Here is a 111202-nt window from a genome sequence, read left to right on the forward strand (position 1 = left end):
TGGTCTAAACTTGGCACCCGATAACTTTTAGTAGCACATCAGACAATCCCTGTTCTTCTCTTTGGATTATAAATACAGCATTTCATACCAGAGACTTAGATTAACACACAATGGGAACAAGAGAGATGACCTTTTGCGTTAATCTTTTGTTGGAATATATTTGTTCAGAGAAATGCATAAAAATAATTATAAAAGTATAAGAACGTATGTTGGGGGGGTCTGTATTTCAGTGTAAAATAAATATCAGCTTGAGGACATTAGGCTCAGAAACTTTTTTTACTTAAGCTTTTTAATAGATGACTAAAAAATTTGGGGTTCTTTTTAGGCTGGAGAGACATTTGTTCTAAAAGTTTGAGTCTCCCTCTAAATTGCAAGCTTGACTTTTGAGCAAGAACGTTCATTTTTTTTTTCCTGAGGATGTGGATACACATCAGTACATGGACGTGCTGTGTTCACAGATATCAAAAGTAACCTTTAATAATGATCTCAAAGTGCTCAGCCAACTATTACCTGATGAGCCAATATAGTTTCCTGTGTTTAAAAGTGGTGATATCCATAAGACTGCTTAATTTTTAGCTATTAGCATCTTACTTCTTGAGGGTCTGAAGAAGTTTTGAGGTCCTTCGTGAAAGAGGAAGTGATGGGCAGGCGATAAACAAAACCACTTTCTCCAGGAAGGGTGAAGGAATAAACCCACCTGGTTTTAATCTGTTCAGACTTACTATTGTAAGCATGTTACTGACATGCAATGTATAGTATATAATAAATATATAATGTGTATGTGCTAGGCACCTATTTTTATAAAATTATGTCAGGTACATGGTGCCTTTTGTAGCATTATATAGGTCACAAACTCTGGGAGCACTGATAACGTCAGGTGGCAAATGTGCAGTGCATAAAAACTTCTCTCCCTGTGCACAAGTCTCTTTGGGAACATTTCTGGCTTTGTAGTTGTGGTGCTAAATGAAAGTTCCTTACTTTAATTAAGGAAGGTGTCATCATAACACATGCTTCTGCATGACAAATTTGGATGCTATACATTTCTCAGAGTCTTTGTTAGAGACTTTGAATTCCCTCATTGTTCTTAATAAATGCAACCACTTTGTTTTCCAGTGGCAGCTGTTACCGTTCTTGTGTGTGCTGGGACTGCACAGGGCACTGCTGGCAGGAGGTCGCTCTCATTATTCTCTCCCCTTGGCTGATGGCAAACTGACCTGGCCAGGAGCCAGTGGAACAAACCTTTCTGTTCTCAATGCTGAAAGGAAAGAATTAATAGTTTTGGCATGTTCATACAATCTTTGAATGCTGAGCTCAATTCCATGTATGTTTTTGTTCTGAAGTTTCGCTCTATCTGTTGCTTTTTTAAAAGGTTAGCACGGTTAAAGGATGGTAAAGAACATCATTGGTGCTGCTAGGGTTTCTTTTGCTGCAAACACTGTTTCAAGATTTAAGTCTCTTTAACATTTAATTCTCAGTTCAAAAATCAGATCCCCTCTGCAGTTGTGTCGTCAATCATTCAAGTAAGTTACTTATCTGGAGTTTGTTGATAGTTATAATTATAAACATCATGCTACAGCCCCTAAATATGGGCACTGTGTACATTTTGCATCTTGCTGCAAGATCCTAGGCCATTTTCACTTCTGTTAATATGATTATTATGAGATGCAGGAAGTGACATTGCACTTCTCTTTAATTCCCACATAGATTGACAGAAAATTAAGCCCTTTGTTTATCCAGAAGTTGTCAGAATGAGTAACTGCAGAGTCTCTCCAGATATGTGTTTTACCTTCTTCAATTATCATTCCTCCTGGTCACTTCTTTCATTTAAGCAGACAGAATTACAGAACCACAGAATCATTTAGTCTGGAAATGATCTCTGAGACCATTGAGTCCAACCTTTGGCTGAACACCATCATGTCAACTAGACCATGGCACTGAGTGCCACATTCACTTGCAGAATTTCAGGGATGATGACTCCACCACCTACCTGAGCGCCTCACTCCAATGTTTGAACACCCTTTCAGTGAAGAATTCTTCCACATGTCCAACCTGAACCTCCGCTGGATCAGCTTGAGGCTGTGTCCTCTCATCCTGTCACTGGTTGCCAACCAATCCCTATTTGGCTACAGCCTCTTGTTATGTGGTTATAGAGAGCAAGAAGGTCTCCTCTGAGCCTCCTTTTCTCCAGGCTAAACAACCCCAACTCCTTCAGCTGCTCCTCATAAGACTAACTTATGATGTTTCTTTTCCAAAGCATTCCAGGAATCCCTTTTAGTCTCACATTACCTGTATTGTTAAGAAGTACCTTATCTACTCTGGAGTCCAAGATATTTCTAAACATAGGGAGTTCAAGAAAAGAGTGCAAGGAACTTCTCTGATTTATTCTTGTGTTCCAACAGAATATCAGTCTCAGTTGCATTACTCAGAAATGTTTTCCGGTTTTGCATGTGTGCTGTTGAAAGTTAATTTATGCTGTGACTCTAGTCTGATAGAAAGAAGTAGTGGAAAAGTAATAAAGTCAATATCTATTGCTGTTCACAAAGTCTATTACTCTGGGTAGGTGGAGAAATTATTTGGTTTCACACAATTTATCAAATTCATTCTGGATATTGTTCAGTTGTTACTGGATTTCAGTGTATACAGAGAGTGTGTATTTGCTTAGTGCATAGAACTGAAGTCAAACTGAAAGGTCTAATTATTACCTTCTTTTTTTCCCCTTTTATCTCACACGCTGTCATGAATTTACATGTGTAACAGGATCTAGTTTGCGACCAGCTATATACTTTTGGATATAAACATTCATTCTCATATACATGCACACCAGAAGTGTTAGCATGCAAGGAAATGAGTCTGAAGACTGACACATGTGGCTGTCAGTGTCCCCAAGCAGAATTTTTAAATAACTGTTACTTCTCAGAGCAGTCTTCTAGCTCATTATGCGTTCATACATCCTCTAACTGTGCTCAGGGAGTCTTAGGTTGATTAATGCTTGCAAGGCTGTCACCAGCTATTTTAAATCCTCCTGGTGTCATGCAAAGCTGCACTCAGTGCTCAACCAACTAGTGAATTCATCTCAGTTCCTGTGCTCCATGCATCAGTGCTTGAGTTGTTAGCATCTTGATGCACTTGATAATCACAGAATCATGGAATGGCTTGGGCTGGAAGGGACCTTAAAGATCACCCAGTTCCAGCCCCCTCTCCAAGGGCAGGGACTCTTTCCACTAGATCAGGTTGTTCAGAGCCCCTTGCAATCTGGCCTTCAACACTTCCAGTGATGGAACGTCTACAACTTCTCTGGTCAACCTGTCCCAATGTCTCACTACCATCACAGCGAAGAATTTGTTCCTAATAGCCAATGTAAACCTAGTCTCTTTCAGCTCAAAGCCATTGCCCTTTGTCCTATTACTCCATGCCCTTGCAAATCCAGGTAAGTGGACATTCTTAAGTCTTGCATTTTGTGCCATATCTAAAACCAATCTGAGCATATCTGGGGAGATGATATTTGACCACCCTTCTTTCTTATCTGCCATCTCCCTCCCAAGGAAAGACCAGCTGGAAACATTTTTCAGGACCTTTCAGTCCTGATCAAGTATATTCTCACCTCAGTTCTCAAAGTGTAAGAATTTCTTCACATCTTCTACAGCTTCCTGAAAAGCAATAATTAAATATGGCCTGAGTGATCTCTCCCCCACCTCTTCATGCACTGCAGTTTTGGTTGTAAAATTTTTAACAGAGATGCATGGAAACTATGGCATTAAATAGACAAAACTATGCTCTTTGCTCTGACTAAACTTTTTGTGCCCTGCAGTTACTCAGCTGGAGCTCAGTGGGGATTAATGCATCAAAGCTGTTATAAAACTGTATGGGTATGACTCTTGCAGCCATTGCAAAGACTTTGATAGGCTGAAAGAGAAGACTCAGGAATGGCACAGGTAGTAACACACATATTGTACCTGGACTCATTTAAAATCCATAATTTAAACAAAGCTGAGCCTCATAAGTACTTCTCTGATATACCATTAAGAGTGTCCCGACCTATTTCTCCTCGGAGAATTTCTTGCTGGGTGAAATTAACCATGTCAGGTATCTGACCTCCACTTGAAGTTGTGTTGCATTTCACAAAGTGTGCATTTCTTGTACATGGGCACTTTGATTGCCAAGTGGAAGATTTTTCATGAGATGCTGCAAGGGCAACAGATTGCTGAAGTCAACATGACAGCTTTCAGCCCCAGACGTGTTTGGCTCTTCTCCTCAGGTCTTATAAAGCAATAGATTATATGATATGAATAAGTTCAAGAAGTTGACAAGAAGAAAGATGAAGCACAGGATTTCATCCACTGTGAGTACTCTTAAGACCCTGTAGCATTACAAGACTTTTATTTATGTGGGATTTTATTTATGTGGGATTTATGTCATACCAGGGTTAACCTTTGAATTTCTGGATATCCTGCCTTGTCTTGATCACCTGAATACTTCAGCATGCAAAGCCCTTTGGAGATTGGATCTAAAACCACAGGTCTCTCAAATGTTTGTTCCACAATTAATCTCATTAACTGAAAAACAAATACAAAAAAAGAAGATCATTACACTGCAGCATTCTGGGAAAGCACTAAGGATAGTAACATTACACTCACAAGTTGGAGGACTTGTTTTCATGGGGAATTTGTAGGTCTTTGCCAATTGCAGCAAATCACACAGTGGATGTCTGAGCAATGACATCAGACACACTGTGAAGTCAAGAGGCAAGTTGGTGATAAAGTCAGAAGGAGGTGGACTTGGCAAACTGCATCATGCTCATGCCAGCTTGTGCCAGGGCACACAGTGAGCTTTTGGCCTTGTGCTTGATAGCACGATGGACAGGTACTGAGCTAATGAAAGGGGTGGTGAAAAGATGACCTAGGAAAAGGTCATGTGCAGGATGGAATTTATGCTGCTATTTATTTTGTGGTTTAATTGCTGCTTTCAGTCCTTCCAATTTTAGATGCAGGTTTTACTTTGATTTTGGAGTAATGGGTTGCTGTTTGGTTTTAGTGGGTTTTATTTTGTTTGTTTTGTTGGTGGTTGTTGTTGTTTTTCCTCAAAGAAAATAATGCAGGTTCTGTTTTCTAGAATATTGACCCTTAAGAAAATGAGCCATTTCCAGGTTAGGGGAGACTTCTAAACCCTCAGTTTGGATCAAGATCAGATTTAGCCCAGACTAGAAACTGTATCCAAATCAGGTTTAGGACCCAATGGCAGCAAACTATATTTATGAACTTGTCATTCTCTTAGATGCTCTGTTCACTTTGAGCTCTTGGCCTTGTTTAAATGCTGAGCTGAGGTTATAGGCCCTCATGTGGTGAGGAATTAATTTGTATCTGCAAAAAAGGAGGTTGGATCAATTAATCAGTGAGGTAGGTCAGTTGATTTCTCAAAGAAGAGTTGGAAGAAAGTAATGGTTTTGCATTGATATTGCATCAATCTGTTAGAATTCTTAAAATATCCCTTTTAGCATTTACTAGTGGAAATGAAATGCAGCAGAAACATATCTCAGCAGATGCTTTGACATCACTGCAGTTAAATATTTTTTAAGTGGCAAGGCATTTTCCTAGGACTGCAGAAATGAGAGAATCCAGCCGCGTCATCTAGCCCTATCCCTGCTGATGCAACATTATATGACATTTGCCATGGTGACTGTCAGGAACTTTTTAGACCATGTTGTGGCAGCAGCCCTTGTGTTTGCAGTGACCCAGCCCACAGAGGGGATGGAAGAGGCTGTGCCAGTACAGGCACGGAAGATAATTCTGTTTGGTCCCTGCAGCTCTCTCACTCCTGTAAGTTTATGCCTACATCAGAGTATCATTAACATCAGCTCTTTGTCCTCTCCCCCTCTGCCTAGAGGAAGTGTGCAACCAACCAGATGCTGTGTTTTGAAATGGATTGCTGCTTTTCTCTTTGCACAATCAGTGCAGGGTAATGCATGTTTAATGTTCATATGATAAAGTGTTTATGTGCAAGGTCCCAGTCCCAGATCTCACCTACATAGTAATGAATGCTGGCTCACAAGGGTTAATACAGACCTGCACTTAGAGTTTCACAGTGGTTTTATTCAGCTCTCAAGAGCATTCCTCCTTTTGTTTGGCGGGGCAGGCAAGTTTTCTGCAAACTGGCGCACATAGTGGGCTCAGGTCAAATGGCCTGACCTGGGTAGGGTGTGCTGAATTTTGACCAGGCAGGGCCCTCAGGTAACTCCAGCCAAATAATTCAAGGAGAAGCTGGAAGATGCAGCCTGCAATTTTGGTTTCTTGTCTTTCATGGACTGATCTCTCTCTGTCCTCTTTCTGATTTGTTTCAGTGGAGCCTTGTAGAGAGGAGTTTGGTTTCTGCCACTCTACCATTCCTTGACACTTGCAGACCTATCTCCATATTTTGGAGTAGCAGAGCAGTCGGAAATGTCACATTGTCATCTCTTAAATATGTTCCAACATTGTTTGCTACCAAAGAAGTGAAACTGGATAGCTGGAAAGCAAATGATTAGCAAAGTATCTGTTCTGCCAGCCCACTCTACTGGATATGCTGTGTGTGAGACCCAGGGGTTTCACCCACAGACCTTGGCAAGAGCCTCAGATTCTGGGCAATCTGATGGCAGAGAATTCATAGTTTCATGAAGATCTAACCTTTAAGCTCCTGTGCCTATGGGTTTTTGTTCTGCCCTCCTTTCACAAGTTTTCTAGTTTATTGTTTGAAGCTGTTAATACCTCAAATATGTCAACTGTTGCTTTGCCTCCTCCATTGTTACATCCTTTTCTTTAGCTTTCCAAGGACACTCACCTCAACTATCTTTCTTTCTTTCTTTTTTTTTTTTTTTTAAGGAGCGTTGACTTCTCCAGTGCCAGTAGCTTTTTTTTAAATCACCTTGAAGAAGGTTTTGTCATGAGCTACTTGTGCTGGCAGTTTCCCATGCTAAGTGCAGGCATTTTTAAACTGGACTATTCCTGCTCATTCCATGGGTTATTGGTTCAGCAGAAGCACTGAGGCAACCCCAGTGGTAGCTGTATTGGTAAAGCTAACAGATGCTGGACTCAGGTGTTCATCTGCATGGATGGCCTGTTACTGGCTCTACATCCTGAAGTGCATGGTCTTCCCAGAGCCTATTGAGTTCCTCTCTTAGCCAGAACTGCAGGAGTGTAGTAAGTCTAGGATTCCTTCTTCTGCATCTTACAGATGTTGAGAAAAAGCTGAGAAAAATCAAGGGAAGAAAATTACTGAAATATTAATCAAGAAGGTTTTCTATTTCCCAGTTTACTCCTTCTAGTCCCTAACCAGCTGTGAAAATAAGACTGCATCTTTGGCAGATATATGTACCTTCACTACCCCATTTATACAACACTAGGTCTTTTAAACTAATCTTCAGGCAGCTGTTAAAAGGATTTTCCAAGCCACAAGGACTGATTAGAGCATCTTGAGCCTCAAGGACCACAGGGATCATCCTTTGTGTTCTGTCCTGTTCAGAGGAGGCACAAATGGACACTTGCAATACGTACACATCGGTGAGATATGTTCACAGTGGTGGAGCTTCCCATTCTTCATTTGCAGTGTTAATGTTGTGCTTCTTGCAGCCAATAAAATACAGCAGGAAAAAACCCAAAACAAACATCCCTGCTCATTTTTATATTTATGCCATTTAATCTTTGGTCAAAAACTTAATGGGGTGCTTTTTCAAACACCAGCACATGGGAATACCCACACAAGTGTGCAGGTATGCTGATGCACATGCAAAACAGAAATTTGTTTTTTAAGATTATACCAGAATTCTTACAAGTTCATGGCCTGCAGGGTGAAGCAAACTTTCCTCTGTACAGTCTAGCACAAACTCAGCATTTAGTCTCATTAAAGCCCCAGTCTGAGAGGTTAAATTGCATCAAATGTTGCAGGAGCCTCATGCCACATCTCTGCAAGGGGAGTGGTTAGAGTTCATTCACTGTGAAGTAATGCTTGTGTTAATAGTTAGAGGTAGGATGACCAGGAATCCATGCCTGGAAAACCTGTGATCTTGATGATTTCAGTGCCCTCTCTGGCATGCTGTGAAAAATCTCACATGACAGCTTTGAAGGTGGATGGATCCCTTGCCAGTCAGCTGCTCCCTTCAGAAAATTCTTCCCCAGATATTCTCTGGATGAAAGAAATCCCTGTCAAAACACCCATCAGAAAGGAAAGAGCAGCAGCACTGTGTAAACAGCCTGGGGAGTGCCCTAATTTCAGATGAGATGGTGAAAAACACTTCTAGGTCAGTAACATCAACCCATTAAATTTTGCAGTGCCGGAGCTCAGCTTGAGCTGCTCAGTTCATTTCTGGGATAGAGGTTGAAGCCTAGATTGCACCCCAGGCTCCTGGGGGAAGCTTGTCCCCAGTGCTTAGGGGAATGAGCTGGAAGGTGCATCCACGAGGCAGAAACACCTACAGAGTGACATCCTTTGGCATCAATCAGTCAGGAATATATAAGTAAATAAGTATTTGTGCAAGGGACACTACCTTCATTAAAGGCATCTAGTCTGCAGCTTAGGCAAAAGTGCTGTGGAGGTGAGGACAGCGCCTCTCCGTGTGCCCCACAGGGCTCATGGAAAACTCTGGAAAGTGTCTGCACCTGGGCAAGGTCATGCCTGCCAACAGCAGTGCCCTACTTGCTTTAAGCATACAGATGCTGTAAGATCAATGTCTCCAGGGAATGGGACTTTTTAGAGATGTTTCCGAGGCCATGCTTGAAATACGAAGTGTTGGTAAGCAGCTTGTGAGGCAGCTCTGTGACCAAGAGGTCAGCAAGTGAGGGAGTTCTCTCTGCTGATACAAGACTGTCTGAGGACATATTTGAGATAGAAGTGGCCTGAGTGTAGCACAAAGCCCTTCTCAGTATTCTCTTCCCTAAGGTTTGCAGTCTGCAGCTCTGGAGGAGCCTCCCACCTCTGTTCCAAACAGTAATTTCAGGCTGCCTGGCCTAGCAGGTTTTGAAATGATACCAGGATATGATTAATAAATTTCCATGTGCTTGCAGGAAAGCAGTGCTGGGAACAGCTGTGGGAGGCTGCCAAAAGCATGAGGTGACCTCCATCATGGCTATGGTTGAGTAGGAACGTCTCCAGACAGCAGAGTGGCAATTGAAAAAGTCTGACTGGATCTGACCCCACAGTTCCCACTCCCTGACTGGACTCTCCTTTTCTGGGCAAGTGGGCACTGTCATCTTGTCTTCATCAACCTGAGTACCATTACCAGTCTGTCAGGAGAGGTGACAAATCTCTTGGTGGCAGGAGGCAGCCCCAGAGTGCTGAGGCCTCTGTGATGGCTTTGAAGGAAGAGATCATGGCTGGTTTCACCTCTGTTTCAGCTGCTGGAGAAGAAGGACATTCTGCCCCCACTCTCTTGGGGCCCAGCCATTCCTCCTGGGTGAGTGAAAGCAGCCCAGCTCGCTGAGCCAGCAGCACCCCAAACCTGTGTGAGGGAGTGAAGAGAAAAACACTGTCCACAGGTACACATGGCAGATTTTCTGTTGTTGCTGCTTATTATGGGAAGTCAGGAAGTGGACTGTTCTCAGGGTATTTTTGACCATGAAGGCCTTCTCACTCAGCAGTAATCTAATCCCCACAGAGGCTGGGGGATCCTGTATACTGAGGTGCAGAGGGCAATTCTGCTGCCATTCTTCGTGTCAGCCTTTTTAACTCACTCAGCAGCTTGCCACAGACTGAGAAAAGCAAGCATAAAATGTCATGCCAATGGATGTGTAAAATGGAATAAAAATGGAGAAAGGTAAATTGTGTTTCTGAAACTTAGTGAGGTGTCAGATATTGATCAAGATAACTTTAGTCTTTGACAGTGCTAGACAGTTTAATTTCCCCACTCATATTAGCAAAATCTTTCTGTGTATAAAGTCTCTTTTACTTTGGAAGAATAGCAATGCACTATAAAAAGCCCTCATTCTCAATTTAATGAAAACACATCTCACAGTGATTTGATATATTTCATGGTTGATTAAAAAAAAAAAACCACTTTCTCCTAGGAACAAAGATTTCCCAGCTTATGAAAAGGCAACATATTTTTTTCCTTGGTTGCAAAGCTCATTTTTTGCTATAATTGGATATTAACACCTCTGACACTGACTGATATCAAAGGCAACGCTCTGGCACTGAACCGGCAGGTTGGTAGCTGAGCTCATGACAGGGCTGCAAAGTGCTTCTGACTTCAGGTTTCAGTTTCCCAGGGGAGGCCCATGCCAGGGTATTCCCTCTTTCCTCAGAGGTGTGGGGAGCAGCATCAGGAGTGTGCCTGGCTGGGTCAGGTGTCCAGCTTCAGTGTATTTCCTGGTACCACAGGGATGCAGTGTCACAGTTAAAAGATATGGATATCTGGATGTGCTTGTAGTGAGATATCATAGAATATCCTGCTCTGCAAGGGATCCACAAGGACTGTTGAATTCCTACTGCTGGCCCTGCACAGGACAGCCCCAGGAGTCAGACCATGTGCCTGAGTGCATTTCCAAACACTTCGTGAAATATTGGCAGGCTTGGTGCCACGAAAAACACATTTCCAATGTTCAATCCAAAACCCATTTCTAATGTTCAACATAAACCTCTTCTGACACAGCTTCATGCTGTTCTCTCATGTGTGTCAAAGACTTTGTGAAGCCTTTTCTGAAAGAAATATGTGTGTGCGTGTGTGTGTAGTCCATGTACACTCCTATGGATATACATATTTCAGCCTAAACTTGGTTTCTGCTAGGTGTTTGAACAGTCACTGAATGGGACAGTGGGGCTATTCCGTGTGGGTTTGGCATCTGAAGCACACTGAGATAAGGAAACATTGTTATTCCCAACACTTTCAGGATCCTTCTGTACAATAAAGTCAAAAGATTTTAGGAGAAGTTGCCGAGGGACGCTGGGAAGCTCCAGGATTCAATAATATTTACTTGGCAAGAGTTGTACCCTGTGGTAGAAATAAACACCTACAGGCTTTTTTAAAGTAAGAAATGACCTTAAATGTGAAGACCTCTAAATGCACCTGCAGTTTATTGAACAGCTGCTTTCCAGGCCATATTTAGCTGAAGAAGGAGCTAACATCACATCCACATCAGATCCAAAGGGGTTCACATCTGGGGGCCAAGCTCAAACATAAGCTCATAGGCACATTCATAACTTGAACATGCTGGGCATTACTCAATGGTTATAGCTACCCATGCTTGAGTCATGGCCTACATGTGTACCTCTGTGACCTTTGTCAAATTAGAGCTTGGGGTGCTGGCTTAGTGAAACAAAATAATGGAATTAGGTGGCTTTGTTGGTATAGTGAGCTTTATTTTAACAGGACTGTGTTTCCATTCCCGCACAGATGTGTCCCACTGCCCAGGAGGCTTGGATCAGAGGTGCTACAGCATGTGTATATTAAAGGCTGTAATTGAAAGGATTTATTGCTTCCCTCCTTGCCTGTGTCTGAAGGAGGAAATCTCTGTCCAGATGTGACAGCTGCATGGGAGGAAAGGACACTTGGCTATGGCAAGCTCAGTATCCTGAGTGCTTTACAGGCAAACAGACAAGGTCACTACTGAGGAAAATTAAACTCTATGTGATCTAATAAGAAGTCTTTGACAGTAGAAAGTGAAAATGAATTATGCAGTTGCTGAGGTACCAATTTAGCAGGATTGGGAGGGCCACAGTCTCTGGTCTGCTCAGACCAGGTTGCATTGTAGATAAAATAAGTAGTCCCCTTCAGGTTTTTTTAAATTACATTTTGACAGGTTTTACTCATGGCTTTCCATCAGAAAACTATCACTCTCTTTGCGTAGAGAACCAGTAATCCTGGTGCCTGGAGTCTCAAGCCACCTGGGTGAGGTGGTATGACTGGTCCAGCAGACCAGCAGAAAAGGCAGCCTGACTTACTCACTGTCCTCTTGCACTAGAAATGCCGTAACAGACATGGCAAATGACATCTGGTCAGAGGTCAAAATGCAGGCCTTTAAAGCAGGGGGAGGGTAAGATTAGAAAAGCTGCTGTTCCTGTGAAAGGAGTCTTTGCTCATGTAAAACTGCCAGTGGACTTCTCTAGCCAAGAAATGAGGAGAGTGTTCTGGGAACACAGCAGAGTAAGAGGGAGGATGGGGAAGAAGTGTGGTGACTTCTCAGCATCTCTGTTGCAGTCAATGTACAATGCAAATTGGTGTATCTTGTACTGAATCTGGCTGGCAAAGGGGCTGCAGCACTCCTGCACAGGACAAGCCCTCCAACCACAGGCTTCATTCCTGGTGTGTGAATACTCTGTTGATTGATTTAAATGAGGCAGCTGCAGGACTCTTGGTAGGGTGGGAACCTCTCTGCCAGCACAGAATGGTGAATGGAAATGAGAATATTGTGCATCTTCCTTCTTCACTTCTGTTCCTCTTCCCACTGCTTCCCACCACACAGTGCCACTGCTTCCTTGCCCTTGGGTGCTAGTCGGCCACTGTGGCACACATAAACACTCTCCAGGAGAAGACCCCTCTCCTGTGGGGAGAGGCTTACCAAGCTCAGTGATGTCACAGCCAGTGAGTGCCAGGGCCACCTAAAGGCTGGGAGGTGGCTGGGAAGGCAGGCACAGCCATGGGGAGCAAAACTTCCTCCTTGCAGTGGTGGGAGCACCAAGGGCATCCAGTTTGATGTGGAGTTGGGTGAATAGATGGGTGCTACTCTGCCAAGCTCCCCAAGACCTGGATTGCTGATGGCTCCATGTTGTGGAAAAATCCTTGAGCCAGTGGGAACCATCCCAGGTGCCCATTCAGGCTGTCCTCTCCAGCCTCACAGAGAGCTGAGTAGGTCAGCCCTAGGATCGAGTGATTGGAATTTTGATGCTTGACTTAAGAGGGTCTCATGGCTCATTTGAAACTAAGCCTGAGCTAATTAGTCCCTGAAGACGGCACTTCAGAAATAACCTGTCTGGCTCTTGGTATCATGGTGGGAAAGGACAAGGAAAGCTCATCTCTCTCATTCTGTGCTCTCGCCTGGCACATGCCATGAGGTGAGTCTTTGCTGGCTCCAGCCCAGCCCTGCCGTGTCTGCCGAAGGGTGAGGGATAAAGGATTTTCTGAATGCTTTCCCCTGAGTTTTGGCTCTGCCAAAAGGCCTGTTGTTTTGTATTCATCTACTGTCATTGTTCCCCTGGATTAAAAACCGGAGCAGGTTCTCCCTGCACCTGCTGGCACTGTTTGGGTTAATCCCAGGTACTCAGCCGAGCCAGCTCTGGCAGCAAGGGCAGAGCCTGCAGGGCCACCACCTCTTTCTTCCTGTCCCTGGGGGAGACAAAAAGTGAGACAGCCCCTGGCCTTTGCTTCACTTCTGTCCTACCTTTCAACAATCTTTAGAGCCCTAAGTATATGAAAGGGATGTTTCCAGAGACAGGCAGCATCAGGCACTTCATTGTTTCTGATAAATTGGTACTCACAATAGAAAAAAATAATACCACATTATCCAGAGATAAGAGCAATGGAATGAGTACAGAAGTCTCTTATTAAACAACCATCAGCCTGATGCTATAATTGGTATTATATATATATATATAATATAAACCATTATATATATAAAATATAATTATTTCCTTACACTTAACAGCTATGTTCTGATTTTTCCTCCTCTGGATGAGGCAGGCTCTTGCTCTCTTGCTGCCTTTATGAATTTTATCTTGGCTTCTGCAATGAAATAAAAAACCAGTCATCACTTCAAAAATATGTGGTCATGTTTCTTAAATGAAACAGTATGATGCTGAGAGTACCAAGACTGTAACTCAACTTGCTGATCACAAACTGCCAAAGTGATTTTTCTTTCAGGATATTGCCTTTCACTGAACTTGAAGATTGACTTACAATTTGTTGGACCATACATATCTGTTGGACCATGGATATCTATTACATTTAGGAAGAGTGATTAGCAAACACTGGCAAGGCATTCTCCTAAGTAATATGGCACTATTACTCACTGCTGAATTTAAATGAAAAGACAAATGTTACACGCCACAAGCCTAGCTCTATGCAGGTTTTGCCTCTGTTGTTTATTACATATTTCTAAAGTAGCAGATAGAATTCTGGTGTTTTTGAAGCTGTACCTAAGAATCAACTAATGAAAGATCTTTATTAAAGGAGCTGCTTCTATTCAGAGCAGCATAGCCAGATCTTAAGCTAGAAGTGCAGGACAAAACCTTTAAAACACTGCAAGATAAGAAGTGCTTTTGTAGAAATTTTCCCCTTCAACTGACAACTGAAGCTATATTTGTTTTGTCATAAAAAATAATAATTTGAAAAATTGAAAGTGCTAGTCTTTTAAATGGATTTTATACTTCTTTGGCTATTGCTGTCCTGGTCCTAGGAAGCAGCTGACTTTAAGGAGCTGTGCTATAAGGCTCAAGATAGTCATGCCAGCAGCACTGCTCTTAGGAAGATGCGTTTTGTCACCAAGAACTAAGGTAATGACTATCTGGTCCTGAATTCTCCCATCAGTCAAGCAGCAGAGAAATGTTTTCAGACCATGTCAGACCACACACAAACCAGGGACATGGCTTTCTGCAGAAGAGTGCCCACTCTAAGAGGATGCTCTTAGACAAGTCTTTCTGCTTGTAAAGGTGTATCAGAGCTCATGAGACCCACTGGGTGGTAGCCTTTAGAATAGAGCCCATAGCAGTTTGCTGTTCAAAAGAAGGGCTTAAAATTATGCAATAGCTTGAATGTGCATGGGGAAGCTGAAAAGAGTTGGTAGAGGCAACCTTATCCTCATTAGCAACATCTTAAATCACTGCATGAATGTCCTTTCTCATGTTTCCTGCACAGATGCTGGAGATGATTCTGAGTCTATAAAACTTTACTGGATATAGCTCTGTTTGCAGGCTCTCATTCCAGTTTTGAGGAGTAAGTACATTCTTGTCCGGTCTTCATAGTGATATAGTTTGGAAAAAACAACATGCCAAAGCAGTTCTCTTCCATGTGGTCCTCCTTCAGCACAGATGGCTGCAATATCTGTGCCCGCCAAGTGAGTCACACACTCACACCTTTCAGTTTACAAACGTTTTGAAATGTTGTGGGTATGGGAGTAGGGTGTCTGCCTACCTATGCTATTTCTTCTCTTTAAATGAGCATTTGCCCCTTAACCTTGCTAAGAAGCGCAGTTTAACTCAGGGGCACTCAACTGTGGAACTTGCTGGCTCATAAGGGGTTGGAGCAACTTCTTGCCATGTAAGTCTCAGTCTAGTGAGGTACCCAGGATAAGGAAAGGTGTCAAATAAAGCCACCTCATGCTCAAACACAGTTGTGGTTGTCATTCAGCAATGAGCTTGCATATATTCTTCAATATAATCTTATTGGGTTTAATGGGATTTGGAGTGTCCCCAATGTTTGTGCTACAGCTGTGCAATCATCTGACTTGGAGCTTCAACCAGAGGCTGCACAAAAGCAAACTGTGCAAACCTGCTTTCACCCTTGCACCCAGCACCTGTGACATTCTCCTCACAGACCTCACTAAAATGAAGACTGCATCTTTTGGCTGGTCTTGAAAAGGTTAGTCAAATGTCTGCTAGGAATGGCTCAGGTGTACTTTCTCCTGCCTTGGACTGGAAGAATGGCCTTCCACAAGCAATTGCAATCCACTTTCTGAAATTTCTAGGAAATTACACCACCTGATGGTTAGATTGTTAGATGGATGACAACTACAGCTACTAGCTAGTAGTCAAAATTAAAACAAATCTTAATTATTCAGATTTTTCTGTAGCTGTTAAACCTTTATAACTTAGGCATCACTTCCAAGAGGAGGAGATTGGGGGAAAGAGAATGGTTCCCTGTTGGAAAGAGAATGCTTTTCAGCTTACAGATTAGAGGACATACTTCCCGTCCCATTTTACCTGTCACTTCTCTCAAGTGTTGACATCAACAGAAAAAAAGTCTAGATCATAAAAGGCAGTTGTAAGCCTCTTGGGCAGCCAAATCCAGTGTCAATCCTGTGAACTCCAACCCTAAGCTGTTGTTTGTCTCTGGCTAAATTTGCCCTGTAGCTCTGTTTCCATTGTAAAAATTCCATGTCATCAGATGCTGGCCATAGATGCAATAAGTCAAATCCAAATGTTTTTGTCTGAGCACAAAAAAAAACCTCTGGTGAGTTTCCCAGAGACACTTTCCCACCTCTTTCACCTTGCAAAGGCAAGACTTATTTTAAGCTTACTTCTTGCCTCCGGTCATACTTTGCTTCTCAATCCCTAGTTGGCATCCTTGTCGAGGTGACAAGGGATACTCAACCAGTTTCACATCAGGGTGCAGTCACAACAAGAGGGGCTGTGAAAAACTGACTTAAAAATAATCATTTACCTGTAAGCTGGATTGCCATTTGGTGTTGTAAGAGAAGGATGGAATAGAGACAGTTGCACCCACACATTATCTAGTTGTCACTTTCAGTTCCCAAATCTTGTTATTTTTCCAGTAAGATAGCTTTATTTTGGGGAGTTGGGCTTATATCTTATCTCAAAATTTAGTACCTTGGCTCCTTCTTTAATCAGCAGAGATTGGTTTGATGCAGTCAAGGGAACCTGGAGGAGGAATCAGATGCCCTACCAGCACAGATGGGCTTCAGCTATTTAGTGTTGTCTCCTCCTGCCATTCGATACTCCAGGGCAGATGAGACATCCACACAAGGCTGGTAGACGTGATGTAAGATGGAGAAAGCCCTCGTTCTTTTTGGTGAAGCCAGTGGATGGCAACTGGGATACTCCACAACACCTAAAATAGCATTAGACACTTGCTTTTAGGCTACTGAATCCTGGGTTTAGAGAGTTTAATTATTTCTAGATTCATCAATTATACAGAATAGAATTCCATGGACTGGAATGAACTGAACTCCCACATTGATGCCTGACTTTAGATGTTCTCAGCTGGTATTGAATCCCTTCTCCCAGCAGGATTAAGTGGCCTAAATATGGTGTCTAGAACAAGTTAGTCTTTCATTAGTGAATTTGCAGACGATACTGGGCTGGGAGCCGATCTGTTGGAAGGTGGGAGGGCTCTGCAGAGAGACTTGGAACGATTGAATGGATGGCAGAGTCCAATAGGATGAAGTTTAATAAGTCCAAGTGCCGAGTCCTGCATTTTGGCCACAATAACCCCCTGCAGCATTACAAGCTGGGGACAGTGTGGCTGGACAGTGCCCAGGCAGAAAGGGACCTGGGGTGCTGGTCAACAGCTGGCTGAACATGAGCCAGCAGTGTGCCCTGGTGGCCAAGAAAGCCAATGGCATCCTGGCCTGTGTCAGGAATGGTGTGGCCAGCAGGAGCAGGGAGGTCATTCTCCCCCTGTACTTGGCACTGATAAGGCCGCACCTCGAGCGCTGTGTCCAGTTCTGGCCCCTCAGTTTGGGAAGGACCTTGAGATGCTTGAGCACATCCAGAGGAGGCAACGAGGCTGGTGAGGGGCTTAGAACACAAGCCCTGTGAGGAACGACTGAGGGAGCTGGGGATGTTTAGCCTGGGGAAAAGGAGACTCAGGGGTGACCTTATCACCTCTACCACTCCCTGAAAGGTGACTGTAGTCAGGTGGGCGTTGGTCTCTTTCACCAGGCAGCAGCTGACAGAACCAGAGGACACCATCTTAAGCTGCACCAAGGGAAATACAGGTTGGACATTAGGAAAAAGTTTTTTATGGAAAGAATAATAAAGTACTGGAATGGTCTGCCCAGGGATGTGGTGGAGTCACCACCCTGGATGTGTTTAAAATAAGACTGGATGTGGCACTCAGTGCCATGGTTTAGTTGAGGTGTTAGGGCTGAGTTGGACTCAGTCTTGAAGGTCACTTCCAACCTAGTGATTCTGTGATTCTGTGAAACAAAACCTCCCTGCCAAGGTGATGAAAGTTTTCCATTGTCAGTTTGACACAAGCGCATGAGTGATACAGAAGAGCAAAGATGACACCCAAACTTAAAAAGATTTGGGCAAACTTGTTATTTGAGAGCACATTTCTGTGCTCTCACATTGTCCCCAGTGCCTGCGTGACATTGCAGAATCTGGTCAGTGAGGACTGAAAAACCCCATCACAGGTGCCTTTGCAATAGATACCTCTGCAAGTGCACAGCAGGAGGACCAACAGCTGGGAGTGAACCACATCCATCAGCAATGAGCAGGCACCTCAGGCTGCTCACTGTTTCCTAAAACACATGCAGGGGGAAGACAACTTCATCAGTGGAGGAGCTTTACTGTTTAGCTTACATGGCACTACCACTGGCAATATTCTTTAAAGAGCTGCATTGCAGAAGTGATAATTAAAACTAAAGTAAGACTATAATTCTTCTAATTGAATTTCATAACTCATGCATGGAGAGATGCCTAGGAAAGCATTTACTTCATAACATTCATAATAACTATTTACATTTGAAACAGCTGGAGAGAACTCCTTGCAATCTTAGCAGTACATTTCAGTGTTTGACCAGAAAGAGAAACAACATAAAAATATTCACACAAGGGCACAGTTGTTGTGACTAATAATACGTAAGTAATAATTTCCCCACAGAGAGGCTTCATGCAGAGCAGTGGCACCAGAGCAGGTCACAAACACTCAGACAGGTGTGAGCATCACTCCCTCCCACCCAAGGGCACAGGAGCAGAAAGGCAAAGCACCTGCTAGCGACAGCAAGCCTGCAGGCAGGAAGGCAGGAGCTCTGGGATGGAGGAGAGGATGAGCAAAGGACACAAAATTGGAACACCAGATGTAGCTGTCCAGGATTGCTACTGCTGTAACACTGGATTAGCCTGTGCTATGTGACACAGTATTGTTACTCATGGCATAGATTTCACTTGATGATAATTCCTGCACTGCACAGCTACCCCTCCTCTGAGCATCTCTCTGTGCTGCAGTGCTGCAATTGCAACCCTTAAAGAGCTTTTAAAACAACTGTGGTTTTGACCAATTGGCATGAAAACTGAGGCCTGGAACTATGTCCTGGGAGGGGAGGGGGCCAACAAAGTATTTGTGGGGCCCATCACTGGCGTGAAATGCATAAAGTAACCCCTTATCTTTTTGGTGGTGCTGGCAGGGAATCATTTTAACCTTGATGTAATAGCTATCCCAAAATATCTTTTCTGAATAGCCTTACAAAAGCTGCCAGGCAAATCTTTCATAGCTTTAAGTATTACTGGTACTTGCTAGATAACATAATTCTGCTTTTTTTGGGCCATTCCTAGCATACTACAGGCAAGCTGCATGACTGCAGAGGCAGGAGCACCACAAAAGGTTTGCCAAGGCTGACTTCTTCCTTGGCACCAAGTTCCTGGGCCTTCTGGCCTCTCACCTTCACAAAACACACTGATAAAGTAGGTGAAGCTGAGGAAATAAGCTTAGATTCAGCTGTCCCTCTGATAAAATAAAAAAAGCCAAGTCTCGCCTTTCAAACAGTCAGACTTTGATTTATGTCTCCAATTTGTGCTTCTGCACTTTAGTGAGCTAGGAAGGACTTAATGATCACTTCTGGCTGAAGATGTTTGTTAAACATCCACATAGCAATCTTTTTAAACTTCTGCACAGCCAAATCAGCATCCTGTTCCTACCTACGAGATGGAGAGCACACACACAGCAGGATACAGCAGATAAGGCTACACTGAATTTATAGCCCATTTATAGCTTCAGCCAGCAGTTAAAAAGATGTGATGATAGACATTGGGGCTCATTTGATTTTTTAAAAATAAATGTTATTAGTGACTCAGGATTAAAATCTGCAGTTCTTGCTTGGACAAATCTGCTGAGCTTTCAGATGTGGCACACCACAGCACACAGATGTTGATTAAATCTGAGTAAACCGGAGGTCTCAAAACTATCCCTTTTGCAACCAGACTAATTCTATACATGGAAGAAAGGAGAGGCAAGAAAAAAACTTTTAAAAAAGCATGGTTCCAAACATACAAGAGCCCTCTTAAAGATAAACTTGATAATAAATATGAAATATATTTTTTGCAGTCCAATGCAAAAAAGCCCACTCTCTCCAGTGACATAGAAATTTACCTTATGGTAGCCATCTGACATTTCCACTGTGGCTTCAATAAAGTCATCAAAAGTCTGAGGACTAATTCAGGCACAGAGCTGCTTTGATTTGCATTAATTTTTTGATTTGCACACACAATAGTTAAGGAAACACACTCTGTATTTATATTGTGCATCTGTATAGTGAAGCTCATACAAGTCCAGTTTTGTTAAAAATCACAGGGATTAGTGGTGGGGGTTGACAGTGCTGGGTTAACAGTTGGACTCAATCTTAGAGGTGCTTTCCAGCCTTAATGATTCCAGGATTCTAAGTCAATAGAGACTCTTCCATCTAATTTTTTTAAAACTTCTAGTATTAGTCTGCAAAGTCTGATTTCTGAATACTTATTCCTGTTACAAATTGCTTCATTATAATATTGCTTGGGCTACTCATTAGTCATTCATTTGAAATTACTTTAAATACACTTTTATTTTCCTTCTAGAGAAACACCACATTTTTCACAAGTGGAAGAGAAGCAAGGAATTTCTTCAGTGGGGTACCATTAATCAGAACCTGCATTCTTGTTATTCAGCCATTTAATCAACCCTAACCTTGACAAAATCCCCATTGGCTTCAGTACCTTTACCTGAACAAGAACTTGAAAAATTTATTGCTTGGTAAATATTGTTACAATAGGGGATAATTATATATCCTACAAAAAAACCCCAAAACAACAAAAACAACAAGAAAAAAAACTGTAACAAAACCACAAAAAAAACCCCCACAAAATCCAACAAAACAAAAAATCAAAATCAAACAGCCCAACAAAAACAAAAAAGTAAGCCAAAGTCTGTAGCCCTGAGAGTGTTCATCCTTGACACAGCCAGCTTCAGTTGGTCCCTCATTTGTGTCTATAGTAACCAGCCCCAAACAGATTGAGTAAGGGCAGCCCCTGCTGTTAAACTTCCAGTTCAGCATATTAGGACCATCACAATCTTAGCTCTATAAAAAGCCACATGGAATTAGTTCAAGATCTTTGCTTGCCATTAGGAAAAAATAGCAGATGGCATTGAGTCCTTCTCCAAACAACTGGCAGAGAAATGGTAGAGGGACCACGGGAGGTAAGACAACACCCCATGGCAAGGCAGGGGGCTCCTCCATGAAGAGCTTTGAGAGAGTTCAGATGAAAGTTCAGCTTTAGTGACTTCTCTCTGCAGGGAGCAGCAGCTCTCCAAACAGGTGGGATGAATAAGCAGATGAGAAAGAGGTGGCACCAAAGAGAAAAATCTGTCCCTATTTAAAACAGAGAAGAACTGAGATTAATGATGAAATTCAAACTAAAAAAATAAGGCAAACAGCTTCAGATTTTGAAAAATTAACTACAGAAGGCTTGAATATATCTTCAAAACTCATTGTTGAGGGAAGCAGAAGTGTCTGACTTTATAATTAAACAGGAATTAATCAATGTAAAAAAAAAAGAAATCTGTGGATGAGTTATATTGCCTCAGCTGTCAAGATATGAAAATGAGGGCAAAGGATCTGATTTGCCCATGATTTCATGCAGTCAAAGGCACTTTTCACATCCAGCAGTGCCAGAGGTTGCACCTCTCTGTTCCTTCCCTGCCTTCTCTTCGCAGTTGTACCTCTCTAGCCAATCTCTTCATGCAAGTGCATGGCATCTAAATGGTCTTTACCATGATTAGAGACACTTAGAGAAGCTGGGCAAAAAACTCAACAGGGAAATTACTAGTTAAAAAACCCCAAACAGCCTGTTAATTCTGGTATTACAGTGTGTGCTTGAATAATACTCCAGGGCTCTTCACAATAGAAAAGTGAAGGAAGGTCCTACTCAGTCCACAAAAAAAAAATTGATTCACCTGTCCCCTTGTTTTTCTTGCAAGACAGGAAGACATTTTGGTTCAACAGACAACATAGATGGACACAGAAGGTACACAACACACCTATCATCACATGAATGAGGTTAATCTTCAGGTTAATCCAGAGCAGCCTAAATTACAGAGGAAGGTTAGATTATAGAAATAAACACTCAGTTTAGAGTCCCATTTCTCATCATCTTGGCTTTTGTGATGGGTCCAAGTAATGCAGCACTGGTTTCCCCAACAGCTTTGCTAATAAGCTGCAGTGCTTGCACTGCCAGGGAAGGGCAGAACAGGCATTTAATGCACAATACACAGCTGACAGCAGCCAGGAGCTGATGACAAGGTGGGTGCCCCTCTTCTCAGCATAAATCTTGGAGAATTTCTTCACTCCTTCATGCTCCTGAACATAAAGATCCCCTACATGTCAGCACAATTTAAAGTTATTACTTAGAATCTCAGAGTGGCTTGGGTTGGAAGGGACACAAAGAGCATCTAGTTCCAACCCCACTGCCATGGGCAGGGACAGCTTTCACTAGACCACATTGCTCAGAGCCCCATCCAGCCTGGCCTTGAACACCTCCAGCAGTGGGGCATCCACAATTTCTCTGGGCAATTTGTTCCAGGTTTCTTACCTAGCAACACTCAGCTTTGCTCCCTTCGAGATGTGTGCCATCTCGTTGTACGTGCAAATAAGGTTAAGACTGATTAACATAAAACATTGACTCAATTAAAGAAAAAAAATAAAATTTTTTCAAGCACTGAAACAGGCTCTCAGTGAAGTGGTTGAGTCACCATCCCTGAGCCAGGCAAGCAGAAGAAGACATTTACCCAGGAGAATGTATTTCTTATTCTAAAAATAATGAAAACTGTGTGTTTGGTTTGAGGTTCATATTCAGTGTTATCCTACACCTTTCACTGCCCTTATTCAGGAAGGCCGCCAGAATTGAGTATTAGTGACCTTATGCTGAGAATTCATTCCACAGCCATAATGAATTGGAAAAAAAAATGCCAAACATTGAAGATCATGCTTTAGATTGAAAGGGATCTTTAAAGGTCATCCAGTGCAGTCCCTCCTGCAATGAGCAGGGACATCTTGAGCTAGATCAGGTTGCTAAGAGCTCTGTCCAACCTGACCTTGAATGTTTCCATGGATGGGGATCGGTCTGTTCCCCAGCATGTATTGGCCTCCGGGGTTGCCCCAACCCAGGTGCAACATCTTTCACTTGGTCTTGTTAAATCTCAGGATATTCCCATGGGCTTACTTCTTAAGCTTGTCCATGTTCCTCTGGATGGCATCACATCCTTCAGGTGTGTCAACTGCACCACTCAGCGTGGTGACATCTGCAAATTTGCTAGGGTGCACTCAATTCCTTTGTCTATGTCATTAAGAAGATATTAAATAACACTAGTCCCAACATGGACCTCTGAGGGATTCCTCCTGTCAACAGCGTTCATTGAGCCATTGACCATTACCCTGTGGATGTGACCATCCAACCAATTCCTTAGCCACAGAACAGTTCACCCATCAAATCCATCTCTCTCCAATTCATAAAAAGTTGGGGATCCTGTCAGAGACTTTACCATAGTCCAGATAAATAACATCTTCCCTTGTCCACTGATGTAGCCACTCCATCATAGAAGGCTTGATTAGGCAGGACTTGCCCTTGGCAGAGCTGTGCTGGCTCTTCTTAAAAAACAATTCTCCACACTCAATCCAGCTCTTGGTGTAGAGGGCAGCCCCACCACCTCTCCTTTCTCCCCTGTCCATTCTAAACAGCCTGTAGCCATTGACGGTCGCATTCCAGTCATGGGATTCATCTCACCATGTTTCAGTAGCAGCAGCTAGGTCATAGATTTCCAGCAGCACAGTGGCTTCCAACTCCTCCTGTCTGTTTCCAATGCTGCCTGCGTTTGTGTAAAGGCACCTCAGCTGAGCTGTTGGCCGTGTCATCTTCCTAGAGAAACATTCCTTAATTCCTGTGAGATATTTCACTGGTGTTTCCCTGTCAGAGATCTCAACCAAGAACAAATTCACCTTGCAGTTGTTTATACTTCAGTGGACCATGCAAGACCATGCTGTAGACATTTAGCTGGCTGCTGACAGACATCCCCAGCAATAAGAATGAGGAGAATCTGCTGTAGAAGTGTGACTCTGCCAATTTTCATCAGTCATTCGCCAGGTCACCCAGGCCCTCCAGCAAATCCTGCAGGAGCTACAAGACCATGAAAGTTTAAATCAAAGATTTGAGGCACATACTGAAAAGATGAGATAATATCTGAATTCCTGTAGTGGAAAAAAACAATGTTCCTTTTCCAGTTTTTGTTTGGTTGGATTTTTTCCATTTCCTTATAAAAATGCAACAATCCCTTTGTGGTTTTGGTTAGTGATGTGGTTTTGCAGGTATATAGCTATGGTATATTGCTGTCTCTGGCTCCATGAAGATCTCTTTCCTAGGTGCTACCGTGTTAGAGACTGTGTATTATGTGGTACTTGTCAGCACTGAATTTCATTTATCACATTATCACCTCTCATAACATGCCAGAGATCCTTCTGGAACTCTGCAGCTTATTTTTATTTTCACTGTCTTGAATAATTCTGCATGGTCATCACATTATTTTCACTACATTTTAGGAATACACTCAGCAGCACTGGTTTTTCTGCGTCATTGAAAACCTGACCATTTATGGTCTCATTACTGTTAAATTATTAAAACAAAATATAAAACTCCTTATCCCAACAAAACCCAATTTCTGTAGGGATCTTTAGTGAGTGACCTATGAAAAGCTTGTGGAAAGCCACATACGCTGTAATCTGGAGGACCATTCACAACTCGCTTGTAGATGCTGCCAAAGAACACACAAAACCTTCTTTACAGCACCTCTTATTTATCACCAGCACTGCTGTTCCTCTCAGTTAAACCAGCACTGTCAGACTTGCCCCAGTGTTCCCTACATGCCTCCAAGACTCCCTTAGAAATACAACTCACATTTGTACAATTTCCCGTGCTTGTGTATCAAGCCTATTTTAGATGCAGGCACCACACTTTGGTCTGGAGCTGGTAATACCACTGTGGAGTTCTGAGTAATTGCCATCTGGTCCTGTTCATCTGTGGTTATTGATTTAATTGACAAGAATATAATTTAACTTTTCTGGTTTAACTCTGCTGTCCTTTGGCAAAAATCTGGAAGGCTTCTTGCTCCTGATGGGTTTAATGTCCATAACATTTTCATTCCTGCTTATCACAACCTTTTAAAGTTCTGATAGTTTTACATAATTTTTATGCTGTAATTGGTACTATTAACAGCAGAGGAACATTTTAATTTGTTTTAAAATTGAAACACTGTACTCTATAATCCAATAATAGGAATATAGTTTTACTCTGCCTGTACATGGAAGAGAATGCTACTGCTGAGTTCAGTGACACAGTCAGGAAAAATACTTCTCTCAGCTTTCCTGATAGTATAAGAGCACTAAATGGGAAAAAGACCCATACTACTAATTAGGTTTCACATTACCAGACCTAACACGCCCCTAAACCTATGCAAGCTACGCAATTCACATTAAAATACATACATTCTAAAAATATTTGAAGTTTGCTTTACTTTATCACATTTGGCAGCCTGCTGCATTTTGTCTTCTGCCAATGGTCTAGATGGCAAAATTCCCACAAGTGTTTAGAGAAACAGAAAAGCCAACCAAATAATTCAGAGCTTTGTGGAATTGGATGTTGAATTGATAACTGAAAAATGCCCTTTTACATGTAGAACTGAGGTGCTGTATTTCCCTCAGCCTGCCCATTCACAGAAGTCTGGAGAACTTTTAATTCCATGGGGCTATCCCTCCAGACAACAGTCATTTTCAATGTTAAACAAGAAATACTTGGAGATTGAGTGTGGAATAAGAAGTATTTATAGAAAGTATATAGTAAATATATGTCAACAAAAGCTACATTTCAGAGTATCAGTGTTGATTCCTCCATGAGTTGTAAACAAGAAATTGAGCCATGCTTGCATGATTCATAAATAAACGGTAACACTGTCCCTACAGTTTCCACCCTCACTACAAGAGAGACATTACAGAGTAAGCCAATTCCTCTGCTTTCATTTAACAAATAAACTGTTTATATCCACCATTACTCTCATTCCAAAGCTTAGGACAGAGCTCGGACAGCAGCACCAGTCTGAGCTGCATTCGGCCCTGGTGACAAATACAATAAATATGACAGCAGGAACATGCCTGCTAAAAGGACCACATCTTAAAAAAAGCCATGGCAGCCATTCCAGCAGCAGCCTATCTTAATTTCCAATAACAACTACTCACCTGCCTCAGGACCACTCATTTGCCCTACTTGTAAAGTCAGGCAGGTCTGTGGAAGGCAAAGTTTACAATATCAACTTAATACAGTTAATATCATAATACTAGTTCCCAAGTATAAATTAAAAAGTGTCTTTTAACTATCACATTTCAGAGGAAAGAAGCTGGTGAGCATTTTAAGTGGAGACAAGTATTTCCTATCTTTGGTGTGACTCCTAGAGACATGCAGCAGGACGCACATGGAACAGCTGCCATGACACAAAAGGGTCATTTTTTTAACTTTGCCACTCTTCAGGAGAGCATTACCTAAATTCAAAAGCTTTTCACCCCAAAAGGAAAATGCCTATAAATTTAATTAAAAATCCACATTTCCTCTGTCTCCCCCATTTCTTTTGCCAGCCTTCATCTGTTCATTAATTAGCCAGGGGTTATTTTCTAGCTTTATGACTTCCAAAGTTGCTTTAAAATTTTTCTGTCCTCTAATAGGATTGAATTTCTTTTGGCAGAATCTTTGCAAAGAAAGAGAAGGGAGGGCAGAAAAACAGCAAAGGAATAAATGGATATAAACGTCTCCAATTCTTGAAATGTATAAGGAATACACATCTGGTTCATCTTCAAAATCTATGACATCCATCTGTTTTAAAATAATCAGCTGGAAGATCTTCTGATAAAAGTGGGATTTTTTTGTTTATTTTATTTTATTATTTTATTAAAATTATGTTATTATTTTATTAAACATTTTAATGATTTTCATTTGTTTTTCATCCTTTTTCAGTCCATACAATATTTCCTATGGTTATGACCTGCAGTGAAGATGATAAGAAAGTTTTTTCCTTAGGACTAACACTTCCCCACACTGTCTGTGACTCAGGGCAGGTAGGGCACGCAGAGCTTCCCCAACCAGACGCTCAGCAGGGCAAGGAAGACCTGACCTTTTCCTGGTAGTGGGAGCTTCATGAACTTTTCCCTGTGCTTGGGCGGCTGCCAAGTTGCCACACTCATTATTTATGCGCTAGTTTGCCCACAGTAAGTTGCTGGCTTGGTTAAGCTCCACTGACGTAAGGCGAACACAGGGAACGGTGTTGTCTGCAAAAACAGAACAAGAGTCTGGAGGAGCCGAGAAAGGTTTGTATACTTGGGGCTTCAAAGTCTAAGAGGGTTTTTGATTTTGTACTGCACATGTGGCAGATTTATGTGTAACGTGGTAAGTGTAAGTTCTTCGAGCGCTGCCTGGTAACGTTACTCTAAATAACCTGCAATCCGACTGGCTGGAAGGGAAAGTTATTCTTTTCAGGTGCGCGCCTGTATATAATACCTCTGGAGTGTGCATCCACCCACAGGAAACTTCCCATGCCCTCTATCACATCAGGTACCCACACAGCTGCCCAGCTAACTTCATTTGATGTCCCCTGCTAACTAACAACAGAAACACCTTTGTCTGACTTTTTGTATTTCAGGTCAGCTCTGTGAGCCAAGAGAATCCAGCTCTCTGTTTCGTGCGGAGTGACAGTCACTGCAGTATTTGGGTGCGTTTACCTTGCAGATTCAAATATCACATAGTTTTACTATAGTGATGTTCCTAACATTGACATTTCCTTTGTTTCCTAAAATTTGTGCTGCTGGTGTTTATTTTTTTAAATTTAGTTCATGGTAACATGAGAAAATTGCATGAGCTCTAAAGCAGATGTTAATGTATGATACTAGTATGATTAAACCCGATCTTGCAAAGAACAGACTGCACTTGCAAAGAACAGACTGCACATGTGAGCAAATGAAATTGGCTTTTGCTCAAATATTTAACACAGACTACACTGTGCAACTCTGTGCTGAGATGAAACACATTTCAGCAGAGTTGTGTTTACAGCTGAAGACCCAGTGACACAGCACTGCTCAGTAACCTACTCTTTTTTGGCCATGTAACTGGATATTAAAAGCTCTTTCCAATAAATTGATTTCAGCAGCTTAAGAGGCACAAAGTTTATTCTTATAGGGGTCTGTTACCTTAAGGTTTATCATCATCTTACAATTTCCCTCTACGTGTTACCTTGGTAATTTTATGTAATATTGTCAAATAGATACAGTTCTGTGAATTCTTCTCTCTTCCTTAGGTTCTGATGAAATCAAATGTGATTTTCTAAGTTGTGTTCACAACAGCTTAAGACTATTAATGAAGTCAATACTGGTTTAAAAACTCTGAAAGAATTAGATAAACATTTCCCAACAAGACTAATTTGGAAAAAAACTGGCTGCTAACATTCAGAAAGAGCCAACATTTTCTAAGAGAACAGATTTTGCTTGCAACATTATCAAACAAAAATTATTTTAGAGATATATATATTTTTAGTAAAACATGGATCAGAAAAATGTCAAAATAGTGACATATGTTGTTTTTTGTAATTCTGTGAGCACAGCAGCAACATGAACCTATGTTGCATAGAGAATGCAATAATGCAAACACCACTTATTTGCAAATAGCCTCTCAATATTCACTTGTGCCTGTAGCCTTCAGGAGCAGTTTGTCATTTAAAATGACAAATAAAGCTGTGCATCATTAAAGCCAAGACACTAATATACTTGAATTCTTGAATTTATAAGACTAAAACTGTCCTGTTGTTTGCAGCTAAAAAAAGACTTACTTTTAACTCCTATGAAATATGTAATTGAATAATTATGGCAGTAGAAGGAACATGTATATATATATATATACATATATACACAGTTATAAATTCCTTTCTGTTTAGAGAAAGCTATACCTCTACAAGATATTAGTATAGCATCCAGAAACTCCAGCCAAAAACCAGAGCCCAGTGTGTCAGGTGACATACAAACATAGAGTGCATAGTGTTTATCCCCCAAATCACCACCTAGGAGCTCAGGCAACTTATGGACTTAATGACCACACCAGCAGCAGGGTGACCACTGGTGTGGATTTTAGACCTCCTGATTATTTTAACGAATTTAGTAAAACCAGCAAGGTTTCTTTATAAATATTTAAGCAGACTCCCATTTTAGGGGAACTCAAAGAACAAAGTGAGGGAAAGCATAACAATTTTTATTTTGAAAATGTAACATAACATGTCTAATCAAGTTAAGAGCTCAATCTGAATGAGTGATAAATAGAGTATAGATATATATCAGGATCAGAGACACAATTTTATTTGCTGCAGGTATTTAATAGCTGATCAACAAATTTGTATTTATCAAGCATGTTTCCAAGCTATTTTCTGGAATTCGCTGCCACCCACAGCCAACTGAAATTTTGGCCTGTTGTAGTAAGAGCTTGCTTAAGCAAGGAAAAAAATACAGGGAGATCACTTTCCACCCAAACTGACAAATTAACAGTTTATTCATTAAGCAAGCCTTCTGGTTTTATACAAGAGCCTTACAAAAAACCCCACCAAAACAAACACTCACCCCAAAATCTCCAATTATGAGAATGGAGTGCTCTGCACTTTCTGAACATAAAATGTTCAGAAGACTGTGTCTTCAACCAAATGTCTTCTGCTGTAGCCATCACCACTTCTGACAGATTCTTCTCTTTTCATTAGGTACCCTCCCAATTGCACAAGTCTGAAAATATTTTTCACAGAGATTTCCTAAAGCATTAAAACATGAGCAGATTTTATTCTAGTTTAAGGCATGAAAAGGAGACCTTGCTTAAATCCAGAAGCTTACTTTTGATTAAATGAAAAAAACCATTGCTGTTGGAAGGAGGCACACTGTGACATGTGGAAAGTGAACATGGATGCACTCCCTCATGTCAGGGAATGCAGTGACTGCACCATTAACTTCAGTCTCTTACCTACCTTCATCTTACCTCAAATCACACACCAGAGGGGAAAGCCAGATCTTGTTACTAGCCAGATGGAGGCCCTCTGAAGAAAAAAAGTGCAGAAATCGATTTAAAGCACTTCAGAACACTCTTTTCTGTTGCAGTACAAAATCACTGCCAAGATGGAGCAAATGCAGTGTCAGAGGAATTAGAACAGAAATTCTGTCCTTGTGCATAAACAGAGCAGCAATACGGAATATATCAGGTATCAGTAGGATTGCAATGGTGTCAATATCATGTGCAAATTAAATCACTCATATAAGTCAGCAGTCACACTGCTCCTTAAAAAAAACAAACCTGCAGGCATTGCTAAACATCTTGGCCACTGCTAGAGATTTACCCCTTCCAGTGAGGATATGTAAATCAGCCTCCTGCAGTATGATGCAACTCAAACGCAACTCAAACACTTTGCAGTGCATGTGGCTGGAGAGAGCAAATATGCAGTCTCCAAAATGAGCAGAGTGGACAAATGTTTTTATCATGGATAAAAACAGCTCACTCCAGCCATCATGTTATGTGGGAAAGGTGAACATATACAGCCTCTGGCCAAAGTAAGTTATGAACCATTTGCTCTTTACATATAGATGTGTCTGTGTATATATCTATTTCTGTATCTAATCTAGATCTAATCTATATCTATATCTCTATATCTAATTTTCACACACACTCACAGATATATGCATTTCTTTACTGAAGAAAACTCTAGTCAAGCAAAGAATTTTACTGACCTATGTCTCTCCAAGCAAATCTATATTGAGTTCTGTTCCTGCTTTTATTGATGCTGGCTGGTATCAATCAATTCCTTCTTAGATTGGGTGCTGCCCTGTACCCTGGGGATTCACAGAGAGAGTTATCCAAAAACCTTATGGAGTCAATCTTCTCACTGCAATGATTTCCTGACTACCATCTGGGTATTCTGAAGTTCATTGCATTTCAGTGTAATTGGGTTAGCTGTTCTGCAGGAAAAGACATTGAAGAGAAGGCAACTCTGTGCAAGGAGACAAAATCAAGAGCACTGACTGGAGCAAAGGAAACAGTTTTATCTCTGGAGTCATAAGTCCCAAGTTTTTTGAAAATAGTAAATTACACAGATAAAAAGTCACAGATACTAAAAGACAGTTATCTTCCTCAGCTATCGCTTCAACTTATAAGAGTAGCTCAATTTTCAGGCTAACTAGAGGTATCAATTCAGTGACATGATTCTAAGCTTCTGCATAAATGATAAAATAAACACAATGATATAAATGATAAATGAGAGAGAAGAAAAATTCCGACAGCATTACTACATACCCAGAAACAGCCTGTACCACCCAGTGGAGTGGAGATGTCCCATCTCATCCTGTTGCTTCAATCCATCACTGAAAAAACTCCAAAAGGCCACCAAAGGCCACCTAAACTACTCACTGTCTTTTTCCAGACATATTTCATATGAAGAGAGTGCCTGCAAGATTTTATAACATTATTTTTCCCCTTCTGTTTCAGCTCTTTTGCCATGATCTCTGCACAGCAGCCACCATTCCCCAACAAAATTCAAAGAACAATGGGCTGCCAATCCGAGGAAGAAGAAACCTGTGAAGAGCAGTATGACTCTGAAAACTGCACTTGCAGCTCTGAGCATGCAGAATCTGACACAGGTTTAGTCCAATTTAAATACTGCAATTGCTATGGCATGCTAACATATCATACTTTGATTTTTGTCAGTCTTCAAACAGTAGATGTCATATTGCAACTTTTCCTTTGATATCTGATTTCCCCCATTATTTCCTCTTATGTTTGCATATATTATCAGATCAAATCTACAAGAAATACCCCTCTATCTCCATAATTAAGAAATATATTTTAAAAGGTCTTTGGATTTTATTTAGACATCTAAGAATTACTTTTCAATTAAAATCTCTTACAAAAGAGATATGGTTAAAATATGCATTGATTGGGCTGTCACTGTTAAAGCCATGTTATTACAGATTTTAACAGGCTAAACTGCTCCAACAGCTACTAAGGATTCCAGGCAGGCATCAGTTAAAAGCCCCTACAATCCAGAGCAAATTTTCCCCTTGCAGTTAATCCTATGCATATCCTTGCAACAAAAGTTCAGCCATTCAGAACAGTGTCCTTGTTTTCAGTGAGATCAGATGGAACAGCCTCAGCACAGATCTGAAACACCTCAGCCATGAGCCTCCTTGCTATGATGAGACCCCCGAGGACAACTGTAGCACTGACTTGCTGAGCTACATTGTGTATACCAACATAAAAAGCATCTTACAACCCTCCTCCTGTGGGAGGATGCTTAAAAAACAACCACCAAGAGTCAGGTTTTCTTTAATGTAGGATGTAGATGCTAAGTCCTTTTGTAAAAAGCAGCTTGCTGTTGTAGAGCTACTGACCTTACAAACGAAATCTACAGCACAAACACCAAAGTACAAGCTAACTTGGTCCTGAAAATCTTCTAGATGTTAAGAGTTTTATATTTGAATTGGTAGGTTTTCCTAAAAGGCTCCTTTCTCTCTCTAAATTGCCCATGTGAATACCTAGAATGGCAGGAAATGACCATTGCTCCTCTCACCCTCTGGCCACCCAGACTGTCTGGTTTTGGACAGCAACTAGTCTCCACTGAAGGGGTGGTCAGGCATTGGAACAGGCTGCTCAGGGATCACCACCCACAGAAGTGCTCAAAAGATCTGCAGATGTGACATTTGGGGATGTTTTAGCAATGAACATAGTGCTGGGTTGGTTAATGGCTGGATTTAATGATCTTCCAGATCTTTTCCAACCTTAACAATGCTTTGATTTAAGACTGATGTCCTGAGAGCTTTTCAAGTCCACGTGCTCACACACAGTTTTTGTAAAATAATTTTTACCCTTTAACAAGTTGCACATACACCCATAAAATTTCAACTTTTCTCTCACAGCCTCACCAGTAACTCTCAAAATACTGCAGAACTGGGTTCCTAGAGTTTCACACTACTTTGATAAGGAGCACTATACGTATGTTGGCCATCAGATTGTCATTCAGGAGTCCATAGAACACTTTGGAGCTGTGGTATGGCCAGGGGTAAGTACACAACACCACATGCAGAAAGCTCACGTGACACAAGAGCAAATCAGGACAGCAGCACACAAATATTAAGGAAGCTTTCTTAGATGTGACACTTCTGACAGTGGAAGTTTCCCTATGCAGAATGAAGTCCTTCAGCAGAAAGCTCTGCCTTAGGGTAATTTGCCAGTTCATGCCAAAAGGACTATGGCACCAAAGCATTTGTACATTGGATGTAGGGATTGAAAAAAAAATTTAGTAAGGGAACTTAGGAAGAAACATTCAGCTTCCTCCATGCTTCCAATCAGTCACTGCTGGTAAGTAAGTAATCAGCAGTACTAAAAGGAGGCTGAAAAAGAAAACTGTGAGAGATTGAATAAATAAAGGATGTTAAAATTACTAAAAATGCTTCTTTTAAAGAAAAGGCTAGAACAGTTTCATTACAGTATGGAAAATCATACTTGTAAGCAGTTCTTCAATCTCTGCCTCTCCTACTCTTACCAACAGAATTTTATGCAGACTAAGAAAACTGCCTCTGAGGGGAGAGTCAACTGATAAAGACAAGAAAATCAGGATTTCAAAATTGTTCAGATCCACATTTATTTAAAAAGCTCACAAGGAAATGGCAGACAATTTCAAAACAATAGAGAGAGCATATGGGTGGGTGAAACAGGATCTTATTCTGAAATGTCAGATCATCAATTTGCACATTAATCAAGTGTCAGAATGCAGATGGTAAAACTCTCCAAGAAAATTGAAAGGTTGCACAAATTGGACTGGTGATTCATTAGCTGTCAGCTTTCCCAGAGCAGGTAGACTGCATTATGTAGGTGTTGCATTATGAAAAGCACAAGAGTTAAAACAGTAACACAATTCTAAAGAAGAGAAGCAAAAGGGGGAAGACAGTTTCTTTGGCATCAGTTTATGTTGTTAATAAACAGCCCACTTATATTCTGCTGACAAAATCTTTACAAAGGCCTAATAATATTTTAATACAGTGCTGGTTTTGTTTTTTTGAAAGGTTATACTATTATCAATAAACAAGTGTCGAGTTTGTAAATAACCAATTTTCAATATTTTCTTTGCTAAAAAAATTGAAACAAAAAAAAAGTTTTTCAAAAATCTCTGCTGAAGCCTAAAGTTACTGTATGATAGTGACAGCATAGCATAACATTTATGATAATAAACCAGAACATTACTTACATATTGTTAAACTTTGCTGCTCTGACTGTAAGGTTCACATCTTAACACTGCCTATTCTTGTGGGTCCCTTCCAACTCAGCTTATTCTGTGATTCTGTCTTGAGCTGTCAGAGGACTCATGTAGAAGTGTGTAGTAAATCAGTATCACATAAACTTAAAACTAAAAATAAACTGCTTTAGTTTTTTTAATATTAAAAAAACAGGATACATCACAATTCTTCCCATCTTACATTTTTGTTACACCCTTCAGTGTTTCTCATTACACTAAAAAAACACAACACCCTTGTATAAAAACATCTAATGAATTTTTGTGCAACTTAGCTCTTACCCTTTTATGGATATGTGTTAACCATTTTAGGCACTGGCTTTATCTCAGTATCTGGAAGCAAATCAAGAACAATTCAACCTCAAAGATAAAAAAGTTTTGGAAATCGGTGCTGGAACAGGCTTGCTTTCCATTGTGGCCTGTATCTTAGGTTGGTAAATTTGTATTTCCTTTCCAATTTCTAGTGAACGATGATCTAGCTCTGCCATTGTCACTTTAAGGCAACAACAGTTGAAGGAAACTTTGTCACTGTTTTGTTGTTTTTTAAAATGAAAATCACTGTAAAATACTGTTTGTTAACTAAATTACCCTAGTTATGGGGGAGGCTGGACCAGTTATGTAGCTAAACCTTCATACGTGTTCAACTACATACCTATGAATTTTGCACTGTCTCAAGTGAAAGGATGAGAGGAAACCGCCTTAAGTTGTGCCAGGGAGTTCAGATTTTATATTAGAAACTTTTTATTTTACAGAAAGGGTGGGTAGATACCCTTAGAATAAGTTGGCCAGGAAGGTGGTGGAGTCACTGTCTCTGGAAGTATCCAAGAGGCATCTGGATGTGGGACTTGGGGATATGGTTTAGGGGCAATTACGGTAGTGCTGGGTTCATGGTTGGACAGATGATCTTGAAGGTCTCTTACAACCTTAGTGATTCTGTGAATTAACAAACTCATGTTTTCCTTAGGGGCTCATGTTACAGCTACTGATTTGCCTGAAGTTCTTGAAAATCTCTCATATAATATTTCAAGAAATACACAGAACCTGAACATGCACAAACCTGAAGTGAGAAAACTGGTATGGGGAGAAGGCCTCAATGAAGACTTTCCTGTATCAACTCACCATTATGATTTCATACTGGCAACTGATGTTGTGTACCACCATGGAGCTCTGGAGCCCCTGCTAGCAACAATGGTGTACTTTTGTAAGCCAGGAACAGTATTGCTATGGGCAAATAAATTCAGATTCAGTACAGACTATGAATTTTTGGAAAAAGTTTGCAATATCTTTAACACAACCATTCTAGCAGAATTTCCAGAATCAAATGTCAAGCTGCTTAAAGCCACAGTAAGAAAGAATTAAAGAGAAAACTATTACTGATCTTGATTTAGTGGCAGCACCTCAAAAATTGGAATGCTTTCCAAGATTATGTTGCACCATCTGTGCATTTATGGTTGTAAAGTTGCAGTTGCATCTAAGTTTTGCATTGCAAGTAGAAAAAAACCCAGCAAGGCAAAAGATATAGCAGTTTGTCTCTGGCTGATAAATATGACCTGTTCAAACTGACCAACTCCCCTCCACTGAAGGACCAGTGTTAGTAAGAAGGCTTTAACAAAAAGCATCGATCTTCTGGCCTGCACTGAACCTCCGCTGTTTGTAAGCTGCTTTCTTTCAGCAAGTTTTATTTAGGTACTCATCCAGAAACCAATACAAATTTTAGCTTCAGTATTTTTATTCATTATAAAAATCTTTTAAAGTATCAGAGTGAACATGGTGGTATTTTGATCTTCAACTTTGCACATTTATTCTGCAATGTTTTGTATTTTTAACATTAATAAACACCTATGTATAGCTTTACAATATCTGATCAACATGTAATTGTCTGGCACTTTTATACATGTATCAGCCTGTCCTGATACTCAGCTTCACCAGGATTTCTGAGTTTGCCTGAAATCACTCCAAAGTGAAGAGTTTTGAAAATTTACAAGAGTACCTATGCATCAGCAATTCTGAGAAACATTGCAACCATTTGAGAGGTTGAATTTTTCTCAAAAACATTAAATGTAAACTCTTGCAAACAATACAGGTGTCCATTATTTTCATCTAATAAGTAAGATTTTAGCTACTCTTGAAGTAGCTTTAAGGCCTTCATACAATTGAAATTAAGATCAAACTTGTTAAAATTCAGTGTACCATAAAAAATACAGAACTTTTACAGGTTTGCAGTTCAAAGTAACAATTCAGAACATAACATGCATGCAGTAATTCTTTCCAAACCAATTCCAAGTCCTTGACGTTGGCAGTTCTGGCACATCCATTGCCAGCAATGGGATGCACAATAAGGAAACTCCCTGATGACAGGAGTTAGGTTAACAGGTATTGAGCCATACCCAGGTGCCCTTACTGATAAATACACACAATTTAATAATCAGCATTCAGTAATGAAAACATGCGTTCGAATAAAAAGTCAAACTTCTCTTTTCCTATCCTGTCCCATATAAAATCATTTTAATTTTACAACTGTTGATTCTCTAGAATACACAATAATCAGGTGGATACATGACAGGAAGCCAATTTGCAGTGAAAGTTGCACAATGAGTCCATCCAAGCAACTTCATTAGCTGAAGGAAAAAAGCACACATTAAAAAAATGAGTCTTAGTCTTTTTAACATCTAAATCTAAACAAACACTGCACTGATATCAACACTTTACTAAAAATGTCTATAATCAGAAAGACAACAGATTGGAGATCTGGTAAGTTTTGACTTCCTCAGTCCTGAAAGGGGGATCCCTCCTCCCCATTCTATATGATCCACATTCTTTCAACATAATGCACAAGAATTTAATCTTAGAAATTCCCATTAATTCTCCATTAAGTTCTACGAGCAGTAATTATGATTATTAATAGTAAAAAAAACCCCAGTGGTAAAACAGCAACATAAGGGGATTTTTATGAAGATATCTTGAACTAAGTTGTCTCTACCTCCTTTATGCCTAGAAGTAAGTTGCAAAAAGTAAATCTGCTAAAAACAACAGTTACTCACAAACAAGCTATTCTAGAAAAAGGAAGGAAAAAAATCACTGTTTCAAATGAAAGCTGAGTTACAAAACCTAAGTTAAGATATTACATTTAGTGCTTTCTAAAATGAGAAGAGTACAAAAAATTCCAGAAGACATATCTTGCTTCTGAAAGCTTACACAGCATGAACTCAGCCCCATTACTTGGCCAAACACTCCTTACCTGAATGCAGTTTTTTAAGTTGTCCTTTGTTGGCTTTTCTTCTGCAAGTTTTGTGGCAAACTTGAGCCCTCTTCCATACATTTTATTTACCAATGCATGCTTATAGGCAAAAGTCAAAACCTACAATGCAAATTAAAAAAAACAAAGCAAGTTAGGTATTTTAATATCTTACAAGGTTTAACAAGTGAGATCAAATTCTGTTCAGGTAGCAGAAGCGATTCAAAGTAAAACATTTACACGAGATATTTGCAGTATAACAGATGATTCACAGCAGAGTCATAAACATGAACTTCCTAGAGACTATTTCTGACTTCACAAACATATTTGACTTCGGAACTTATGTAACACAGATGTCACTATTTTAATTTTTTGTCACATTTCTAGCTTCTTTGGATTTTCATTCTCTACAGGCAACTGTAAGGCACATTAAAAAGATAATTAAAACATCAACCAGGCAGGTATATTTTTGACCCAGAGAAGCAAAAACCAAATTGAGAATTTTAATTCCTAGGTAGTCACAAACATACTGCAGAAACAAGTATGAATGTACACAGTGAATGATATATACAGACAAAGACAGAGAAATGTAAATAATTATAAACAAGCAATGAAGACAGGTAAGCATGAAGACAAGCCTCAGGTTTTAGGTCAGCTCCTCACTACTGGTAACTTTTTAAGAACAGATGATAAAAAAGCTCCTTCTTGATAATATTATTTCTAAAAAGCCAGCTTTTACAGTCCTTACCAATGCAGTAGTTCATGTGAGCAAATGAATGTGTCTATCTAAGACCTAATGAAAAATAAATTTACGTTCTTAACACTCAACCACTGACAGCATTCAGGGTGTTGCAACATGGTTCAAACCATTTCACCAGCTGCAGCACTAAGAATTAGAGCAATCAAGACACTTTGATATATTCCCCTTGGAACACTCACAGTAAACCAAGTATTTTTTATTTTTTACTGAAGAGTGACATAGCAGTAAAGTTGGTGAATATGGTGGTGTGTCTGTTGTTGGCAGTGTTTTATGTAATCTTTTATTAGAGCTTGATATTCATTTCCCCTCATTCACCACACCATTTTTCCTTTGCTCTGACTCCACAATAAAGGTTGAGGATTTCCCACTTAAAATATCCCATTAAGAAAAGCTAACAGAAACCCTTCAAGGATGTTCAGAAACATGTTTTGCATTACAGAAAAAAATTAAATATGTCTCTAGAACATGAACATTAAGGAACCAGAGATCTGAATCTTACAAGGAGTGAAGAACCCATCTAGTTTTAGCAGCCTGAACACTTCCACTTAATAACATGCACAAGCCTTTGCAGAATCAATAAACAGTTAAAATATAAAAAAGAAATAAACTTAATTATCAAGCAAGTCAAGGTGTAATTTTAAAGCTTCAAGATACTATGCCAAAGTATTCAAGAGCTGCTCATTTTTCTGTCTTCAAATACTTATTTTGCCATGTTGAAATATTCACTTAAGCTGTTGTAGCTTACAACACACACATATATGCAACAATGAGCATACAGCACCATTCACAAATACAATTTTCCAAATATTGCCATTGGAAAAATAATCTGCATGCTGCATTATCAATCCAATTATTTTGGATATTTTCCTAAAGCAAAACACATTAGCAAACATTTCTGACTAACTGCTCAGTGGATCTATTAGCAGACTTAGTTGGCTAAACTAAACTTAAAAAAAATCTCTTCTGTAAAAGATGATAGAACCACAAAACAAAAAACAAACAAAAAAAAAATCAAATGAAAAATGCATTGGAGCTCTCAGCAAATATAACATTTCTGAGGCTAACCAGAAATAATGTCACTGCTCTATGAAGAAAGCTCTTACCTGACCCTGTAAGTTTTGAATGGTTATTGAACATCAGTGATAAAGGCAGGAGGAAAGCCACTTGACAGCATTTCTTTCGTAACAGGGCTTCCTAGAGTTTTTGTGGCAAGAAAACAAAGCATTTTACGAAATACCCTTGCTCTGGCCAAATACAAGGTTGGGTATTTCTAAAGGAGAAAAAGGTTCTTTGCTGAACCAAAAGGTTTAAAATAATGCTCCAAGAGCTCCTGACATAAGACAGTAATTTCTGTCTTAGTGTTTGGAAAAAACCCCCAATCAACTGTATACAAGTTCAGCAAAACTACTAAAAATTCATTAGCACTTCAGAAGTTATGAACAAGTTATGAACAAGCATAGGTTGCTTTAAAATCAGAATATGTTTACAAACAAAAGATGTTAGATAAGAAATAGTACTTTACAACTTGTACATATATTGGCCAAATTAAGCCTAATAGATAAAATACTGCAAGTTTTATAAAATCACAGAAATAAAGGTTATGATTCCTTGATATGTGTAAGGAAAATGTAAACTGGAGCGCTATTAAGATATAACAGAGAAAACAGCTGCTATCTGAATGTATAAAACCATCAAATAAACCTATTTGTAGTATCCATAACCAAACTGTTAGATGAAAGAATAGTAATGACTTCAAAGTATTTGATATTATTTCAGAACTATATAATGAAATAATAAATTATATAATAAATATAATGAAGGCCAGCTTTTGCACAAAAGCAATCTGGGCCAGAAATTGTACAAAGAGCAATAAAAGGGTATTGAGAAAAGGCAATGCATACTTCTAGGATACTGGGGGGAAAAATCACTGTTAAGATACTTTACGCCCCAAGCTAATGGCCTGGAATACTACGTGTGCTAGGAGCCAGACCCATAAAAGCATTTGCATGTTCACCTCCTAACAGCCATTGGCTATAAAGATGTGTATTTAGTACAGTAAAATCCTGAAATGATCTTTCTGAAGACATTTTTGGGGCTGAAGACACTCTCAAAAAAAGTATGTTTGAATCCAGCAATACTAAAATGCCTAATGAAACTTTTCTAGTATCCTAATGTTGTTACTCTATGGAAACAGACTGGTATAATCAATTAATTAATCATTTAAAGAGCTGATTAAAATATGCCTACATTTACCTATAGGTAAAATACTAGGTTAAACAATACAATTTCTAGGTAATATATTCCAGCTATTTATAGGAACACTGAAATTGTAATGTTTACAGTTCCCAACAAATAAGCTTTTTCAGGTTCATATACATCCATAGTAATAAACCAGGCTTTCTTAGCTATGTTTGTTGATTTTTCTGTGCTCTGTTAACTGCCCTAATATGAATAAAAACTACATTAATAAAAATTACTCATTTTATGGAAGCAAAGGGAGTTAAGGGAATCAAATATCCAGCAACACATTTTTGGCAGTGACTGAATAAAATCAGCTGGAAGAGACCACTGCATCTGACAATACAAACAGTATCAGGAAAACCAATCCAGGTTAAAGATGTTTAAAAGATAAGATGGAAAGGTATGCACCTTTTACTTGTTTTTAAACTTATTTTTAAGTGTGACTTTTTGCTTTTCTCCCACGGCTAATAAAGGTTGAGAGGCATTACATTCCAGATATTGGTCATTCCCAATAACAAATACTCAACATCCTACTACTCTCCTGTGTTTAAAACAGGATTTTGGCTGACAAAATTTAAAGCTATGTTCTAGGAAAATAAACTAAAGTGCTATCATAAACATATTTGCATAATCTATCAAATACTTGCTGCATAAAGCTGTCTTAACCAGAGTTTATTTGAAATGCTTTTGTGTACAGAGGGACATAAATATTTTCTTTAGTGTTTAGTTTAAAATGAACCTTTAGATAATAGCTGAAAGTATGAACAAATGCACTTACTATCAAAATTTAAGTTACTTCCCTACATACTTGCTACAATATGGTGACAAGCAGGTTACTTCAGTGACAAACAGACAATTCAAAGGAACTACCAAATGCCCTGTGGTGCCCAGGTGCTACATCTGCAGAGGAGAGATGAAACAAGGGACAGTACTTTATTTACTAGAAGGTGAGAAGAAACACACAGAAAAGTGATGATGCTCCTGATTCCACTTTAGAAAAAACCTGAAAGAAAGCATGGTCTCTCTTGGTTTTCAAAAATTTACTTAGCCTTTTAATTACTGACAGCTGCATGAACTTTATAGGAAGCTTATAACTAAACACATTTAGAGCAATGCTCCTATCTTAAGTCATATATATATATCAAAAATTGAATGATCAGTGCAGTACTTAAATGCCTGATTTCCATCCTTTCTCACCCAGATGTTCCATCTTTTGAGTGCCAGTATTACACAGACATATCTACATAAAAGAAGAGCTCCACATTTTCATCTCCAACACACTGCTTCAGAATAAGCTGGCTGTCTCTTGACAACTCTCCTTTGAAGGACATTCACACAAGGTCTATCTCCTATATCTGACTTGGATGCTTCACTTCCCAAATCATGGCTGCATATGATGAAGCCTGGCTTTCCTGGAGATGGCTGAACACCTGCCAGCCCATGGGAAGTGGTGAATGAATTCCTTGTTTCATTTTCCTTGTGTGGAAGGCTTTTGTTTTACCGCTGTTTTTGCACCCTACAAGTAGCTCTATAGGTCTCATAACAGTCAATCAGTTTAGATTTCAATTTGAGTAATAAAACTCAAAGAAGTAGGAAAAAGAAGACAAACATACTACATAAATAAGATGGAAGTTATTTCCATATGAAATACTATAAAAATCTAGAGAAGTTTTGATCTTTTAGTACCAATTTAACAATAAAGAAGAATCAATTTTCAGAGCAAAACTGAAATATACACTTTCACGAATCCATGGATAAGACAGTCAAAGAGAGGTTCCTAATCCATAGAACTCATATCAGAGTTACTTATTCCAGGCTCAAAGCACACAGCTCAGCAATGCTATCTGTCTTGAAATAAAAGCCAAAGAGTGAAACTCCCAACAAAATGTCTATATTCCACTGAAATTATTTCCATCAGCTTTAAAAAAATAAACAGCAGGAGACAGAAATAAACCAGGGGTTACTATGCTGGAGCAAAGTACTGCATTTACAAACAGACAGTAAGAAAATGTGCCAAACAATACGATTGAAGCACAAAATCTGCTACCATATGATATTATCATCAGTTAATGATTAGAGGAGATATGCTGAAAGATGTATGTGTACAAGGACATATACACTAAAGTGAGGAGGGTAAGCACCATCAACCTTCCTGACCAGGCCTCTACCTAAAGCACAAGTTCTTACAGGAACTTTATCTACTGTCAAGAAGTTAAATCCTTCATTTTCGGTTTTTTCTCTACTCTTCCAAGCTTTTTTTTGTAACCATCTGAAGCACTTTTGTAATTTTACATAATTATCAAAAAATACCCTGGTCACTCCATCTTCTACTAAAACACAGCCAAATGTGAAAGTTTAGTTCAGAAACTAATTAACACCAATAGCTCAAAGTTAAAAATACAAAGTCATAACCTCTCTAAATTAAAAGCTACGTAATTAATCACCTACAATGGATTTTTTTTCCCTTCTGGAATTGCTGTTTTGAATGAAGGAGAAAAAAAATTCAGGTCTTGGGATCAGGAACTCTAAAATGACAGGGAAGTCTGTGCTAATAAACATGTAATTATTTCCAAGGGTTTCTACCTTTACTTCTACAGACATTACTGACAGCAAAACACAAAACTTCTCTTGTTCATAGTGTGGAAGAGGTTACAGCATGCAGGACTGAACAGGGTGGGGTGCTGCACACCTCTGTGTGTACAGCTACAAGAGCGCAGAGGTTAATTGAAAATACTCCCTGGAAAGTACAGAAAGAAGCAATTCAATAAAGGAAGCAGCTTTTTTGTGGAAATCTGGTACTGTCTTACACCCTTCCCTTAACCTCTACATTCACTTGAAGAGAGATGGGCTTACCATGGATTTGACAGGCTTGGCAAAATCTCTGTGGAAAAAGATCATAAAGAAAGCACAATGCACAGGGAAGACATCATGGCAAAGTAGAAGGGAGGAATGTACAAAGCTGTGCACACAAAGGCAGTGCATAATTCCAGAAGAAACTATCAGAAAACCCAACATGCAAATGAAAAAAAACCTGCTCTGGTCTCTTACCTTGCTGTCAGAAAGATCAGTCCATTTTGTTGTTTCCCAGAATGTCTCTGTCAAAGCTTCTGAGCAGCTTTCATGATCCTCATCTTTGACTTCTGCATCACTCGAAGCAGCCCCTTCTTGGGTCTGCAGATGAAGAAGCTGGTCAGCCAGCGCACTTCCCTTTCGACAAAGTGCATCCACTAAAGTACTCTTCTGTTTTTCCATTTCACTAGGGAGGGAAAAAACAGTATGAAAAACATTTAGAATCTTTTGTAGATGCCTCCTTAAGAACAGAAACAGTACTGACTCAGTTTAAGCTAAAAAAGTTTACAGTCATTAGTACACACAAGGCTATTTACTATAAATTAAACTAACCATAAAAGATTACCCAAAGACACCATGCATTAAAGATACTCAATCATTCTCTAAGTATGAAATGCCTCAGATGACTTAAGGCAAAGGTAACTCAGGATTCCAAAAGTAAGTCAGCATCTAGAAATACAACTTTATAGTTCCTGGCATTATAAACAGAGAGTAGAATCCACCACTAACATAAGCAGATATAATTCTGCTGACTTCAAAGGAATTGCATCCATTTAAAGCACCACTGAATTTGGTGTTAAATTTCAGATGTTATATTCAAAACACATGACCTAATGGATCAACTTATCAAGAAATGTTTAGAATTAAGTTTATTATGTCAAGGCTTTGATTTTATATCAGCAATTCTAGAATTACACAAAAATCTGGATTCAGGATAGCTATAACAGATGGACTAGCTTTACAGCTGAAATCTGATATTTTATAGATAATCCACAAAGATGCATCTCCCATTTTAAGGGCCTAATATTCAGACCTGCTGTTCTGTTACTAAAACAGCACCATGCTACACACAGTAAAATCCATCACTTATTCTCCAGACTAAGGTGTCACCTTCAAAACACTATCTTCCTAAGGATATACATGCTAATAGTACAGAGCAACAATCTGAAACTAAAGAACAATAGGTCTCAAATACTCTGCAGCATGGTCATCACGCTTTTTGCAAACAAAATCTCTTGCAAGCAAGCAGTTACTTCTTTGGCTGATATAAATTTTGTCTTCAAATAGAGATGGGAAAGGTTGCAAAATATAAAGAAAAGGCAAGTAGCATTCAAAACAGATACTTCTACTAATACTCCAGTGGTCCCTCTGAGCTTAGACTAAGCTTGATACAACAACTTAAAATCCCATTTTTCTGATACATTTAAATCCTGAAAGAATCCTGGTTTATTTTATTGAATAAATAAAAAAAAAAATGGAAGTTTCAGTGTCCTTGCATTCTGGAAATGTAATAAGAGAACACAACAATTGTGTAGTCATATTTTAAATTCTGCGTGTGCCACAAAAAAATAATACAAGTTATCAAAAAAAGTTGCAGTCATTCCATTTCTTACATGCAGAGACAAAGTACATAGACTACAGAAATAGGATGCAGGAAAATTATTTACTGGGTAGGTACTTTTTTATAGTAGTTGCATCAGGCCTAGGATCGGTCTTCATGGCAAAATATACTGCTAATGCTGTTTGATCAATATGAGAGATTACTGTATTTGCAGCTTCAACGATTTCATCAAGTCTTTTCATTCGTTCCTAAAAGAAGAATATAAAGATGTTCAGCACCATAAAGTTGCTTCATTATTGATTCTACTAAAATTAGGGTGATTGCAAAGCTACGCAAAAATAACATTTGATCATTCAATATGTTCTTTTCTCCATTTCGTTCAAATTTTGCTTGAAACACCCTGGAAAGTCTTCAAGATTTTCTGCATACTTAGTCTATTTCGCTGAAAACAAACTGTGAAATATGGTTGGAGGTTGGAATATGCAAAATGCAGAGTTTACAGAAAGAAAATCACCTTTCAGTACAAATCAGTACTTCTGTAAAATGTAGCAGTAACTCAATTCAGAAATAAATATAAAATCAGAATGAAATAAAAAGAAAAATATTCAAGCTAGTGGCATATGCACAAAGTGTTTGTTTTCAAGATGAAAAAAAACACATGCAAACTCATCTGTTGACAGCTCCCATTTTTGAGGACAGTAATGGAAACTAGATTAAGCTGTGCCATTTTAGGGGGGATACCGTCCTCAGCTGTCTGAGTCATGCTACTAGGAGAAATTACCAGACCAGAAGAGAAACAGAATATGATGTGTGTTTGTCTCAGTAGGCACCATTCAGAATAAAACTGTTGTAGACTACGTAAGTATGAAAACTTAAAATGTGTTTAATTGAACAAGGCATAACTTGATGAGCAAACACACTTTGGTTAGGCATAGTTTCTTTTATTCTGCCATGGAATTAAGTAAATCACAGTCAAGGGAGGTACCTGTCACTCTAATTAGACATTTCTGCTCTTTAATACTGCATACAGTCACTTCAAGTTCAAATGCGCACAAAGAAAGAGTTGTTAGGGTGTATTGAGACAAATCAAGTTTAAGAAGTGTTAAATAACCTTTTCAGAATCCAGCTGATGAAGTCTTGCAACATACAGAGGAAGATGATTAGGAAATGCTTCTTTCAACTCACTATACATGTCAGTGGTATCCAGCCTAGAAGAGAGGAGGATATAGCATTAAAGTACAGATTCAGAGTATTTTTGTGAACTTCAACCTGCTTCAAGCTTGTGTAGTAATGACAGCAAACATACTTGGTCATCCACTGTATTTTTAGGTCTCTTAAAGCTTCAGCAAATTCTTCTTTTGCATCTTTTTCTTTTTCCTGTTCTTTTTCTTTCTCTTTGCTGCCATTTTTACTCTTTGATGGTGATGGTATCAGATGATAATGAACAGTAAGGACATCCTGGATGTGGGAAAAGAGACACATACTCAGAGGGATACAGGACACTTTTTTGGATGTCATATGAAAGCTAAATCATAGCCAGCAACTACTCTGAGCTACACATACAGTGAGTAAGGGTTCTGAGAGCAAAGATATTAGACAGTAAAAATTCAGGAACTGCTTTAAGTTTTTATTCTAAGCAATGCAAGGATGTAACTATTAAAACAGCACACTAGGTGTAAGAAAATAAAGCCTAAAATTTAGCTAATTTGACATTTTTACACTCACATAATTTTACATAATATTAGTTAGGGAATAAGGTAAGTAGTTTTCTGTTTGTTTGTTGATAAAAAAGCAAATAACTTGGTTAAAAGGATAAGGGAAAAAAGACAGAGATCCTATCCTACAAATCTGGCAATAAACAAATGAATAAAGATGGCTGAATTCTAAAAAATAGTACCACTGTATGATAAACATGAAACATGTCACAGGATATGTTTATTACTCCCAAGAGACTTTCTTCCATGTGCATATGGAATTAGCTGATGCATCAAAAGTCAAATGATTTCCAGTTTGCTGCTGCAGACTTTCCAGTTTCACCTGTATCTCAGTTCTAATTAAGTAGATACAAGACAGCAAGATTTTTTTTTAAACCTTAAATGGTAGCATAGAAATATGACTATAGTTTGAGTTCATGCTACAGTAGTCAATAACCACCATGAGAAAACCAGTTACAGATATTTAAAAGGAAAATCCTAACTCAAACCATGTTCTTGAAGTCCATTTCCTGAGAATTTACATCTAAGTTTGCAAATAAGGTAGCATTAGATTCTATCCACTGCTTCTAAAACATCAAACTGCTGGGTGAGGCCATTTGTTCGTTTTGGTTTTAATGTTTCAATCTTTACACAAGCCTCTCCCTGAACAGCAAGGGCACATGTCCCATTACTTTACATACAGGATACTTCACAGAGAAGATCACATAAGTTTAAATCCTCCAGATACCACTACTCTGTTGCAACATGGTGCAAAATACTGAGTTGCATGCTCAATTACTGTGGCAATTTAATTATTCTTACCAATTATTCCAGAACACATTTGTGGGAATGGTTCCCATAAACCAGGTCAGTATTGTGTAGTAAAATGAACCCTTGTGTACGAAATGGAGTTAAAGTTACTTAAATAGCAACTGAAATGGTGACAGAATTGGACTTCAACACTACACTTCTGGAACATTAAAAAACCATGCTGCAGAAAAATTTTATTTGAACTTATAGTTCAAACAGATCAGCATCTTACTGTGGGTTACTGAACACAATATTGGTAAAAGTGACTTCAATATTCCCTTAAAAAAATTTCCAGTTACTTAATATGAAATCACAAAATCACAACATGGACATTTAAGTAATTTTTTTTGAAAACTAGTTCAGATAACTAATCTGCATTAAGGAACTATCCTGCACATATGCATTGCAAGTACGAAGTGCACAACCAGTCAATACACCTAAATGAGCCTCCAGTAAGACCAGGCCAGAGCGTAACATAACAGGTCATGGAAGTAAGTACAGACAGAAAAATACAGAAGTCAGGAACATGGTGTGGGGCTCACTAAGGTAATTAGAACAGTAGAAAGCAGCAATATAGTTTGCTAAAGCAAACAAGACATTTTAACAAGTCTAAGAAGTGCGTTCAGCACAAAAATCTTAATTTACAATATCTTCTAAAAGATGTCCTCTATCGAGACTAGTATTTTCCTAAGAAAGAAACCTGCCTAAGAAATATTTTTCCAAGAGTTGGGGACTTCCTTTTTGAAAGTCCATTTTCATTCCGCTTGGCAGCATATTTTTGGAGTTATATACGTAGATGACCTCTGCATTTTCAAGCCATGTCTATATGAGAAGGCTCTACAACTCTAGTCTGTTTCAACCCAAATTAATTGGATTAACAAAATCTCACTTTCATGGATGAACACTTGCATTTTGAGAAACTAACCCTATGTAGCTAAACCATCAACAGTAAAAAGTCATCTCCCTGTTTTCTCACATAGGTACTTTCGGTCTCATGAGGTTCTGCAAGCCTTACAAGCCATGACCACTGAAAGGAAAACAATGAGCTTCAGACCCAGGCACCCTCCTCTCAAAAAAGCTGCAAGAGCAGACTTCTGTACAGACCTCAAAATTATTTCAAGGGATAAATAAAGTTTAGGTTATTATCACATTTAACTAACTATTACAGGGCATTAAGAGGGACTGAAGGCTTATTTATTTTATCTGCTAACATTAGGATCAGTTATAGAACTCGGCAACTCCTTAGGTACCAGAATATCTCAAAATGGCACTGCCATTGCCATTACAGAAACATTCACCATTAGAGAATAAGGAGAACAAAGGCAAATATTCACAATTCAACACTCCAATCTGTTTTCTTATTCAAATTTGTCCCTGAAAGGAACAGAATTCCTAGAGTAGTGTACTGGATTTCATTTTATATATACCTATAAAAAGACAGAGAGCTATAGACAGAGAAAGACAGCAAGTGAGTATATTATCCACTGAGAAAAACTAAGGAAACTTTCAAATTTATCCTCTAAAAAGATATGCAGCATTGAGAAATTGGGATGCATACAGGATATGCATTTCAGTCAGTGTACTCTGGAGTCTCGTAAGCCTCACTGGTTTAACTTCTAACTGAACTACAAACTACACACATAAACAAGCACAGTGCCATCAAAACATTCACCTCTTAAAGAGCTGAATTAACAGTTAATTTAGCTTCAAGATTTCAATTTAGATTTCTGTCTGGTGTTTTAACATCTAGTACTTTATACGTAAAACACATATAAAACTACTGTTATTTGTACTTCAAAGCTTTCATAGCAAAGCTAACCACAGGAAAAAAGCTCCCTCTAGGAACATATCCCAGGTCTCATTTTCCATTTAATAAGTATCTTCAAATCAATGCCTATTTGCACATACAGATGAATATACATATGGAATTTGAATCTGTTTTAAGATTCATACAATTTGTGCAGTGTTCCTTATTTTTATGGCAACTCTCATTTAATGGAAAATTAATTAAGCTTCTTGGAGTCACCAGGCAGGCTTACACAAAATTGTAACAGACACACACTTAATCCTATTTTTGAATGCCTCACGGTTAAACAGGGATAGTATCTTAATGCTCAAAGTCACCCTTTTATCTCAATTCACAGTAGTATTTATTAGTCTTCCACTAGTACTTATCACTATTTGCATAATACATTTCTTGCTTGAAACTGGAAGAAAGGATAACAGAATAGGGAAAATGGGGTAGAAACTTCCCATCCCTTGGCTAATTGTTACATACTGCTGCTCAAAAGCTGCATTGTGTAAACTAACAAAAAGTCATTCTTACACACCGGAAAAAGTCAATGATACGTTTTTCATTCTAACTATGTTCTGGACAAAGCTTGGAGACAAGGAGAAAAAGTAATCAGATTGTAACTGTGTTGCAAATGAAAACAAAGACACCTGTTTATTATGTGGCAAGAGCCCCTTGACATTTTTGTACAGTATAAAAGAATTAACTATCCTTGTAAACCTAGGCTATTTCCTGGCATAACCACAAACTGCTTTTATGCAAAACAGAGATGCAGTCAGGTGGACTGAAACCTGCTGAACATCCAGGCTCAGAGGGTGGTCAGTGACACACAGTTGGAGGTCAGTAACTAATTTTGTGCGCTAGGGGTCAATTCTGGATTGAACCCTGTCTGATGTCATCATTAGTTACCTGGATGATGGAGGCAGAAGGCACCCTCAGCACATTTGCCAGTGACACCAAAGCGGGAGGAGTGGCTGAGATGCCAGGGAGTCTGCTGCCATCCAGAGGCACCTCAAAAGGCAGCAGAAATGGGCTCAACAGGAGCCTCATGAAGTTCAACAAAGATAATGGCAAGAACTGAAAAAGAATAAATCCAGGCACACTACATGCTGGGGGCTATCCAGTAGGAAAGCAGCTTGGCATCCTGGTGGACACCAGGTTGAAAATGAATCAGCAGTGGGCCCTTGTGGCAAAGAGGGCTACTAATCTTACAAGAGAGGCTGGACCTATCCTTGAAAAATATGAATAATCTACACTTTTTTTGACTGACTGCATCACTGAAGAAATATATAAACAAGTTTTCTGCACTGGAAAACATCTTAACTGCATGTAAATCTATGACAGGGCAAGGTAAATACCAAAATTTTTAAACTAGGAAGGCCTTTGAGTTGCCTTCTCAGCAAAATGCATTAATTATTGGAGCTCTTACAGAACAATGCCCTGAACTACACTGTGTTTTATTTCCCAGAATATGCCGAGTTGGAAGGGACCAAAGGATCATCAAGTCCAACTTCTGGCCCTGCACAGCGCCAATCCCAAGAGTCACACCATGTGCCCAAGAGTATTGTCCAAACGCTCCTTGAACTTTGTCAGGTTGATGCTGTGACTTCTCAGGGGAGCGTGTTCCTATGTCCAACCACCCTGTGGGTGAAGAGCCTTCTTCAAATATCCAACCTAAACCTCCCCTGACAACTTCAGGCCACTTCAGGTCCTGTCACTGGTCACCACAGAGAAGAGACCAGTGCCTGTGGCCCCACTTCCCCTCATGAAGAAATTGCAGACTGCAATGAAGTCTCCCCTCAGTCTCCTCCAGGCTGAACAATCCAAGTGACCTCAGCCACTCCTCACAGCTTCTCCTCAAGGCCCTTCACAATCTTCATTACCCTCCTCTGGACACTCTCTAATAGTTTAATATCTTCCTGATATTGGGGCACCCAAAACTGCACACAATATTCAAGGTGAGACCACCCCAGTGCAGAGCAGAGCAGGAACAATCCCACTGGTGCTGATATGCTTGATGTCCCCCAGGACACACTTTGGCCCTCCTGGCTGTCAGGGCACTGCTGACTCACATTCAACCTCCTGTCAACCAGGACCCCCAGGTCCCTTTCCATGGCACTGCTTTCCAGCATCTCATTCCCAGTCTGTACTGTACATCCAGGGCTGCCCCAGCCCAGGGGCAGAATCCAGCACTTTCCCTTGCTGAATTTCATGTGGGCTGTGATTGCCCAGCCCCAGATTTTGTCAAGGTCTCTCTGCAGGGCCTCCCTGCCTTTAACAGCTCCTCCCAGTTTAGTATTGTCTGCGGACTTGCTGAATATCCCTTCAAGTCCTGTGTCCAACTCATTATGAAGATGCTGAAGAGCACAGGGCTGAAGATGGAGCCCTGAAGGAATCCACTAGTTTATCTGTGGCTAGTACACGGATGAGTAATAGATGGAAATAACAAGAAGGACCACTTTTATTTTGGCTTGGGTGGTTTTAGGGCTCAGATCTGAAAACAAATCTCTGTTCTAGAACCAAAGAAGAAAAAAATCAACAAAAAAACCTCCCAAAAGACCACAACCTCTGGAATCTGTTTAATAGGTTTTGTTATTTAAATTCTATTATTATTATAGTTAAATTCCCTTGTTAGAGATTCACTTAGTGAAGATCTTATACCCTATTTATTTGCAGGAAGTCATGCACTCACATGGGATTTTAAATTATCTTTCTGAAAGCAATCTGCGTGATTTTCAGGTATGAAAATAAAACTCAGCAACATACACTAAAATCCTTCTTGGAAAGCCTAACCTCATTCCTTCAAGGTTATTACACCCAGATGAGAGTAAGTTAGCAGGTTCAGGTTCCAGCTTACTATTCACAGAATAACAGAGTATGACTATAAACTACGTTATTCACGGTTCTCAACAAGAATCCTGGCTAATCTGCATGCCACTCCAGAACAAAGTACCTTGAAATCAACAGAAAGTAGATACCTTTACAACTTAAGGACAAGAAAAAACCCAGTAACCTTATGTAGGTAGTTTAGTAAAATATATTTTTGCATTTTTTTAAACGAACTGCTTTACGCTGACCCCTGGTAAAATACCGTATTACCTGACGTGACAATACAAGAATGAACAATATTAAACACTGTTACACTTAAAGTCACTCCCTTTCTAAACTATCTGATAAATGTTCCAAAATTAATTCTGTGAATACTACTATGTGCTACATGACTGTATAAACTCTAGCTTCCTTCTGTGTTTTTTATGATTGTAAAGAAGACAACTATCAATTTAGGAGACTGGGAATACAGTTACATATTAAATTATTCAATTCAAAGTTCATATTTGATTCTCAATCTGCAGACAGAATAGGCAGAAATACTTGCCACAAAAAATCTTGACCACAAACACTGAACATTCCTGAGTATTTAAGAACAAGAAAAATTGCAGATCACTAACAGCACATGCATTTTTACAGCACTTATGGCAGAAGTATACAGATGCTCACGTGCCTCTCAGCTATGTGTTACAGTAGTGTTTTGTCATTCTACCAGTAAAGATACTTAAGGTGCTGAAGTAAATAACTCAAGTCTAAGCAGGTAGATGAAGGAGACAAATTAAAAACCAAGACTGGTAGACAAATTCTTTAAGTCATATGCAAAAAGACTTCAGTATATCTTTTTCAAAAACTAACATTCAGTACCTTTTTAAATTTTCCTTGTCGCTTTGCTGCAGACTGCCCCTGGGAGTTAGAATAACATACTGTAAGAAAACATGCACACACCACACAGGATGGAGACACCTTCTCTGTACAATTATAGTTATACTTCCAACCTACAGATTTCCAACTTTTAGAGAGTCACATGTATGATCAAACATGCTCTTAAAGCATGCTCCTTCAGGTTTTTAAAATGAATAAACCAATGCATCACTGAATACACAATCCATTACTCCTGCAATATAAGCAAGTGTTGTTAACCACTTAGCTTCAATTAATAAATAACAGAAGTTCAGCCTCAGAATTTTAGATTTTTTGACTGTTTAGTGGCATTTTTCTCTTTCATAATAAATACAGACAAATTAGATACATTTTCCCTTACCTTGCATCCACTCACTGACTTAGAGACAACTTTGCTGCCTAGTCCTCCTTTTTTGTCTCCTGGTACATATTGAGGTTCACTAAAGGCAGCAGAAAGTATCAATTGCTATTTGATACCATCCTTTTTCCATTGAAATATGACCATAACAACAATGCCTTTGGCTATGACATGAGGAACACCTCAGCTGGAATTTCTTCCTGTGTAAGGTCTTAAGTATTCTCCATCATATGAAATTTGACAGGCTGTATCTACCTATCTCCTGCTTCCTGTCCCAGAAACCACTGTATATAGCCACTTAGTCTGGTTTTAAAATAAAATATGCAAGATTGCAACCAATAGTTCAAGGAAGTGCATAATTCTAGCTAGGGAAACTAAATTATCATGGATTTCGTAAAAGCACACTTGCAACCTTGCAGGTATCACAAAGAAATATTAAAGTAGGTATTTTAGAGCTCCTAGTTACTGGGTTTTTCCTCACTGACAAATAAATTCTCCTAATACATTCTCATCTGCAGTTACATGGAATCTGACCAAAAGTACAACCATTTAGATTGAATTAATAAACTTTTATGCTTAACAATATCTAAAGGTACATGACAACCTACTCTCAGAAACTTATTTTCTATGAAGACATACTCTAGTTTTATACATGTTGTTCAGCCACATCTAGTGGTATATGCACATAGATCAACTATCACTGAGTACTAACAATCATCAGGATTGACTAAAATTTAGTCTCAGGCTTACCATCTGTTTAAAAACAGCTAAGGGAATCTTCTAAGCACTGTAGCACCAGATACACAGAAAAGTGACAGTTACTATAATCACTGTTGCATCACAAAGTCATACAAGTTAAAAAACCTTTTTCACAGGGTGCTGTGTTATGAGCAAAAAAAAGATTTCATTTTTTTTCTAGCCTCACACACAGAGATCTTATACCATTCTGTTGAAGCATACAATCATACCAGTGGTTGACAACAACAGTGTGTAGCAGGTAAGAAAATCTGTTTATGCATTTGGGTCAGCAAAATTCCTATTACTTGGTAACAGTAACATATATGTGTTTAGAAAGCACATGTTTCTGCTGAATACTGTATGCATGCAACAAAGAGTATTACAGAACCAACATGCACATAACACTATATGCATGTATTTTTCATTCAAAAATTACATTAAGCTAGGGAGTTACATAAGGTCAATTTTAAAGCCTCCACACCAACAATAAAGCAGTTGCTTCTAGAAAGAAAAGATTTTAGAGCAAAATAATTAAAACTCAAAATTTAGAAAGTACAACTAAATTTGAAATTAGAAGATGAAAACAATAATAGAACTACTTAGAAGTTATGCTGACTTTATAATGAAACAGCTGCTTCTAAAATGTATTATATTACCAAACCTAATGCTCTTTAAAGTACTAACCTCATACATTACAGCACTTCCTGGCATGCAATTAGCTTGCTAGAAAAAAATTCAGAAAAAACCCCTGTCATCCATTCCATATACTCACAGCTTTCTTTCCAAGTTCTGTTTTAGACAGAGTAAGACTTCCTGCAAGATAGCATCCTGGTCCTGCTCCTTTAGGTATTCTGTTCAAAGAAAATAAGTTCAGTGTTAAAACCAGGTTCACTAAGGTTCCATGGAAATTACAATAAAGACACCATATAGGGAAAGAGCAACATGAGGAATAACCAAGCCTGGACAGGCATACACTATTAAAGTATCATTTTAGCAAGGTGCTGAGGCAGCTGCCTAGATACAGATGAGAAAAACAACACTTTGTAACTTACTTGTCATCAGGCAGGGATGTAACAAAGAATGGCTGACTGTGTTTTGGTGGTAATGTCAAACTGTTGGATTTCTTCTTCCCTAAGAGAGCAAGGCTATGGTTTTCATAAATATCTAAACTCAAGGTACTAGACAGCCTATGAGAAACAATAAATGGCAGGTCTTTGATGCGATCCAGCTCACTGTTCTGCTCATGACGAATTTGTAACCGAATAGTGTAATCTCCTTTTTCCAGTTTCACAGAATACTGAAAGAAAGAAGTTCTCATAAATGCCAAGATTCAATATTTTACCATTAATAATAAAAGCTTCCAAACCCCAGAAATAAGACTGTCATGTTTTGAAAGCATTCTTTAATTTTTATCAACCTGACAGGGCAACACATGGCTGCACACATTCAAGCAACAGTATGCTAAGTCTCCTTTCTGATACTGCTACGCTAAAACAGAAAGCAGCCCCACGTAGAAAGGAACAACAACTCAGAACTACCCTGCTCATAGAATCTCCCTCTCCTGGGCTAGGGAGTGATGCTTCCTGTTGGTATTTCTTTCTGGATTAAATAATTTAGAATTGTTTTAGAATTGTCCTATGATGCACAACACCAGAGATTTACAGCATGATAGTCCACCAGGTCTAAGGAACAAAGCACTAGGGTGATGTTTAGATTTTATAGCATCATAAAAATTCAGGTTAAGGAACAGAAGCTTACACAACGCAATTTCTGAAAATAATTTATAAACTGTAAAGCATGTCTCTTGAAACTATCTTTTGTACACTTCCAGAATAATCAATCTATCAAATAACCATTACATTGATGATGTTCAACTGTGATGTTATATTGGCAAAATATAGTTTCAAACAAGAAAATTATGAATAATGTTTCTTTTATGACTTTTTCCTTTTTTAAATATTTTTTTTTATTTCTCCCTACTTCCCCCATGATCCAGGCACACAGTCTACTAAGGTAGAAAGAGATTCCTGCAGACGGTAGAGTATCTACAAGTGTTGTGCAAAAAACTTCTCTTTCAAGGATGGCAACGGGAAGCAAACAAAGCTGAAGCACTAAAAAGGCTGTTTGAAGGATCAACAGCACTGAGGACAGCATTCATGAATACAGAAGCCCCTGCTCTATCAGCACACAAGTCAGACCTTTCCACCCTGCATAGCAAAGTTTAAGGTATTGTCTTTGTAAAAAAACAAAACGAAGAACAACATGATTTTGAACACATTTCTTGAAAAGCATCAGACAAAATCAAAAGAAATCAGAAGTTAACAGCTTTTCCTCTTTCTCCTTCTGCAGGAGAGAAAAGAAAAAAATAATGTTCTTTCATGGACACTTATCTTTTTTTGATATAAATACATCACTCCTGAACCTTGTATGAATTTTTGTGAATATATAAGAACATTGAAATTATGCATCAGGAAATGTAAAGAGCTAACAGGAGGCCTGGGAGATAAAAAAAAAAAATGAACATTTTCACAGTCTTCAGCAAAAAGAAGGTAAAATAAACACATTACTCTGTACCTGGTGTGGATAGGCATCTCCTGAACCCATTTGTCTTTTGTTCTGGTCAAAAATAATCCAGAGCTGACTATCAAATTCAGATTCATACAACAATTCACAAAGAAGTGGACAGCTTGGAGTTACTTCTCCACTCTTAGGCTATTAAAAGAAAGGTAAAAGCATTTAATCTACTACAGAATAAAACAAATACAATCCTTAGATACATATTCAAAAAGATAACTGTAGCATGTTTCTAACAACAGCAGCATGAACTGTAGCATGTTTCAAACAACAGTAGCTTTTAAAGTGGACCAAATCCCAATTTTGACTGGAGGGAGTCTAGAGTGTGACTGCGGACCTCCTTTCTGAGAGAAAACTGGTTAAAATTAAGACTGATTAAAGAAAACATGATGTGCTTAATAACTATAAAAAACCCCAACTAACATAACCCTTACCTGATGGAAGTTATAGGTCAAAATCATCTCATACAGTTGACGATTATTTGGTAAAATATCTCTGGATCCCAAAGGTTTTATTTTTGCACTCACTGGTCTGCAGTTAAACAACAAAAGGTTCTCTTAAGAAACATGTATCCTCCATCAAAATTTGTCTTGCTTAAGTAGAAGCATGTTCTGAGATACTACTGAATTCAGCACATGCCATAATATCTCATATATTGTAACTATCCAAGCAGCATTAATTCCTCAGTTAAAATTAATGTCAGTCCAAAAAACAAGGTTTACTGACACTACAGACAGTGCCAGAAAAAAGAAAAAGGAAAACAATGTAGTAGGCATGTCTAAATGCTCAAAATTAAAGGTCATTAAGTTTAAGGGAAAAAAAAAAGTCAGGTTACATTTCTAGTATCCATGCTGAAATCAATACTCGTCTTCGTAACTGATTAACGGCACTGCAATTAGAAGACAGAACAATTGATAATTCCTTTTTATAGAAGGTTGTGTCTTCAGAGAATGTAAGAAGCCTTCCAGTAATCTCAGTAGTAACACAGAAAAATGTACACTACCGAGTGTGTATATTAAGTCAGACACAATTGGGAAAAGCAGTCAAAGTTCAGGGCAGCCAAACATTTTAGACCTTAAACATCAAAAAATGTAAACAAAATAATAATGATATAGGAAAAATCTAAGCTTCAGAGATAAAGAATAGCAGAATCAGGGTGGTCTGGCATCATTTAAGTTTACCTTTCATTCATTAAATCAGATAACCTCTAACTACACGATCAGAATTTGTCTCTAAGGTTCTGCCAGCTCTTTCACTGTCCAAGGGCACAGACTAGTCACCTAGTAAGATAGGGTGCTAGGTCAGACCACAAGTCTGCTTAACCCAGGTTTCCTAGTCTGGCAGACACTGGATAGACTGCTGACAGAAGTCTTAAGAACTGAGTAATACCACATATGACATGATATGTCTCCCTAACATTCACCCTGCCTCCAAGCATTTGAAACAAGAGACAGAATGAAAAGCCATTCAGTAATTCTCTCTGTCATGACTCATTAGTTCATTCAAGAGATACTATTCTTGCCTTAATTTAAATACATAAATATTTCTCCATGGTTTACTTAATTGCACTTCATTTACTGTCACATGAGGGAGTAAAGAGCATGGCCATTTTTCCAACCAAGAATGAGGCAAATATTAAGGGACTGTTTTATTACCTCAGTTACAGCACACCAAATGGATTATTCCTGAATCTAACATTAGGTGATATATTCATTAAACTACTGGCAATTCCAATTAGTCAATTCCAGTTACAAGTACCCAAAAGCCCCAGACAGAGCTTTTTGGGCTATTTGGGCCTGTGAGTGGAGCTCAAAGTCTCCACTCACAGGCCCAAATAATGGAAAACTTTGGATTTCTGGCCACTGTGAAATTGTCCCACATCTCAAAAGTACCACTTGAAGCACATGGCATTTTTTTATCCTTCTGAAGTGACCAGTTTTAATCACTGCTGCACTGTCTAGAAATTTTCCAGCAAAGTTCTTTCCCTAAATCAGCATGTGTTAAACTAACAAGGTAAGCTTTCCCCCAAAAAATCTGCACCAGATTCTACAAAAACAGTATAAATAAAGCAAGAGAGAGAGGATGGTTTTCCCAGGCCAAAATTTGGCAGGATCCCAAGCAGCTGTTTAGGAAAAAACAAACAAACAAGCCCAAAAAACCCAACAAAACAAAATGAAAAAAAACAAAACAAACAGAAGCACATAATAACTCTAATATCTAAAGAAAAATTTTGTAGAGGTATTGAAGTACCTTTTCCGTCTAAGTGTCTGGAAGCAGTGGAATATTTTTGTAAATTTTTCTTCTTTCAAATTAGTTTAAGGAAAGTAATTTGTCTTGAAAAAATCACCACAAAGAAGAGAATGCTGATGAATGAACTGATGCTGACAAATTAATTGATGTTTCCAAAGCTACTTTGAATTTGACAAAAATATTTTTGTAAACCTGAATTTCACTGCTAATGTGTTACTGTTTTAACTCTACATATGAGCAGTTTTCCCAGTCTCCCAAAACAGTTCCCCAGAAACCCTACCTGAGTGTTTGAACCCAGCTTTTCAGATTTATGCATGGAGCAATATCTTCATATTTCAACAGGGACTGAACATCAAACCGTACAATGCCTTCTGAAGCGTGCTAGAAGAAGAGTACAGAACAATTATGTTTCTGTGCACTTACAACAGCAGATGAGGACCACCTATTATGATCCTCAAAAACACAACATAAGCTGTAGTTATTTTATACTTTAGCAAGTAATACTGTGTAATTTTGAAACTGTCACAAGTGCATCTCTATTTTACAACAGCAGATAATACTGGGACTTGCAAAACTTATATAAATAAAACTCAAGCTCCAGTTGCTCATCTTTTCACTTCCTAATTTAAATACTTTGTACAGAACTAGTAAGTCATACTACAGGCAGGACTGCATTTGTTGGTGCATTTAGGATGATTTACCTTAAATATGTAATTCAATATATACAATATAGAATATTAAAACAAGTATTTTGTGGGGCTTCCAAGGACTATTATTACAGAACAGATTAACTCCGCAAAAGAGAAACAATACTGCATACACAGACTTGGTTATGGGCAAAATAATTCAAGAAGTTTATTTCTAGCAGTATCCCATGACAAAGACACTAGTATAGGAACACTATTGTAATTTATTTTACGGAAGTTACTGGTGCTCAAAAAGGAACAGCAAGACTATTTGTATTCTCTTATTTTTCAGTGTCCATTATTGATTTGGTACAATCCTTGCTGGGCTGGGGGCAGCTTCTGTGCACACCATCACCAACAGCTCTTTCTTTTTCTGTCCTACCAGTTCAAGACCTGGTACCTTACATTACCCACTCTTTCTTCCTCAGTTTATTCAGCTCTTAGAGCCTGAATACATCCAAATTCACCCACAGGAGAGCTACAATTTGCTCTGGCCTTTAGCTGAAAGAAAGGCAGGAGCCAAGACAGATTAGCGTGCTGCTGCTTCATGTAGGTAGCAGCTCTCAAAGAGCTCTCTCCTGAGGGAGGCAGTGCCAAGCCAAGGTTGCATAGGACAGCAAAGAACACAGGACCAAGACAAAGTACTGTAGATATCACACTAAAATTTTAAGCAACTTTTTCAATCCTTTAGTATCACAGACCATTAGAAATCATGACGCTACCCCACCCACTGTACCTTCAACTGCCCTAAATGATGACTCAAGCCAATCATCACATCTCAACAGAACACTGAATAGAAAATAAATTTGAAGGAAATTTTACTCTGAATATGGTATACAGAGTGCTGTTGTTTTAGCAATGGTAGTCTAGATATTTAAGTACAAGAACTGTAGTCCCAGCAAAGTTTATTTACATAAAATATTTGGTACTGTAAGCATATTTATATTTTCAGCCTTTTAGTATGTTTTATGTAGTGGTGTTGAGTTTAGGTCTTTTGTTTGGGTTTTGTTTTTCCTTCCTTTTTTCACTAGCGGTTTATAATGAAAAGGCATAGAAAAAAATCATAAATAATGGTAACTGGCATTTCTCTGCAACTGAACTCCAACTTAGCAACTTTTAAGAGAGAACATGAAAGTCCCATGTACAAAAATACTTTCACTGTTTCTAAATTCAGGCAAGAAGGAAGAAAAGGTGTTTTTTGTTTTTCTGAGAAACCATAGGATTTCACAGTAATTCAATATAAGCACTCTGGAAAACTTACCATGTTTAGCTGAGGAGCACCACAAAGCACACCATGGAAAGAAATTGTGTAATTAATGCTAACATCACTAAGGCTTGCCCACCACCGAGCAACGCAAAATTCAATGGTTTTTCCAGCCTGGGTAATAAAAGCACAAAGTTAGACTCCAGCTCCCGTCTTCCTCTTCTATTGACCCCAGCCTCCCGAAACTCAACCAAAAAAAAAACCAAAAAAAACCCCACACCAGAGTACAACTCAAAAAAGACCTCTTATGTCCAGTTTACTCCAATTGTACAGATTTGCAGAGTACCAACTAAGACATTATACTTGGTTCAGAAAACATAAGACAATTCCAACAAAACAGCATGACTGACAAACGCTTCAAAAACAAGGAGTGCCAGAGTACACCCTACACAGGAAGGTACCGCTTTTAAATGTTCTGTCTTCTACTCTTATCCCTCAAACTAGGCAGACAGGTTAGTTCATAGATCAGTTTCATGTGTGTCCCCTAAAACACATGCATGAAAAAAAGAAATCTCACTCACTCCCTAAGTAAGATAATACAAACCTTGAGATGTTTGAGTTAGTTTTGTTTTTGCCTGATTGGTGGGGTCTTCTGGGTTTTTCTTGTTTCAGTTTTTAAATAACATGACAAAATAATGTGTTAATGGGACCAACATAGCTTATGGTCCTCCACCTGATATTTCCACAGAGGGTAAGGGACTGAACTGCAGAGAAATTATAACTACTCTTTGGCATTAGAGCTATACAACTAAACCTAAACCCCTGAACTGCTAGTTCATTCCCTGACTGTTTTGGACTCTTTGAGCTAGCATTATCCAAGCTAAGACTCCTGTACCTAGGATGTATGAATGTGAGCCAGTCAGTTACTCCTGGCTTCAAGATGAAGATGTCCCAGACTATCGCATTAACCACTAAAGGCAAAATATGCTGAATTATCCAACAAGGCATAGCTCCTATTTGAAAGGGAAACAATCTGCTCTGCATAAAAAAGCACAAACAAATTGCAGATATTAACATGTATTATATTACTAAATAGCTCAGAAACATTAGCAAGCTGTTATTTTCAAAACTGAAAATCGGATGCATTGACTACTATAACAAACACACAAAGTCTTGGGTTTGGAGTTTTTCTTAGGAAAAAAAATCCCAGATAAGTAACGTTATACGGTACTGATACATTATTTTATTTACCCCATCCTAAAGTAACTTACTAAGACAGGAAATGCTTCAATCACTGAGCCTTTTTCTGGTAAGGATGAAAATTTGTAGAACTCATGACTTCTGTATGCTTTTTGCTTCACAAGTTGAACAGCATGAAGCACAAACTTGGCAGTCACATCAGCTGAACATGAACACACTGTCACTTCTAGATTAAAGAAAAAGAAATTTAGTCTGAAGACACAAAAACTTTAGAAGAAGAAACATTACTTTCACAAGCAATTTGTAATTTAAGAAGTCATGCAGTACCCAAAGTGGCTCCACATGTGAAAAATGCTTATACATCAGTTAATTTCAAAAGCTCTTTCAGGTTAAAAAAAACCAGCTAAATCTAGAGGATGGTTAAAGAAAAAAGTGTCTTAATTAAATGGTGAAAATTAATCAGATAGTACAGATGTATCATCTGCATAGAACAGACTGATGAATTGCAAAATAAGAGTCCTATCACTAACTTCAGTCTAAATGAAAGATTTTTGAAAGGACTATTGTTTAGTAATTTCACAAAGAAAGACAAGGAAAAAAACCCCCTTCCTTTCCTTCTTGCAAAACTGTGAGCTTTTTACCTATTGTGAAAATTACTTTTTCTTCAGTTATGACTTCTTTCAACACTACATCCATACACTTTAAAAACTAGGTAAGCCTCAGACAGTGATACTTTTCCATAAACACGGGGCATTCCTCCAGGTATAGGCAACCACTTTAGAATGTTATTGGCTAGTTTATTTAAGACTTAGAATCAAGATCTTACTATACCAAAAACCATGAAATAACTCAGAATCACTCATCTAAGAGCTTAAAAACCAAATAAATATTTACATATTCATGGACCAAAACCTTCAGTATTTATTCAGGCAGGACTCAAAATTATTTAAAACCAACTTTGTCAAGTCTGACAGATGCAATTTTTTATTTAGGTAATGTGGTCATTTTCCTTACCAGCCCATGTTGCTCCCTGGGGAACATCAATGAAGTGCCTTCGGATCTGACCAGGTTTAAAATGAACATCTGTGTATGTCAGATCATAGCTTGATGATTCATCTACTCTGTATGTCAAAAGAAAAACAGAAATAGTAGTCAAACAAGCTGTGAAGCCAATTTTTGAAGCATGTTTAAATGAAAAAATACCGTAAAACATGTTCAATGAGGATATTTAGTCTTTAACACCCATTATATTAATCCTACTAATACAGAATCTGACAGTAAAATGTATCAAAAAGATTTAAAATGTCAGCTCCACCACACTATGTAAATACCTTCCCCAAAATTACAGCGACTAAACAGAAATATCACAAAATCCGCATTTTCAGTGGATCTGCTTTTCCTGGCTGAGTGAATTGCCACTGAAGTGAGCTAAGGTATGGAAGCAGCAATATTTCCATGAACGAGTTAGAGAACAGTTACTTTCTTTCCCCCTCAGGGCAGATTGCCCACCAAATGGGTTTAATAAAATATTCTCCTTCCTTATCAACATAGCTGAAGTCTTATGTTTAACCCAATGATGGGCACAATACCAACTCTAAACTCACTGTATTGAAGTCATGATCAAAGACTATCCCAATGTACACAATGGCCAAATAATGCCCTCTGGCTCTATGTACTCTAGTTCCCCAGGCAGAAATGAAAAACCAAACTCCAGCTGACCTACACAGATGAACAGTACATTGATGGATAATTTGATCAACAAGCCAGAAGGCATCTGTATGCTGATAGAACAGGAAGCTGCTGCCACTGTGGCTAAGCCCAGCAGGACACACTGCTGTTATGACTAAACTATAAAAAATGTCACAACTGCATAAGCCTGCTGTAAGAACCTTTTCAGGTTTTTGTAGAAAATTCAGGAACTCTCAAGAGTTCTGGATTTACTCACCTTGTCGGTATTACAACAGTGATTGGAACTCTGAACAAAGGGCCTGCATTAGGCATTGCTGTATCATATCCACACACCTAACAAAATAAAATACTACAACTCAAAATCTTTGGTCAAAATCTAACTATAGAAGACAACATTCAACTTAAACCAGTTGCATTTTGAGCATTGTAGAGCATTTTGAATCTTTGTAGTTGTCACTGAGGAGAAAATGTCATTTGATCACTGTCAACCTAGAAACAGCAAAACACCAACAATCACTGAGGAAAAAAAATATATTTTTCCCATTCTGACTCATTTCACCAGAGGGAAAAATCTTAATGGTTATTTATTTGGCTTATGTTTTCTATATGCTCTTATTTTTCAAACACAGATACTCAAAGTTCTACAGGCATGTGCTACACGTGCAACATTGTATAGCCCAACTACTGCTGAACCCTGGCTTCAGTCTGTATAGACCAAAATACACTGTGGCACTACTTTCTGTCTGTAAAGCTCAAAGATTTTATTTCCTTAAATATTATTTCCATAAAAAGTTGATAGAGACTCCATAAGGACACACAAGGGCACAAAATCTTGCTCAGAACAAACACCAGTACTTCCATACCTCTGTATAATGCACTCCTCCACTCAGGCCACGTGGATCCACACGAATATTTATATGTCGACACTGGTTCATGAGTTCTAAATGACTAGGACACTGGACCCATGGTGCATTTGAAGTTAAAGCTAAATGAAGCTGGAGAGATATTCTTTCAGTGTTTTCTGTCAGGAAACAAATTAGAAAATCAATTCAGCAACACAAACATGTGCACAGAGTCCATCGTAACTCTATTTTAATTTGCTATTAAAATACACACATTGGTAAAATATAGTAAGAATCAATTCCTTAGGGCCCCTGGATCCCCGATTCTGCACAAAGGAAGTGTTCTATATTACTTCTTTTAACTTGACAAAAAAAAGAGTAGCAGCAGTAGATAGCAAAATAAAGGTGGTATCCAGCTTTGAAATTCCTCTCTCCTGAAACAGTCAAATCTGACAAAGCCAAAGGCAGGCTGGTAAGCAAGGCTTCAGTTACCCACAACATAGTCTGGAAGCAGGTATAAACTTCCTTCTATAGATAATGATTTGCCTAATGCAGAGAAATACAATAAAAAGCAATCACATTGATTCTGAATGTTATGCTAATTACCAAACTACATTATAAAACATACTAAGTAAGCGGTAAAGTCTATTAAAATTACTATAATAACCTAGTCAGATTTTGCAAACAGTCAGTCTGGCAGATTCTGCAAATTAGCTTTTCTGCCAAAAATGCTATGCATTAAGGCACAGCTTCCAGAAGAGCATCCAGAGCAGTTGAAATATTGAAATGTTTTAGTTATTAGCAGCTTCCTCCTGCCCAAAAGATTAATGACACTTTGAATTTTTTTTTCTGTTTTAGTCCTAATTAAGCTTATCTTAACAGACACATCACATCTAGATTAAGCAGAGAAAAGAACACTTTATTATAAGTACAGAAGAAGAAATAAAAGCTTGAAGTAAGCTTCAACAGAGAAACTGAGCCATCAGCCTCCCTAAACTCTTACTAAGAGTTACTCAAACTCGGTCTCGTTGAAGACATCAGACACAGCACAGAAATAACTAGGGAAAACAAGTGCCAGGGAAAACTAGGGAAACAACATCTATGCTCCAGTGCCAGTCATTCATTGCAAATGCCTGTTTTTAGATTGCTTATTTCCCGCAGAAGTCTAGGGAACAATTATTTTGTGCCACATGTTAAATATAAAATGCACTGACTGCAATGTAAGCTGACAAGCAATTAAGTTATTTGGAGTCAGTAACTGCCCCAATTCATACCCTTTCTGCCCCTAAATAAACTCATCCCTTTATCACATGCCAACCTTCTTGATGATAACTGGTTTTAGGAAAGGAATAAACTCACTAACAAGCTCTCACACAGCTCCCTTTCCAAATACAACATATTTCAGTCTCTCAGTGAGTCCCAATTTTTATTAAATAAAGCAGGGCAAAAGGGTTTGCAGAAAAAAAGGTTAAACCTTATTTTCATCTGCACTAGTTATTTTTACCCTTTTAGTAATAAAAACCACAGAAATTCCCATATTACCCTTCTAAATCTAATCCATAGAAATTCCTGTATTGCCCTTCTAAATTCTAAATCTAGAATTCATAGTCTTTAAATAATTGAGAAACTAATTTCTGGGTAAGCGCTTTCATCTTTAGAACAATCATCAACCTTTGCCAAAAGTTATCTACAACACAAACTCTGAAGTTCTGTAATTTCATGAAACATCAGGGGTCTGTGGCTATTCTTTCTGTTTCTCCAAAGCCTCCCGAACTTGGCTTTAAATTTCTACAGAACAAAGAAATCTCTTTTTTTCAGTGAGAGGAAGCATTGAGGCAAGTCTCCCCAAATAACATGAAAGCCCTGCATGTAAGTCTGAGGTTGAAAAGGAAAAGTTGTTTATTTTGCACATGTTCTTGACCATGAAACTTATGGTTACACTGACTCCTTTTACAGTACACATTCCTACCACTCATCATATCACGGCTTTTTGTGTCAAGTTGACGTTTGTATTTCTCCGCACCTCCACCTACTAAAGCTCTTTCCTACCTGTATTCTCAGGAAAGACAGGTTCTATGCCAACCCCATGATCAGATGGTGCCACTATCTGGGCTGGATCTCTGAGGTAGATTCCACGGTTGCTGCCGACAGTAACTGTGAAGCCAATGTTACTTGTGAATGATGAATTCTGAATGAGGTAGTCATAGGCTTTATCAACCTGTTAGAAAGTGCAAATTCTAAATTAACAAATTTCAACTGAATAGCATTTTATGCATATTCTCTTCAATATGAAATGTTTAGCAAGCACAGTAAGAAACAGTGAAGTATCTCACATGCTACCTGAGTAACGTGTGATTGCACGACACTCAGTACAGAAAATGAGGCAATTTTCGCAGTCTTCAATGGCCACAGAGAGCCCAGAAAGCCAAGAACATTTGAAAAAATAAACACGGCCAAGTCTCCTCTGCTATAAATCTACAAAAAGATTCCTATTCAGAGATGACACTGAAGAAGAGGACTTCGAGGTTGAAACCTACTATTCTAATTTAGGTGACTTTTTCACAGGTGGAGCAACAATAGTTAAAACATTTAAAACTTTTATGCAATAAGAAGTTGAGCAATTCAAAAAAGACAGGCAATGGAATACCCATAGAAATCTAATATATTGATATGAAGTAAAAGAATCAGGTCAAGAAATCCAGCTCTGGGTTTAAGTACATGAGCTGTCACAATAAACTCACATAACAAATTCATCTTCTTGTTTTAAAAAGACACCTTTCTACCTCACTTGCTATTTTAGTGACTACAAAAATCTTAAATTATCTTCTACTTGACAGCAAGTTACCTTCACCAGTGAAGATTAGGGCACACTCCTTTGAGACAAGTGGACGTACAACACCTCGTCTCCAAGATCAATTCTAATCACATTTTAACACATGATTTAATCATAGGCTACTAAAGCACCAAGTATGATTGGTGCATTCTATTTTTTATTTTATATGGCTACAACCACTGCTGCCTTCTGTATCAAGCACAGCATTATAGATGCGCTTAATAGGCATTACCTACTAGGTTCTAGCATCTCCAGAACTTGAATTTTGGACTAAGCATTTAATAGCTGGCATTTTGAAGCACAAGAGAAAGATCTTAGTACATCTATTAGACTAGGACAAGAGTGACTGTAGGCAAAAACCAGGCCCACCTCTGTAAGAACATAAGCTAATGCATAGGGAGACAGTGAGTATGCCTTTACCATACACAGGATCACATCAGAGATTTCCAAACTACTCTGAAGCCCACAGGAAATGATGAGCACTCAGACTGTTTAGGGCAGGCCTGCAGCAAAGTCACTACAACTGCAGCTGTACTTCTTTATGAACCAGCGTGGGTATCTGTTTTCACTGCCCAGAACTTACAGTCCCAGCTTTTGTCCGGACAGAACAAGTTCAGCTGTCTCTGACAATACTTAAAAACATTTTTGGACATTAGGACAGAATTTAGGCACCCATGTGGCGCCTAAAACCACATGTGGGTGACAAAAACCTACATGCCACTTTTATGTCCATGTATCTTTTTGATCAGCCTAAGAATGTGTCCAGTTATCACATTTATTTTACAGTAACTGCATGCTGAAACTGGAAGAACCTTTTCATTCCTCCTCCCCTCCCACTACATTCCCTTCCTCTTCCCCAGTGAGATTTGAGAATCAAGTAGCATGGAACAAACTGAGTGAGATCACCTCAAAAGCTGTTCTGGCTGTTTTGTGGGTTAGTTTTTCACCAGCAGTTATTTATATTATACTGGGTTTTTTTCTTTCAAATACCTGAATAATACCGTGTCCTTGTGCAAATACTTCTATGTTTTCAGCTTTCACTGCAGTATTTTCTAATGCTCTTCTGACAGAATGAACAGTGTAATGAACATTATTAGCTTTGAGTCCTGAAATTAAAAATAAGAGTGTTACTGGATACAAGAAAATATTTGAAAGTGACAGCATGTTTTTAAGAGGAAAAAGTGTCTAACCTCTTTTAGATTATGCATCTATGTTTAACATTGTAGCACTTTACCTGACAACACTAACGCAATGCCTCCACATGCATTGGGAGAAGACATGGATGTGCCATTCATGAGCTGTGTTCCTCGCAGAGTCCAGTTTGGAACAGAAGCAATAGCACCTCCTGGGGCACTGATGCTTACTCCAAGGGCTCCATCAGTGCTAGCATTAAAAAGCAATGGTTAAAACACCGATTTTTTTTTTTGCACAATTTAAGATAAAGTTGTCAGTACATTTAAAAAAAAAGTTCGCTTTAGAGAATACTCACTGCATTTTACTTCACTAAATCCATTAACCCATCAAACCCAAGAAAAAGTATGCCACCAACTAACAATTTAAAATGTCATGCTAATCATCAGCTGTGCCTGTTTCACAGTGAGAGGTTTCTAAATTTTCCACTCCTTCAATATTTTCCACCAGGCTTGAGTTTAGCCAGCAGAATACTTTCTGGGATTAGAATTACAAAATGCACACAAACCAACCTATTAAACACTTCAATAAATAAATTAGCATTCCATGTAGCCTATTCAATAGTTATTACTTCCAAAGAAAAATAGTAAAAGGGGGAGGAAGGCTAGAAAAGATACAAAACCTGGACTTCTAATTTTGCATGCTGACAGTTCACTACCAGGTTAAGTTTTGAATTTACAAGCCTGAGACAAGAGGGCAAGGGGAGAAAACATAAAAAGTCACGTCAAGAGGTAGGTCAGGATCAGCTGAGCCTGATCCCTAAACTCCATTTCTTCTTTCACATGCATATTTAGTAACAGAACAACTCTGTACCTATGGCACAGTTAGAGTAGGATCTAGTTTTCAACTCTGTGAGCCAGATATGCTCCATCTTTCTTGCTCTGGATAGACAAAAATTACACTGCTTGAATAAGGACAGCCCTGTGCCTGAGCTATTTAGTTCTGTAGAAAGGCAGGATATTTTAGGGTACTTATATCCCACACTAACAGCTTCCTATGTCTAAAATCTGTCTGAGATCAGAATATTCCAAGTATGATACGGCAATGTGACGTCTGGACTTATTTTATGACAGCCCTATATAAACTCATAAAAAAGTTCTGCATCCCAACTCCTTGGGACAAGCAGTGCACAGCACATCTGCCTGAAAGCCTCTACAGCTTACTGGGACAGACTGATCCCTACATCAAGACTGCTCTAGCAAACTTCAGGAACTCTCCAGTCATCTGCATACTGCAACCTAAACAAGGAGAATCCTCCTTTGGCCAGACTTGGCCATTCAGCTGACTGTTTTACAGGGCACAGCGACTAAGCACACAAAAAGTGCTGTGTCTGTGTGTGTGTGGGTGTGTGTGTGTGTATGTCTATCAAAATTAATTACAAATCAATTTCCCTTTCTCAGCTGAAGGCAGAGAGCACATTTCTCTTTTCCCTACACACAACATGACAATCTTTCATAGTAAGATTCTTGAAACAATATATTTGCCTGTAAATATACAAACACCATAACAGCTAGAGAACAATTCCAAAGTCTAAACACAGGCAAGAAGTCAAGAAAAGATGCTACTGTTTTTTTCTTTGTTTGTCTATCACATTACTATCAGATCCTTCTGAGAAATGAAATAAAAATTGGAGTCTACATTGCCCTTAAAATGTCTTTCACACATATTTCAGTAAATTTTCTCTAGTAAGGTAGAAAGCATTTTTTTCTGCCTACTCACACCTCTACTGAACTCAAACAAAGTCCTTGAGTAAATTATGCCATCACAGCAATGTCACTGAAGCCAGAAGTAACACCACTGCAGTAACAGTATTTATTTTAATCTTCACCACTTATGGCACATTTAACTTCACCACACTAACCTAATGAAATAAATGCTATAGAAAAAAAGTAAATTAAAAAAATGCAAACAAATTTCCAAACAACCTTTCAGTAACTTTTATTGTCTTTGAATAGATCTGCACCCAAATACTTTCCTCGAAAATACAGGCTGTGTTGAAGCAGTTCCATGCTATTCCCTCTCCTCCAGGAGCTCTACATCCCAATATACAAAAGTGTTACCAGAAGAGCAGGCTAGTTATGCTCTTTCCACAGGAAAGAAATACTTTCATTTTGGTATTAGTGACCTAGTTTAGATTTTGAGTTATATCACCTGAACCCCAAAGTAATCAATTGTTCTTGGAATATAACCTACCTAGGCCCTCTGGAGGACCAAGTGTACTGATTTGCTGGCAGTTTTTCTCTCAAGGAGTATTCAGCAACCATCATGTCAGGTGACACGTAGGCACCAACACCTGTAAAAAATATTCAAGCGTTTTAGATGTAATATAAATTTTTATTAAGAACTGAAGTAAAATTCTTCTGTGGTCTTAACTCTTTATGAGAAGAATTCTTGCTTGACATTTAAAATGGAAACACACATTTTCCATCTCATTAAATCCAGATATTTTTGCAAGGCTATGCAGTAACAATGCTGATGGGTGCACACTTTATAATAGTAAAATATCATGCAAACTTCCAAGTTTCACTTTTATTCAGCTGGAATATAACCTTCTACACTTCTTTCTCAACAGGTAACTCATACATTTCTTCTCCCTCTCCTGCACCTCTTTCCTCTGTTTACATGGCTCTGCCACAAACTACAACAACTGCACGTCAGAGCAATCCATGTGAACTGGTTCATGTTCACGTGGCTCCCAGCTACACCCCCTGGAGCAAATGGCCACATCCACACATCTCACTCAGGAGACAGTCTTTATTGAGTATCAGTTCCAAGTACACAGAGTATGTAAATGACTGCATCAAAGCCTGATAAAGTAGCAACTGTAGAAGAGGATGCCAAGGATGCACACTGCAACTGTGATTTTGTTTACAGCACAAGTACTGCCATGGTGGTACAAAACTACCATACCAAGCTGACAAATTTGGCAAGGCCCGTGTCTGTCTCTGTGTGAACTAAGCCAACCTGTCATCTGTATTTTGCTTTACCCTCAAAAAACAAAAGCTCTATCTGGTTCACTCCAGATGGAGGACAGGAGCAAACTACTTGGCATGCAGAGTGAATAATCATGCTGTCTCTGGAGTGATACAACTAAGCTGAACTGACAGAGTAGATGCACTGTAAGAGCAAAGCCAGTGCAGACCTGAAAAGAGCTTGTTAGTTCCAGTTCCAACCCCCAGTCTCAGTGTGAATTAATAGCAGATTAACTTCCAGAAAGTAATCAGCATTAATTCTGCTAGCTGCCCTGGAATAGCAGCTCTCCAGCTTCCAAGGCTTCATGCTAGTCTCCTTACACACTGGTGTCCTTGCATGAGAATTCTAACACTTAAAAAGCATCTTGTGTAATGCAGCAGTGAGACAATAAAGGATTTATATAAAAATTAAGACTAAGGAAGTCACCCCTGAATGCTAGACATTTTGCTGAATCTTATAACTCAATCTTTCACTAAAATATCAAAACTATGTATTAGCCTATCAGAAAAAGAATGTTAATGACAGTAATAGACTTGCACAGCAGTGGCACTGCAGCTGGAAAAATTCCTCCCCTAGACAAGGACTTGTCTAGATCCTAGCATGGGATTATTTTCTATCCAAATTAAAAACATCTGTTTCACTAAAAATAAAAATCAGAGTATGTGATGAAGACAGATGATCAAAAACCGTAGTTCTTAGAATTCAAAATGCATTGCAATACTTTCCGTAAGACTAATTAGAATCCAACTTAGAATCATATTTTCATAAGTTGCATTTACCAGCAGCTATGGGTTGGAGCAAAGTGATGTGCTTAGACAGTTACAGTCGAACAGGTAATCCTGAAATATTCAAGTAAGTCAGACCAAACATTTCTTTTGCAAATTTTATACAAAGCCAAATTAAATCAAGATCATTTGCCTCCCACATCTTTTCTACATATGTAAGGTCTTAATTGTAAGAAGATAACAATCTAAATTTGTACAACTAAGCATAGAGCAAGTGCCTCTCTCAGAATTAACCTTGTAGCACAGCAGGCAATTTTTTAGATTTTAGTTTAGCAATCAAACATGTAACAAAAGTACAAAGTTTGAAAAGACAGAAGCTGAATACTGTAAAAAAACTTGTCTAAATGAATTATTTACCTATTACACTGGATGTAGTTCCACCAGGACATCCAACTGTAGAAAGGCAAGGACCATTATTTCCTGCACTTGAAACATAGATTACATTGTGTTTCCACACTGCTTCATTAATCACTTCACAAATTCTCCTAAAGAAAGAGAAAGAAATGAATCATTTACTCAACAATATTGCTTTCTTCCACAGGACAAAGCTCCCATTTCTAGTACAACCTTTGACCACTCACCAAACAAGGAAACTTATGCAGCCTGCTTCCCACACCTAGCAGAGGCGGTTCCAGTACAGAAGCTGACTACAAAAACATCTTCTGGTTTCAAAAAGGAGTGAAAACTATGTAGTGATCCTAGGTCTTCAAAAAATACCCCACACATCATGTAGTGTTGCAACTATAAAAGTTCTTTATTATGCTAAAATATTATTTGTATATGTGCTATAAATCTGTGTTCAATATATTTGTATACATATTATAAATGAAAAGCTTTTTCAATGGGTTTACTTCTTTCAAAGACAGTTTAAAACTTATACTGCACAGTTTCTAACTTATGAATCATGTGAACCTGGATGATTCACTCTTAGCCACTAGCTGTCTTATAGAAAACTCAACAAATACAATTCCACCTCTGTGAAATTAAAATACTTTAAGCACTTTAACTACTCACCCAGAATTTGGCCAGTGTGTTGCTTCTCCATAGCTGTAGTTGACAAGATCACATTTGTATTTTATTGTTTCTATCATCTGATAAAGTAAAAATGGAAGTCAAAATATATGCTAGTCAAAGAATGAAAGTAACTTCAGGAACAACAGAAAACATCTGCTTAAACTGAATTGCTACATATCTCAGAAAGACAGATAAATCTCTTGAGCCTAGAAAATAATTTACTGCAGCCAGATAAGTGTTCTTTTCCCAAAGAACTAAGAAAATTAAAAAACCTATTCCCTGAAAAGCCTTATTCTTGTCATGTTCCCAGCTATAAATCAAGACATTACCCTAAGAGAAAACTGCAGACAGCACTACTATTGTCTCAAAAATATAAAATTCTCCTTTCCTGTGCAGTTTGATTGAAGTACAAAAAGTTGCAAAAAAGTTATTGCTCACGTTGCTACATCAAAATATCCCATGAACCACAACATAGTCTTTTCATATCCTTTTCTTGAGTAAAATTTTCCTTATCAACTCATTATACAGAAAAGCTCTTGGGTCTTTCATCACTAAAAGGAATGCTATTTTTCCTCACTCTTAAGAAAAAGAGTTAATACAAACATAGGTAGATACTTGCCTCTATTCTAGATGTGAGCAACTAGAAAAGATACACTGACAACACAAAGAACTTTATCAAGCATGCAAGTAACTGCTCTCACACATCAAGCTAGTCAGACACTGCAAGTCTGTTAGCCTGGAGAAACTCTAAGAGCTCTATGCAACAGAAGTCTTGCTTTATATTAACAAACTAGTCTTACAATATGCTTTAAAATACATTCTAGTTGGGTTTTTTTTTATGGGGGGGAGGTGGCGTGGTTGTTTTTTTTCATTTTGGAAATACTGTAGAACCATAAAAACAAAGCCTATAAACAAGTAGGGCATGAAGTTTCACAATATTCTACACTTAAATCACACTGCTGAGATTAATAATTTATTCAGTGAAACACCCACAGCTCTTATGAGACCAGTGCCAGTTTCCATTGTACTCAGTCTCGTATCACCAATCTTGATTGCAAGAATCTGAGCTCCAGGAGCCACACCATTCCGTTCTGGTTCTTCTGGAAAGTACCCAGCTGCAATACTAGCCACATGTGTTCCATGTGCTCCTGTGCAAAGGAAAAGTATGTTTTTTCAGCGGACTTCATTTGTAAGAATTCAATATACTACAGCTCAATTAATTTTCACTTATTGAGCTGTAGGCACATAAATCCAGTCAGTGGCCAGTCACCAGTGCTGCTGATAACAAAAGGGTGACAGTGTTCACCAGGACTCAGCAGTGGAGCCAGCCCTGTTCAATATTTTTTGATGGTCTGGACAAGGGGATTGAGAGCATCCTCAGTGACTGTGCAGACAAAAACAGGCTGGGCAGGAGTGCTGATCAGCTGGAGGATAGGAAGGCTCTACATAGGAATCTGGATAGGTTGGATCAATAGGCTGAGGCTAATTGTATGAGGTTCAAAAAAGCAAACAGCTTTTTAAGGAGAGAAAGGAGGCAGCAGGAAGAGAGGAACAAAGTATTAACTTAATTCCACTAACAAAAGTTACTTTGAAGGCTCAACACTTCCTACTCAAAGTTATGAATACTACACCTGAGACAACTCAGGTGGCAGGGATCAAGAATAGAAAACAGAACTGCACAGGAACACAGAAAGGAACATCTCCAAAAAAGTTACCATCTATTTAGAAATCTGAACTGCTTATGTTCAGCTCTACTGAGATGGGATAGTTTCATGGGAAATTAAGAGCATTTTTCAAAGCAAATGCATCCATACAATCCTAACCACTCAGTTTGCTTCCAAAACAAACCATGATTTAAAGAATACTCTAAAACAGGTACAGAGTGGTTGGAGCTACAGTTATAGTGACATCTGACATTAGAAAAAAAGTTTGTATAAACCTAAATTAAGATCAATACCCATTTTGTTCATGGGTATTATATTTAAGACTCTTAAAGTATACAAGTACAAAGGAGAGCAAATAAAAATCAATCATCACTCTATACTTAACAAACATAACAAAAAAGGTATTTTGAAAGAAGGTTCTCTTTAGTTTAGCTTTTAAGATGCATGTACATGTTAAAGAATACCTAAGTACACATGTTCTATGTATACATGCTTATGTACATAAAGTTGACAATATTTCATACAAAACTGCAAGCAAGTCTGGTAATGAGCTATCATTATAGATTTAGTCCAGAAAATATGAGTATTGATCTTAAAAGCCATAATAACAAATGCTGTACTACAACAGCTGCCTCAAGCCATCCCAAGTATCAGAAACAAGACCCAACACAAATTACTGCTTCTTATGATACCTACTTAGCAGCAAAATGTTTTTAAGATTATTTTCATTTACCTCCACTTGTCACAATAGAAAGGAGGTTTCCATCATCATATATATTCACTGAATAATTCAACATCTCAGATGTTCCAAAAGATCCATATTCCTGAGCCTCTTTGTAGGTTCTCAGCACTGTACAGTTAGCTAAGTCACCACTCTCACTTGTATCTATGCAGGCTCTGTTGAAATAAACAAACAAACAAACAAAAAAAGGCAATGTCCCAGCTGCTGCAAACTTTAGATGACCTACCCTCTCCAGCTGAGCACAGCAAAATGACTTCAAGAAGTTTGGTTCTGTGTTTATGGTTTCTTTAAATAGTTCTTTGAGCAACTACTTTAAAACTTGATTGTTTATAAGATTCAGAAACGATGAAGTTATCTAAATAATCTGATTTTCAAAACACTACTAAATTCAAATAAATCTGTATTTGAAGCAAGAGTATGAAAATTTAGGCAAGTTCAAGGAAGAAATTTTACAAAAGGTAGATGTTCAGTGCTCGTACACAAACATTTGAAGTTTTACTGTTTTGTACGAAGCACATTATCAGTAAAGAAATGTGCCATGTTACATCCTGAAGTCTGTGCACAGACACTTGTTCTGTCTTATTTCACATCACCAACAGATAGTCAAAACAGTTTTATTCTGCTTCAGAAGAAAAACCCCATAAGCTTACACTCATATCCCACAGTCTTCAATAAGACTTTATTCTACCCCATCTTCATTTGGGACCAGAATTTTGTCGAGAAACTCAACTGATACAGCACTACTATTTTAAAGCAAAAAATACTTAAAACCTCTATAAAGAGGGCAGATATAAAAGATAACAAGTCTTCGATGCAAGCTGTTGTTTTATGTAAAGAACAAGATATTTCAGACAAGTTTAGTCACTTACCTCCAGGTCTCACCATCATACCACACTACACAATCATATACTGGGCCAGGATCACTGTATTTTTTCTCAAAAGAATTCAACAATTCCACTTGATTTTGAAGTTCTTCCTTTATTAGCTTATTTACCTAATATGGCAAACAAAATTCAATTAGAATATTTCCAGAATTATTACAAGATGGGTAATCCTACATTCTTTTCTAGTGCTATACATTTTTTCATTGCTTTCTCAGGAATGTTAGACTATCCTAGGAGTCACAAAAATCTAGAAGTTCAATGGCTTTCAACAGTGCACTATTTATTTTTGGCATATTAGGTACAACTACTTCTAATTTCTGTAAATATAACATTTAAAGCCATTATTTTCTTAAAGACTATTAAATGATAATGTAGTATCTGAGGCATTTCTGGTACTTCATTAAAATAGTACACAGTTTACACAAGAGAGAATATGTTTAGAAAATTCCAACTTTGAACAGAGCAAGGATGGTGGCCTCAAAACATTGCACATTAAATTAAAAACAAAACTTACTGAAAATATCCAACAGTTTTTTTGAAGTAATCCTATTTTCATATTTGACACCAACTCTCAAAAGTAAACAACACTAAGCAAACTGAACAACCACGCATACAAAGACTTACAAAACTAATCAGAGGATACACTGGCAAATTATCTGCCAAAATACCCACAAGTATCTTTCTTTCACTCATCTAATGAAACATTTTAATCCTGTCAACCAGCAACAAATTGCAAAGAACAAGTTCATAAAATTAGGCTTCATGCAAACCTGTGAGGGAGAGCTATGAGCTGCATCAAATTCTTCTTGTTTCCTACAGGCCTCTGCTAGAGCCAGCCTGTGAACAGGATCCCAGAGCTTTTCCTTGCGCTCTTTCTGCAAAATAAAACAGAGGTTCCTCAACATACTAAGAAATATATGTCAAAGTATGAAGTCTATAAAGATAATTAGAAAATTCTGATTTGAGACAATGGCTAAAAAAGTTCCATACAATAGTATAAATAAGCATAAATTGCCATACAATTTAAAAAAAGGGGCTATCAGTAATTTCTGTACTTCTCGCCTCAATGGACCACTGTGAGAAGGATTTCCAAGCCACCCCCTGTTGCTCTGACAAAATCACAGAAGAAATTGAATAAATAAAAATCAGAGAGAATAGCATTTAAGTGCTGGTTAGCAATCCAAGTATGTTAGCAAATCCCATGCTGCAGTGTTCTAACAAAATTAAGAAACAGAACTGTAAAATATGACTATATACCAGAAAGAAAAGATAATTCATCCTTACCTGAATCCTCTCCTTAAGAGCTTTAGGATAGATATCATAACCATTTTTTATGCCAATGTGATATTTGCCTGAAGGATTTACCCAGTTTGCTGGAATCTACAGAAAAGTACATTTAGAAATAGGTTAACTAATGGCATTAAAAGAACTCCTCAAACAAAAAAGCCCAACAGTGTGTAAGAGAGCTTAGCAGAACAAATCTGCAAATACTGCCAATTTAATTCTCTGTCTCCATAACAGTAACTACTGCACTGTTCCAACAACATGACATGGCATTTTCAATCAGTATCAGTTCATGTGACACTGCCATTGAACATCTTTAAGCATTAGTTGTTCTGATAGTTTATTTTTAAAACACAAAGCCCCAGCTTTACTGAATTTGCTGGGCAGAGGTCTGGGGAAATAACAGTACTATAAGTGAAACCTAACATGAGCAAGTATGGTTGGAAGCCATGACTAACATCTGAATATCTCATTTTACAACTTCATGCAATTTAGACTGTGTATATCAGGATCTGCTCATCCTAGTAACAAAAGTAAAAGAGCAACAGATTTAGCCTTACAATCATCTTCTGTGCAAAATTGAGAAAAAAGCTGACAGTATGGAGAGATACAAAGATGCGATGCCCCATATCACGTCATCAATCCAATCAGGAAATCAAGAACACGTAAGCAACATCAGTTCTGTGTACCCAAGACCTCTACTACATTGTGTCCTTTCTGGAAACCCTACAGCATTTCTGCTATGCATAGTGAGAATTCAGTGAGTCTACAACTAGGTCGTCACAGACTTTTCAGACTCTAAATCTATTCACCACGAGCTTAACACAATTCCTCTTGTAGCTCATGCAAATGTGGAAAATACTAGCACTTTTAAAGACACTACTGCATCTGATATTTTTAAAGACACTACTGTGTCTGATATTTTTTTATATTAACACATTTTCTTCAGCCAATTTCCAAAGCTGCATCGGATACTGTTTTGAACAAATAATTAAATTATTATCAGGCCCCCCAAAAAGCCCTGTACACACCCCTATTCAGCTACAGAATATATTAGAAATAAAGACATATAAAAAGTGCAAAAAACACTAAGCGATCAACATGAAGATAAGCAAATGCAGCATTAGCTTTGGGTAAGATCTGGTTAGCTGGTTTCAGTTGGGCTAGGGTTGATTTTCTTCACAGTAGCTGATATGGGGCTGTTTTGGATTTGTGCCGAACACTCTTAATAACTCAGGGATGTTTTAGCTGTTGCTGGGCAGTGCTTGCACAGAGTCAAGGTTTTTTCTCACCCATCCCAAACAGTGAGCAGGCTGGAGATGCACAAGGATTTGGGAAGGGGCATAGCTGAGACAACTGATCCCAACTTGACCACAGGGATATTCAATACCATACAGCATCATGATCAGCATATAAAGCCAGGGAAAGAAGGAAGAAGGGGAGTAATTCAGAGTGATGGCATTTATATTCAAGTCACCATTTGTGTGGAGCCCAGCTTTCCTGGAGATGGCTGAACACCTGCCTGCCCATGGGAAGTGGTGAATGGATCCCTTATTTTCCTTTTCTTGCATGTAAGGCTTTTGTTTTACCTATCAAACTGTCTTTATCTCAATTTCACCCTTGTGATTCTCTTCTCCCCATAATGCCAGGGGAAGGCTGAGTGAGAAGCTCTATAGTGCTTAGCTGCCAGCTGGGTTTAAACCACAACATCTGGTTAAAAGAAAGTAAATTCTGTAAAAACCAAAACAGGTGCTAAATTTGCTGTTAACCAAAGATGATGTCCAGTGGTGTCTCTGTACCACCAAATACTCACCTTTAAAGCTCTTCCAGAAAGACCAGTAATTTCTCCATCTTTAGGTTCTGCAATGGTACATGTAGTTACATCACCACTGCCTGTAGTGTCAATGATATCAATTATCTTCGGTTTCCCATCAGTTGTAATCTGAAAATATGAGCACAGAAAAATTGGGAAATGTACTTGATTAGTACTTTAGCACACAAACCAGGAAAGTTTTGTTGTTAAAAATATCAATTAACTTTTTCAGACACCCAACCTTTAATTGAAGGACATAAAACCAACTTGAACTCAAGATAAATTTTCAAATAACTAAGACCAACATGTCCCACTTTCTGGTTCATACAAATCCACTTTTTTCTAATAAGGATTTAAAAGGGAAAAAAAAGTAAAAAAACTCTATCAACAAAGCACAGGCAGCTTCAATTTAAAACCAAGCCTAAATTTGCAAAAAACCTATTTGCAAGAACTACTATTTGTTTTCATATTATTTGCTGTGTTACTTGTGACCCCTTTATTCTGGACAAATTTTATAGTAACGAATGCACAAGTCAGAAAATGACAGGTGCTGAAGTACAAGCTCTCACAAACCGGAATCTCTTAACTGAGCTTAAAGGAACCTAAAAGGGACACAAGTTACTATTACCTTATTTTCCTCTTTCAAAGATTCTGCTTTGTGTTTTAATCCATTTGCACTGTTAGCAGCTACAGCTATATACACCTAATACTTCTATAAGGAGTCTGGAAAGATGTTATAGCAGCCTCCCAGGACCTAAAGAGGGCCTATAAGAAACATGGAAGCAATTTTTTAGACAGCACAGGCAGTGATAGGACAAGGAAGAATGGCTTTAAACTAAAGGAGACTGTCAGACCAGTTTTAAGGAAGAAATTTTTCACTGTAAGAACAGTGAAACACTGGAACAGGTTGCCCATAGAGGTAGTGGATGCCCCATCCCTGGAAACATTCAAGGTCAGGTTGGATGGGGCTCTGAGCAATCTGACCTAGTTGAAGATGTCCCTGCTTCTTGAAGGGAGGCTGGACTAAACAGCCTTTCAAGGTCCCTTCCAACCCAAACCATTCTATGATTCTATCAATTGATCATACATATATATTTTTACAGTTCTGTATCAAAGACTGATTCAAAAAAGAAGATATCAATCATCTTCCTAGTATTTCCTATACGTTAACTAAACTGAAAGTGAAAAGAACTTCATATTCAGAAAAGCAGCAACACTTGTTGTTTTCTACCATTTAAATATATGGTATTTTTGCCTTTATTCTCTATCAATAATTTTGATGTTCGATATAATATATGGAAGGTTGTTTTGTTCCAATAATGCTCTAGAATTGTGAATTCAGCTACTGGAAGCTACCAACACATTCAAACTGTTTCATAAAAGTCACTCTGCTGCTGCCAAAAGGACAAGAGTCAGGTTCTTATCCCATCTCAGCAAACAAGGATAGATACTTCCATGGTCTCAAATTCATGGCTTAAAAAGAACAAGTAACAAACAAAAACCCAACCAAAACCCATACAATCCAAAACACAATCTCCTAGAAACTTAACAACAAAAAACCAACCCAGACAAGTAACAAGCAACACCCCTAATGAAAACAGGCTTAAATAGCTTAAAAAAACCAAAAATAATAAACCCCAAATATTCCAAACCCATAGCAACCATAAAAATCAGAATCAATTTCATTTCCCAGAAGGTAACAAATACTGCTTTTGAATAGGCTTGCTAGGAAGAACTTTCATGACAGAAACCAACACTCTACTCTGTTCACAGAAATTCACTGGAGAAAATCTTAAGAGCATCTTAACCTGGTAAAACTTCGACCAATTGATAGTTACATAGTAGTGAAAATTTACTTGGGGAACAGTGTGTAGGCACTAAACCATACACTTTTCACGCAAAAGTCAAGAGCTGCTCCAATACTAAAACAACTGCAAGTCAATCCTGACATTAGCAGCACTGGACACTTCTCAATATGCCTCTACTCAAAAGTCAACTATTCAGTGATCAAAGTATAAGAAAACAAGAATGAAAATGTAATGCAAGGTGACTTGCTTGAAGGGGGCAAGTTATACAGCAACAGGTGGCCAGAACACAGATTTATGCTGCAGCAAGCTTGGATAGTTTTAGGAGTTGTTTCCTAGCCTGAAAAACGAGGTGCAACTCCTCCACTCTATGGCTCTCTGCCTCCTAGCTGAAACCTAGCAGGCCCACACATGCATGTGAGTTTGTACTGTCAGAACCAAGAAATCAGTGCCTTTCAGTCAGACACAAGAAACTCAGAGTTTCAGCTGGTCTAAGGCTCAATTCTGAACAGCAGCAACCCAGACAGGTTCACGGTAATTTAGTGCAAGTAACCGATACGGCAGCTCCTGCTACCACAAACTGCTCTTCGGCACGCTGCCCACCAGCAGCAATGCCAGAGTGAAACTCAAGAGTTCAGCTCAGTTTGCTTTTGCAAATCTTGTCATTCTGAGTTTAAAATTATAATAAAAAATTGACCAAGTGACCTTGATCAATTTCCTTACATGAACAGAACGGTCCTGAAGTAATGAATTGATTACACAGAGAATGTACATTCTATTCCCGTTTGCACTAAAATTTTTAAAAAAGAATTTTTATACAATTAAAAATATTTTATACTGTGTTTATAAAAAAAATCCCCAATCCTGCCTTAATTATTATGGCTTGCCTATAGGCATTTAAAAAACAAATCAGTAGTTTAAAAGTGAAAACTACTTTGCTGTTTATATATTTCTGCTTTAAGTTTTAAAATCCTACTTACATGTTAGTTCTTTATAAAGTAGATAAATTAGTAAACTGAGAACACTAAAATTAATCTGTGTGCATAATCCTGGCAACTGATACAGGTTATAATAGAAGTAGAGGAGCACCAGTATCTTTGACAATCACAACACAAGAAAAAGGAAAGCTAGATGCATTTTAGCATGTTTTTGCCAGCCCATACAATCACTGACTCCAACTGACAGCTACTGCAGCCACAAGAGATGAACAAGTTCTTCAGCACTTTGGTCACGGGACAGCTGATCATCATCATCACAAACAAAATCATTTCCAAGCAATTTTTTTAACTCAGTGCTGAAAAGCAAGTAAAACAAAACTAGCTGCTACTGCTAAAAAGCTATCACATAAAAACACAAGTTAATGTTAGTAAATAATAATTCCAAATGCCACTTCACAAAATAAATAAATTTGCAAGAAGCAAAATGAACTGACTTACCTATCATGAAACATAAGAAGCCACAATAGGAACAGGGAAAGGACCGGGTGGGGCTGAGCAAAGACTATACCTATACAACCACAACACTCCATTAAATGCACCTAAAATTTCATCAGTCACTGTGCCTTAATGAGGCATTACAAACAATGACTTGGCAGAAAGTAGGACATACATTCTACCAAGAGGACTGAAAGGGGGAAAAAATTCACATGAAAGAAGCAGACAAACTAAACCTTACAGTTGGTGTCAACTGGTGGAAAAGCAATGGGAGAGGAGGTGAAAGGAATTCCCTACAAGGCACTGGTTACAAAAGATTCATAAAGAAAAGGAAAATAAGTACAAGCTAGAATAACGTTTTATGTGTCAAAGAAAGTCAACCAACAGACAACAGATCTATGAAGGTTTTGTTAACTATTCTCTCTATAGCAGCAAGCGTCCAGGGAAGAAACATAATGATATTTCCCTGTTAAACTCTGTCCCCAAATCTTTCAGTCCCTCAAAAAGAAAACAAACAGTGCTATCAATGTTTACAAACCAATTCACAGAATCAACAAGCAAAGGAACCCTACTCAGGAATGAAACACTATGGAGCAGCTAAGAAATTAACTGCTATGTTTTGACTAAGAACTCCACTATATCCAAATCACAGTAGCTCATTTTAGCTTGTAATAATTATTGTCATTAACCAGAACTCCAAGTTGTAATACCAATCAACCTTGCTATAGGTTAGCAACTGATTCAACATCTTACAGATCTAACTCTATGCCAGGCCAGGAACTGACAAGAAGACTGACATTAAGAAAAAGCAGCAGCAGCAGCAAAGCAGGGGTGTAAAAAACAATTCCAAAAATTGTCCCAAGGTTAGAAACTACTTATTGCAGTACAGCTATGCTGCGTCACGGCCTATGCCCAGGACACTGATTCATTGCACTGAGCCAAAACGTAAACTGGCAAATGCTCCAGAGAGTGAGAACATTCTTTTGCTGAAGAAACACCTACAAAGCTATTCTAGACTGGGTGCTGCCTATGCTTCCTTTATAACTCCCTGTGCAGCAAGTCTCCCCTGGCTGCACTTTAGCGAGCCCCTAAAGCCAGGTCTGTTAAGTGGGTAGTGTGAAAAGATCACACAACTTCTTACATGTTTTTCTAACAACCCTGGAAACTTACTCTCACCCATTGCAACATGAATTCCCCATCCTGCTCTCCAAACCTTTTATTTCTTCTACAAATCATTTACTGCACTACCTGAAATTTTATCCTGTGTGTAAAGAAAGTAAGTTGGAGAAAACTCATATGGTCAACACAGAGATCATGATGCTTCATAAATACCCCTTATGAACCTTGGGTTATCTATATCAGAACAAAGCTTCCCACTACTGCCAATAAATTCATATTGGGGTTTTGTTGCTGTTGTTGACCACTTCTCATTCATAACCTCTAAAAACTTAGGGGTTTTTGCTTTTATATGTGAAACTTCAGAACTATGCACATGATTCAATTTATATTCACACCTTCCTAATTGTCTTCCATTACTTTCTGCTCTGCCCATGGTATTATCATGTTTTCCTTATGGCTAGCTTTCATTAAGATTTCCAATTACTCTTTCACTTACCCACAACTTCTTACCAAAAGCACCAGCTTCATTTCAGCTTAAATCAACTGAAGTTACACCTGACCGCTCCTTCCCTTCATCCAACCTGCCCTCTTAACTCATCGTCTAGTCTGACTGCATCCCATAAGGAGTCATTTCAGAGCACGGAACTAATGATCCGCCAGGGTCAGGTCCCTGAACGAGGTCACTTAGGAGTTAATTCCACACCAAAGAAAGGATGGAAACCAACACAAGCCCTGCTTAGTCAAAACAAAACAAAACAAAGGATTCAGCGTCCAAGTGAGTTGCGTACAATTCCGAATCATTCTTCCACGGACCCTTATACCATCACTAAGACAAAACATGTTGACAAAAAATCAAAAGCAGCAGTGACACAAAGGGCCACATGCAAACTTACAAGATAAAAAAATGTTAAGAGACAAGGGTTATAAGAAGTAAGTGCTGAGAAATGACCAAACTGACATCACACACAGATATTTACAAAACCGACAGGGAGACACAAAGTTGGCAGATCAAAAAAAAAGCTGACAGAATCGAATTTGATACAGACTGTTATTGCAATAAAACGCACGAGAAATATAAAGACGGGTATGCAAATTGTGCCATAAATACACTTTTCATGTAAAACACCTAGGCGGCTGCGAGTAGCCTGGAGCTACCTACTGCCGAAGCAAGGCTAAGGCTTAACAAAAACACAAAGCGTTCTTTTATAGTGAGCTCTGCGCGAGAGAAGGCAGCCCAAGAGATTTAAGCGCTGTAACACGCCTGCGGACGGCTGAGGAAGGAGCAGGATCCTCACAGCAGCAGCACCCGGGGCGAGCGGTGCGGATCCCCGGCCACGGCATCTCCCCGCCCTCCCGCACCCGAGCCCCGCTCACGCGTGCGGGGCGGGAACCGAGAGCGAACACAAGCCACGAGTCCCCGGGACAGGGACAGTCCCCGGGACAGCCCTCCGGGGCCTCCCCCGCTCTCGCCGCCGCTGCCTCGGGCCGCCCGAGCGCCATGGCCGGCCCCGTACTCATCCCCGTCCTCCCGGGGTCGCTCCGGTGGGACCCGGGAGCTCCTTGCGAGCCGCGGCCGTGACTCAGGGCCGCCGCTGCCCCGCTCTACCTGCATGCCCGGCGCCCCGGGGTCCACGCCGGTGTCCAGCACGGCTAGCAGCACTCCCCGCCCGTCGAAGTCGGGGAAGCGAGCGAGGAAGGCGGCGGCGCCGGTCTCCTTCTTGGGCAGGAGCCCATGGAACGGGAACGGCTCCTCGGCGGCGGCCGCCATGGCGCGAGACCGGGGCGCGGGGCCGGGGGGGACAGGCTGCGAGAGGCCACGGGAGGGCGGCGCATGCGCGGGGCCGCCCCACCGGCCCGCGGGGACGCGCGCCCCCTCGCGGCTCGCCGCGCGAGCAGCACCCGAGCTAAACTGACCAATAGGGCGCCGAGGCGGGTGGGGCCTGCTGTGCAGGCAGCCAATCACGGGAGGGACGTGTTCACGCGCCGGGGCTGTGGCAGCCACGTACGGCGGCGGCGGGAGCCGAGGGCACCTTCGGGCGCCGCGCCCGCGGGCAGGGCCCACCCCGCCCCGGGGCTGGCGGCCGGTCGCAGGCTGCGGCGTGGGGCCCTGCCCGCGGCTGTGCGAGGGTGCCCGGCGCCCTCTTAATCGAAAGCGGAATCACGGAGTCACTTAGATTGGAAAAGACAGCTGAGATCATTAAGTTCAAGCTATGGCGGAATGCCATGTCAACTGAGTGTCAACCAGACCACGGCACTGAGTGCTAAGTCCAGCCTGTCCTTAAACACCTCCAGGGACGGTGACTCCGCCATCTCTCCGGGCAGATATCTAATCTCGCTTTCTGTGGCGAATTTCTCCCTCGTGTCCAAACTGAACCTGTGTCACACGTCTTGAGGCTATTTCCTCTCGGGCAGTTCCTTGCTGCCTGGGAGAAGTGGCTAACCCCCACCTGGCTGCACCTCCTGTCAGGTGGTTGTAGAGAGCTGTGAGGTCTCCTCTGAACCTCCTTTACTCAAATAACCGATGTGTAAACATTTACTTAGTGATGTTTTTTTCCTCTTTTTCTGCTGATTCATTGTTCAGCATAAATAGGTCCCGCGGTGGTAGTACCAGTGCAACTGTTTAGCAAAGAGCAGAAAAAAACCCCGAAACCAAAAACCAACCAACCGAAAAAATCCAAACTAACCCCCCAACCACATAAAAACAAACAAACAAATCAAGGAAACCCACAAAAACCCCAACAAAACAAACAACTCCAACAACAACAGCCAAACCCAAAAGACTACATAAAGGGGAAAAAAACCCCATCAAACCAAAAAGACTACCTAAAGGCTAAAATAAAAGTTTTACTGAAGTTGTCAGGGGAAAATCTCAACTTTGAACAGAGATCAGAGGTTTCAAAGGTATTTTTCTAGCTTTCATGCTCACATACAAAGCTGAACCTGAACTATGGAGTACCAGGAAAGACGCAGAATGTGTTTTGGAAAGATGCCTTGTTTGTAGTGTATGACATGTGCTCCTTCAGCCATTTTTGCTGGTAATAAGTGTAAACCTAGCTGATTTCTGGGGGATGACTTTGCTTTCTTCAGGCAAGTTTGTATTTAGAGCCACCTTGACAGACAAAGGTGTTTGTGAGTTCACTGTAAAGCAATGGAGATTTTGACTTCTGAGAGTTCTTCTGTTTGTGTATTTTTTGTTTCACAGGTCTGATGAGATTATTATTGAACATTTGTCAGACATTAATCTTCATTGAAATAGAGCTGGCATTTGTTCCTTCTCTAGAAGAAGTGGGAGAGGGTTGCTAGCAAATAGGGCTACTTCATTTTTTCCCCCATTTTTTCAGCTACCATCAGCATTGTCTTCCAGCTCACTAATGGCTTTAGAGATCCATGTGATTTTTATGCAAGTACTAAAATAAATCTGAAGAGCACTGCCTTAAAAATACACAGTATTAAAAAAGTGAAAGCTGTACTGTATGAACGTAGCATGTAACTCAATTTGCTTCCCACTTTGGTTTTCAATCATAAGTCAAAATTTTACATTTTGATGTCTAGATACCATGTGCTTAAATTTCTTAGAATGCTGATGGTGTCTGACTGCCATAATCAGATTTTTTTTTTAATTAGTAAAACTTTGACTGATCTTACTACAGGGGAGAGAATTATTCTGACAGGATGGTTGTTCACTTGTTTAATATCTAATTCACTGTTCATTTGAGTTTAGTTTTCCTTCTGTTTTTCATTGCTAGTGCGTCTCAGTGGCAGAAGCTTGTATTTCTGGCAGCATGTTGACATGAACAGAAGTCTCATATGTCCTATTCCTGGTATACTTTGAGACATTAAGCTAGAAAAAATTCTCAATATATTTCACATCCCATTCAATGAAAAAGCTGTATAATTTGGAAACATTTATTACTAGCCCTGAAAATTTCATCCCGGTTCAGTTGCCTTGGTCTCAAAGTACCACAAACAACTCATCTAATTAGCAGGCACATATTGTTCAGGTGTGTATAAATTATGTGCTCTGCCAAGTAGCAGGGCAGGTTCTGCAGGAAAACCCAGGATTTGAGGAAGGTGTGCCAATCAACCTTTAACAGACTTGAAAGTGATACCATGAAAAGAAAAAAAACCTAATTTCGATGATAGTCCTCAAAAAGTAGCTATTTTGTTAATTGTATGATTACAACTGTAGTGTTAGGCCATGAGCTTAAGAATAAAGTTGTGCATCTTACTGAGACTCTGCAGATCCTGAGCATATTGAGAATTTTGGAATTTTAAACTTAATCCTGTGCTTCTCAGGTTCCTTACGTTTAGTGTGCTAGGTTAACGGTTGGACTAACACTCCCAAGTCCTCCACTAAATCGTGTCTTTAAGCACCACATCTTAATCTATTCAAATACTTCCAGTAATAGTGACTCAACCCCTTCCATCATGGGCAGCCTGTTCTAGATGGGGAAAAACTTTTTGTCAGGACCTGTGGCAACAGGGCAACTAAAAGAGGGTATGTTCAGACTAGCTGTAAGGAAAAGTTTGTTTTACAATGAGAGTGGGGGAACACTGTGACATCTCTCTCACAAGAGGTGTGGATGCCCCACTGGTGCAAACATTGAAAGTTAGATTGGATGGGGCTCTGAGCAGCCTGATCCAGTTAAAGATGTCCTTGCTCATTGCAGGGAGATTAGACTAGATGGCCTTTCAAGGTCTCTTCCAACCCAAACCATTTGATGACTCCATGAACATTTGACCAGTTAGCTAGATTTGCATGGGCATGTTGTACTCCAACAGATTCTGCTCTGAATACTCCCAATATGGATGTGCTTCTAGGTCAGCATCTGAGACCTGGCAAAGCTGTTCCAGTCTTGACAGCCTGAGTGATTCCTCATATTGCTCACGTGTCAGGCCTGTTAGGATGTGGACCTGGCCAGAGATCACCTTTGATTTCATGTGCAGCCAAATGCATTGTGGATGAGAAGGCAGAGGACACCTGCTGCATCTTCTGCCTGATGTTACACCCAGAAGTCCCATTCTGGGCTTCAAATCTCTTTTCTGTCTGAGCATGCATCTTTCTGTAAATTAAATGCTCCAGCTGCTGCAGGGTTCTCTCTGAGTCAGGCGGTTCTGTTTTGCATGGAAACATCCCAAAGTGAACCCGAAACAACATGACCTAATATCTTTCTCGTACAGGCATTGACATGAATGTAGAAGTACTGGGCTGTTTGTTCTTTCTCTAATGAATGTTAAATTATTCTATTCAAAGTACCAATTGGAGTTGCGCACGAACTCTTTAAATTTCAGTTGCAGCAATTACCTTAGTCACTATGTTTCAGATTTCACCCACTCCTTCTTTCAACCCTGCCTGAGTTACAACATGTGGAGAGGAGGAATCATCCTACCAGTCAGACCGTGCGAGGATGTGTTTGATCAAATTGTATTAGGCAAGGCAGGCACTTCAGTGTTCTGAGTGAGGTCATTACTTACCAAGGGGCTCAGTAGAGACTCTTCCTTATTCCCCCTTTATGAGGGAGGACTGGCTTCAGGGAATATTGGGAATAGATGATCTTTGAATGAGGTGGATGTGACTTAATTCCTGCCATTGTGTCTGTCTCCCTTCCTTTCCCATTGGCTCTTGCTATTGCTGTGTAAGCATAAAACAACACAAATCCTCCAGAAGAAGCAGTTTCCCACTCCTTCCCAGCCTGATGCTTGGCCATTCACTCTTGTTCTTCTGCTCCCCCAGTCACTTGTGCTGTTGTGGCTTCTTGATGGAACCAATAAAGGAATAAATCTGGCTGAAAACTATCCCACATAAGTAGTTGGGAGCTGGTACCTGAGACAGGGTCCTGTACCACTTCTTCCATGCTTATGCTGGTGCAGAGTAGAGATGATCCAGCACAGTACTCCTCAGTTAAACACACCATAGAACTAAGGCACTATATGAGGGAACTTGGCCACTGCACACTCTGTCAGGGAAACTGAGTTTATAGGATTTGGGTTTTTGGTTTTTTTTCTTTACCAGGTTCTGTACTGAGCCTTCTGCATAGCAACAAGCCTGTGTAAATTTTTTTGTGTGTATCGAATAAAGATTTTCAAAGAAGGCCATATTCGAGTTCTTTTTCCCTTATTTACTACTGAACAGTTCAGCATGGACAAGGGTATCAAATCTGCAGAGTGACCCTTTCAATGCTCTTTCTTCACAGAGAGGAAAACATTTACTAATATTTTAGTTTTGATATCTAACCTTCCTTAATGGACAATGTATCTTTAGCTTTGTCTTTAGGAAGTTATTTACTTGGTTGGGTCAGTTTGCCTTTCCCTTGATAAATATAAAATAAAAATATCATTGCATACATATAAAATTATGAGGTTATTAGTGAACAACAGCTGGCGTTATTCTCCAACATAATCATATTTCAAATATGTCTGTCAGTTACCAGAACGAATTCTTATTGTTCTCTGTCACAGACTCTTTTGGCCTAGCTAATGTCTTTAGGGTGTGCTTTCATTTACAAACTTCTTTAAAATTGTCTGAAATTATATCCATATGGACAGGATATAATAAGAGGATATAATCATAAGGATAAGTTCATATATTGCTTTAAATACTTTCTCAATAATGCTGCTCAAAGAAATTATTAATCCTGAAAATTCAAGAAGGCAGGATTCATTTAGCTCTGGCCTCAGCAAAAAGCTGCAGCTGCAGTTCAGTACCAGTTGAGCCTTAAACATTTAGTGGTCTTCTGTGGCAAAGTTGTTAGTAGGGTTGCATTTTAAAAGCATATTTCTGTGAACAGTCACTCCTTTAACTGTGCTGCAGAAATGAGCAAAGAAATTACTGACTATAAATGCATACTTGTTATTTCTAGAGCTGAGCATACATATTCATTTTTCATGTTTCTCTGAAGCTTAACACAGGGTTCAGTCTTTTTCCCAGACTTGGCCTTGTGTAGCTTGCAGAGATTTGTGATAGAAATACAAAGATTAGTAGAATGAATTATGGATGGCATTGTATGTATATAGAAGAAACTATCAAACAAAGGTTAAGAACATCATATGCTGATAAGCAAGGACACAGTTAACATCAGTCAAAGGGGTGAACAACAAGGAATCCATTGTTTGCAAGATCAGAAGGCCTGAGTTTTCATGGGGCCACAGCATGACAACACTTAAGAAGAAGACTCGAACTCTGCTAACAGGAGTATGACAGTAAGGTTGCAGCATAGAAAATGCCCAAATGATGATACACAGTCCATAGGTATCAATCTTCCAAAAAGTATATGGAGGAATCTTTAAACAAGATTCTGAAGCACAGGTTTATGCCATAATGACTAACTCACAAAGTGAGTTAAAACTATGTGTAAACCCCATTGTCAACAAGAAAAATCCAAGAGGTTTAATTAGAAGTTGATAGGTAATGTCCCTTGTCCCTGTATAAGTGTATTGTCATTATACATGACAATGTCCCTTGTCCCTTGTCATGTATAAGTGAAATTGGTCAGATCACTGAGACACACACATCTTGGTGCAACTGAACACGAGAATGCAGGAGAACAATCTATGAAATAATGAATGTAAACCATCCAGATTGGTTCTGTTTCATATAGGTAGCATCTTCTTCCTCCAGCTAGTTTCACACTGATTGTTGTTGTTTTAAATTCTTGCAGTGTCAGGAATACTGTACTAATAGGGTGATTGCCAAAGCAGTTGGTATTTCAAGTGCTATTCTGTTGTGTGAAAGTCACTTTGGAGTTTTTAGGCTTTTAATTTGTTGGATTTTGTAAGACACCACAACTGCATTTCTTTTTAAATTTATGAGATACAAATACATGTTTGAAGACGAAATTATGTTGTTGTTTAACCCCAGCTGACAGCTAAGCCATATGCAGACTCTCACTTACTCCTCGCTGCTGGGGCCATCCCAAGGGGAATGTAAAATTGCCAAGATGTGTCTTTCTCCAGAGCTTTCTCCTTGGACCCAGCCGTAGCCCAAGACTGCCTTTCCTGCCTAGGGTTATGGTTGAGGCTGTAGGGTTAGGGTTAGGGTTATGCCTAGGGTTAGGGTTTTCAAAATCACAAATCCCTGAGCTCTAAGCACAGTGCGGCAGCAACAGGCATCCCAAGGGGAGCGCAAGACTTCCACTACATGGCTGCCTCCACAGCTTTTTCCTCGGGACCATCCCTAACCCTAGGCTGATTTACCTGCTTAGGGTTAGGGTTAGGGTTGAGCCTAGGGTTAGGGTTTTTTAAAACAGAAAGCCCACGGCTCCAGGCACACTGCAGCTGGGAAAGGCATCCCAAGGGGAGTGGAAAAGTACCACAACATGGCTGTCTCCACAGCTTTTTCCTTGGGACCATCCCTAACCCTAGGCTGATTTACCTGCTTAGGGTTAGGGTTAGGGTTGAGCCTAGGGTTAGGGTTGAGCCTAGGGTTAGGGTTTTTAAAACAGAAAGCCCAGAGCTCCAATCACAATGCAGCTGCGGAAGGTATCCCAAGGGGAGTGCAAATGTGCCACAACATTGCTGCTTCCACAGCTTTTTCCTTGGGACCATCCCTTAACCCTAGGCTGATTTACTTGCCTAGGGTTAAGGCATGGGTTAGGGTTACACCTAGGGTTAGGGTTTCCAAAACCACAAAGCCCAGATCTCCAGGCACCGTGCCCAGCGCAAAGGCATCCCAAGGGGAGTGGAAAAGTACCACAACATGGCTGCCTCCACAGCTTTTTCCTTGGGACCATCCCTAACCCTAGGCTGATTTACCTGCTTAGGGTTAGGGTTAGGGTTGAGCCTAGGGTTAGGGTTGAGCCTAGGGTTAGGGTTTTTAAAACAGAAAGCCCAGAGCTCCAAGCACAATGCAGCTGCGGAAGGTATCCCAAGGGGAGTGCAAATGTGCCAGAACATTGCTGCTTCCACAGCTTTTTCCTTGGGACCATCCCTAACCCTAGGCTGATTTACCTGCCTAGGGTTAGGGCTGGGTTAGGGTTACACCTAGGGTTAGGGTTTTCAAAACCACAAAGCCCAGATCTCCAGGCACACTGCAGTTGCGAAAGGCATCCCAAGGGGAGTGGAAAAGTACCACAACATGGCTGCCTCCACAGCTTTTTCCTTGGGACCATCCCTAACCCTAGGCTGATTTACCTGCTTAGGGTTAGGGTTAGGGTTGAGCCTAGGGTTAGGGTTGAGCCTAGGGTTAGGGTTTTTTGAAACAGAAAGCCCAGAGCCAGTCCAAAGGCACCCAAGCAGTGGAAAATCCACGCTGCAAGGCATCCCAAGGGGAGTGGGAATTGCCACAACATTGCTGCTTCCACAGCTTTTTCCTTGGGACCATCCCTAACCCTAGGCTGATTTACCTGCCTAGGGTTAGGGTTAGGGTTAGGGTTGAGCCTAGGGTTAGGGTTTTTAAAACACGAAAGCCCACGGCGTCCAGGCACACCTGCGGGAAAGGCATCCCAAGGGGAGTGGAAAAGTACCACAACATGGCTGCCTCCACAGCTTTTTCCTTGGGACCATCCCTAACCCTAGGCTGATTTACCTGCTTAGGGTTAGGGTTAGGTTAGGTTGAGCCTAGGGTTAGGGTTGAGCCTAGGGTTAGGGATTTTTAAAACAGAAAGCCCAGAGCTCCAATCACAATGCAGCTGCGGAAGGTATCCCAAGGGGAGTGCAAATGTGCCACAACATTGCTGCTTCCACAGCTTTTTCCTTGGGACCATCCCTTAACCCTAGGCTGATTTACTTGCCTAGGGTTAAGGCATGGGTTAGGGTTACACCTAGGGTTAGGGTTTCCAAAACCACAAAGCCCAGATCTCCAGGCACCGTGCCCACGCAAAAGGCATCCCAAGGGGAGTGGAAAAGTACCACAACATGGCTGCCTCCACAGCTTTTTCCTTGGGACCATCCCTAACCCTAGGCTTATTACCCTTAGGTTAGGGTTAGGAAAGGTTAAAACAAGCCAAACCACCCCACTTCCCCCTAGGCTGATTTACCTGCTGTTAGGGTTAGGGTTAGGGTTAGGGTTGAGCCTAGGGTTAGGGTTTTTAAAACAGAAAGCCCAGAGCTCCAGGCACAATGCAGTTGCGAAAGGCATCCCAAGGGGAGTGGAAAAGTACCACAACATTGCTGCCTCCACAGCTTTTTCCTTGGGACCATCCCTAACCCTAGGCTGATTTACCTGCTTAGGGTTAGGGTTAGGGTTGAGCCTAGGGTTAGGGTTGAGCCTAGGGTTAGGGTTTTTAAAACAGAAAGCCCAGAGCTCCAATCACAATGCAGCTGCGGAAGGTATCCCAAGGGGAGTGCAAATGTGCCACAACATTGCTGCTTCCACAGCTTTTTCCTTGGGACCATCCCTAACCCTAGGCTGATTTACCTGCCTAGGGTTAAGGCATCGGTTAGGGTTACACCTAGGGTTAGGGTTTCCAAAATCACAAATCCCTGAGCTCCAGGCACCGTGCCCGCGCAAAAAAAGGCATCCCAAGGGGAGTGGAAAAGTACCACAACATGGCTGCCTCCACAGCTTTTTCCTTGGGACCATCCCTAACCCTAGGCTGATTTATCTGCTTAGGTGTTAGGGTTAGGGAGTTAGCCTAGGGTTAGGGTTTTTAAAACAGAAAGCCCAGAGCTTTAAACCAGAAAGCCAGCAAAAAGGTATCCCAAGGGGAGTGCAAATGTGCCACAACATTGCTGCCTCCACAGCTTTTTCCTTGGGACCATCCCTAACCCTAGGCTGATTTACCTGCTTAGGGTTAGGGTTAGGGTTGAGCCTAGGGTTAGGGTTGAGCCTAGGGTTAGGGTTTTTTAAAACAGAAAGCCCAGAGCTCCAAGCACAATGCAGCTGCGGAAGGTATCCCAAGGGGAGTGCAAAAGTGCCACAACATGGCTGCCTCCACAGCTTTTTCCTTGGGACCATCCCTAACCCTAGGCTGATTTACCTGCTTAGGGTTAGGGTTAGGGTTAGGGTTAGGGTTACACCTAGGGTTAGGGTTTTTAAAACAGAAAGCCCAGAGCTCCAGGCACAATGCAGTTGCGAAAGGCATCCCAAGGGGAGTGCAAAAGTACCACAACATGGCTGCCTCCACAGCTTTTTCCTTGGGACACACCCTAACCCTAGGCTGATTTACCTGCTTAGGGTTAGGGTTAGGGTTAAGATTGCTGTAGCTTTTATTGAGCCTAGGGTTAAGGTTTTTAAAACAGAAAGCCCAGAGCTCCAAGCACAATGCAGTTGCGAAAAAGGTATCCCAAGGGGAGTGCAAAAGTGCCACCACATTGCTGTCTCCACAGCTTTTTCGGACCATCCCTAACCCTAGGCTGATTTACTTGCCTAGGGTTAAGGCATCGGTTAGGGTTACACCTAGGGTTAGGGTTTCCAAAATCACAAATCCCTGAGCTCCAGGCACCGTGCCAGCGCAAAAGGCATCCCAAGGGGAGCGCAAAACTACCACAACATGGCTGCCTCCACAGCTTTTTCCTTGGGACCATCCCTAACCCTAGGCTGATTTACCTGCTTAGGGTTAGGGTTAGGGTTGAGCCTAGGGTTAGGGTTGAGCCTAGGGTTAGTGATTTTTAAAACAGAAAGCCCAGAGCTCCAATCACAATGCAGCTGCGGAAGGTATCCCAAGGGGAGTGCAAATGTGCCACAACATTGCTGCTTCCACAGCTTTTTCTTTGGGACCATCCCTAACCCTAGGCTGATTTACTTGCCTAGGGTTAGGGCGTGGGGTTAGGGTTACACCTAGGGTTAGGGTTTCCAAAACCACAAAGCCCAGATCTCCAGGCACCGTGCCCGCGCAAAAGGCATCCCAAGGGGAGTGGAAAAATACCACAACATGGCTGCCTCCACAGCTTTTTCCTTGGGACCATCCCTAACCCTAGGCTGATTTACCTGCTTAGGGTTAGGGTTTAGCCTAGGTTAGGGTTGAGCCTAGGGTTAGGGAGTTTTAAAACAGAAAGCCCAGAGCTCCAAGCACAATGCAGCTGCGGAAGGTATCCCAAGGGGAGTGCAAATGTGCCAGAACATTGCTGCTTCCACAGCTTTTTCCTTGGGACCATCCCTAACCCTAGGCTGATTTACCTGCTTAGGGTTAGGGTTAGGGTTGAGCCTAGGGTTAGGGTTTTTAAAACAGAAAGCCCACGGCTCCAGGCACACTGCAGTTGGGAAAGGCATCCCAAGGGGAGTGGAAAAGTACCACAACATGGCTGCCTCCACAGCTTTTTCCTTGGGACCATCCCTAACCCTAGGCTGATTTACCTGCCTAGGGTTAGGGTTAGGGTTGAGCCTAGGGTTAGGGTTGAGCCTAGGGTTAGGGTTTTTAAAACAGAAAGCCCAGAGCTCCAAGCACAATGCAGCTGCGGAAGGTATCCCAAGGGGAGTGCAAATGTGCCAGAACATTGCTGCTTCCACAGCTTTTTCCTTGGGACCATCCCTAACCCTAGGCTGATTTACCTGCTTAGGGTTAGGGTTAGGGTTGAGCCTAGGGTTAGGGTTGAGCCTAGGGTTAGGGTTTTTAAAACAGAAAGCCCAGAGCTCCAGGCACAATGCAGTTGCGAAAGGCATCCCAAGGGGAGTGGAAAAGTACCACAACATGGCTGTCTCCACAGCTTTTTCCTTGGGACCATCCCTAACCCTAGGCTGATTTACTTGCCTAGGGTTAAGGCATGGGTTAGGGTTACACCTAGGGTTAGGGTTTCCAAAACCACAAAGCCCAGAGCTCCAGGCACCGTGCCAGCGCAAAAGGCATCCCAAGGGGAGTGGAAAAATACCACAACATGGCTGCCTCCACAGCTTTTTCCTTGGGACCATCCCTAACCCTAGGCTGATTTACCTGCTTAGGGTTAGGGTTAGGGTTGAGCCTAGGGTTAGGGTTGAGCCTAGGGTTAGGGTTTTTAAAACAGAAAGCCCAGAGCTCCAAGCACAATGCAGCTGCGGAAGGTATCCCAAGGGGAGTGCAAATGTGCCACAACATTGCTGCTTCCACAGCTTTTTCCTTGGGACCATCCCTAACCCTAGGCTGATTTACCTGCCTAGGGTTAGGGTTAGGGTTAGGGTTAGGGTTAGTTAGCCTAGGGTTAGGGTTTTCAAAACCCAAAAGCCCAGAGCTCCAGGCACACTGCCAGTTGAAGCAAGGCATCCCAAGGGGAGTGGAAAAGTACCACAACATGGCTGCCTCCACAGCTTTTTCCTTGGGACCATCCCTAACCCTAGGCTGATTTACCTGCTTAGGGTTAGGGTTAGGGTTGAGCCTAGGGTTAGGGTTGAGCCTAGGGTTAGGGATTTTTAAAACAGAAAGCCCAGAGCTCCAATCACAATGCAGCTGCGGAAGGTATCCCAAGGGGAGTGCAAATGTGCCACAACATTGCTGCTTCCACAGCTTTTTCCTTGGGACCATCCCTTAACCCTAGGCTGATTTACTTGCCTAGGGTTAAGGCATGGGTTAGGGTTACACCTAGGGTTAGGGTTTTCAAAACCACAAAGCCCAGATCTCCAGGCACCGTGCCGCGCGAGAAAGGCATCCCAAGGGGAGTGGAAAAGTACCACAACATGGCTGCCTCCACAGCTTTTTCCTTGGGACCATCCCTAACCCTAGGCTGATTTACCTGCTTTAGGGTTAGGAAGTTTAAATTGAGCCTAGGGTTAGGGTTTTTGAAACAGAAAGCCCAGAGCTCCAAGCACAATGCAGCTGCGGAAGGTATCCCAAGGGGAGTGCAAATGTGCCAGAACATTGCTGCTTCCAAGGCTTTTTCCTTGGGACCATCCCTAACCCTAGGCTGATTTACCTGCTTAGGGTTAGGGTTAGGGTTGAGCCTAGGGTTAGGGTTGAGCCTAGGGTTAGGGTTTTTAAAACAGAAAGCCCACGGCTCCAGGCACACTGCAGTTGGGAAAGGCATCCCAAGGGGAGTGGAAAAGTACCACAACATGGCTGTCTCCACAGCTTTTTCCTTGGGACCATCCCTAACCCTAGGCTGATTTACCTGCCTAGGGTTAGGGTTAGGGTTAGGGCATTAGGGTTTTTAAAACACAAAAAACCTAGGGTTAGGGTTTTTAAAATCACAAAAGCCCAGAGCTCCAGGCACCGTGCCAGCGCAAAAGGCATCCCAAGGGGAGTTTCAAAAATCCACGACACGGCTGCCTCCACAGCTTTTTCCTTGGGACCATCCATAGCCCTAGGCTGATTTACCTGCTTAGGGTTAGGGTTAGGGTTGAGCCTAGGGTTAGGGTTGAGCCTAGGGTTAGTGATTTTTAAAACAGAAAGCCCAGAGCTCCAATCACAATGCAGCTGCGGAAGGTATCCCAAGGGGAGTGCAAATGTGCCACAACATTGCTGCTTCCACAGCTTTTTCCTTGGGACCATCCCTTAACCCTAGGCTGATTTACTTGCCTAGGGTTAAGGCATGGGTTAGGGTTACACCTAGGGTTAGGGTTTCCAAAACCACAAAGCCCAGATCTCCAGGCACCGTGCCCGCGCAAAAAGCATCCCAAGGGGAGTGGAAAAATACCACAACATGGCTGCCTCCACAGCTTTTTCCTTGGGACCATCCCTAACCCTAGGCTGATTTACCTGCTTAGGGTTAGGGTTAGGGTTGAGCCTAGGGTTAGGGTTGAGCCTAGGGTTAGGGTTTTTTAAAACAGAAAGCCCAGAGCTCCAAGCACAATGCAGCTGCGGAAGGTATCCCAAGGGGAGTGCAAATGTGCCAGAACATTGCTGCTTCCACAGCTTTTTCCTTGGGACCATCCCTAACCCTAGGCTGATTTACCTGCTTAGGGTTAGGGTTAGGGTTGAGCCTAGGGTTAGGGTTTTTTAAAACAGAAAGCCCACGGCTCCAGGCACACTGCAGTTGGGAAAGGCATCCCAAGGGGAGTGGAAAAGTACCACAACATGGCTGTCTCCACAGCTTTTTCCTTGGGACCATCCCTAACCCTAGGCTGATTTACCTGCCTAGGGTTAGGGTTAGGGTTGAGCCTAGGGTTAGGGTTGAGCCTAGGGTTAGGGTTTTTAAAATCACAAAGCCCAGAGCTCCAGGCACAATGCAGCTGCGAAAAGGCATCCCAAGGGGAGCGCAAAACTTCCACAACATTGCTGCCTCCACAGCTTTTTCCTTGGGACCATCCCTAACCCTAGGCTGATTTACCTGCTTAGGGTTAGGGTTAGGGTTGAGCCTAGGGTTAGGGTTGAGCCTAGGGTTAGTGTTTTTAAAACAGAAAGCCCAGAGCTCCAATCACAATGCAGTTCGGAAAGGTATCCCAAGGGGAGTGCAAATGTGCCACAACATTGCTGCTTCCACAGCTTTTTCCTTGGGACCATCCCTTAACCCTAGGCTGATTTACTTACCTAGGGTTAAGGCATGGGTTAGGGTTACACCTAGGGTTAGGGTTTCCAAAACCACAAAGCCCAGATCTCCAGGCACCGTGCCCGCGCAAAAGGCATCCCAAGGGGAGTGGAAAAATACCACAACATGGCTGCCTCCACAGCTTTTTCCTTGGGACCATCCCTAACCCTAGGCTGATTTACCTGCTTAGGGTTAGGGTTAGGGTTGAGCCTAGGGTTAGGGTTGAGCCTAGGGTTAGGGTTTTTTAAAACAGAAAGCCCAGAGCTCCAAGCACAATGCAGCTGCGGAAGGTATCCCAAGGGGAGTGCAAATGTGCCAGAACATTGCTGCTTCCAAGGCTTTTTCCTTGGGACCATCCCTAACCCTAGGCTGATTTACCTGCTTAGGGTTAGGGTTAGGGTTGAGCCTAGGGTTAGGGTTGAGCCTAGGGTTAGGGTTTTTAAAACAGAAAGCCCACGGCTCCAGGCACACTGCAGTTGGGAAAGGCATCCCAAGGGGAGTGGAAAAGTACCACAACATGGCTGTCTCCACAGCTTTTTCCTTGGGACCATCCCTAACCCTAGGCTGATTTACCTGCCTAGGGTTAGGGTTAGGGTTGAGCCTAGGGTTAGGGTTGAGCCTAGGGTTAGGGATTTTTAAAACAGAAAGCCCAGAGCTCCAATCACAATGCAGCTGCGGAAGGTATCCCAAGGGGAGTGCAAATGTGCCACAACATTGCTGCTTCCACAGCTTTTTCCTTGGGACCATCCCTTAACCCTAGGCTGATTTACTTGCCTAGGGTTAAGGCATGGGTTAGGGTTACACCTAGGGTTAGGGTTTTCAAAACCACAAAGCCCAGATCTCCAGGCACCGTGCCCGCGCAAAAGGCATCCCAAGGGGAGTGGAAAAGTACCACAACATGGCTGCCTCCACAGCTTTTTCCTTGGGACCATCCCTAACCCTAGGCTGATTTACCTGCTTAGGGTTAGGGTTAGGGTTGAGCCTAGGGTTAGGGTTTTTTAAACAGAAAGCCCAGAGCTCCAAGCACAATGCAGCCGCGAAAGGCATCCCAAGGGGAGTGCAAATTTGCCACAACATTGCTGCTTCCACAGCTTTTTCCTTGGGACCATCCCTAACCCTAGGCTGATTTACCTGCTTAGGGTTAGGGTTAGGGTTGAGCCTAGGGTTAGGGTTGAGCCTAGGGTTAGGGTTTTTTAAAACAGAAAGCCCAGAGCTCCAGGCACACTGCAGTTGGGAAAGGCATCCCAAGGGGAGTGGAAAAGTACTGCTCATCCACATGCTTTTTCCTTGGGACCATCCCTAACCCTAGGCTGATTTACTTGCCTAGGGTTAAGGGTTAGGGTTAAGCCTAGGGTTAGGGTTTTTAAAACACAAAGCCCAGAGCTCCAGGCACCATGCCTCCAAAAAGCATTTTTCCACAACATGGCTGCCTCCACAGCTTTTTCCTTGGGACCACCCACAACCCTAGGCTGATTTACCTGCTTAGGGTTAGGGTTAGGGTTGAGCCTAGGGTTAGGGTTGAGCCTAGGGTTAGTGATTTTTAAAACAGAAAGCCCAGAGCTCCAATCACAATGCAGCTGCGAAAGGTATCCCAAGGGGAGTGCAAATGTGCCACAACATTGCTGCTTCCACAGCTTTTTCCTTGGGACCATCCCTTAACCCTAGGCTGATTTACTTGCCTAGGGTTAAGGCATGGGTTAGGGTTACACCTAGGGTTAGGGTTTCCAAAACCACAAAGCCCAGATCTCCAGGCACCGTGCCCGCGCAAAGGCATCCCAAGGGGAGTGGAAAAATACCACAACATGGCTGCCTCCACAGCTTTTTCCTTGGGACCATCCCTAACCCTAGGCTGATTTACCTGCTTAGGGTTAGGGTTAGGGTTGAGCCTAGGGTTAGGGTTGAGCCTAGGGTTAGGGATTTTAAAACAGAAAGCCCAGAGCTCCAAGCACAATGCAGCTGCGGAAGGTATCCCAAGGGGAGTGCAAATGTGCCAGAACATTGCTGCTTCCAAGGCTTTTTCCTTGGGACCATCCCTAACCCTAGGCTGATTTACCTGCTTAGGGTTAGGGTTAGGGTTAGGGTTAGGGTTGAGCCTAGGGTTAGGGTTTTTAAAACAGAAAGCCCAGGGCTCCAGGCACACTGCAGTTGGGAAAGGCATCCCAAGGGGAGTGGAAAAGTACCACAACATGGCTGGTCTCCACAGCTGATTCCTTTCCCTAACCCTAGGCTGATTTACCTGCCTTAGGGTTAGGGTTAGGGTTGAGCCTAGGGTTAGGGTTGAGCCTAGGGTTAGGGTTTTTTAAAACAGAAAGCCCAGAGCTCCAATCACAATGCAGCTGCGGAAGGTATCCCAAGGGGAGTGAAATGTGCCACAACATGGCTGCTTCCACAGCTTTTTCCTTGGGACCATCCCTAACCCTAGGCTGATTTACTTGCCTAGGGTTAAGGTCGGGTTAGGGTTAGGCTTACGCTTAGGGTTAGGGTTTTTTAAAGCACAAAGCCCAGAGCTCCAGGCACCGTGCCAGCGCAAAAGGCATCCCAAGGGGAGTGGAAAAATACCACAACATGGCTGCCTCCACAGCTTTTTCCTTGGGACCATCCCTAACCCTAGGCTGATTTACCTGCTTAGGGTTAGGGTTAGGGTTGAGCCTAGGGTTAGGGTTGAGCCTAGGGTTAGGGATTTTTTAAAACAGAAAGCCCAGAGCTCCAAGCACAATGCAGCTGCGGAAGGTATCCCAAGGGGAGTGCAAATGTGCCACAACATTGCTGCTTCCACAGCTTTTTCCTTGGGACCATCCCTTAACCCTAGGCTGATTTACTTGCCTAGGGTTAAGGCATGGGTTAGGGTTACACCTAGGGTTAGGGTTTTCAAAAACACAAAGCCCAGATCTCCAGGCACCGTGCCCGCGCAAAAGGCATCCCAAGGGGAGTGGAAAAATACCACAACATGGCTGCCTCCACAGCTTTTTCCTTGGGACCATCCCTAACCCTAGGCTGATTTACCTGCTTAGGGTTAGGGTTAGGGTTGAGCCTAGGGTTAGGGTTGAGCCTAGGGTTAGGGTTTTTTAAAACAGAAAGCCCAGAGCTCCAAGCACAATGCAGCTGCGGAAGGTATCCCAAGGGGAGTGCAAATGTGCCAGAACATTGCTGCTTCCACGGCTTTTTCCTTGGGACCATCCCTAACCCTAGGCTGATTTACCTGCTTAGGGTTAGGGTTAGGGTTGAGCCTAGGGTTAGGGTTTTTTAAAACAGAAAGCCCACGGCTCCAGGCACACTGCAGTTGGGAAAGGCATCCCAAGGGGAGTGGAAAAGTACCACAACATGGCTGTCTCCACAGCTTTTTCCTTGGGACCATCCCTAACCCTAGGCTGATTTACTTGCCTAGGGTTAAGGCATCGGTTAGGGTTACACCTAGGGTTAGGGTTTCCAAAATCACAAATCCCTGAGCTCCAGGCACCATGCCAGCGCAAAAGGCATCCCAAGGGGAGCGCAGAACTTCCACGACACGGCTGCCTCCACAGCTTTTTCCTCGGGACCATCCATAGCCCTAGGCTGATTTACCTGCTTAGGGTTAGGGTTAGGGTTGAGCCTAGGGTTAGGGTTGAGCCTAGGGTTAGTGATTTTTAAAACAGAAAGCCCAGAGCTCCAATCACAATGCAGCTGCGGAAGGTATCCCAAGGGGAGTGCAAATGTGCCACAACATTGCTGCTTCCACAGCTTTTTCCTTGGGACCATCCCTTAACCCTAGGCTGATTTACTTGCCTAGGGTTAAGGCATGGGTTAGGGTTACACCTAGGGTTAGGGTTTCCAAAACCACAAAGCCCAGATCTCCAGGCACCGTGCCCGCGCAAAAGGCATCCCAAGGGGAGTGGAAAAATACCACAACATGGCTGCCTCCACAGCTTTTTCCTTGGGACCATCCCTAACCCTAGGCTGATTTACCTGCTTAGGGTTAGGGTTAGGGTTGAGCCTAGGGTTAGGGTTGAGCCTAGGGTTAGGGTTTTTTAAAACAGAAAGCCCAGAGCTCCAAGCACAATGCAGCTGCGGAAGGTATCCCAAGGGGAGTGCAAATGTGCCAGAACATTGCTGCTTCCAAGGCTTTTTCCTTGGGACCATCCCTAACCCTAGGCTGATTTACCTGCTTAGGGTTAGGGTTAGGGTTGAGCCTAGGGTTAGGGTTGAGCCTAGGGTTAGGGTTTTTTAAAACAGAAAGCCCAGAGCTCCAGGCACACTGCAGTTGGGAAAGGCATCCCAAGGGGAGTGGAAAAGTACCACAACATGGCTGCCTCCACAGCTTTTTCCTTGGGACCATCCCTAACCCTAGGCTGATTTACCTGCCTAGGGTTAGGGTTAGGGTTGAGCCTAGGGTTAGGGTTGAGCCTAGGGTTAGGGATTTTTAAAACAGAAAGCCCAGAGCTCCAAGCACAATGCAGCTGCGGAAGGTATCCCAAGGGGAGTGCAAATGTGCCACAACATTGCTGCTTCCACGGCTTTTTCCTTGGGACCATCCCTTAACCCTAGGCTGATTTACTTGCCTAGGGTTAAGGCATGGGTTAGGGTTACACCTAGGGTTAGGGTTTCCAAAACCACAAAGCCCAGATCTCCAGGCACCGTGCCAGCGCAAAAGGCATCCCAAGGGGAGTGGAAAAGTACCACAACATGGCTGCCTCCACAGCTTTTTCCTTGGGACCATCCCTAACCCTAGGCTGATTTACCTGCTTAGGGTTAGGGCTCTGCTTAGGCTTCTGCCTAGGGTTAGGGTTTTGTAAACCAGAAAGCCCTGAGCTCCAGGCACACTGCAGCCGCAAAAGCCATCCCAAGGGGAATGTAAAATTGCCAAGATGTGTCTTTCTCCAGAGCTTTCTCCTTGGACCCAGCCGTAGCCCAAGACTGCCTTTCCTGCCTAGGGTTATGGTTGAGGCTGTAGGGTTAGGGTTAGGGTTATGCCTAGGGTTAGGGTTTTCAAAATCACAAATCCCTGAGCTCTAAGCACAATGCAGAACATGGCTGCCTCCACAGCTTTTTCTTAGGGACCATCCCTAGCCCTAGGCTGATTTACCTGCTTAGGGTTAGGGTTAGGGTTGAGCCTAGGGTTAGGGTTTTTTAAAGCACAAAGCCCAGAGCTCCAGGCACAGTGCAGTTGGGAAAAGGCATCCCAAGGGGAGCACAAAACTGCCATGAAATGTCTTCCTCCACAGCTTTTTCCTTGGGACCATCCCTAACCCTAGGCTGATTTACCTGCCTAGGGTTAGGGTTAGGGTTGAGCCTAGGGTTAGGGTTGAGCCTAGGGTTAGGGTTTTTAAAACAGAAAGCCCAGAGCTCCAGGCACACTGCAGTTGGGAAAGGCATCCCAAGGGGAGTGGAAAAATACCACAACATTGCTGCCTCCACAGCTTTTTCCTTGGGACCATCCCTAACCCTAGGCTGATTTACCTGCTTAGGGTTAGGGTTAGGGTTGAGCCTAGGGTTAGGGTTGAGCCTAGGGTTAGTGATTTTTAAAACAGAAAGCCCAGAGCTCCAATCACAATGCAGCTGCGGAAGGTATCCCAAGGGGAGTGCAAATGTGCCACAACATTGCTGCTTCCACAGCTTTTTCCTTGGGACCATCCCTAACCCTAGGCTGATTTACTTGCCTAGGGTTAAGGCATGGGTTAGGGTTACACCTAGGGTTAGGGTTTCCAAAACCACAAAGCCCAGATCTCCAGGCACCGTGCCCGCGCAAAAGGCATCCCAAGGGGAGTGGAAAAATACCACAACATGGCTGCCTCCACAGCTTTTTCCTTGGGACCATCCCTAACCCTAGGCTGATTTACCTGCTTAGGGTTAGGGTTAGGGTTGAGCCTAGGGTTAGGGTTGAGCCTAGGGTTAGGGTTTTTTAAAACAGAAAGCCCAGAGCTCCAAGCACAATGCAGCTGCGGAAAGGTATCCCAAGGGGAGTGCAAATCTGCCATGAACATTGCTTCTTCCACGGCTTTTTCCTTGGGACCATCCCTAACCCTAGGCTGATTTACCTGCTTAGGGTTAGGGTTAGGGTTGAGCCTAGGGTTAGGGTTTTTTAAAACAGAAAGCCCACGGCTCCAGGCACACTGCAGTTGGGAAAGGCATCCCAAGGGGAGTGGAAAAGTACCACAACATGGCTGTCTCCACAGCTTTTTCCTCGGGACCATCCCTAACCCTAGGCTGATTTACCTGCCTAGGGTTAGGGTTAGGGTTGAGCCTAGGGTTAGGGTTGAGCCTAGGGTTAGGGTTTTTTAAACACAAAGCCCAGAGCTCCAAGCACAATGCAGCTGCGGAAGGTATCCCAAGGGGAGTGCAAATGTGCCACAACATTGCTGCTTCCACAGCATTTTCCTTGGGACCATCCCTAACCCTAGGCTGATTTACCTGCCTAGGGTTAGGGTTAGGGTTGAGCCTAGGGTTAGGGTTGAGCCTAGGGTTAGGGTTTTTAAAACAGAAAGCCCAGAGCTCCAAGCACAATGCAGTTGCGAAAGGTATCCCAAGGGGAGTGCAAAAGTGCCACAACATTGCTGCTTCCACAGCTTTTTCCTTGGGACCATCCCTTAACCCTAGGCTGATTTACCTGCCTAGGGTTAAGGCATGGGTTAGGGTTACACCTAGGGTTAGGGTTTCCAAAACCACAAAGCCCAGATCTCCAGGCACCGTGCCCGCGCAAAAGGCATCCCAAGGGGAGTGGAAAAATACCACAACATGGCTGCCTCCACAGCTTTTTCCTTGGGACCATCCCTAACCCTAGGCTGATTTACCTGCTTAGGGTTAGGGTTAGGGTTGAGCCTAGGGTTAGGGTTGAGCCTAGGGTTAGGGTTTTTAAAACAGAAAGCCCAGAGCTCCAAGCACAATGCAGTTGCGAAAGGTATCCCAAGGGGAGTGCAAATGTGCCACAACATTGCTGCTTCCACAGCTTTTTCCTTGGGACCATCCCTAACCCTAGGCTGATTTACCTGCTTAGGGTTAGGGTTAGGGTTGAGCCTAGGGTTAGGGTTGATCCTAGGGGTAGGGATTTTTAAAACAGAAAGCCCAGAGCTCCAGGCACAATGCAGCTTGGGAAAAAGGTATCCCAAGGGGAGTGCAAATGTGCCACAACATTGCTGCTTCCACAGCATTTTCCTTGGGACCATCCCTAACCCTAGGCTGATTTACCTGCCTAGGGTTAGGGTTAGGGTTGAGCCTAGGGTTAGGGTTGATCCTAGGGGTAGGCATTTTTAAAACAGAAAGCCCAGAGCTCCAAGCAAAATGCAGCTGCGGAAGGTATCCCAAGGGGAGTGCAAATGTGCCACAACATTGCTGCTTCCACGGCTTTTTCCTTGGGACCATCCCTTAACCCTAGGCTGATTTACTTGCCTAGGGTTAAGGTGTGGGTTAGGGTTACACCTAGGGTTAGGGTTTCCAAAACCACAAAGCCCAGATCTCCAGGCACCGTGCCCGCGCAAAAGGCATCCCAAGGGGAGTGGAAAAGTACCACAACATGGCTGCCTCCACAGCTTTTTCCTTGGGACCATCCCTAACCCTAGGCTGATTTACCTGCTTAGGGTTAGGGCTCTGCTTAGGCTTCTGCCTAGGGTTAGGGTTTTGTAAACCAGAAAGCCCTGAGCTCCAGGCACACTGCAGCCGCAAAAGCCATCCCAAGGGGAATGTAAAATTGCCAAGATGTGTCTTTCTCCAGAGCTTTCTCCTTGGACCCAGCCGTAGCCCAAGACTGCCTTTCCTGCCTAGGGTTATGGTTGAGGCTGTAGGGTTAGGGTTAGGGTTATGCCTAGGGTTAGGGTTTTCAAAATCACAAATCCCGGAGCTCTAAGCAGAGTGCGGCAGCAACAGGCATCGCAAGGGGAGCGCAAAACTTCCACGACATGGCTGCCTCCACAGCTTTTTCCTCGGGACCATCCCTAGCCCTAGGCTGATTTACCTGCTTAGGGTTAGGGTTAGGGTTGGGCCTAGGGTTAGGGTTTTTTAAAGCACAAAGCCCAGAGCTCCAGGCACCGTGCCAAAAGGGATCCCAAGGGGAGCACAAAACTGCCATGAAATGTCTTCCTCCACAGCTTTTTCCTTGGGACCATCCCTAACCCTAGGTTGATTACCTGCCTAGGGTTAGGGTTAGGGTTGAGCCTAGGGTTATGGTTGAGCCTAGAGTTAGGGTTTTTTAAAACCGAAAGCCCACGGCTCCAGGCACACTGCAGTTGGGAAAGGCATCCCAAGGGGAGTGGAAAAGTACCACAACATTGCTGCTTCCACAGCTTTTTCCTTGGGTCCATCCCTTAACCCTAGGCTGATTTACTTGCCTAGGGTTAAGGCATGGGTTAGGGTTACACCTAAGGTTAGGGTTTCCAAAACCACAAAGCCCAGATCTCCAGGCACCGTGCCCGCGCAAAAGGCATCCCAAGGGGAGTGGAAAAATACCACAACATGGCTGCCTCCACAGCTTTTTCCTTGGGACCATCCCTAACCCTAGGCTGATTACCTGCTTAGGGTTAGGGTTAGGGTTGAGCCTAGGGTTAGGGTTGAGCCTAGGGTTAGGGTTTTTTAAAACAGAAAGCCCAGAGCTCCAAGCACAATGCAGCTGCGGAAGGTATCCCAAGGGGAGTGCAAATGTGCCAGAACATTGCTGCTTCCAAGGCTTTTTCCTTGGGACCATCCCTAACCCTAGGCTGATTACCTGCTTAGGGTTAGGGTTAGGGTTGGGGTTGAGCCTAGGGTTAGGGTTTATCCTAGGGGTAGGGATTTTTAAAACAGAAAGCCCAGAGCTCCAAGCAAAATGCAGCTGCGGAAGGTATCCCAAGGGGAGTGGAAATGTGCCACAACATTGCTGCTTCCACAGCATTTTCCTTGGGACCATCCCTAACCCTAGGCTGATTTACCTGCTTAGGGTTAGGGTTAGGGTTGAGCCTAGGGTTAGGGTTGATCCTAGGGGTAGGCATTTTTAAAACAGAAAGCCCAGAGCTCCAAGCACAATGCAGCTGCGGAAGGTATCCCAAGGGGAGTGCAAATGTGCCACAACATTGCTGCTTCCACGGCTTTTTCCTTGGGACCATCCCTTAACCCTAGGCTGATTTACTTGCCTAGGGTTAAGGTGTGGGTTAGGGTTACACCTAGGGTTAGGGTTTCCAAAACCACAAAGCCCAGATCTCCAGGCACCGTGCCCGCGCAAAAGGCATCCCAAGGGGAGTGGAAAAGTACCACAACATGGCTGCCTCCACAGCTTTTTCCTTGGGCCACCATCCCTAACCCTAGGCTGATTTACCTGCTTAGGGTTAGGGTTAGGCCTAGGTTAGGTTATGCCTAGGGTTAGGGTTTTTAAAACAGAAAGCCCAGAGCTCCAGGCACAATGCAGCCGGCAAAAGGCCATCCCAAGGGGAATGTAAAATTGCCAACATGTGTCTTTCTCCACAGCTTTTTCCTTGGGACCATCCGTAACCCTAGACTGATTTACCTGCCTAGGGTTATGGTTAGGCTGTAGGGTTAGGGTTAGGGTTATGCCTAGGGTTAGGGTTTTTAAAACACAAAGCCCAGAGCTCCAGGCACACTGCAGTGGCAACAACGGCATCCCAAGGGGGAGTGGAAAAAACTTCCACGACATGGCTGCCTCCACAGCTTTTTCCTTGGGACCATCCCTAACCCTAGGCTGATTTACCTGCTTAGGGTTAGGGTTAGGGTTGAGCCTAGGGTTAGGGTTAGGGTTTTTAAAACACAAAGCCCAGAGCTCCAGGCACCGTGCCAGCGCAAAAGGCATCCCAAGGGGAGCACAAAACTGCCATGAAATGTCTTCCTCCACAGCTTTTTCCTTGGGACCATCCCTAACCCTAGGCTGATTTACCTGCCTAGGGTTAGGGTTAGGGTTGAGCCTAGGGTTAGGGTTGAGCCTAGGGTTAGGGTTTTTAAAACAGAAAGCCCAGAGCTCCAAGCACAATGCAGCTGCGGAAAGGTATCCCAAGGGGAGTGCAAATGTGCCACAACATTGCTGCTTCCACAGCTTTTTCCTTGGGACCATCCCTTAACCCTAGGCTGATTTACCTGCCTAGGGTTAAGGCATGGGTTAGGGTTACACCTAGGGTTAGGGTTTCCAAAACCACAAAGCCCAGATCTCCAGGCACCGTGCCCGCGCAAAAGGCATCCCAAGGGGAGTGGAAAAATACCACAACATGGCTGCCTCCACAGCTTTTTCCTTGGGACCATCCCTAACCCTAGGCTGATTTACCTGCTTAGGGTTAGGGTTAGGGTTGAGCCTAGGGTTAGGGTTGAGCCTAGGGTTAGGGTTTTTAAAACAGAAAGCCCAGAGCTCCAAGCACAATGCAGCTGCGGAAGGTATCCCAAGGGGAGTGCAAATGTGCCAGAACATTGCTGCTTCCAAGGCTTTTTCCTTGGGACCATCCCTAACCCTAGGCTGATTTACCTGCTTAGGGTTAGGGTTAGGGTTGAGCCTAGGGTTAGGGTTTTTTAAAACAGAAAGCCCAGAGCTCCAGGCACACTGCAGTTGGGAAAGGCATCCCAAGGGGAGTGGAAAAGTACCACAACATGGCTGCTCTCCACAGCTTTTTCCTTGGGACCATCCCTAACCCTAGGCTGATTTACCTGCTTAGGGTTAGGGTTAGGGTTGAGCCTAGGGTTAGGGTTGAGCCTAGGGTTAGGGATTTTTAAAACAGAAAGCCCAGAGCTCCAATCACAATGCAGCTGCGGAAGGTATCCCAAGGGGAGTGCAAATGTGCCACAACATTGCTGCTTCCACGGCTTTTTCCTTGGGACCATCCCTTAACCCTAGGCTGATTTACTTGCCTAGGGTTAAGGCATGGGTTAGGGTTACACCTAGGGTTAGGGTTTCCAAAACCACAAAGCCCAGATCTCCAGGCACCGTGCCCGCGCAAAAGGCATCCCAAGGGGAGTGGAAAAGTACCACAACATGGCTGCCTCCACAGCTTTTTCCTTGGGACCATCCCTAACCCTAGGCTGATTTACCTGCTTAGGGTTAGGGTTAGGGTTGAGCCTAGGGTTAGGGTTTTTAAAAGCAGAAAGCCCAGAGCCCAAGCCCAATGCAGCTGCGGAAGGCATCCCAAGGGGAGTGCAAAGCCACAACAAAAGCCATCCCAAAGGGAATGTAAAATTGCCAAGATGTGTCTTTTTCCACAGCTTTCTCCTTGGGACCATCCCAAAACTCTTTTCCTTTATTTATGTGGTTAGGGTTAGGGTTGGGCCTAGGGTTAGGGTTTTTTAAAACAGAAAGCCCAGAGCTCCAAGCACAATGCAGCGCGAAAGGCATCCCAAGGGGAGTGCAAAAACTTCCACAACATGGCTGCCTCCACAGCTTTTTCCTTGGGACCATCCCTAACCCTAGGCTGATTTACCTGCTTAGGGTTAGGGTTAGGGTTGAGCCTAGGGTTAGGGTTTTTTAAAACAGAAAGCCCACAGCTCCAGGCACACTGCAGTTGGGAAAGGCATCCCAAGGGGAGTGGAAAAGTACCACAACATGGCTGCCTCCACAGCTTTTTCCTTGGGACCATCCCTAACCCTAGGCTGATTTACCTTTAGCCTAGGGAAAAAAGTTAGGGTTGAGGTACACCTAGGGTTAGGGTTTTTAAAACAGAAAGCCCAGAGCTCCAGGCACAATGCAGTTGCGAAAGGCATCCCAAGGGGAGTGCAAAAGCCTGCCCCACAGCTGCTTCTTTTCCTTGGGACCACCCTAACCCTAGGCTGATTTACCTGCCTAGGGTTAGGGTTAGGTGGCCTAGGGTTAGGGTTGAGCCTAGGGTTAGGGTTTTTAAAACAGAAAGCCCAGAGCTCCAAGCACAATGCAGCTGCGGAAGGTATCCCAAGGGGAGTGCAAATGTGCCACAACATTGCTGCTTCCACAGCTTTTTCCTTGG

At 41.1% G+C, this 111202-nt stretch overlaps 2 protein-coding genes across 3 annotated transcripts; one reads left to right on the forward strand and one right to left on the reverse strand.

Annotated features, from left to right (window-relative positions):
• Positions 1-27411: 27411 nt before the first annotated feature.
• METTL21C (methyltransferase like 21C) lies at positions 27412-35696 on the forward strand (the record flags this gene model as incomplete). The annotated part of the gene is given in 6 exon segments (XM_030946906.1): positions 27412-27468; positions 27470-27528; positions 31474-31625; positions 32901-33043; positions 34586-34703; positions 35238-35696. Coding segments are annotated over 6 exon segments (924 nt in total), but the record flags the coding sequence as incomplete, so codon positions are not given.
• On the reverse strand, positions 33608-85877 carry TPP2 (tripeptidyl peptidase 2). 2 transcript variants are annotated; one of them, XM_030956768.1, is made up of 30 exons: positions 85633-85877; positions 79670-79798; positions 77857-77952; positions 77343-77447; positions 76558-76682; positions 75680-75843; positions 74276-74430; positions 73283-73359; positions 72626-72753; positions 70704-70803; positions 68554-68702; positions 68310-68425; positions 66536-66704; positions 64508-64665; positions 63901-63977; positions 62970-63076; positions 62027-62181; positions 60813-60929; positions 59146-59246; positions 57050-57146; positions 56616-56753; positions 55094-55338; positions 54814-54892; positions 52910-52948; positions 46227-46378; positions 46032-46128; positions 45038-45168; positions 43558-43765; positions 37512-37631; positions 33608-36891 (listed from the first exon to the last, which is right to left on the reverse strand). In XM_030956768.1, the coding sequence occupies exons 1-30, from the start codon at positions 85792-85794 to the stop codon at positions 36802-36804; spliced, it is 3786 nt and encodes a 1261-aa protein (XP_030812628.1). In that variant the 5' UTR covers positions 85795-85877; the 3' UTR covers positions 33608-36801. The 2 variants fall into 2 exon arrangements, with proteins under 2 accessions (XP_030812628.1, XP_030812712.1); XM_030956852.1 differs by lacking the exon at positions 52910-52948.
• Positions 85878-111202: the final 25325 nt, after the last annotated feature.

This window comes from Camarhynchus parvulus, chromosome 1 (genome assembly GCF_901933205.1).
Source record: "Camarhynchus parvulus chromosome 1, STF_HiC, whole genome shotgun sequence".
Taxonomy (NCBI): domain Eukaryota; kingdom Metazoa; phylum Chordata; class Aves; order Passeriformes; family Thraupidae; genus Camarhynchus; species Camarhynchus parvulus.

What these genes read in the sequence shown, in the direction of transcription:
- TPP2 (XM_030956768.1), bottom strand. Translation starts at nt 85,794, where the DNA reads ATGGCGGCCGCCGCCGAGGAGCCGTTCCCGTTCCATGGGCTCCTGCCC. An exon ending in CAGAACTTGGAAAGAAAGCT is followed by an intron (nt 52,949 to 54,813) that starts GTGAGTATATGG and finishes TCTAACTCCCAG; the next exon opens with GGGCAGTCTGCAGCAAAGCG. An exon ending in ATCAGCTGGATTCTGAAAAG is followed by an intron (nt 45,169 to 46,031) that starts GTTATTTAACAC and finishes TTCTTCTTTTAG; the next exon opens with GAACGAATGAAAAGACTTGA.